Below are 144,179 nucleotides of genomic sequence, written 5' to 3'. Positions count from 1 at the left end.
GATCATCATAAGAAATCAACAATCAATCTACACTTACTATGTGCTAAAACAAAGCTATCTACATAATGATCATGAACTTGAGTTTTCATAAAACTTGTAGTAACTTGGTAGTGTGTTTAGTAGACTTAGTTACCCTTTAAAGTGTGTTTATTTCTTTAAAAATCTCATTCTTGAAAGATTTGAGTGTTTACAACTTGTTAGATGATTTTTCCAAAAATCATTCTTTTGAATTTTTCTTGTAAACAAAGTGTTCTTATACTTGTTTTACTACTAGAAACATGATTAGTTTCTTTAAAAACTATGTTTATACAAATCTTGTTATTTAACTTGGTTTATTTGGAAAAACCATTTTAGAAATCATCCACTCACAAGACTTGTATCTTGTTTAAATCATCATCACATGAAATCAACTTTTATTATTCAAGTCCATGTAAACATAAGGCATGATGATCTTGGTTTTTCACAAGATCATCACATCAACTTACTAAATCATGTGTTTAATCACAATCTAGTAGGTTCCATATGATGAGGTCCTTCAAGATCCACAAGCTCCACACTTCCTTAAACACCTTTTTACCTCAAGTAATGAACTTGGAAATGGATGATCAATGGATGAAAGTGATGGTGGTGCTTGGGTGGGTTTCGGCCGAGAATAGGGCAAGGGAGGAGAGGAAGATGAGTTGTGGTGATTATGAATGATCTCATGACTTCTTATAACCACTTAACTTATTTGTCCATTGTGTAACATGTTTCAAATAGTACAAGCAATATAGTTAAAAAATTCAAGGTTAAGTATGTTAAGTGTTTGAAACATGTAATATGATGTTCGGGGGTTATAACTAGCCCAGAAATATTAAAACAATGCTTCTAGTAAAATTTTAGTGTTTCGGGTAGTGTCCGGTTGTTCGGTTAGGTACCGGTTCGTTAAAGTGTCAAACTATACCGTTTAGTGATCTTTATGTACCCTTTTATGACACCTTTAATTCCCAACACTTAGGAAAGCATTCAGGACAATTTAGCCATATTTTTGCATGTTACTAGCTTGTTAAAATGCTGAATTTTGCTAAAATGTGGTGATTTCCGCACTTTAAGTGGGTTTTAGGCACTTTCCGGCACTTAAACTATCACCTAGTGAAGCAGTTTTATGGTCCTTACCTCCCTATACACCATACTAGTGTAGTACTTAGTCTCTGGCTCACACTGGGTCTCAAAACAACGTCTGTCTATATACTGAACCCCGTCAGCATTTTTCTGTCTAATCCGTTAACTATGCTAACTGTGCTTTATGCATCATGTATGACAATAAAGTTTTTATGTAATAATGATGTGTCATTATGCAATATGTAATGCTCATGTAAGTATGATATAGTAATCAGAAGCAATTAATTGTAATTCAGTACACTCATTTAGCACTAATCATCATTTAATAATTTGTACGGATGCATGCAAATTTGACAGTTGTCACATAATTCACGTAAGCACATATTTTGCACGTATTCACTTATCCTTCAAGGCTACGTAGCGCGTTCAAGAGTTGGGGCGATAGCGAGGAGAGTAGCGTACGAGAGTTCTTGGTTTAGTTTGCGATTAGTTAGTGTTTTAGGTTCCGAGGGTGGTGTGATCCTGTGCTTTATATTGCAGCGGGGAGCGAAAAGCGACAAAGCGCAAAATCTCCAAAATCGAAACATATAAACACATAAAATCGATAACGCGTAAAAATCGGCGATTGCAGGCTACAAAATAAATGGAGTGTCTTGGGTGTTAGACATCGACTACCCAAAGTGATTCGATTATTCCCAACGAGTTCGAGTTCACGCTTTGGCCTAATAGACTGTGCTCTCGCTGAATTACGACGAACAGCACCCATCCTTCCAGTTACAACGTGACCCGAGTCATTGGAACAGTCGAGACTCTGGTGAGATTTGTAAAATCAAAGTAGGGAGTGGAATGTGTCATTAAGGTCGGGTTTCACCCCTAACTTAACAACTTTGCTCCTAATGGTGGCTAACAACCACGAGATAGAGAGGGAGATTCCTGTTGAGGTATGGATGTGTAACACCTCAAAAATTCATGTCCAATAATATATCAACACGTGTCATAGACTTAAAACGTGTAAAGGATTGATATAGAGGGACTAGAGTTGACAAACAAGGAATCTATGTGTGTAAAAGGATTCAAAGTGTCAACAATGAATAAATATATCCCTCAATAACCCTACATGATGTTTAAACCCTTAAACGAATAAATCATGGATCATACGAAGCTAATTGAGAAAGAAAGTAAGGAATTACAAACTACAGGGGTTAAATGTGTCAACATGTTTAAAGTATACCTCTGAGTGACCTTTTAGCGAACCCGAAGCTTTGTAATGATTAGTTATACTCACAAGAATGTGTGATAAAAATTTCACAAAGTTTCGTTATCATATGAGAAAGTTATGATAAAATTCGTATACGAGGGGTTAAAAGCGTCAACGTTGAAATTTAAGGCTTTACGGGTGATCACAAAGTTAACCGAGGACTTAATGGTGTTTGGTTATGCCTTGGAGCCCTTAAAAGTCAAGTTAGAGGGTTGAAATCGCAAGAAACAAGCTTAAAACCACGTTTAAAAGGACCAGGGACCAAAAGTGCAAACTTGAAACTTGTTTGGCAGGTTCAGGAAGGCCAGGCGGCCCGCGTAAGAATGCCCTATGGGCTTACGCGGCCCGCGAGAGCAGCACAGCGACAGAAAACAATCACAGCTGCCTGTTCCGCCTGTTTAACCGACTTGTTTGCTTCAAACTCAATACCAAGAGCTTGTTGTTGGTATTTTAATACCACTAGGACACTTGTAAACATCAGGATCAATCCTAAAACACTTGCAATGATAATAAGAGGTGTTCTTCAAGTATAAATAGGCACCAATTCTTGAAGTTATGTGGTCATTCATTCACAACAACTTCTAAACTCATCTCTGGAGGTAGCTGGCCTTGGGAGAAGATTGTGAAGTGTAGAAAAGATAGCAAGGACCCTAAGTAAGAGTTCTAATCCTTGTTTAGTTCTTTTAATTAGCTTTTAAGCGAAAAAGTCAAACCGTCGTAATTAAGATTTGACTTCGTCATTAATCTTAATTTCTCCAGTCAAAATTCAATTTGAAATTACCTATGAGTTGGTAATTATGTGGGCAATAAACCCTTAAAAGGGCACCCTCTGATTCCCACTCTATCTAGGTCAATTGTCGGGTCAAACTTGATTATAAAAAGTCAACAGGAAGCCTATTTTCTGATTAATGCATAATTAGCAATATAAAAGCTATTCAACCTGTTTTATCATTAATATAACTTGGTAATTAATGTAAGAACATGTCTAAACATGTTCAACTCGACAATTTTTAGTTTAAGCTCGGTTCGGAACCGAAAGTCGCAAAAGTAGACTTTTGCTTTGACTTTCAGTTCTGACCCATTAGAGCATAGTTTAGAAATGCCTTAGAGCTTATTTAGGACCAAGTTACCTATAAGTATAACCCTCTGTGATTATACAACTTGGTTCATTAGTTATCCGATTCATATGCATATTTCCGTTAAATGCTTAAATGTTGACTATTATGCCCTATTCACCTTAAAATGTGATTTTTGAAAAAGTGAAAGAATAGAAACCTTCATTACTGATTTATAGACTTGTCCCTAAAATTTGACATCAGTTTGAGGTCTAGATTAGGAGTTATGCTCATTAGCGTAAATTAGAAGCTTTTTATCAATTAAACGGCATAATTAGCATATAACCTATCTAAACCCAATTTTAATACCAAACTTTTTACCCACCGATGTAATATAATATTTTGGGATTTTTGAATATTTTTATTTATTTTTAGGCTGAGCATAACATAGAGATCTAAGCTTGATTCGGATATTGCCGGTTTTGCCCTTTTGGCTTATAAAATGAGTTTTTCAAATATTTTTGATACAAACTTTTTTCTACTGATCTAATATGATAAATAAAATATTTTGAGCCTTCTGGAATAATAAAAATATCAGCTTTTCTTTGAAAACCCGGAAATGGCTCCAAATCGCCTTTATAAGCGTTTTTAATGCATAGTAAGTATTAAAACTATTTTAAACATATAAGGTTTAATACCTACTGATATTTTTAGTAAATATTTATATTCTAACAGTAAGCAAAAGTTTTAAACTCAGATTTCTGGTTTTAACCTTTTAGGCTTATGTGAAATTACCAAAATGCCCCTACGGGGCATAGTTTGGTTATAATTAATAAATTTCACCTATATATGATACCCTACTGTTATAACTTATTAAACTTAGTATTTTTACTGATTATATCAAACCTGTAACTCAGGTTAATATTTAAACTCTTTTATAACCTTTAAAATGACCAAAATACCCCTACGGGGCGTAACTTGAGTTTAAATTCATTTGGGGCATAATAGAAGATATCTTACTGATGTCATAACATAATTAAGGCATATTAACTTAGGAAACTTGTATATGACTCTTATGGTTACTCGTTACGCACTTTTCGCGTTCGGATCAGCTTATGTAACTAGTTTGCATATATTAGCCGAAACGGGTCAAACCATATCATTTTAATCTCAAAATCTAGAATGTGTTTAGTCTACCCATATTAAACAAGTATCCAAGCTTGTCGGGTCAAAAACCACATTCTAAACCGGTCTTCGCTTTATCATGCGTTTGAACCGTGTCTTCCTTTTGAAAACTAACCGGTCTAAGTCTAAGCTTAATTAAAGACCCGTTAGGATTCTAATAGGTTATTAAAAACCTTTGTTCCAGATTAGGAGCCCAGTAAAAGCTACGTGCACTTGTTGTATTTGATTTATACTTTGCTCAGGTAAATACTCTTAACTTATTTTTCCCTATACGGGTTTGGGATACGGTACTATAATAGTACCGCTTGGTCGGGTGTGTGTAGTCATTTATATCGGATTGTGATTAATGCATGTACATGACCCGTTTAATATGTATTATTTGGTGTATGGCCTTTGGGGTTTAAATGACGATGTCCCGGATATCCTTGGCATCATTCAAAGAAATGGCCACGACCTAAGCACGGGGTGTAGGCGTACACCTGACAGATGCATTATGTAAAAACTGGTAGCCCACTTAAAGGAATCAGCCTTGTGGGTATTATACCTGTGGCGTGTCAGTTAATCTAGACCAGCCCTACAAACCGGCCCTAATGGACGACAAATAAGTAAAACTGTATACAAGATTATTTTTTTAAATAATTGTCCCAAGTTATATAAGATATTTTTGCGTAAGGGCCTTCAAACTAATTTTCAAACTCTATTCAAAATGAGTCAGTTAAGTTGTATTTACCAGTGTAAACTGACGTATTTTCCAAAAAGGCTAATTGCAGGTACTATACGAAATAGGCTGGCTACTCCAGGCATCATTACTCAAGTTTCGCAAGCTTTAGATGTTAAAGTCTGTTGAACAACTTTCCTTTTTATTTGATCCGCCTGTGGATCTATTTCAGCCACTTTGTGATAGTTAATATTACATTTTATTCGGTTGAAATAAATCTATCTTTTGCTTCCGCTGTGCATTTATAATTTGTGTTGTTTGACTATGATGATATCAACTACGTCACGATACTCCCCATTGGGCCCACCGGTAATACGTGGAAATATCGGGGTGTGACAGGATGTCACTCCTACCTCAACAGAGGTTCTCGTGGTAGAGTGAAAATACGCATAGAGTGAGTGATCTTATCGAGAGTTCTTGGTTTTCACACCTATTCTCGACCCAATCACTCGGTTGTGTTATGTGAGTGTTTTCGAAAACGTGTGTATTGTGTTAGCCTTAGGAAAAAGCAAAATAGTTTTTAACCTTAGGAAAGGATCCTTCGTACGAAACTTGTAGTATGCGGGTCTGCACGAAGATGTAGTTTTCGCGAGTTCGAACGAGAGTATCAAAACTGGGCTCGTACGAAACCCCTACTAGGTTCGCACGCAGCTGGTCAGTTGGTACTTAGACTATAGACTAGGTCAATTCTACACGACTCGACCTAATTACCTATAGTTATGGCTCTGATACCAATCTGTCACACCCCAACCGATGGCGGAATCATCGGGGCGTGGCACTAAGCGAAACAGATTGTTCCTGAGAATCCATAACAACTATTAGTGACAATGTTTTTAAGGTTCAATATCCCATACTATTAAACAAATAAAGCATAACAGTCATTACAAATATTCAATCTCAAAAACAAGTTCCATTCCGACAACTCAGATTTTTATATGGTGGGTTTCTAGACTCCTAACTTGTTTGCAGCACAACATCCAATCAACCTGTCACATATGTTAAAATAAAAGTCAATACATAAAGTAAAGGTGAGTACACAAGTTTGCATAATAATAGTATGAAAAGCGTTTACGCATAACCAGCATATAACACGTAACGGGCGAAGCATGTAACTATCAACAATGATACAACCTAACCACGAGACTTCGTTGTAAAGTATGCATGACACAAGCTCACCGAAGCGAACACGTGAAGTAGAGTAATGTGATCCCTAGCAACCCCTATCACAACAGGTGCTGAGTCCAAACTATAGTACTATCGTTGCTAGAGGTGGTCTAGTGTAACACTGTATAAGCATAGTAACAAGCATTCAACAAATCACGTATAACATGCGGGAGCGGTTAGCGTTTAGAAAGTGTTTGCGTTGTGTATTGTGTTTTGATATAGAACGTATGTAACACCCAAAAGTGCGTTAAACGAAAATGGGTTCGAGTATACTCACAGTGTGTGTTTAGCAAGTAAACACAATCTGAATTGGATTGAAGGGAGTGCGTTCAGTTAGCATGTGCATGGAAACAGAAGCATAAGTCTTCTTCAGGGCTATACGGTTGAAATTAGAGTGTCGAGTGGGGGTGAAAAGTGTTCAACAGTCTATCCGAACGGATGGTCATCTGAGCGGATGGCCATTCGAATAGGCCGTGGTTTGTTTGTGAAGTGTGAAAAATTCGAAGTTTAGTTAAAACGTTTAAACAATGGAAATTGTCAAGCACAGGTCATCCGGACTGATGGCCATTCGGTCGAATGATCTGTAGCTGAAGTTTTGTAAGATTTTCTAAGTAAAAGTTTTTGAGTTAACGGAGATGGTCGCGGCGACGTGTCAAACAACGGAATACACCAACCCAGTTCTGACGGTCGGATGGGTTCCGCCCATTCGGACAGACGAGCTGTTCTTGATGAAGATTCATGTTTGACCCGTTAATCGGTTCATCTCTTCGGCGGAAATCCGTTTTCTAGCCGGCTTTCAACTATAGAACGAGTCGAGAGTCTGATTGAGTCCAGATTCCATCGAAATTTGTGTAGAAACCGAAAGAAGTTCAAAATAAGTTTAGAAAGTGTGGAAATCTTTCATAACTTAGTTAAAAAGTGTGAAATCCTTTAGATCTGGATCCAATCTTGATCAAATGGTGCTCCACAATAGTTTGCTAAGCAAAACAAGTGGAATCCACCTTCAAGAGGTCCAAATCAGATGATTTCGAGAAAAAGTTAGTGTGTGTGTGTGTGATTTTGATGTAGAAGATGGAGAAGAAGTGATTAGAGATGAAGATTGATGAACATTTGAGGGAAAAAGCTTACAAAATGGCCTTGAATCGCAACAGAGAGCTTGGGAGCGGATGAGAGTGTCAAAGTGTGAGAATGAGGGCGTACGGCTAGTATTTATAGGGTGAGAGCGAGGGTTAAGGCGGTGCGCGAGGGGCAGCGTTCGGATGGCTCCATCCAGTCGGATGGTCATCCGGGCGGATGGTCATCCGGGCTGATATCCATTCGGGCGGAAGGCCATTCAGACAGCCGTGTTTGCACAAGTTAGTTTTCCAACTTTGGTTCGTTTGTTAAGCGTTGCGTTGCGTTTAATCGAGTTGTGAGTGAGCGTATAAGCGTATAAGAGTTGCGTTGATAACCACATAACATTCAACAAATAACACTCAAATAACACACATAATATAATTAAATCTGTGTTTCGAGTCTGCGTTGAGTTTGCGTTGTGATAGCGTTTAGTCTAAATATGCGATGTAATCAAGCGATGAAATATGTTTAAGTAGTAAGCGTTATAAACAACATTTAAATGCGATAATAGTAATTAAGGAAGTGTTGTAACATGTGTTTAAAAATGCATTGAAAATATAGTTTAACCCATTGCGTTTATCGAATCCCAAAAGTACAAGCGTTTACGAGGAAATGACAGTGACAGGTAACGATCCAAAGAGTCGGGTTGTTACAACCATAGTGGCTCGAACAATGGGGACAACTTCGGTGTGGCTAGCCAATGGCGGCGGCATGCAACCCGACGATGACAAAAGGGGAGGCCGGAGGTGGTGATAGCTAGCATGATGATAGACAACGACGGTAGGGTAAGCGCAAGAGGGAGAGACAAAAATCAGGTTTCTTGTAAAACTGCTACAATCTTGAATTTTTTTCCTGTTCTTCTTTTATAATCCAAAAGGCCTAATATAGGTTCGATTCAAACGGGTCCTTCACGTCTATCTCATGGGCTTTTAGGTTTATTTGATTATCAAAATCAAATAAAGAATTCAAATTTTTAAATATATCATCTAGAAGATAAATAATTAAATAAATGATAATTTTTTAACCTAATTAATTAATTAAACAATTTGTTATTTTTCTTTTTGATTAATTTAATTAACTAATTAACTAAATAATGAAATCTCGTTTATATAGATCGTATAATTACATAATGACTTATCTAATATCCTGAATTTTATTAATTAATATTATTTCCCAAATAATAATAACTAATAACTAGATTCGATTATATATAAGGCAATCTATTATTATTTGTTGTGTTTGATCACCAAATGCATATTTTGTGTTTGATCGTTTATATATTAAGCAATCTCTTATTATTTGTTGCTCTCGATGTAACGCTTAGATTGTACCACCATAACGGTGTTGTCGAATGTCATTACTCGGGCATATTAATCCAACATTAACATAATTCTAGTTTTCACATCATGTGTTTTGTTTGGTTATCACACCCCACCTTGTGGGTTCCGAGGTGTTACTTGACTGTCTCGATAACAATTTATTGAGCAACGAATAATATAATAAAGGTTTCACTACCAAATTATGAACACCAAAATACATCCATGAAATTGTTATAAATGGATCTACCAATACACCATAGCTAAGCGCACCCACAATGTGTGTGTTTTCCTCGTCTCATTCCAACGTGGCAAGGTTCATGGACCTGCTCACTTATCCGGTAACATTGTAATGCTTGTTTGGTTTGCTTCAAGCCCTGAATCCATACGTCCAACGGACTTCATTAGTCCCCCCTATAACCTTTACAAGTTTAACAACTAGTACTAAGACCCCTAGACACTTAAACGTTACATTCCAACAATCATCCCCCTTAATTATTGATCCAAATTTGTTTACTCCTCTTGTTTATCTTATTTCATGCTTCCTTCACTACACGATTCTTCTATTGATGTGCTTCACATGACTTCTTTCCCATGAACTTGCTTCATACGAACTTGCTTCACACGGACTTCTTTATGTATAGTTATTTCACACAGCTCCACCCGATCTTGATTGAACTTTACATCTATCATATCACATTGATGCTTCTCACTCTTCCTTCACACACCAGGTTCAACGTTGAATGCTTCTCACATCAGTTTATTTGCTTTGATCATTTTTTACACGATCAAATTTCCTATTTCTACTTCTCTTTGGCATCTAGACACATCAATGGTGTTGGATCATCAGCTTTTGTATCAACTAAGAGTGACTTTATTTCTTGTGTTTCTTGGTTAGGCATTCATAGGCATAGTGCTATAGTTTCCCACATCTTCAGCAAGTGATTTTTTACTTATATTTTATACTCGATGTTTCTTGAATGCTATCAGCCCTTTATGGTTTGCAGTTCCTTTCCACTCATAAGAGGCGTGTCCATAATGCTTCCACCTCGGCCTCGTGATGGATGGAATCTCCCTTGTCCATGATTTTTAGAACGTAGTCAACGATTTATGTTATTGTCATGATACGTGTACAGGAGTTGATATGCGTATAAATATACATGTTTTTCGTATCAAAATAAATTCACTTTATATTGGTTTAGTTAGAAATATGTTTGAAATAAGCTTAATTTAGTTTATTTTTTATTTTATGACAAAAAGAATTCAAACCGAGCAAACGAAGCAGTACTGGGTGAAAAAATTGAAGACGAGTTGTCAAAAAGTCGAGGCATGCCCCATGCCTCAACCACAGTACAAGAGCATCATCTCAAAGATCAACTGTAGTACAAAGTCTAGGCACGGGAAATGCCATCCAGGAACGCCCCATGCCTTGCCGCCAGCCCTATAATTAAAGGCTTATTCTTCCCATTTCACTTGCTCAATTCATTACTTATCTCCCACAACACACACTTCTTCTACCTACTTTCTTTAATCATTTTAATCATTAAAAAAATGTAAGAACATCATTAAGTAATTTTCAATCTTGTGATGATTAATATAATCTTTCCAAGTTTGTTAAAAAAACTCTCTTTGAAGCCATGAGTAGCTAAGGTTCTTTTGGGTGTTTGGAGGAACCCAACCCCTTGATAGGGAGTTAACTAAAATAAAATATGGCCTAACAAGGGGTGTGTGTTTGTGTGTGTTCGTGAGTTAAGTAATGAGTACCATATTGAAAGTGAGTATTCAAAATCTTTAAAAACATACTAATAACCTTGTGTTTTGTTAGTTCAAAACATTCATGTTTTCTACGTCTATGTGGGTTTAAAGATGTTAATTGCTTGAAAGAGGATTAGAAGTTTTGTATGGGACTTTGGGTTTGGTAAATTATTGCCAAAGTGTGGAGATAAGATCAAGACACTAGGAGCTTGGTTTATATTATCGTCACTACTCTTGGGGAGATAGGATCAAGCAAATCGGTACATAATGATGGGTCGTATAAATCCCTTATGACTAATTTTTTACTTAATACTAAACCACAATAGTGTATAGTTTCCCTGCTAGTTCGGCATTGTCGTTTAACCCAACCATGCGGGAAGCTTTCCCTACTAATGTAATCCAATATGGTTGAGTGTGAAAGGGTCCTTAAAAAGAACTACATAACTTTATGTGGTTAGCATAATACAACTTCTTACTTTAAAGTGAGCTCTCATAATTCTTGGTAAAGTTTAGTTAACGAGGCATCAAGAGGTAACAATTACCCCAAACAACCATTTTCTTATCATTGATTACAAAACCATCTTTTCATTTATTTTTATATTTTTTATAAAAATATGAAAACAAATTTACTTTTGGTTTGACTAGACGTTAATAACATCTCGGTACTAAAAGTTGTATCTTTGGACAACCTCGGTATCTTACCTGCCTATGATGGGTGCACTTACCCTAGCATGAAGTATAGAATGATAGTATCTTATCGTGTTTTCTAAATTTAAAACCTGAACCAGTGTAAAAATCTGCTAATAATATACCAATTTTTATATATACTCTACTGCACATCAGGAGTTCTTCTTTATTGTTCACTTGGCTTCCTTTCTTCATCTTTATCCTTTATTCAAAGGACTTCAATCTACCAATAGCTTCGTCTAGATAAGAATATTGTTCAATTAATGCAATAATCAGAATAAACCTTTCTGGTACATAATTTAGAGGTTTCCGCACAAGGGTCGTTCATCAAAAGTTAATCCATGGCCATTTGCTCTAGTAATAATATTGTTATGGTTTTTCATGAATAAAACGATCATGTCCTCCTCTTTCGTTTATACATCTCAAATTCAGATTTGAGTATTTAAAGACATGCCTTTTGCACTTGATCCACACCAACATGTCTAGCCTTCAACATGTCTCATATTTCCTTTGCACTTTGAAACTTTGTAACTTTCAAAACAAAGTCTTCCGACAATACTTAAAGTATCACCCTGGAAGGGGGTGATGCGTTTCGGTAAGAAAGGCAAACTAAGCCCGAGGTACATAGGACCTTTCGAGGTTATCGAACGGGTCGGGTCCGTTGCCTAAAAGCTAAACTTACCGGAGGAGCTCAATGGAATTCACAATGTGTTCCACATCTGCAATCTAAAGAAGTGCTTCGCTGATGAATCATTGGTGATCCCACACACAGATGTGCATATAGATGAGAGCTTGAAATTTGTAGAGAAGCCTTTGTCGATTGAAGATCGACAGGTAAAGAAGCTTCGAAGGAAGCATGTACCTATAGTAAAGGTCAAGTGGGATGCCCGTAGAGGTCCCGAATTCACGTGGGAAGTTGAAGCCACGATGAAAGAAAAATACCCTTATTTGTTTGAGTAAATCTCGGGTCGAGATTTATTTTAAGGGGGTGAGGATGTAACACCTCGAAATTTTGTGTCCAATAAAGTGTTGACACGTGTCATAAGTTTACACGTGGCATTGAAAATTAAATAAAGGACTAAAGTTGACAAACCTTGAATGTATGTAAATTCGAGGGTTATAAATGTCAACAAAGGGTAAATATACTGTATAGTAACCCTAAACGATGCTCGTACCTTCAAACGAATAAATCATGGATCGTACGGAGCGAAACGCGGAAGAAAGTGAGAGATTACAAAGCTACAGGGGTTAACTGTGTCAACATGTTTAATTATACCTCTGAGTGACCCTTTGACGAACCCGAGGCCTTGTAACAGTAAAATACGCTCACTAGAATATACTACGTAAATCTCGCGAAGTTCCGTTTTAAAACGAGAAAGTTATGATCAAATTCGTATGAGAGGGGTTAAAAGCGTCAACAATGAAAGTTAAGGCTTTCCGGATAGTAATTAAACTAACCGGGGACTTAAAAGTGCGAGTAAAAGTCATGAGGCCCTTAATTGTAATTAACCGAGGGCCAAATCGCAAAGTTACCCCTTCGAACCCGAAAGGTCAGGATATTAATTACCAAAGATTCGGTTAATCATTGCAAAAGATTTGAAAATCTTGAAATTTATGCCTCAGGCGACCCGCCTGAGTGAAACAAGCAAGTTGAAGCGGGCCGCGAGCCACCTGTAGATACGTTGCCTGTCATGAAGATCCAGGCGGCCCACGTACAAGTTGCCTGAATCTTATGCGGACCGCGTACGAGTCCCAGATGCAGAAACTTTGGACAGACTTGTTGTTTGAGCTTGTGAACGATCATTTGAGCAATTAATGAAGCATGGGCGCCCTCTACCTGACCCCTAGCACCCAGGGCCACCTGCTGATCATCCATGCTCCCTTGTAGGTTGAGTTGTAATGATCTTGTGCTTGGAAATTCACTATAAAAGCCAATGCATTGTGCATAAGTGAAACACACCTCAAAACTTACCTTCTGATCATTCCTGGAGCTCTCAAGCTTTCTTCTAACATCCTAAGTCGTGCACCAAGCTTCTGTAAGTATGCCAACCCTTTTATGGCTTAGTTTTTGCTTAGTTTAGCCTAAAAGTCAATCCGTCGTAATTAACGATTGACTTTGCGATAAATCACGAATGGTCTAGTGATTTGTCGAATCAAAGATAGTTATATGATGGTAATCATGTGGGCATTAAACCCCTAAAAGGGCACCCTCTGATTCCCACTCTAACTAGTTCAAATATCGAGTCAAACGTGCTTAGAAAAAGTCAACAGAAATGTCATTTTACGATTTCTTGCATAATCTGTAATGTAGATGATATGTAACCTATTTGAACACTCATAAAATATGATAATAAGTATATAAACTAGTCTAAGCTTGTTTGATCCGACCATTTTCTGTTTTGACCCGGTTCGGAGCCGAAAGTCGCAAAAGTTTGACTTTTGCATTGACTTCAGTTCTGACCCGTTAAAGTTTGATTTAGATATGCCTTAGGACTCTCTTAGGACCAGGTTACATGATGGTATAACCCTCTGTGACCGGTTCGTTGTTTGTCCGAGTCTTTTACACCTTTTCGTTAAATGCTTAAAAGTTGACCGTAACGCCCTTTATAAATTAAAACGAGAATTTCGGACACGTGAACGGATCATAACCTTGGTTATTGATTTCTAAGCATGTCCCAAAAATTTTACGTCAATCCGAGGTCCAGAATATGAGTTATGCTAATTAGCGCAAATTGCGAAACTTTAGTAATTAAATAGCGCAATTAGCATAACGCCTATCTAAACCCGGATTTCGACACCAAACCTTTTGCTTACTGATGTAAAATAATATTTTGGGATTTTTAAAGATTTTTAATTATTTTTAACCTGCTCATAACCTGCGGTTATGGCAACGGTTCGGTAAATACCGAATATACCCTTTTTGGCCATAACTTGAGTTCTACAAGGTCTTTTGACCCAATTCCAGTTGCTACTGATTTTAAATAATAAATAAAGTATTTTAAACTTTATAAACTGTTCGGGAAACTTGGATTTCCTGTAGAACTCATAAACCTCTTTTATAATCTTTAAAAAGACCGAAATGGGCATAATATAAACTTAAACTCGTTACGGGCATTACGGAAGGTATCCTACTGATACCACAACCTCTTTAAAGCATGATGACTTAGGAAAACAGTGTAGGACCCTTATGATTACATGATGGTATAACCCTCTGTGACCGGTTCGTTGTTTGTCCGAGTCTTTTACACCTTTCCGTTAAATGCTTAAAAGTTGACCGTAACGCCCTTTATAAATTAAAACGAGAATTTCGGACACGTGAACGGATCATAACCTTGGTTATTTATTTCTAAGCATTTCCCAAAAATTTCACGTCAATCCGAGGTCCAGAATATGAGTTATGCTAATTAGCGCAAATTGCGAAACTTTAGTAATTAAATAGCGCAATTAGCATAACGCCTATCTAAACCCGGATTTCGACACCAAACCTTTTGCTCACTGATGTAAAATAATATTTTGGGATTTTTAAAGATTTTTAATTATTTTTAACCTGCTCATAACCTGCGGTTATGGCAACGGTTCGGTAAATACCGAATATACCCTTTTTGGCCATAACTTGAGTTCTACAAGGTCTTTTGACCCGATTCCAGTTGCTACTGATTTTAAATAATAAATAAAGTATTTTAAACTTTATAAACTGTTCGGGAAACTCGGATTTCCTGTAGAACTCAAAAACCTCTTTTATAATCTTTAAAAAGACCGAAATGGGCATAATATAAACTTAAACTCGTTACGGGCATTACGGAAGGTATCCTACTGATACCACAACCTCTTTAAAGCATGATGACTTAGGAAAACAGTGTAGGACCCTTACGATTATACGTTGCGCCTCTTGCGCGCGCGGTTCGGCTTATGTAACTAGTTTACATAAATTAGCCGATACGGGTCAAACCATATTGTTTTGACCCCAAAATCCAGAGTATGATTATTATACCTATATAAAACAAGTCTTCAAACTTGTTGGGTCAAAATCACACTCCATTCACGGTTTTCGCCTTTCACGCGATTAAACCGTAACTATCCTTTGAAACTGACCGGTCTAAGCTACGGCAAATATAAAGACCCGTTAGGATTCTAATAGGTTATTTTAAAACCTTCGTTCCAGAATAGGAGACCAGTAAAAGCTATCTGTGATTTATTCAATTAAGGATTATACTTGCAAAGGTAAATACTTTTAACTTATTTTCCGTTATACGGGCTTGGGTTACGGTATCTAAAATACCACTTGGTCGGGCAATTGACTCCAACTCATTAGTAGTTGGGTATTATCAATGTGACCCGTTTAAAAATTTGTTTTGTTTGGCTTTACGCCTTTGGGGGCTTAATGAACATGTCCCGGATATCCTTGGCATCATTGTACAAAATGGCCACGACCTTGACATCCCGGTGTAGGCGTACACCCGGCATTGTGTCTATGATTTAAAGGTATAACCGTTGGTTACCCGCTACGGTTGTATGCTATGTGGTGTGTCTATTAATCTTTAACCCGGACTAGATCCGGGCGACCGAACGCATAGTAAACATGTAATTCTTTACAAGATTATATATTTAAATAATTCTCCCAAGTTATAAAAGAATTTGTGCCTTGTGCATTCAAATCAATTTTACTAAACATTTTACAAAAAGTGTCGGTTAGATAAGAGCTATTACGATTACACAAAGTTATGCAAGGCATCAACACCCTCGTTCTTGTTTGATCGTTGGATATATACAAATTAGGGTGATGGGGGTGGGGGCTTTAGGTTTTTGGGTGGTGGTAGGTGTTTAGGTTTTTTTTTTGTTATAGGTTTACTTTTAGGAGCCTTTATACACTTCTTATTTTTAGGAGCCTTGTATTTGATACAAATTCCAAGAATTAAATAAGAAAAATAGAGATTACACAAAATTATGCAAGGGATCGACACCCTTGTTCCTGTTTGATCGTTGGATATATACAAATTAGGGTTAAACATTGCGATGGTTCTGTAGAGCAACGTGTCCCCTTTACAACTGTTTACAAATTTAATAAATTAACACTAAGACCCCAAGACACTTAAACATTATATTACAATGTAGACTCTAAATCAACTTTACATAAATTATGTTATTGATCCGTAACTCTATTCAAACTTTGATCAATTTGTTAATTCCAACATGACCTTCCATTGTCGACTACCTTCATTCACAACCATCATTTGTGAATCCACAACAGTAGGGGCTCTCCAACCATTCTAACTGTGAGCTTCAATCACCACCATCGCCACTGCCATTTGGCTACTGATGGCTCAACCTCTCTTCGTCATTCGATCATCACATGCATACACTCAGACATTCTCACAATCGGACCACTAATCTAATCCGTATAAAATATTGTAATTGAACTAAACACAAAACATAAATAAATGAATAATTACCTGAACAAATCTACATTGATCTTGGCCTGGCATTCTTTGCTCTCCAAAACTTGAGATGAAAAACAGCGTATCTGATGAAAAATAGCGTATCTGATGAAAAACATAGTGTTTCTAGAGTTTTTTTTATTTCTCTACAACTTGTTCCCCAAGTTTAGGAGAATAATTTACATATATAGCCCATCACCCTTCAAAACCACCAAGTTACATGCTTTAAAACTAAGCCCAAAACTTTTGGTTAAGCCCAAAGTTTTATAAATGGTCATACATCTCTTCTTTGGCGTGTTTGATCGAGTTGCTGCATTAATCCTGAGAGTTTCTGATGCTCAGCTTTAACCTGTGAACAGGTTAGACACTTAGCAACATAGGTTGCTATATCCTTTTTCATTCCTATTGTAACACCTCGTAAAATCGTGTCCAATGATGTGTTGACACGTGTAATAAACCCTAATAAAGTCAAACGTTGACTATGAGGGACTAATTTCGTCAAAAACAAAAACTATGAATATAGAGAGACTAAAAGTGTCAACATACCAAACTTGTGCCTCTGATTGACCACACACGATGAATATATTCTTAAACGAGTAAATTGCCGGACGTATGAAGCCATTTGTGAAAGTAAACAAAAGTTTACAAGATACAGGGGTTAAACATGTCAACATGTTAATTCTTACCTCTTTGTGACCTTTTAACGAACCCGGGGCTACGTAATGTTCGATTATACTCCCAAGAATAAGTGATAACAAATTCACAAGGTTTCGAGATCGTTATGTGTTATTTACGCAAATTCCCAAGAATAAGGGTTAAAAGCGTCAACGAGATGAAACTAGTGTTTTCGGTGATCGTTTAACGAAACCGGACCTAACGGTGTTGGGTATACTTCCTAGATCATCTACTAACTAACTACAAGGGCCTATTGTGCCTAAAATGAAAGTTATTAAGCTTATAAAGGTGCAGGGACTGATCATGACAAGTTTAAAACTTGTTTGGCTGGTCTTTCATGGTGTCGCGCTGCGCAACAAGACTACCCCCATGCCGTTGCGCGACACAACGGCATCATTTCGACAGAAACTCATGGCCAGCTGCAGGTTCTTCTTTCCTTGGCCTCCAAACAAACTACCTTTCACTCTAACTCGAAAACCATGGATCATTGATGGTTTTAAATAGGGCTGTTCACGAGCCGAACCGAACCGATCTGACCTTTGCTCGTGCTCGATTCGTTTACAAACCGATCTGAACTGAACCGAGCGTTTTTTCAACCGAGCCAAAGTCGAGCGAGCGCCTTTCAAGCCGAGCATTTTTCAAACGAACGTCGAGCGAATATCGAGCGTCACAGAATAAATAAGGAAAGTGATGATGGGAGTGCTACTTATAATAATAAAGTGTAGTTTTCATCCCTGGTGTTTCATCCAATAGAACACAACTAAAAATTTAACAAATAACAAGGAATACAAAAACACTCAACTAGGTTCTACCAAGATTAACTAAGCGTGAAGATAAATCGTCGACCGATTGAAACATACCCTTGTTCTATCGGAAGTTTGAAATTGAATGAATCAATTGAAGCAAAACCTTGACGAGTTGGTGTCTTGGCGAGTGGAGATGGAGAAATCGAATAACGGTGGCCAATGGGGGATTTTTGATTAGGGTCTTGCACTAACTTATTCAAATGGCAGGTTAAGACTTGAGTATTGATCGACACTTCACATTTTAGTATTTAAAATTTTGACTCAATTACTCAAATGGACATTTAAGTATTGGATAATGGAGTATTGTTATTGGATTTCAATTCTAATTAATTAAATGAGCTCTATTTGGATCTTGGACCAAACATTGTTAATGTTGGTCTCTAGTCATTTCATTAAAAATGATACACACACAAACACAAATATATATATATATATATATATATTAAAAAATAAATCGAGCCAACCGAACCAAACCGAACTGAGCGAACCTTTGCTCAGGCTCGGTTCGTTTACAAACCGAACCGATTCGAACCGAGCATTTTTTTAATCAAGCTGAATCGAACGAGCAAATTCCGATCATTTTCTGAGCGAGCGTCGAGCGCCGAGCAATTTGAACAGCCCTAGTTTTAAACACCTGGTTTTACACTTGGAATGATCTTAGGAGGTCCATAACACATGGCATGATCTAAGAACACCTCCTTCAAGTATAAATAAAGGCCTTATGTTGCCTCAAATCCTTGCACCTTCCTTCTCAACACTCCTTCTCATTGCTTGAGCATTCTTAAGCAATTTTTTGGGATTCCTGATCAAAAAGGGAGCCCTCCTGAATTCAAGGTTCAAGCTAGGACCCTTTGTAAGTGACCTTAGCCACTAGTTTCCGTTTTATAGGCTTTAAAGCCAAGAGTCAAGCGTTATCGTAATAACGCTTTGACTTTTAGTTAGACCATTAACGGTTAAGCCATTGTTCGCAACGAACATGGCTACGTGATCGTAATTAGGTAGGTAATAATCCCTCAAAAGGGCACCTCCTAATTATCACGTTTACTTAGTTAATTGTCGGGTCAAAGTAACTAGTCAAAAAGTCAAACTAGTCAGATTTTCCTAAAATAATTAAAACTTATAAGGTAGAAGTTATGAACCATGTTTTGTCACTTAAATAACTTGGTAAATATTATTATAACATGTCTAAGCATGTTCAACGTGACAATTCTGAGTTTAAGGTCGGTTCGCAACCGAAAGTCGCAAAAGCTTGACTTTTCCTTTGACTTTCAGTTCTGACCCGATTAAGCTTAAATCCTTTATGTTTTAAGCTTCCATTAGGACCATATACTGTTGTAGTATAACCCTCTAAGGTTATATTACCTGGTCATTAATATTCTGAATTATATGCTAGTTTTCGTTATTACGCTTGTAATTGACCATTATGCCCTTTTGTACTAAAAATGAAATTTTTGAATATGTGAGCATACAAATAGGTTATGTACTGATATATAAACATGTCTAAATTAATTTGATATTGTTTTCTGGTCTCAAACTGGTGTAATGCTAAATATCGCAAATTTAGTTTTTATAAAGATTAAATTACGCTTTTATGCATAATTCATGTTTAAACATAGATTTTGACCCAAAACTCATTACCTACTGTTATGATATCATTTTTAGGATTTTTTGGAATGTTGGTTCAGATTAGATAGTGACTATAACTTAGAGTTCTTGTATAAATTCCATAATTGACGATAATGCCCTTTTTGTTAATAAAATGTGATCTACACATAATTAACATGCCCAACCTTTTTCTACTGATTTGATATGAAAAATAAAATATTTTAAACACTCAAGGCTGATCAAAATCTCAGAATCACATAAACATCTCAGAATATCGTCAATTATCGATTTTTACGCTAATTAGGTGCATGGTATGATTTAAAACCATATTTAGCACCCAAGACTTGTTACCAACTGAATTTACAAATAATTTTTAATATTTTTATAGTAGGTATAAGTCATGAACTCAGACTTCCAATTATGTCCTTAAAAGCATATGTGAAATGACCAAAATACCCTTTCGGGGCATAGTTTGGCCATAAATGGTAAACCATACATATGTATGATATCCTACTGTTTTAACATCATAAAATAAACATTTTTACAGAATGTTTTAGACCAGAACATCAATTTACTTTTAAACCTCTTTTATAAATCCTAAAATGACCAAATTGCCATTACGAGACTTAATTCAGTTTTAAATACTTTTTGGGCATATATGTTAACATCCTACTGATGTATTAACATATTTTAAGCATAATAACATATGGGACTTGTATATGGTTCATTCGGGTACCCGTCATGCATTTATGCGTTCGGTTCGGTTTATGTAACTAGTTTACATGAATTAGTCGAAATGGGTTTAACCTTATCAGTTTAACTTCAAAATCCAGAATGTGTTTAGTTTACCCATATTATACAAGTATCCAAACTTGTCGGTTCTAAATCACATTCCATTCCGGTCACCGCTTAATCTACCGTATTGTACCGTTATTAATACTTTAAGCTAGCCGGTCTAAGTCTACGACTTAAATAAGACCGTTAGCATTTTGAATTGGTTATATATTACCATCATTCCATACTAGAGCCACCAGGTAAAAGCTACCTGCATTTAGTTAGATTGAATACGACTAAGTTATTTTGTTGTGAATCAAGTATTAGCTCAGGTAAATACTTTTAACTTATTTTCCCTTATACGGGCTTGGGTTACGGTATTATAATAATAATACCGCTTGGTCGGGTATGGAATCATTTAATAGGATTGTGATTAATAAATTGCATAACCCTTTTTAGTCTGTTTTGTTTGATAACATAAACATTGGGGGTTAATACGACCGTGTCCTGGATATCCTCGGCTCATTTCATTTGAAAATGGCCACGACCTATGCACGGGGTGTAGGCATACACCTGACTGATGCAAATGCTAAATAACCCACATGTTGGGGATAACTCCTTTGTGGGTTTTATAGTGGTGAGTTGGTTAATCATGACCGGCTTCCAAACCGGCCCCAAATGTATGACAAACATGTAAATCTGTATACAAGATTTTAATAAGAATTATCCCAAGTTATAAATGGTTTTGTGCCTTGTGCGCCTAAATCAATTTTCATAAAATCTTTTCAAAAGAGCCAGTTAATTGTATTTACCGGTGAGAACTGACGTATTTTCAAAAGACCAAGTGACAGGTACTACTTGTAATAGGCTGGGAGCTGCTCGGTGTCAATAAAGGATCTTGCAAATCCTTAGGATGCCCTAAAGTCTGCTAAACTGCATTTCATACATTTTGTAATGATCTGCCTGTGGATTGATATTACAAGCTCGTCTATAATTAATACTTTGATATTTTCAGATAATTGGGTTTGTAATAATATTTTATTTTCCAAGACTTCCGCTGTGCTATTTTGTGTATATTTGACTATGACGATACCAATCTTACGTCACAATAATCCCCACTGGGCCCATCGGGCTGAGCTGTAAATATGCCACACCTATCCACCAGAAATTCTTTCTTAAGTCTTGATACATTTTATCATTACCAGGATTTATCGTATACTTAGACTTATGGGCTTCTTCTAAAATTCGGTGGCGTACGTTTGCTTGCTTGGGTATCCAGATTCTTTTCTTATGGAATCTCCAAATTCCATCTGTTCCTTGTTCTAATTCCTTAATCATTCCTTTTAATCTTTCAGTATCGTCCTTGATTACTGCTTCCTGCATTTCTCTAATTTGCTCATTTAAATCTATCTGCAGATTTAACTTGAGAGAACGTACTTGTCTTGGCTTTTCATGATACTTTCGACTTAAAGCATCAGCTACTATATTAGCTTTTCCTGCATGATGTTGGATATCACAATCATAATCACTAAGAATCTCCATCCAACGTCTCTGTCTTATATTTAACTCCTTTTGCCCAAAAACATATCTTAGACTCTTATGATCAGTGAAAATAGTAAACTTGCTACCATAAAGATAGTGTCTCCAAATTTTAAGGGCAAAAATTATGGCTCCTAAGTCTAAATCATTGGTTGTATAATTCTCTTCATGATTCTTAAGTTTTCTAGAGGCATAGGCTATAACCTTTTGATGTTGCATTAATGCACATCCATACCTAACTTAGAAGCCTCACAATAGATTATAAGGTCCTTAGTTCCTTCTGGTAATGCAAGTAATGGTTGTGTTGGTTAATCTTTGCTTTAGAATTCTAAAAGCTTCTTCCTATTTTGGTTCTCATTCAAACTTAACTGATTTGCAGGTCAGTTTGGTTAATGGAATGACTATTCTAGATAAATCTCGGATAAATCGTCTATAATATCCTGCTAGTCCAAGAAAACTTCTCACCTCCGTTGGTGATTCAAGGACTTTCCACTTAGTAATCGCCTCGATTTTTGTGGGATCTACATGAATTCCTTCATGATTAACCAGGTGTCCAAGGAATTGCACTTCCTTTAACCAAAATTCGTATTTTAAAAATTTAGCATAAAGCTTTTCTTTTCTCAGCAAATTCAAAAGTATAAACAAATGCTCTCCATGATCTTCTTTACTCTTAGAGTAAATAAGAATATCATCTATAAAGACAATTATGAATTTATCCAGATATGGTTTATATATTCTATTCATCATGTCCATAAATGCGGCTGGGGCATTGGTTAAACCAAATGGCATGACTGTAAATTCATAATGACCATACCTTGTTCTGAAAGCAGTTTTAGGAATGTCCTCTTCCTGTACTTTCAGTTGATGATATCCTGAGCGTAAATCGATCTTAGAAAAAAATCAAGCTCCTTGAAGTTGATCGAACAGATCATCGATTCTCCGTAGTGGGTACTGATTTTTAATCGTAACCTTGTTCAATACTCGGTAATCAATGCACATATGCATTGATCCATCCTTCTTTTTGACAAACAAGATTGGTGCTCCCAAGGGTGATAAGCTAGGCTGTATGAAACCTTTCTCCAGAAGTTCGTCCAACTGTTTCTTCAGTTCTTGCATCTCCGCTGGTGCTAAACGGTAAGGTGCCTTGGCAATCGGTGTTGTCCCTAGTACTAGGTGAATTCTGAATTCAACTTCTCTATCTGGCGGTAATCCAGGTAACTCTTCTGGAAAAACATCTGAGAATTTAGATACTACGGGAATATCTTTCAATTCTTTTCCCTTAGTGTTAATGATTATAGAAATCATATACACTAGTGATCCTTTCCTTGCATAGCTTGTTGTTTTCATCACAGATATGAATTTTGTGGACCTGGTTGGCTTATCTCCTTTAATTGTGATCTTTTCACCCTTTGGTGAACTCACTTGTACTGACTTTAGATCACATAGAATGCTGGTGTGATTGGCTACCAACCAATCCATTCCTAGCACGATATCAAATCCAACCAGATTCATTGGATAAAGGTTAGCAATAAAATTATGATTTAAAATTTCTATTCTTGCTCCCTGCAAGATTTAAGTAATCTTAATGGATTCTCCATTTGTCGTTTATAACAGACATTCTTGTTGAAGTTTAGTTAATGGTTTATTGAGAAGTTTGCAGAACGAAGTATTAATAAAACTTTGGTTCGCACCAGAGTCAAATAATACTTTAGCAAAAATATCATTAACTAAAAACATACTGACAATCACATCCGGAATCATCTTGGCTTCTTCAGCTGTCAGAACAAATGCTCTGGCATTCTTAGTAGTTTTGTTGTTTGTTGCTGGAGCTAGTTTTGGACAGTTTGGTTTGATATACCCAGTCTCTCCACAGTTGAAGCATAGCTTATTACTGGGTTTTTTCCTGCAGTCTTCTTCCTCGTGTCCAACATTTTGCAGAAGTTGCAGTATATTGAACATTTTCCTGAATGCTTCTTCTTGCAGTACTTACAGTGAGGTGCAGAAGTAGAACCTGCACTTTTCCCATGGTAGGTATTTCCATGAAGAAATTTTTGGGTAAGTCTTTGGGCTAGGTTCTTTCTCTGGTTTTCCCTCTTGCGTACGTACCAATTCATCAGTCAAGGTATTGGCTAATTCTACCTCTTCTTCTATGGTTTGTGGTCGAGCTGCCTTGACTACATGTCTGATTTCACTAATTAATCCGCAGATGTAACGGGAGATTAATACTGGTTCTGGTGAGGCTAGGGTTGGCACTATTCTAACATATTCGAAGAATATGGTTGTGTAACCCTTGCAGTCTATTCCAGTCATTTTAAGATTTAAGAACTTATTAGCGATTTGTTCTTTTTCATGAGGAAGACAAAATTTCCTTTTAACTATATTCTTAAAGTCAGTCCATTCCATATTATAAATTTTATCACTTCCTCTAGACTGAAGAATATTATTCCACCATTCTAGGGCTGCATTCTTAAAAAGACTAGAAGCAAACATAATCTTATCTTCCTCTGCACATTTGCTTATTTTTAAGACTGCTTCTGTCTTTTCTATCCAACGTAAAGCTGAAATGGCTCCTTCATTGCCAGAGAATTCTATTGGTTTGCAAGACTAGAATTCTTTGTAAGAACAACCATATGACATGGTTCTTCTTCTTTTTGAAATAGGCAATTGGAGTAGCCGTCTATTATTCACGTTGTGACTGGGTTCAGTAGGTGGTCGTTTACTTCCACTGTTAGTTTTATTATTTTATGCTTCTTCAACAGGCTTGATGATATATGGCATAGCGTCTATAATTCCTTGTGCTACTATATGTTGGAAGGCACTGTTATCTACTTGGTTTCCATTATTATCATTATTCTGGTTTTCCTGATTTACTTCGTTGTCCATTTGGATTATAAACATTTATCAGGTACTAATATCACAGAATAAGTTTTAATGTAAACAATCAAGCAAACAAATTGATCAAAAGCGTCGAGCATTGCGACTTTTACTCTTTCCATATATATATATATATATATATATATATATATATATATATATATATATATATATATAGGGAGCCGCTAGAATGAGAACCTCCTCGAGTTGTAAGAACCGCGAGAACTACTTGATCCGGGGCGAGGTGGACCAATTTTTTTTTTCAAAAACGTAGATGCATGTATTATAAACACATTCGTAAAAAAAATTTTAAAAAAACGTCGTGCGTGTAGTTTTTTACACCACAAGTTTGTGGTTTACGAGTTCCGTAAACTCGTAAACCACAAACTTGTGGTGTAAAAGACTACACGCATGACATTTTTTTTAAATTTTTTTTACGAATGTGTTTATAATACATGCATCTACGTTTTTGAAAAAAAAAATTGGTCCACCTCGCCCCGTACGGTGTGGTTCTCGCGGTTCTTACAACTCGAGGTGATTCTCATTCTAGCGGTCCCCTATATATATATATATATATATATATATATATATATATATATATATATATATATATATATATATATAGGGAGAAGATCATGCGAGAACCACCTCTTATTGTGAGAACCGCGAGAACCAATGTGAACACACCAAAAATGCCTAAAAATAGCTAAAAATCACAAAAAAAAAAAATTTTTGAATTTTTTAATATTTTTTATAAAAAAAATCGCTACTTTTCGAAGCCAAAAAAAATTTTTTAAAAAAAAAAAATTTGACTTCTAAAAGTAGCGATTTTAACATAAAAAATATTAAAAAATTCAAAAAAAATTTTAGATTTTTTTTAGATTTTTTTAGATTTTTTTAGGTTTTTTGGGGGTTTAGTTTTTAGCATTTTAGCTTGGGGGGGGGGGGTAGGTTTTTGGGGGGTGGGGGAGGGGGGTTTAGGTTTTGGGGGGGGGTTAGGTTTTTTTTAGGTTTTTTTTAGCATTTAGCTTGGGGGGGGGGGTTTAGGTTTTTTTTTTTGGGGGGGGGGGTTAGGTTCTTTTAGCTATTTTAGGTTGTGTTCACATTGGTTCTCAAGGTTATCACAATAAGGGTGGTTCTCGCATGAGCCCCTCCCTATATATGTTACAATCTACAACTGAAAATATATATATTTATATATTATTTGTTATTATTATTATTAGGGGTCGTTCCTCCAGAACTGCATTTCTCGCTCATCATATTTCCACACGAGCTTTTCTCCTATCTGTCGTATTCTCTCTTCTTCTTCTACTAATTCCTCACCATATGTGCGGAGTTCCTTCACATTCTCTTCACTCATGGATGGCAGTGGTGCGGGTACTGGGTCAGGGTATCGAGGTATAGGCTCTCCATATGGGTACGGGTCATTTAACACACTCTGAAAATACGGGTCGTCATTCCAAAACGGATCTAAAGGATTGAGGTTGGTATACTGTGCTATGGGATTTGGTACTAGTTCTTCCTGTGGATAGAGTTCCTGATATTCCCTATGGTCATCTTCCCATGGATCATACGCTAGAGGATTAGGTGCTGGGATTCTAGGTATCTCGTTAGGGTCAAATGCTGGTATGGGTAATTGGTTTCCTTGGTTAAGTTCTATCTCCATTGGTTGGGTTGGGAATAATGGCAATGGTTGTGGTGTAATTATCTGATCAAGGTTTGGATCTGCAGCAGTGGTGGCTAGCATATGAAAGTTTGCCAACTGTCTATTAACTGCTTCTTGGGTTTGGGCATTTACTTCCCTATTGGCTGCTGCTAACACTCTTTGTTGTTGTAACTTTCTCATCCTCTATCTCCGCTCATGTGCTCCCCTACTAAACCATCCTCTCTTTTTCGAAGGGAATGGTTCTTCGGATTGCGCCTTAAAAATGAAGATTCCTTCTTCCGTATGAGCAGAATACCCCGAAGGAGTAGGCTGTGACGAAGTTCCTTCACTCTTGGGAGAACTAGATAGGTGACGATAAGCGTCAGACGTACCTTGCTCACTCAAACTATAAACTAACAGATTGTCAAATAACACAAAACAATAATATACATATATACACGTAATCACATAGATTATTTCCAAACATAACTGATAAAAATCTTGGTGTCAGCAGAACACTTCTGTGGCTTAAACAAGTGGTTATAGCTCTGATACCACCTCCTGTCACAACCGCCGACCACTTGCCTCGAGGGGCGGGCGGCCGCGAGATGCACACAGATGGTGTAACACCCCGTGTTTTCGAATGTCAAAGTCAAAGTCCATGTCAACTTTGACTGGTAATAATTCTTTTTGCTTTTTGTATTATGTGGAGTAAGTGTTGTCTAAATGAAATGACCGAATGTTTAATCAATACGACCGATCTACGACTGTGAATAATAGGAAGTAACAATGCGATAAAGTTAATCAATCAATAATCAAGTTAATCGACTCATCAATCGAACTCGAGACTCGAACTATGCGAAACTGGTGTGATAATACTTACGTGTGTGTGTGCCTTATGTGTTACTTGTGCGTGTTTACTTTATGTTTTGTGTGGTATTCAATCGAATCAATCGAAACTCGAATCAAAACTCGAAATTCAATCAAACTCAATCAAAACCGACGTCGAATGGTGAATTAAAGATGATTGTATGTTAGAAATAGAAGTTGGGACTGAAAGTAATTTGACTAGGAACTCTATCGTATTCGTATCATCGTCCATCGAAATCGAAATATCAAAAATCGTCGCAAAACACTCAAAAAGGGGGGTTGCTGATCGAACAGGAAACCCTGATCGAACAGGCCAGCCGATCGAACGTGCTGTTCGATCGAGCAGGCCACTCGATCAGAGGACCTGGCCGATCGGCTAACACTTTCCTCATTTGGAGCCTATAAATAGCCCTGTCATTCTCACTCTTTCTACTTTTGGAAAGCTCTGACCGAACCAGCCTTATTCTTCACCTTTTCTCCGATTTCTCTCAACTCCGGTAAGTTTCATCCTAATTCTTGTACGTTTTTTATCAATGCATGATTCTTCATCTTTCTATCTTTCAAATCTTGAATTCTAACAGTGAAATCCCCAAGATCTAAGTGTTCTTGGGTGATGTCATCATGGTGTTCTTGAAGAACATCATGTTTTGGCCTCATTCAACCATGAATAGCTTAGATCTAACCGATTTCCACATAAACAAACTAAGATTTGTAAGAATCTTAACATTTTCATGGTGAAAAGGATTGGAAGAGAATTTCCAACTTTCTTTCAACTCTTTTACACTCAACGCCTTAAAACCGATAAAAACGGAGCTTGAACCAACTAATTAATCATTCTAACAGTCAAGAGGTTCAAGATTCGGATTCTATCTACGAGGTTCATCGATTCCGGGTTAAACATTAAACTACCGTTCCGAACAGTTCACCGGCCGAACTTGGGTGATTCCAGTCTAATCCGGTGAAGCAAGTAAGGACCCACGTTCTATGGTTCAACTCGTTGTCAAAATACCTCAAAATCATATCAAAATAATCAAAACAGCCAAGTGTTAGACGGAAGGCCGACCAGGTCAGAATTGCTGGCCGAACGGCTAGGCTGTTCGAACGAATAGCCCAGCCGATCGGACATACCAGCCGATCGACCGGGCCATCCGATCGGCTAGCACATGGTTCCACACTTTTCAAACTTCATGAAGTATGCTATTGACGTAGTGATGTTCGATCGAATATGCTACTCGATTGGTAAACATTACTCTTCAGATCATGAGATACTATGCTTCAGCACCTAATCGATTCTACAACTCGTTTGTAGTATAGGGTGCCACCCGATCGAGCCTGCTACTCGATCGAGTGACATCCAACAGAAGAACCACTATTGAGGTGTAACCGATCGGTTAAGTCGGCCGATCGAATAGACCGTTCGATCGATCGACCTGAAAGGTAAGGACACTTCAGTGTTCTCAAATACTACAACGAAAACTTCAAAAGTTCAAACCATCATACACAAACACATCAGAGGAAGAAACAATCCACTCGAATGGTCCAGCCGATCGAGCCTACCGGCCGATCGAACAGGACTGTTCAAACGGACTTTCAAACCGAACGAACAGCCCGTTCGATCGAACCTGCTGTTTGATCGACCAGGCTATTCGATCCATTTACATTTGTATGCATTTCCGCGTTACTCATCATTATACCATAAAACTACTCAGGCTAACTCTACTCTCAAGCGCTCCCTTCAATCCATAATCAACCACTGTGAGTATACTCGAACCCTTTTTGCTTTAACACTTTTGGGTGTTACATACGTTGCTTATCAAAATCACAATCGAACACACTATTCAAACTATTTGAATGCTAACTGATAGCATGTATTACGTGACTAAATGAATGCTTGTTGTTATGTTTACACGTGGAATGTTGTCTACCTGCCTTAGCAACGTAGTACTATAGTTTGGACTCAGTGCCCGTTCACACGGGGGTTGTTAAGGACAATTACTTGCATGGATTACGGTGGTAATCATGTATTGCGAACTGTCTCGGACAGTCAACCCGCAGTCGTTGGTATCGATAGATCCATGTCGATAATTAACATGCTTCGTTTCCCTCTGTGTACGTGCTAGTTATGCGTAAACTATTCGAACTCTATATGCTATTACCAAACTTGTATGCTCACCTTTACATTATATGTATTGACTTTATTTAACGTATGTGACAGGTATTTGGGATGCTTACTTGCTCTTCCTGCTATGAAATAGAGGCTAGGAAAGAGTCTAGAAACCAAGACAATTTATATTTATATACTTAAATCTGAGTTGTCGGAACATGTTTTGTTTGAAGGATATCTTTGTCTGTAATAACTAAATTTATCTTATGGGTCACGGTATGGGACGTGATATTTAACTATTCGGTAATAATAGTTGTTATGGAATTTCTTTGAACAATATGTTTTGCTCAGTGCCATGCCCCGATGATTCCGCCATCGGTTGGGGTGTGACAGGTTGGTATCAGAGCCATAACTATAGGGAATTAGGTTAGACACGACCTAGTCCGGGTCGCTGTCTTAGAGACCTAAACTATAGTTTGGAACCAACAGACCAAGTTTATATGCTCTATTCTGCAATTATTCGCTATCACTGCACTCGAATTTTCAATTAAAGTTAAGCGATTTGGTCAGGATTAGGTGTGAAAACCGCAAATTCCCGACTAAATTGCCTGACTAATATGGATTTTATCACTTTATCAATGACTTTTCAACAAAAATGAGGAGAATTATGCCGAAATAGGAGTGAAATCCATATTTTGATGAATAATTTCCTCAAGTTTCCTAAAAACAAGGAAGAAATTGCTAAGCCAGGGGTGAAACCCTAACCTTGGCAATTTATTCTGGACACTTTTCATCTCACCAAAGCTTCGACGGACTCCAACGACCTGAACTCACAAGTAGGACCTAGGGAATGCGTGTGGAATGCCCAAGAATCAAGGCAGAAGCACGATCCCGAACGTCGAAAGTGACGACAAGTCTACTGTGAATAGTCGATTTGCTTTGGGTCAGTCGATGTCTAGTAGCCGCAGATAATCTATCTCTCGATTTTATGTGTTTCGACTCTGAGAACCGCAACCGTGTACTCTGATGACTCGTTGATTTTATGTATTTATGTGAGCCTTATCTGTTTATGTGTTTATATTTTTGGGTATTATTTGATTTTTGCTATCATTTCGACCGACACACACGACTCGCATCGCTATTCTATCTCAATTCGATATCCGGTGGATTGCAATCTAGATGATGTTATGCTAAGCTATGCTATACGACTAAGTTAGGCCATACTTTACGATGCTATTCGATATGTTATACGCGATCGCTGTACGAACGACACGCGAACTTGGAAGGATAGGTTTCTGTATTCTGACTGACTCTGTGCTTATGTGTCTATGTGCTTCTGTGAATCTGTGCTCTAATTGCTTATGTGCTACTGTGGTTATGTGGATTTTGTGCCTTTGGTGATTATGTGCCTGTATGATTCGTGCCTTACACGTGTTCCTGAGCTTTATTAATCTAGACGTGAGAGGTGAGATTCGATTGCGTTGTGTTGAGTCCTATGACGATGTCTCCTGCAGACCATGTCGTCGTCTGGATCCCGACACCACTTAACTCGCCAAGAGAAGAGAGACAAGCGTCTTGTCGCTATCATCGCCAAAAGTGTGGCAAAAGCTGTGAGCAACGTTTATGAAAACGCCAGCAAGTCGTCTGAAGAATCGCGAACAGACGCTCCCAAAGATGCCAACAAGGCTGCTTTCAGTTTCAAGCAATTCAAAGCATGCGGACCCAAAGAGTTCACCGGAGAAGATGGCCCTACTGCTATGTTCCATTGGTTCGACTCAGTCGAAGTCACTCTGCGCCAAAGCGGATGTCCTGAAAATCTCCGCACTCTCAATGCTACAGGCGTCTTCCAGTCCCGTTCTCTAGACTGGTGGACGGCCGAACGGAACAAGCACGAAAATGATGCAGCTTACTAGCTAACATGGGAGGAGTTGAAGGCAATTATGATCGACGAATTCTGCCCTCCTCATGAACGCCAAAAGCTGGAGGACGAGTTTTGGACCATCAAGCAGAAGGATGGAGACAACGCTGCTCTCACTGCTTGCTTCAAGCAGCTTAGCATCATATGTCCCGATCAGGTCAAGACCCCATCAAGAAGTACATTCGAGCTCTGCCCGATTGTGTAGCCGACTTTGTTCACGCCGCCAAGCCAGCAACGATTGAAGAGACTTACCTACTCGCCGCTGAAGTCAATGACAAGCGAGTGAAGTCTGGCTTTTGGGATAAGCAAACCAAGTCTCTGCACCAAGCCACCGCAACAGCATCCACCGACACCGCCACTTCTCAATCCTCCAAGTCATCAAGAAGAAAGAAGAAGCACAACAACAACAGCTCTGGCAACAAGAGCTGTGCTGCCGCAACAACTGCTGCTCCTCTACAAGCTGTACCAGCTCAGCAGCAACAGCACCACCGCTCAGCTCCAGTGATCAGTGCACCGCCAGCAAAGCGTGCATACACAGGCCCTCACCCGCTCTGCCCGACATGCTCGTATCATCATCCAGTGGGTCTAGCCGGTCCTTTATAGCGCTCACTGCAACCTTTACGGTCATTTCACTGCGAACTGTCGTTTTGGTCCCCGTCAAGCCCCAGTACAAGCTACTGTCAACCAAGATCTGCTCCCCGCCCCTCAAGGCCAACAAGCAACTCAAGCACCCGCAGTCAATGCTCGAGTCTGCTTTGCATGTGGTGATCCTAACCACTTTGCAAACAGGTTCCCGAATAGGGTGGTTACGCAAGAGCCCCAGCAGCAACAACAGCAGCCTCAGCAGCCTCAGCAACAGCAGCAAGCAGCCCATGCTCGAACTTTCAACATCAATGCCCGTCAGGCTCAGGCAGATAACAACGTGGTTAATGGTACGTTCCTTGTGAATGGTATTTATGCATCGTGTTTGTTTGATACTGGAGCCGATAACTGCTTTGTGTCGTTTGAATTCGAGAAGCTCCTTAGTCGTAAGCGCTCTTATCTGTCCTCGTCATTCGAAGTTGAAGTCGCTACTGGAAGAACTGTCGCCGTTAACTCTGTTCTCCGTGATTGTACTCTGGAGCTCAACAATCACATCTTTCCAATCGACCTTATTCCGATGCAACTCGGAAGTTTCGACGTCATAGTAGGCATGGAATTTCTTCGCGAAAACCATGCTGAAGTTGTGTGTTTTGATAAGATGATTCGATTCTCACTCGCAAATGGTGATCTTCTGTGTGTATACGGTGAAACAGCGTCGAAAGGTCTCAAGCTCATGTCATGTGTTCAAGCCAGCAAGTATCTCCGCAAGGAATACCGAGCCTTCTTGGCCAACATTGTAGTAGCGGAGAAGGAAAAGAAAAAGAAAGCCGAAGTCAAAGATGTTCCAGTGGTCCGCGAGTTTCCTCAGGTGTTCCCTGATGAACTTCTTGGACTACCGCCAAGTCGTGATATCGACTTTCGTATTGACCTTATTCCTGGAGCTAACCCCGTTGCCAAAGCTCCTTATCGACTCGCTCCATCCGAAATGCGGGAACTCTCGAATCAACTCCAGGGATTGCTTGAAAAAGGCTTTATTCGCCCGAGCACCTCTCCTTGGGGCGCGCCAGTCCTTTTTGTCAAAAAGAAGGACGGGTAGTTCTGGATGTGCATCGATTATCGGGAGTTGAATAAGCTAACCATCAAGAACAGATACCCTTTGCCCCGAATCGACGACTTATTTGATCAGCCACAAGGTGCCCAATGTCTCTCGAAGATCGATCTGCGTTCAGGCTACCATAAATTGCGGATTCAAGAGGAAGACATTCCTAAAACCGCTTTTCGAACTCGCTATGGCCACTATGAATTCGTTGTTATGCCTTTTGGTTTGACCAACGCGCCCGCGGTTTTCATGGATCTGATGAATCGTGTGTGTAAGTCGTTCCTAGACCGTTTCGTCATCGTGTTTATCGACGATGTCTTGATCTATTCCAAATCGAAAGCCGAACACGCGCAACATCTACGTTTGGTTCTCGAGTTACTTCAGGGGAATCAACTCTACGCCAAGTTCTCCAAGTGTGAATTCTGGTTAGAAGAAGTTCAGTTTCTGGGTCACATAGTGAATAGCCAAGGTATCCATGTCGATCCCGCGAAGATCGAAGCAGTTAAGAGTTGGATTACGCCGAAGAACCCGTCTGAAGTTCGTTCTTTTCTCGGACTAGCGGGCTACTATCGACGATTTATCGAAGGATTCTCTAAGATCGATGTGCCGCTTACCGCTCTTACTCATAAAGACAAGTCTTTTGTTTGGGGAACTGCACAAGAGACTGCCTTTCAAACACTCAAGCGTATGCTTTGCAATGCTCCTATTCTCACGCTGCCCGACGGAAACGACGATTTCATTGTCTACTGTGATGCTTCCAACCTTGGTCTTGGTTGTGTTCTTATGCAGCGAGACAAGGTTATAGCTTACGCATCTCGACAGCTCAAGATCCACAGAAGAACTATACAACCCATGACCTCGAGCTAGGCGCGGTTGTCTTTGCATTAAAGATTTGGCGACACTACCTGTATGGCACTAAGTGTACAATCTATACTGATCACAAGAGTTTACAACACATCTTTAATCAGAGGGAACTCAATATGCGTCAACGCTGATGGGAAGAACTTCTTAACGACTACGACTGCGAGATTCGTTACCACCCAGGCAAGGCAAATGTTGTTGCCGACGCGCTCAGCCGACGGAGTTATATGCTCAGTATTCATAATACCCAAGCCCATCATAATCTCGAAGCCCTCATCCGCGAAGCCCAGCATGCGTGTTTTAATGAACGCACCTTGAAGAAAGAAAGGATCTATCACGATGGAGCTCAGCTTGTAAGCAAGGCAGATGGGATATTCTATTATCTGGATCGAATTTGGATTCCTAAACGGACTGATCTGCGGAAGATTATAATGACCGAAGCCCACAAATCCCGATATTCTATTCATCCCGGTGCTGACAAAATGTACCAGGATCTTCGTTACAAGTACTGGTGGCCGGGTATGAAACGCGATATCGCTCTTTATGTTGGAAGTTTCCTGACTTGTGCAAAAGTCAAGGCGGAACATCAACGACCCTCTGGCTTACTCGAACAACCTCCAATCCCCATATGGAAGTGGGAGAGTATAGCTATGGATTTCATAACCAAACTTCCTACCACTCCATCTGGTCACGACAGTATCTGGGTTATTGTTGACCGTTTGACCAAGTCAGCCCACTTTTTGCCGATACGAGAAAGCTATAAGGTGGAACAACTAGCCCAAATCTACACCGACGAGATCATCCGTAATCATGGTACGCCTTGTGACATCATCTCAGACCGTGACGCTCGGTTTACTTCGAGATTGTGGGAAACGTTCCAAGCAGCTCTTGGTACGAAGCTTAACCTAAGTACCGCATTCCATCCCCAAACCGACGGACAGACTGAGAGGACGATCCGTACTCTTGAAGACATGCTCCGTGCGTGTGTCATAGATTTTGGTGGTAGTTGGAACAAACACCTGCCACTAGTCGAATTCTCGTATAATAACAGCTATCATGCCAGCATCCAAATGGCACCATTCGAGGCTTTGTATGGAAGAAGATGTCGATCGCCTATTGTGTGGCACGAGATCGGTCATTCGCAATTAACCGGTCCCGAGATACTACAAGAAACGACTGACAAAATCCTCCAGATTCGAGACAACTTGGTGAAAGCTTGAAGTAGACAGAAAAGTTACGCCGATAGAAGACGCAAGCCCCTTGAATTTGACGTAGGTGACTATGTACTCCTAAAGGTATCCCCTTGGAAGGGTGTAGTCAGATTCGGCAAGAAAGGGAAACTAGCGCCTCGATATGTTGGACCTTTTAAGATTCTGGAAAGGATAAGAAAAGTCGCCAACAGACTCGAACTACCGGAAGAACTCAGTAACGTCCACCTGACTTTCCATGTGTCTAACCTACAAAAATGCCTTGCTGATCATGATTTAATCGTATCACTCGACGATCTTCAGGTCAACGAAACCTTACACTTCGTGGAAAAGCCTGTCGAAATCATGGATCGCCAAACCAAGCAACTCAGGCGCTCACGCATCCCTATCGTGAAGGTCCGATGGGAAGGCAAACGAGGCGCGGAGTTCACTTGGGAACTCGAAAGCGACATGAAGGCCAAGTACCCGCAACTGTTTGAATAAAGATCTGAGACGTCAAATTGGCAAAACGACCCACGGTGATGTGCAGCTTCGAGCCTAATTTCGGGACGAAATTCCCTAAACAAGGGGAGGCTGTAACACCCCGTGTTTTCGAATGTCAAAGTCAAAGTCAAAGTCCAAGTCAACTTTGACTTCTTTGACTGGTAATAATTCTTTTTGCTTTTTGTATTATGTGGAGTAAGTGTTGTCTAAATGAAATGACCCAATGTTTAATCAATGTGACCGATCTACGACTGTGAATAATAGGAAGTAACAATGCGTTAAAGTTAATCAATCAATAATCAAGTTAATCGACTCATCAATCGAACTCGAGACTCGAACTATGCGAAACCGGTGTGGTAATACTTACGTGTGTGTGTGCCTTATGTGTTACTTGTGCGTGTTTACTTTGTGTTTTGTGTGGTATTCAATCGAATCAATCGAAACTCGAATCAAAACTCGAAATTCAATCAAACTCAATCAAAACCGACGTCGAATGGTGAATTAAAGATGATTGTATGTTAGAAATAGAAGTTGGGACTGAAAGTAATTTGACTAGGAACTCTATCGTATTCGTATCATCGTCCATCGAAATCGAAATATCAAAAATCGTCGTAAAACACTCAAAAAGGGGGGTTGCTGATCGAACAGGAAACCCTGATCGAACAGGCCAGCCGATCGAACATGCTGTTCGATCGAACAGGCCACTCGATCAGAGGACCTAGCTGATCGGCTAACACTTTCCTCATTTGGAGCCTATAAATAGCCCTGTCATTGTCACTCTTTCTACTTTTGGAAAGCTCTGACCGAACCAGCCTTATTCTTCACCTTTTCTCCGATTTCTCTCAACTCCGGTAAGTTTTCATCCTAATTCTTGTACGTTTTTGATCAATGCATGATTCTTCATCTTTCTACCGTGAAATCCCCAAGATCTAAGTGTTCTTGGGTGATGTCATCATGGTGTTCTTGAAGAACATCATGTTTTGGCCTCATTCAACCATGAATAGCTTAGATCTAACCGATTTCCACATAAACAAACTAAGATTTGTAAGAATCTTAACATTTTCATGGTGAAAAGGATTGGAAGAGGATTTCCAACTTTCTTTCAACTCTTTTACACTCAACGCCTTAATACCGATAGAAACGGAGCTTGAACCAACTAACTAATCATTCTAACAGTCAAGAGGTTCAAGATTCGGATTCTATCTACGAGGTTCATCGATTCCGGTAAACGTTAAACTACCGTTCCGAACAGTTCACCGGCCGGACTTGGGTGATACCAGTCTAAACCGGTGAAGCAAGTAAGGACCCACGTTCTATGGTTCAACTCGTTGTCAAAATACCTCAAAATCATATCAAAATAATCAAAACAGCCAAGTGTTAGACGGAAGGCCGTCCAGGTCAGAATTGCTGGCCGAACGGCTAGGCTGTTCGAACGAGCAGCCCAGCCGATCGGACATACCAGCCGATCGACCGGGCCAGCCGATCGGCTAGCACATGGTTCCACACTTTTCAAACTTCATGAAGTATGCTATTGACGAAGTGATGTTCGATTGAATATGCTAATCGATTGGTAAACATTACTCTTCGGATCATGAGATACTATGCTTCAGCACCTAATCGATTCTACAACTCGTTTGTAGTATGGGGTGCCACCCGATCGAGCCTGCTACTCGATCGAGCGACATCCAACGGAAGAACCACTATTGAGGTGTAACCGATCGGTTAAGCCGGCCAATCGAATAGACCGTTCGATCGATCGACCTGAAAGGTAAGGACACTTCAGTGTTCTCAAATACTACAACGAAAACTTTAAAAGTTCAAACCATCATACACAAACACATCAGAGGAAGAAACAATCCACTCGAATGGTCCAGCCGATCGAGCCTACCGGCCGATCGAACAGGACTGTTCAAACGGACTTTCAAACCGAATGAACAGCCCGTTCGATCGAACCTGCTGTTCGATCGACTAGGCTATTCGATCCATTTACACTTGTATGCATTTCCGCATTACTCATCGTTATACCATCAAACTACTCAGGCTAACTCTACTCTCAAGCGCTCCCTTCAATCCATAATTAACCACTTTGAGTATACTCGAACCCTTTTTGCTTTAACACTTTTGGGTGTTACATACTTTGCTTATCAAAATCACAATCGAACACACTATTCAAACTATTTGAACGCTAACCGATAGCATGTATTACGTGACTAAATGAATGCTTGTTGTTATGTTTACACGTGGAATGCTGTCTACCTGCCTTAGCAAAGTAGTACTATACTTGCATGGACAATTACTTGCATGGATTACGGTGGTAATCATGTATTGCGAACTGTCTCGGACAGTCAACCCGCAGTCATTGGTATCGATAGATCCATGTCGATAATTAACATGCTCCGTTTCCCTCTGTGTACGTGCTGGTTATGCGTAAACTATTCGAACTCTATATGCTATTACCAAACTTGTATGCTCACCTTTACATTATATGTATTGACTTTTTTTTAACGTATGTGACAGGTATTTAGGATGCTTACTTGCTCTTCCTGCTGTGAAATAGAGGCTAGGAAAGAGTCTAGAAACCATGACAATTTATATTTATATACTTAAATCTGAGTTGTCGGAACATGTTTTGTTTGAAGGATATCTTTGTCTGTAATAACTAAATTTATCTTATGGGTCACGGTATGGGACGTGATATTTAACTATTCGGTAATAATAGTTGTTATGGAATTTCTTTGAATAATCTGTTTCGCTCAGTGCCATGCCCCGATGATTCCGCCATCGGTTGGGGTGTGACAGCTGGTGGTATCGGTGTTTATTAATTTGGCAGCGGAAATTAAACATCAGGACCGTAGTTAGGAAATAGTTTATCAGAGTTAAAACACCACACTTTTATAAATAATAAATACATGGGAAAATCAAAGTTTCCATTACAATAGGTTTATAGGGATAACCCCTAATGTATTGAAATAAAACTTCTTTTTATTTAGGTAACTTTTATTGCCACTTTTCCAAGCCTTCAGTGCTCTCTAGCTGGCTTCTATTAGCTTCACATTAAGTTACCTGAAACGCGTTTTAAAAAGTTTTATCAGCAAGAAATACTGGCGAGTGCATCCCAGTTTAATCAAAACAAGCTTTTATATCTTTACAATATTGAGAGCGATTACAATCTTTATATCTACCCAATTACCACCCACGGTACTGTCAATCCTGAACTTGTGGTCATGCTACTACTCACAGTGTAGTAACAAGTAATGTATACAAAACCCCAACATACCGACAGTAATTGTAGAATACATAGACTCAATCACTGTTAATTATAATTTAAAACAATTAAGGTTTTGGGTAAAACATTTTGACTCACAAAAAGATTTACAAAAGGAGAATGTACTCACTTTGCTATTTTAGATAATACTACTGCTTTCTGGTGACTTCCTGGTTATAATCTATTAAAATTAAACAATGCACACATGTTAGTAAGATAACCCAATTTACATTAGCCATACCCCCGAGACAGAACTCCAATAACTGAGTCAGGCAGAGCCTTGACATGCGTTACGGAGCCCTAGATCAATCGGGTATAGTAACTAATACGTAACCGAGGGTTATAATACTTACAACGAGGCAGAGCTTCGCTTTTTAGGGGTATTATATCGAGCAACATTATTGCTATTATAGGGACAGAGGAAAGAAAAGAATTGAACGATCAAAACTGAGGCCAGAGGCCTCCTTATATAGTCTGATCGATGGTCGGTTCGCGCCCCGCGAGAGCTATAGGGACGGCCTTCGTGGCCCGCGTGGCCACTAGGGTAGGCCCTAGCCTTAGCTGATCACAACCGTAGACTTCACATGCACAGGGACATGTGGCGCAACCTGGTGCCGCCTGGTGTTACTTGGTCGCGGCCCGCGACAGACTGAGCTTGACTGGGTCGCGCCCCGCAAGGACCCTATTTTTTTGTTTTTAATTGATTTTTATTAATATAAAGGTATTTTATGCTTGTTTTTTGTATACGGTGTATATTTTGAAACGTGTAGGGCATGTGAAAGGATTTTAGGAGGGCTGTTATACAAACCACCTACGGTGGTTTGTAGAAAGATGGGCCTCGTTCTCACAATTGATTCGCCTGGTCGCACGCTCAAAACGGACACCTGTAGCCCAAGTAGAGCCATTTTAGTGAAGCCTCTTTTGTCACACGATCTTGGGCCTCCAAAAACAAGATGGTCCGCTCCTCCACACTTGGGCCCGCATCACGGTCCTGATGAGATTTCTGCTGTGATAATTTTAATAAACACTAGTACCACTTGTGCTGTTCATAGCTCCCGTCCAGGGTAGGGTCGGGGGTTGTGACATCTGATACCACTGTACAATCCAAAGGTCAGTGTATTCAAACCATGGAAAAAGACTCAAAGATGAAAGATAAGAGCTATTACAATTACACAAAATTGTGCAAGGCGTCGACACCCTCGTTCTTGTTTGATCGTTGGATATATACAAATTAGGGTTAAACGTCTTAATGGATATGTGAAGCGACGTATCCCCTTTACAATTGTTTGTTTAACAATTAACACTAAGACCCCTAAGCACTCAAACATTACATTGCAATTTAGACTCTACATTGACTTTAGATAAATTACATTATCAACCTGTAAATCAACAGACTTGAGTGCTTAAAGACGTGCCTTTTGCACTCGATCCACGCCAACATGTCTAGTCTTCAACCTGTCTCATATTTCTGTCGTACCTTTAAATTTTCAAAACAAGGTCTTCCGGCAATGATTGATGTCTGGCTCCAATAGCGACCATGAATACTGGGAGGATTTCGTATGGTGGCGACAATTGCGGAATCCTGTCGATGGTGGCTGCTTCACAACAGTTGGCGGTGTTGATTTCTCAAACCGATAGGGCAAGGAACAAATGAATTGAATTCTGATCGATTTCACATAATTAATCGAAATCCAATAGGACTAGGGATTTCAATTTGCAACTTTGTTGATTTTTCAAAAATGAGGTTTTCTGATTTAATTGAAAGTGAACAAGAAACCGACTCTGATACCGATATAGAATCCCAAAGATCTTTGTATTCAAACTATCGAACAAGAATCAAATAAGAAAAACAGAGATTACACAAAATTATGCAAGGGATCGACACCCTTGTTCTTGTTTGATCGTTGGATATATACAAATTAGGGTTAAACGTTGCGATGGTTCTGTAAAGCAACTTATCCCCTTTACAACTGTTTACAAATTTAATAATTAACACTAAGACCCCTAGACACTTAAACATTATATTACAGTGTAGACTCTAAATCAACTTTATATAAATTACATTATCGATCCGTCACTCTATTCAAACTTTGATCAATTTGTTAATTCCAACATGACCTTCCATTGTCGACTACCTTTATTCACAACCATCATTCGTGAATCCACAATCGCTAGGGGCTCTCCATCCATTCTAACTGTGAGCCTCAATCACCACTGCCATTTGGCTGCTGATGGCTCAGCCTCTCTTCGTCATTCGATCATCACATGCATACACTCAGACATTCTCACAATCGGACCACTAATCTAATCCGCATAAAATATTGTAATTGAACTAAACACAAAACATAAATAAATGAATAATTACCTGAACGAATCGACATTGATCTTGGCCTGGCATTCTTTGCTCTCCAAAACTTGAGATGAAAAGCCGCGTATCTGATGAAAAACATACTGTTTCTAGGGTTTTTTTATTTTTCTACAACTTGTTCCCCAAGTTTAGGAGAATAATTTACATATATAGCCCATCACCCTTCAAACCCCCAAGTTACATGCTTTAAAACTAAGCCCAAAACTTTGGGTTAAGCCCATAGTTTCATAATTGGTCATACATCTCTTCTTGGTTTAGGCTATCCATCGGTAACTACCTAGTTGTTATTGGCGATTGACGATTGTCTAGTTTGAACTTTATCTTTTTTTAAGAGGAGTCGTGACTATCTCTTGTAAAAACTGGCGCAATTTGTCTAGCGTTGATGCTCATCTTTTAAAAAGTGAGATGTTAACATTCTTATGGTTAGAACCGATACCCAAACAAAACCAAAAGGTTTCTTACTTTCTGCTTTAAGATAAAATGTTTAATGATGCTATACACCATATTAAGAAATAAACCGAAAAGAAATAGGTGTTGTTTGTTTTTTCAGAGGTAAAAGGTCTGCAGTCTGCAGACCACATCTACAGACATCTGTAGCAGAAGAGGTGGACCAAACCCCTGCAGTCTGCAAGAAAAAAACTGTTTGCCTTTTAAGTTTTGCAAACTGTTGATACAAACTCTCATTGATAACTTCCTGCAACACAAACTATATCTATAGATCGTAATTCATAAATGAAATCATCAGGAAATCGATACAAACTCTCAATGTTAACTTCCTACAAAAATCAATCAAACAAACGAATAACCGTATCGTACATACATACCTACACACGGACTACAAAATCACATATACTATCTTAAATTCACAACGCTTCACTAATCAATAACAAACGAACAATCAACAAGCAACAAAACTCCGTAATCTAATCACGGATGAATCTAACCATGTGCTGAATCTGCTTTGAAACATCTGAGTCGTTCATTTTTGGATCTGAATTTGAGGAAACAGAAGATAAACCAAAAAAACAATTCTTAAACAAACATTAAACAATAAAAAAGCAATTAGTTAACAAAAATTAAAGACATGAACATACCTGCGGAGTCGGCGATGGGACCCGGTAGGGTTACAGTCAGCGTAGGGGAGGAAGTGGCAGTAGGGCGGCAATCTATGGAGCCAGCAAAAGTCTGTGGAGTCAGCGTAGGGGAGGCGGTGGCAGTAGGGTTACTAGCGGCGGCGTCGGGTGTGGAGGCGGGGGAGGTGACGACAGACTGTGGAGGCGATGAAGGTGACGGCGGCAACGTAGTGGTGGCGGAGATGTGGAGGTGACGGCAGGGAGGAGGAAGGGGTGGAGGAGAAGAAGATATTAGGGTTGAGGATTTGTGTTTTGAAATGGCAGAGGAGAGGAGAAGAGGCTAGAAGAGGAGAGTCCACATCTGCCCCACTGCCCCACGAAGAGGTCTCGCAAACCTTTTTTAAGGAAAGGTCTTCCAGAAAACAAACACACTGCAAACTCAAACATCTGCTCGTGGTCTGCGTGGGACAGACATAAGAGGTATTGAAGAGCTTTTCGCAAAAAAAAAACAAACACCCCCATACTATAGGTTATGCGATATCCGAATTTTATGGAAGAGAATGCCCATCATACTAGCTAGTTGAATGACAATGAAGGTCTAGAGCTATTGCTTAACTTAAGTATGGAAATGTAATTGGTTACTTGATGTAATCTTAAACACATTTTTACCCAATATTGCATACGCAAAGATCACTAGAAAAAGCTATCGATATGATTTTTGGATACCACACATGGACCAAAGAGTTAGCATTGTATTATGGTCCCTTACCTGAGGGATGCTCGGATGTTGGAGAGAGTAAGATTGTTCCCGTAATATCAATCAACATCTGGTTACAAGATGCCCACTGATAGATGGAGTTGTTTCCAAGCATTGGTACGTTGTTCCGGTCAGAAACTCTACGATCAATTTCCTATTAAGATTCCCTTCGGGTTCGTGGGGTTTCTGGATGAAAAATACTTTAGATTCTCCACCATCCCAAATGTCCCTTCACCCACACATTACCACGTGGGCAAGTATATTCTAGGCTGGCTAGAGACCCTTATATAAACCTCCAGCCCCATCTCAAAATATTCATATTTTCCTGAAACTTGCAACTCCAGCTATTCACGAACGAACTAAGCATGTCTGGTGTTTGGGTGTTCAATAATGGTGTTCTTCGACTAGTGGGGAATGATTCCTTTCAGGGTTCATCCCGACGTAAGGTCCTGGTTCATGTACCCACCAATGAATTGGTGACCTCCTATGATGTGCTCGAAAGAATCTTGTCATCATGCGGATGGGAAAGGTACTATGATGATCCTGATTTGTTGCAGTTTCACAAAAGATTGACCACGCATCTCATTTCTCTCCCTAGGGACTTCAACAAGCTCAAATCGATGCATATGTATGATATAGTCGTCAAGAACCGCAACATGTTTGAAGTAAGAGATATGTACCTTAACTAGCCAAATTGAAATTATAATGTATGATATCATAATATTCGAGCAGATGGAGCTCAAATTGGTTTTATTTGTTTCTTAGGGTTTAAGCGAAGCCAATATCATGTTAGCTCAAGCGTTGTTTTTTGTATATATTATATATTGATATTCTGCGTAATGAAAATCAAGTTTATGCGTGACTACAAGTATGTGTATATATCCTTATCATTTTTTTCTGCTTTTAAGTATAGCCGTAAACAGATGCAGATCTGATTTAGATATGTAGTTACAGATATATACATGTTGGAATCAAGAAGCACCATATTGACATATTGTGTTCTGTAATGAGCTACCTCTTTCGGGATTGGATAGACTACGCAGTTACAATAAGCATAAGCTACCTCTTACTATACCTAATCAACATAATAACCATTTAAACTAAAGATAATAATTAATGAACATTAATAAAACCATAATTATTACGTAACACAGCATCCGTAACACTATTAGATTTTGCAATAACAAACATTAATAAAACCATAATTATTACGTAACACGACAACCGTAACATTATTAGATTTTGCAAGCTTGTAGGGAAATGATAGTGTCCATCTAAAAGTAACGAACAAAAATTTGAACACGTAACGAACAAAAATTTGAACACGTAACGAGCGGATGGTATTAACCCATTAATTTTTGCCAATTAATAAGTGTAAAGGGGCTTGTACCCTAGCGGTACGAAAGTGTATGGAAAATGGTGTCCTTCGCATGAGATTGAAGGGTTCAAGTCCTATAACTGACACATAATTTAAAAGTAGTCTTATAGCGTGTGTGAGTTAGCCCGTTAAAAACTAATAATTCTCAATCTTAAATAGTTGTTTTCTAAATGTTTTTCATATGATAAACTAGAATTACGTATGGGAATCGGAAGTAGAGATGCAAAAGAAATTCAAATTGATGTTCTAGTGGATGACGCATCTGATCCACAAGTGGGAGAAAGGATACACTCTTTGACACCGTAAATCAAACCCTATTAATTATAAATTTGATAGTTTAGAAATAATATTAAATAGCTAGATAGATGTGTAAACTAACGAAATTATCCATCATTTATTCATTTCTACAATCAAAACTCAATTAATCAAAATCACATGTTAAATTTATGGAAAAACCTTCAAAATCGAGCTCCATGCGAGGGTATTAATTAATGAAATCTACAATTCGTGCGTTTTCAAAGATCTTTCATTTTCATGGGCAATGGGCAATGCTGAAGGATTAATCTTGATATAGGAAATAATATTTAATTGGGTAGGAAATAATATTTAATTCGGGAGGTTGGGGTTTGCAATTCAGAAAGGATTGGCGGCGCAGCTTGTTGTCCGTCTACCTTCTGTTTTGCTGTAACTTAACAAGTTTTCTGGACTTTATTTATATATCTTTTTATGTTGAAAAAAAAAATAGTTATCTAGTTATTTTATTGAGTATTAGAGTTAGTATTTGGTTTAGGATAATTGGTTTTATAGTTTGAGCTTAATTGGGATAACATGTTTAGCAAGGATAGTTTTAGTATAAATATAGGTGCAGGAATATTGTAATTCTTGGTGCAGTTTTTTCATTTGATTAATGTTAAAAGAGTCGTGAGTTGTTCTCACAAATCTCATGTGTTTATCCCTGCGTTTAAACTCTGATTTACCAACAAATGCAACCTATTCCTATAGTTACGGATTGAATGCTGCACATATGGTATCAAACGTTTAATTGGTGGTGGTCATATATACCCATTGGACCATGTCTTTGATTCTTGAGCATATGGACGTGAGGTTGAGGTTCAATCCATCTCAGCATGACTATTCAACTTTCTTCATGGTGATTTGCCACCAGAAAAGAAGATAAAGATTTCTAACGATCTGAAATCCACAATTTGATACTCTTTTTGAACAACTTTTTAAGAATATAGCAGGATTGTGTGCACTCATGTGATCGTAATCCATATCAGATTTTAATTGGGTTGCTGTTGATAGCAAGACGTGCAAATCCTAGTTGTTCAAATTACAAAATCCTTCAGTTTCAAACTTACCTTTTTAACAAATAAGAACCAAAAATGGAAAGGTGACCCAACCACCTTAGTCAAACATATGCTCTAGGAAACTTGTCTATGTATTGTTATGTATAGTATATGGAGAATATTATGTCTTTCGTTGCAAGATGGGTCCCATAGGTTTATTACACTACTAAAAGAATAAGTAGCACTGGACCGGTTAGCGACGAAACCCAATAAAAACCCCATCAGCGACTAGCATATATAAACCAGGAAGTAGACAATATGATCATAGATTCGAGGGTCAAAGAAGAGTTTGTTGGTGTCCGTCGGCAACACTTCCATGGTAACTGACATTAGACCCCATCGTTAATCTGTCGATGATCCTCTGCGTCAGTAATCTCTGTAACTTCTGTTGGCAACCTATCAGGAAATCTGTTAAATATACGTTTGATGCTTAAAGCGGTCTAAGGGTGTTTGCAATATAATTAGTTAGTATTTGGAGTAGATCAACTAGCTAACATACATTTTGTTTATTTATTTCATATTTATATACACAACTATTGGGAGAATAATGTTTCTAGGATAAAAGTTAAGCCTACTTTTCATACAAAGTATAGGAACCAATCTATTTATGACATATGGTATTTAGTTATTGGGTGTTGCTATTTGCACAATGCTCTACCACACCATACCCAATATAATTTATTAATTATCATCTAAGATCTAGAAAAACTTTACTAATCATTCATTAATTATTACTAACTATTTATTACTTAATCATTAGCCTCTATTATTTTTTTATTAGGCCACTCGGAATGAGTGGCGTCCTAGGGCCGGCGAGGGATGGGACATAGGTTAAAATTAATTAGTTTTTAATTGACTATTTTAGCACATCAAGTTTTTGGCGTTGTTGGCGGGGATGAGACATATGCTAAAATAATTAGTTTAAGTGTGGGAATGACTTTTGAGTCGGTTTCCATTCTACATTGAGGGCAATGTAGAGTTTAAGTGTGGGAATGGGACATAGAGTCATAAAAATTGAAAAAACAAATCAAGAAAAATCCAAAAAAAATGAAAAATTAGAAAATGTCCTTGATTTAGAGTTTGCAATTAAATTAAATACGGGAAATGATACTAAGGTCAAGTATGTTTGGTTCTCAAATAATAATAATATGATTAACTAAGTTGAGCATGTATCTGATTTGGGATATGTGGGTAGGCTCTTCCGGTTTTTAGGATGCCGGTGGGTTCTCATGTAGGAGAAATAGAGAAGCCGAAACCGCCAATAATAATATAAGGAATACCGTTATTGTAACATCCGTCAAAATCGGACCTCCGAAATCCGACCCGGATTGTAAAACCAGACCTTTATCAATAAAATAAAAGTAAGAATTTTTAATATATTTTTTTAGTCGTCACGTAACGCATTCGGCTAAAAACAAGATTAGGAACGTAAATTTTATAAAGCATTTCAGTTAGTTAGATTTACATAAGGGAGGTATTACGAAGTTAGATTTGTTAGTTAAATAAAGTTACAAGTTAAGGGGTTGTTTTGTAATTAATGGAAACTAAAATTATAGCAAAGCAATTAACTAGGTTAGTCAACTCAGTTAGTTTTTCTTACTTTTCTCTTTTAAGATGTTAACTGTGCTAGTTATGTAGTTAATTAAAGACATTGGTTAAGGGTTCTTATGTAAATACAAGCTAACTAGGTCACTTTTTATGGTTAGGTCAGTTAGCAGCATTTGAGAAAGAATAGGGGCTATTTTGTAATAAGCTGAAACCTATTTAAGAAAAATAAAAGAAAACGTGCAGCGAACCGGATTCGAACCCGAAACCCCTAGCACAGCAAAACATGCATACCATCTGGGGTTTCAAGGCCAGTGGCGATAATCTTAGGTTTATCCTTATATTATACTAGTATTAAGCCCCACCGCGTTACGGTAGGGGTGTAAAATTGTTTCAAATAGTACCAATGTCACACCACCGCCAACAACCAGCACGTATTAATGTGAAGAAATTAGATCATAACATAAAACATAGAAAATAATAACTAAGTCGACTTAGTACCCGTTCGTTGCAACCAGCCTGTTATGTTAAACGGGAAAAAACGACCTAAAAACGTTGAACCATACACATATGTTGCGTCTTATTAACTTGCAAACTTAGAATGAAGTGTTAAATGAAACATAATAACGTTGAATCACACACGCACGTTGCACCGTGTTAACTCGAAAAATTTAGAATGAAACGTAAAACAAAAAATTGATAAATATGATAAGTATAGGGGAACAAAGTTGAAAGTAAAAAGTGAGATTAAATTGCAAAATATGAAAACTTTTGGGTTAAAAATGAAAAATCAAATAAATTTTAGATTAAAAGTGTAATATTAAGTTTTTTATTTTGAAAACACCCCTAAGCTTTGTGTACAACACCTCAATGCATATACATGTTTTTGGATAAAAAATAATGCAGTAATCATAAATCATTATGTGTAACATTGGACTATTTAGCATAGGGTAAAAAATCAGTTTAGGAAATTTACGTCTGATATCAAACTATATACATGTAGTGCACTAATTTTTAATTTGGGTTACAAACTATGTACTGTAATGCATTAATATTTATTTTGGGTTAATTCGTAGACTTTTAAATTTTAATTTACAATGATAATGATAATGATTTTATTAACTAAATCTTATCAAAACATTATTTGAAATTATTTATTAGAATAAGGATAAAGATAAATGATATTCATCTATTAATTATTAAAAAATATAATTAAATATAATTAAAATTTTATTTTTAAGATTGAAGGAGAATATGCCACGTGGCATTAATTGGAGTCTTTTATTAGAATTTAGATTAGATACAGCGAATGATATTAAATAAAAAAAAAAACATTGTTACCATGAATCGAACCCGGGTACACCCTTTGGACAGACAACAGGCAAACCAGCTGTTATGCTAGACATATTGTGGAGATCTCAGTCGCGAATTTTTTATAACCATCCACTGGAAGCTAACCTGCTACCCTTTCTTCTTCACCAAAACGCGAAACCAATTAGGATAACCATTTAAAACAGTTAAAACGTCATTTATATGAAGAATTAAACTCGATTAATGATGCCAGTACATTATTATCTTCAAACGTTATGTTGAGACCCTTAATCGATCCATAACTGATTGGAATTTAATCCAAATATAATACTCCATTAAAGCCTTTGTTCTTCATTTTGGGTTTTATCATTTTTGCAAAATTGGTCAACATAGCATACATCAACGGTAACCTCTGATCAAACCATGCAAAAACCCACTTAAATTTCTCCATTTCATCACCTCTACATCGCGAATTTAATCGAAGAACAACCTATGGCTCGTATCTTCCACGGACGATATCTCCTTCAATTCTCAACCTTTTCAGGTGATTCCAAAGCCCAACTTGCTTAATTTTTCGTTCTCTGCAAAAGCCCTCTATTAATTCCAGCGATAGAAGGCTAATTTATTCGTATTTAATTTTAGTTGAAATTAGGGTTCTTCATGCATAGAATTTGGGGCTTTAAGATTTATACTTGTGTTTTGATGAAATCGAAAGTATACTATTGTTATATATCATACTAGGGTATTGTGTGTAAATTTTGGGAATTTTTAGATATCAATTGGAATTTTGGTGAATTATTTATGTTTTAATCACTAGATAAATCAAATAAAATTACAAGATAATTTTAAATAAATTCAATAAATATTTCTATTGGGTATTTCGAGTATATGAACACTAGGGAATTTTAATATAATTTTTCCTTAATTTATTTGGATTTATACATGTTTTAATTATTCAAAAATACAAGTTTATCACAAATAAATTATGTAAATATTTTTACTGATTTTGTTATCTAATCTAACTTATAATAAAAGACTCCAAATAATGTCACATGTCATTCTCTCCTTCAACCTCATAAATTTTATTTATAATTATTTAATAAATTTCTTGTATATATTAATATTAATATTAATAACTAATATATAGATATCATTTATTTTTATCCTTGTCTTTATCTAAGATTAATAAATAACTTCAATTTTGAAATTTAGACCCTTTGTTTTTTTTTACTTTTAACACAAAGTTTTTCATCTTTTGCTATTTAATCCCAACTTTTTTTATTTTCAATTTTGGTCCACCATACTTATTATCTTTCCCAAGTTTTTCGTTTTCGTTCTAAATTTTGTGTGTTAATGCACCGCAACGTGCGTGTGGGGTTCAACATTTTTTTCGTATATTTTTTTCCCGTTTGACTGGCCCGTCGCATCACATCTATTTTTCTCTGTTTAACAAGTTCGACCAACGCGCGGGTCCTGGATTGACTTGGTTATTTTTTTTCTATGTTTTACGTTTCGGTTTAATTTCTCTGCAACGAGCGTTCGTGATTCAAAAATTTCATGTCTGCTTTTCACTCGGAGTTATTTTTTTCGTTTTTATTTAATTTGTTTTTACGAGCTTTTCCGGTGTTGGTGGTCACTTACAGTGGTATAGCATTGGTACTACTTGACACAGTTTTACAATAACCCTGCAACGCAGGGGCTTAATACTAGTAGGTTCTATAATTGTTTTCAGACTCTTATATAAATTTTCTATAATTTTAATTATCTTATCATGGATTTTCTTTTAAGTAAATGAAATTTCTTTATAAAAATTATTATTTTAAATTAAAAAAATGTGATGACCATGACATCTAATGTATGATTTTGTTAGATGAATTCTATTAATTAATCGAAATTGGTAAAATTTAACGATTATGATAACATACTAAATTGTTATTACTATATAATTAATCATGACAATTTGTACAAAATATAAATTTGTATATTATTTTGAAAACTCATATAAGTCCCCAAATAGGAGAACCCAATTTCCTAAAATTTATATATTGTCCGTATGTTTAGGATTTCGGTTATTCATTTTAGGGTGATTATCATTTTAGATATAATCTGGTTCTTGTCATGCGGTGTTTCACAAGACTAAGCAGTAACGCAACCTGTGAGTAGATTCGACTCGTTTCCCTTTTTTGCCACTTACTCGTTTTGGGTTGTATCTCGTGCTCTATTTCAAATTTATTATTTAATATGATAACATGCTATTCGATGTGTTTCTATGTGTCACTTGTTGCTAATTTCTATTGTTTCTGGATATGTGTATCTATGTGTTACTCGCTTTGTGTCACAGGTTTCGCGTGGATCTACCTGGCTGACCGGTTCCCCACGGCCATGGGTCGAACTCGGTATCGCCATCATTGTTTCGCAGATTTGCCTTTCGGGGCTTGAATCTCTATGTGTCTATGGTTACTAATATTGTTATGTTTGTGTTGTTTATGAGTTATATGTTGAATTCCTTATTATATTGAAAGACCTAGTTTCACATTTGATAATGCATGTTAGAAAATAAGGTTTTCTAAAATTAATAAAGCAAAAACGTTTTTAAAATAAAAAACCGAATCTATTCACCAACATGTTTGTTGACCCAAAACTCTTTTACGCGTGATACAGGTACACAAGGGTGGGCGGATTTTGAGTTGAAGACATGTAGGATTGCCTTAGTAATAAACCGGCTATGATATGTTGCTTTTATTTATTTGATTTTTTAACTTGACATTAATATTTGAATTCTATGTTATGTGTGACAAAATTTAATTTGGTGACTTTAAATATTAAACTTATAATAGTGTCATAAGCTATGGGCAATCATCATGCCCCGTATCATTCCGCTGCGGATCGGGGTGTGACAGTTATAAGTTAAAAGTCTTAGAATTTTTTGTCAAAAAGAAAAAATATATGCAACATTGAATATTGAGCTAGATTGTGTAATCTTTATTGGGGATGATGACTCTGATTTAGATTGCCACTAGGTTGAGTTAAAGAAAAAAATGCGAAAATGCGGAAGATCACGTTGTGGCTCTCGGGGATGGTGACTTTGGTTGAGACAACCTTTGGGTTAAGTATGCAAAAGGTCTACTGCTCATAAAGGGAAAAAAAGGAAAAAGAAAATTTTAATTTTAAATTCTTTGGATTTTGGTATAAAATGCTTAGGAAATAGCCAATGGGTCGTTCCTTTTATTTCATAAGCTTGGGGCAGGATTAGGTGGATCCATGCCTTTCTAGTGTGAGATCCTAGGTTGATTAACAGAACTTGAACATAATTGAACATGATAAGGGCCTAGAACCAGTGTTGAGTTTAAGTGGATCTTATATCTGCAATCGTAAGTTAACATGTGTTTGGTTTGTAATTAAATAATTTAAATTTTGAGATCAGATATTTTCTTTGACTATGATTCCGTAGCATATATCTTTTTCAGGGACGAAAAAAGAGTAAGTGTGGGGTTATTTGATATGGTGTAAGCCATACTATTTATCTTATGTATTTTGTATAGTATTTTAATGTATTTTTATTAGTATTCGAGTCGGTTTTGTTCGGTTTTACTAAATTTATATTTTTATAGGTGTTCGTGAAGTTTTGAGCTAAAACAAAGAAATATTAAAGATACTTGATCGAGTACTGAAACGAGCTAACACGGTTAATAAATGAAGAGCCGAGAGTTTAAAATAAATAAAGTTGAAAGTCGAAGGGTTGAATTGCCATTAAGAAAAGTCGTTTTAAAAATAAGTCATAAAAGATGAGGGGCCATTATGCACAAAGAATGAAAGTTATGGTAAAAGATAGGGCTGTTTATAAAGCTCGCGATTCGTAGCTCGGCTCATAGCTCGCTCGAAAGAAGCTCAAGAAAAACTAGCTAAAAGACTCAATTTAAGATGACATGAACCAAGCTGACTCATTTTTATAACCAAGTCCAGCTCGAGCTAAGCTCGGCTCGGCCCATGGCTCGGCTCCTTGGCTCGTTCTTAGGCTCGTTTAACCCCGACGTAAAGCTCAAGCCAAGTTTAGCCGCCTGAATTAATTTCGAGCTTGAGCTCAACTCCACCCTGGCTCAACTCGGCTCGACTCGTTTGCAGCCCTAGTAAAAAGACAAAAGCAAAGGATGCAGACTTACGTGAATTGGACTTTTTGGTGTTGAACGAATTTTAAAGGGTTGACCAAGTTTTAAGTGTGTTGACTGCTGTTCTTATTTGCAATTGGACTTTTGGAGTAACACAAGAAGCCTGGCCCAATAATCTAGAGCCCGCAAAAAAAAGTCCAATTCATGAGGAATTTGTATTATACGCAAATTAGGATATCATTGACAAAAAAGAAGTCGTATATATAATTTTTGGGTGCTGCTGGCGGCTGTGGAAGACAGCATACATACGGCAGAGGACGAGGAGCACGGTTTGAAGAGAGAAGCCATAAGGATCGAGATTGAAGTCGGGTTCGCAAACGTGCCAAATTTATTTCTTTATATTATTTGAACCTATAAATATGTTTTGCTACCCGGTTCAGATTTATATATTTTTCTTGTTTATGATGTTTGGCTAGTTCTTTGTACTGCCTAGATTGGATGAATGGATTTGTTAAAGTTTTGATTTTTATGGATGTTTAATTATTTTCTGGATTGTTTATGAAAGTAGTCAACTTGGTTATCGGGTTGATGTATATACATGTTTAGCTTTGTTTAATTGTCGTTTATTGTTTTGTATGATTCTTGTTGGATGTCTTTCATATAATACGTTCATGCTAGATTATAATTTATATTGTGATCTATTGGGTTAATTGGCCAATATACCTTAGAAGCGGTAATTGATAATTAGATAAGTCTAAGTGTTCTACTAATCTCAATAGATGTGTGGTGCGAGTTTATTGTTAGGTCTAAGTCAGTAAATTGTTAGGTAGGGTTTTCGTGAGGAGTCTGAACTAGTTTCCATATTGACCGTTGGCTAACAAGTTAAATCGAAAACCCAAGTTTATCCTAGGTTTATAACCCGTGAGGGAGTAGATCGAATTAGGGTACTTTCATAAACCACATAGATAACCCGTGAGGGAGTCTAGACCAACCAGTGTCCATAACAGCTTTTAGAGCTCCATAAGTGTCTTCCTAAGAAGGGTCGAGGGTCTTGTTCGGTGTCTCGATAGGTTTAGCATTAAACGATCCCAGTTCCGTAATAATTAACATCCTAATAAATCATTACTAGTACAATCCAGGATTCCAGTCTAGGTAGTCTTTTTCATCATCTGAGTAAACCCAAGTTCGTTCATGTCTAGTTAACTTAGTTAATTAATTTGATTAAATCACACTTTTAGCATATTTAGAAACACCCCCCCCCCCCAAATATAAAAACAAATGAGTCGAGTCAGTCTTAGATAAGTTAGTCGAGTTTAGTAAACGTAATTAGAGAGTCTTGTGGGTTTGATACTCGGACTTACTTAGGCTATACTGCATTAATCGGTACACTTATCGGTTGTGTGGTCTAGGTTTTAGAAAGTCTTAGTTTATAAATTTAAAACTTAACATGTCTAGTTTAGGTTAAAATTAATTAGTTTTTAATTGACCACTTTTATCACATGAGTCACAAACATGTTGATTCCTTAGCTCTTGCTTCCACAACACAAGCACCTTAGCATGAGCATTAAGGTCATCCGAGATTTCATGTTTTTAATTTTCTTGATTATCTCATGTAATAAATGTAATAAATGTGCTAAGACATTAGTTTGCAATTCTTGTCAATTATCTACGTTTGCCACTTTCCATTTTGATTTATGAACTTCCCCAAATGTTAGTTTTGATTTATGAACTTCCCCCAATGTTAGTAAAAGTGGATATAAGTACTTGTTGATGATTTCACTTAATATACATGAATCTTTTTCCATTAAAACTCAAATCTGATACTTTAACCAAATTCACTAACTCTCACAAATACATTCACGCTAAATTTAAAATGGTCATAAAATCTTTTCAATGTGATATGGGGTGAATCCGACAACCATAAATTTAAAACTTTTGTTGATGCTAATAGTCTTCAATTTCGATTTTCGTGTCCACAAACGTCAAAACAAAATGGCAGATCAAAATGCATGATTAAATGCCTAAATGAGATCATGCTAACCCTACTCATGCATGCCTTCCTACCACCTACTTATTGTGTGTTGAGGATATTCACACAGCATGTTACCTCCACAACATCCTACCCACAAAGCTTATCAAATTCCAAACCCCCACATCGACCATTTACCTCTGTCATCCACCTATGACCACCTTCGAACATTCGGTGTGTGTGTTATCCCAACACTTCAGCCACTCGTCCATGAAAGCTAACTACACGAGCTACACGATGTGTATTCCTAGGCTATCTAGTCGACTACCGTGGTTATCAGTGTCTAGACCTCTTTCTTGGGAAGGTCACCTTTTCCCAGACATGTCATATTTGATGAGTCAGTCTTTCCATCTGCCAACCCCGACACAACCTGTGACTACTCCTCCTTGCAAACCAACCCTTACCCAACCTTCCCACCCCCCCTCCCCCAACACCGACCCCACATTTGCCCCACACAACCAAACCCTTACCGACACCGACCCTAACACACCCACATCTCCACCCAATACCACGAACCCATCCTCCTCCCGGTTTGGTGCTCAATTGTATCGAAAACCATGACAATCAGCACTTCTCACGACTATTTCTGACCCCACTCGAGTCACACCACAACAACCTCCATCTTCCATCTTCTTCTTCAGATGCCCTTACATCACCAGCTCCACCCCCACCCCGCCCCCTCCTCCACTACCCACCTATCCCATGATCACCCACTCAACCCATGATCACCCGATCCAAATACAGTACATCCAAACCTTGTGTTCCCATCAATCTCCACACACCCAATTTGATCCCTCCTTATCACTAATCCCAACCTCCCACCTTAAAGTTCTTGCTGATCCTAATTGGTGCACCACTATGACTAATGAATATCGAGACCTATTGGACAATAACACATGGATGCTTGTACCTAGACCTCCCAATGCAAATATCAGTTGGTGTATATCGCTTTTTCATCACAAGTTTAATGCTGGTGATACTTTTAACGCTACAAAGCCCTTTTGATAGTTAACGGTAAAAGCTAATAAATTGGTGTGGATTGTGATGAAGCTTTTAGTCCTATGGTGAAACCCACAACCATTTGTATAATCCTAGTTTAGTTGTCTCATGTGATTAGACGATACATCAGTTAGACATGAAGAATGCATTTCTTCATAGTGATCTTCATGAAACTATTTACGTTTTTCAACCTCTGGGTTTTACAAATCCTAGCCATCCTAACTGTGTTTGCAGGTTGACTAAGTCCTTATATGGGTTGAAACAAACGGCCCGGGCATGGTATGATAGATTCGCTACATACTTAACCAAATGTCGTTTTCTTGAGCACCATCATTGACACCTCATTATTAGTTTATCATGAAGGTACCCAAATAGCTTATTTATTACTTTTCATTGATGTTATTATTTTGACAACATCCGACAACACCTTGCTATGCAACATCATCAGTTCTCTATATACCGAGTTTCATATGTCGGATATGGGTAACTTTCACTACGACCACTTTCTGGGGTTTCATGTTACAAAAAGAGACCGTGGTTTATTACTTTCCCAGAGTAAATACGCTACCGAGTTCTTGTCCTGGGCAAACATGTCAAATTGCAAACCTTCAGCTACAACAGTTGACACGAACTCAAACTAAGCGCCACAAGTGGCCAGTCATTACCGGGTGGCAAGTTTGATCGACAGCTAGCAAGTGCATTGTAATATATTACATTTACTCAACCTAACCTTACTTAAGCAGTGTAATAAATATGTATCTATATGCACACCCCATGGGATCCTCATCTTCAATTTTTGAAACATTTATTGTGTTACTTGAAAGGCACTATTGATTATGATTTATTTGTTACTCCCTCTCGTTTGCAGTAACTTATCGCTAACTCTGACGCAGACTAGGGGATGTTCGGACACACTATGATCCACATCGGGATGTTACGTGTTTCTAGGAAATAATTTTATATCATGGTTATCTAAATGACAACCGACCATTTCCCATTCTAGTGTCGAGGCTGAATACACGGGTGTTGCAAACGTGGCCATCATAATGAGTTAGCTGGGCAATTTACTTTTGGAATTATTTGTTCCAATTCGTCGAGCAACATTAGCCTATTGTGAAAATTTGTCAGCCATATGTTTATCAGAAAATCCAGTTCAACATCAAAAAACGAAACATGTGGAATTCCACATTCATTTTGTGAGGGAAAAGGTTCAAATTGGTGATGTATTCTCCACATACCAACCAATTTTCAGTACGCAAACATTTTCACCAAAGGACTTCCCCGTCAATCATGCACTTGTTTCAGATCCAGTCTTTGCCTTCAACCATCTACAGCTTCGATTACGGGGCTATCTTAGCGGTCACACATTTGACCGAGTTTGTTATACTATTTATGTATATTATTTTGTTTTTACTGTTGATAGGTTGCCTAGTTTAAAGGATAGTTAGTTTCCTTATTATTTTGATGTAAACTTGTATATATTGGTATGTCTGTTAATAAGTAATTATGCCTAAATCATTTTGTTTACCATATGAACTTAATTTTATTTTTCGCAACTTCAACTCATTTTCATTTAGTATTTTTTAAGAAAATTTATTCGTAGAACACATTTGCAATAAATTTTATTACAAACAAATTCGTTGGTTAAGAGTAGGGGTGTTCAGAATTCCATTCGTATTTGAAAATTTTGAAATCCGAATCAATTCGAATTCAATTAACAAGGTTCGAATTCGGTTACAGAAAATTTAAATTCTATTCAATTAGAATTCAAGTCTAGTAATCAAATTCGAATCGAATACAAATTTATGATTTTCCATTCGAATCTATCCAAATTTTGAGTTCAAATCACACACACACACATACATACATACATACATACATACATACATACATACATACACACACGCACATACATACATACATACATACATACATACATACATACATACATACATACATACATACATACATACATACATACATACATACATACATACATACATACATACATACATACATACATACATACATACATACATACATACATACATACATACATACATACATACATACATACATACATACATACATACATACATACATACATACATCCATACATGCATGCATGCATGCATGCATGCATGCATGCATGCATACGTCAGGAGCCGCGGGACAGGAACCCGTGGTATTTAATTGATGCGACAGCGGAAGATTTTAAACAGGATCTTTTAAAACTTGAAATGCCCGATTATTTTATTTCATAATTCGGGATAAACCCCGTAATTTACAATAGAGGAATTTTACTAGGAAATTCCCTTGTTTACTAAAACATGTTTATTTATTTTAACTGAGCCACCTCTTCAAGCTTGTTAGTGCTCCGTAGCACGTTTTCCTTGATTTACAGCAGGTCGCCTGAAACATGTTTTAAAAATATTTTGTCAGCGGGGAAATACTGAGTGAATCATTCATTTTGATACAATGACACATAGTTATAAATTACAGCATAAGAGCAATTACAATGGCTTCTATCTTATTTTTATCTGGCGCAGTGTCACCTAGTGACGATGGTCATACCACTATTGGGTCTTTCCCCAAGTAGTGACATTTATCACGGTGAGGATTTATTAGCCTAACCCGTGAGAAATTAGTAATGTGCACAATACCCCACTAGCCAGTGATTCAAGATAACCACGATTTAATCCCTGTAATTATAACTTTTGAAAATAATTTGGAGTATTGTAAAATATGATTGATAAAAAGAGAATGACTCACATTGCAGATTTATACGGGCAGAGTTTAGCCTACTGATAAGCCTGATAACCTAATTTAAACAACAATGCATACGAACTAGGTCAGTAACTAATACAACATTTACGATAACTCACGAGATTAAACCCTCACGACGAATGACAAAGTGCAACACTTAAACATCCATCGAATTCACGACGAATGACAAAGTATAAACCCAATTTGAGCAGCACTTAAACATTCATCTGATAGTTTCAATCGATCGGACATTGAATCGTAGCAGCGATCGAGTTAATACCCTGTATCGTAGCAGCGCCTCGCTATTATAACTTGTAATTTTGATTTGAGCAGTATAACTTCGTTTTTGAAACTTGTTTTCGACATCAGTGAACAGGCCATGGTAAAATCTATTTATAGGTGAAAAATGGGGTTCACGCGGCCCGCGTGAACCTTAGCTTAACCCTTACGCGGCCCGTGTGGCCGCCTAGTCTGCGCGTAGGTCTGATTGGTCACGAGTAGGGTCACCAGGTGGTCAACACGTGGTCCCGGACGCTTATCCGATCAAACTTCAAGTTGACGCGGCCCGCGTAAGGACATGCTTAACTCTTACGCGGCCCACCTGAAACCCAGTTTTCTTGATTTTTCATGCACAATAGGGTTTCAGGGGTCCGGGTTTGCATTTATGGGTTGATTTAGGACATTTTCTGAGAGTCCTTACATCCTCCCCACCTTAATTAAAATCTCGTACTCAAGATTTATTGAAATAAGTGAGGATATTTTCGCTTCATCTCTGATTCCAGCTCCCATGTGTATTCGGGTCCTCTTTTCGAATCCCACTTGACTTTGACTAGCACGAGTCGTTTGTGCTTGAGAAACTTGATCTTTCTGTCCTCTATCTGCAGTGGTTTCTCCACGAATTTCAGCTTTTCATTTACCTCTATATCTTGAAGAGGTACTACCAGGGATTCGTCAGATAGACATTTCTTGAGGTTGGATACATGAAATATGTCATGTACTCCAGCTAACTCTTCTGGTAGTTGTAAACGATAGGCAACTGGTCCTATTCGTTGAATTACTGGAAATGGTCCTACATATCTTGGACTTAGCTTTCCTTTCTTACCAAATCGAACTACTCCTTTCCAAGGAGAAACTTTCAAGAGTACCTTGTCTCCAACTTGAAACTCTTGTGGCTTGCGTCGATTGTCAGCATAACTCTTTTGACGATCTCGAGCCGTCTTCAGTCTTTCTTTGATTTGAGTTATCTTGTCGGTAGTCTCTTGCACAATTTCAGGACCTGATAATTGACTTTCTCCTATTTCTGCCCAACACACTGGAGTTCTACACTTGCGTCCGTATAATGCTTCGAATGGGGCAGCTTCGATGCTTGAATGATAACTATTATTATAGGAGAATTCGATTAAAGGTAGGTGATCATCCCAGTTTCCACCAAAATCTATTACACATGCTCGGAGCATGTCTTCCAAAGTTTGTATAGTCCTTTCACTTTGTCCGTCTGTTTGTGGATGATATGCAATACTTAAATTTAGTCGGGTTCCCATTGCTTCCTGGAAACTAGTCCAGAAATGGGAAGTGAAACGACTATCCCTATCCGATACAATGGAAAGTGGAACTCCATGTAAGGATACTACTTCGTCTACATACAACTTGGCTAACCTTTCCATACTACAGGTTTCTTTCATGGGTAGAAAATGAGCTGATTTGGTTAATCGGTCTACAATTACCCAAATCGCATCATTACCTTTTCTGGTTTTGGAACTTAGTAACAAAGTCCATTGTTATGAGTTCCCATTTCCACACAGGCATTTCTAATTGTAGTAGTAGTCCTGAAGGTTTCTGATGTTATGCCTTAACTTGTGAACAAGTTAGACACTTAGATACATATCTAGCTATATCCTTTTTCATTCCTATCCACCAAAAATTATTTCTTAAATCTTGGTACATCTTATTGTTTTCGGGATGTATGGTATACCTAGATTTATGAGCTTCCTCTAAAATATTATTTCTTAATTCTCCTTGCTTAGGTGCCCAAATTCTTTTCTTATGGAATCTCCAAATTCCATCATTTCCTTGCTCTAACTCTTTCATTCGTCCTTTCATTCCTTCATCATCGTCTTCTATTGTTGTTTCTTGAACTTTCTTTAATTGTTCTATTAAATCTAATTGCAGATTTAATCTAAGAGCACGAACTCGCTTTTGCTTTTCATGATATTTACGACTGAGAGCATCCGCAACTACATTTGCTTTTCCTTCGTGATATTGAATATCACAGTCGTAGTCACTTAGGATTTCCATCCACCTTCTTTGCCTCATGTTTAATTATTTTTGCCCAAATATGTATCTTAAACTCTTGTGATCTGTATAGACAGTAAACTTACTTCCATACAGATAATGTCTCCAAATCTTAAGGGCAAAAATTATGGCTCCTAATTCTAAGTCATGAGCCGTATAGTTTTCCTCGTGCTTCTTCAATTGTCTTGAGGCATACGCAATTACCTTTTTACGTTGCATTAGCACACATCCTAATCCTAGCTTTGAAGCATCACAGTATACTTCAAAATCTTTCGTTCCTTCTGGCAAGGCTAGAATTGGAGCATTTGTTAACTTTTGCTTTAAAATTCTAAAAGCCTCTTCTTGCTTAGGTCCACATTAAACTTAACTGCTTTACAGGTTAGCTTAGTTAATGGCACAGCTATCTTAGAAAAATCTTTAATGAATCGCCTATAATATCCGGCTAACCCTAGAAAACTTCTAACTTCCATAGCCGATTGCGGGACCTTCCATTTGGTGATTACTTATATTTTGGAGGGATCTACATGAATACCTTCGTGATTTACCATATGACCCAAAAATTGCACCTCCTGTAGCCAAAGTTCACACTTTGAGAATTTGGCGTAAAGCTTTTCTCTTCTTAACAAAGTAAGAGTGCATGCAAGTGCTGATAGTGTTCGTCCTGACTTTTGGAATAAATAAGTATATCGTCGATGAAGACAATTACAAATTTATCCAAATACGGTTTACAGATCCGATTCATCATGTCCATGAATGCTGCAGGTGCATTCGTTAGTCCGAAGGGCATGACTGTAAACTCATAATGACCATACCTAGTCCTGAAAGCAGTTTTAGGTATGTCTTCTTCTTGTACTTTCAACTGATGGTATCCGGAGCGTAAGTCTATCTTAAAAAAATACCTAGCTCCCTGGAGTTGATCAAAAAGATCATTAATCCTAGGTAATGGGTATCAATTATTAATTGTAACCTTATTCAATTCCCTATAATCAATACACATTCTCATTGACCCATCTTTCTTTTTCACAAACAATACTGGAGCTCCCCACGGGGATATACTAGGTTGTATGAATCTTTTACTTAGCAATTCATCTAACTGCTTTTTCACTTCTAGCATTTCAGTGGGTGTTAACCGGTAAGGTGCTTTAGCTATTGGTGTAGTTCCAGGAATTAGATGAATCCTAAATTCTACTTCCCTGTCGGGTGGTAATCCAGGTAGTTCTTCGGGAAATACATCGGGGTATTCTGAGACTACTGGGATTTCTTTAAGTTCCTTACGTTTCGTATTAATGATTACTGAAATCATATACACTACTTCTTGTTTTCTTGAATAACTGGCCAACTTCGTTACTGAAATGAATTTCAGTGGCTTTCATGGTTTATCTCCTGTAATTGAAATTACTTCTCCTGTGGGTGTATGGATTTCTACGGAATTTTTATCACAGAGAATTCTAGCATGGTTGGCTACTAACCAATCCATTCCTAACACCACATCGAATCCGGCTAAATTCATAGGTAACAGGTTTGAAAAAAAAATTATGGCCTAAGAGTTCTATCTTTCCTTCTCGCAAAACCTTATCTATGTTAATAGAATTTCCATCTCCCGTTTCGATTGTAAAAATCTGCCTAAGGTTGGTTAAGGGTAAATTAAGAGTTTGGCAGAATGAAGTATTGATAAAACTTTGGTTTGCACCAAAGTCAAATAATACTTTTGCATAAACGTTGTGAACCAAGAACGTACCAGCTATCACATCTGGAATGAGTTCTGCTTATTGAGTAGTTAACTGGAATGCTCTGGCATTCTTCTTAGTAACTCCGTCGGCCGTCTTGGCTTTGTTGTCTGCTGGTTTGACCAATTTTGGGCAGTCTGGCCTAAAATGTCCAGTCTCCGCACAATTATAGCAGACCGTGGCTTTCTTCTTCCTGCAATCTTCTTCTTGATGCCCTGGAATTTTACAGAAATTGCAATACCCCTTGCATCTTCCAAAATGCTTCATTTTACAGGCATTGCAAAATGGAACAGTGGAAGATTGCCAAGTTCCCTTTTTCCGAAAATTATTACGGTTACCCACAAGGAATCCTTGGGTAATCTTTTGGGCTACTATCTTTTTCCGATTTTCTTTACTTGTGCGTACCAGTTCGTCAGTTAGGGTGTTAGCTAATTCTACCGCATCGTCAATAGTGCGAGGTCTCGCAGCTTTAACGATATTACGGATTTCGCCAATCAATCCCCAAATATAGCGGGAAATAAGCACCAGTTCTAGCGAAGCCAGGGTTGGTACCACTCTCGCATACTCAAAGAATGTCGAAGTATACCCTCGACAATCTACACCTATCATCCGATGGTTCAGGAACTTATTTGACATTTGTTCCTTTTCATATTCGGGACAGAGTTTTCTTTCCATTAGCTGTTTAAATTCCTCTCAATTCATGGCATAGGCCATATTTTTTCCTTTGGCTTGAAGTACCGTATTCCACCATTCTAGCGCCCCTTCTTTAAAAAGATGCGACACATACATAACCTTGTCTTCTTCAGCACATTTACTTATCATAATTACTGCTTCGGTTTTCTCCAACCAACGCAGTGTCGCAGTCGACCCTTCATTGCCTACAAATTCAGCGGGTTTACAAGCAAGAAATTCTTTGTAAGTGCAACCAGGCGTTGCAGCTTTCATTTTCTTAAGGAGTGGGGCCTGCCGTGGATCATTATCGTGATTAGTATGGTTGCCGCCTCTGTTTACGCTATTACTGAAGTTATCTTCTTGAGTACGTTTACTAGGAATAATTTGTTGAGGTTCAACAGGTTTCTGGGCAGCAGCCAAGATTGCTGGAATAGCATTGGCTATCCCTTGAGCAACGATATTCTCGATATCTTGCCTAGTCATAAATTGACCTTCCTGATTTTGCTCTGATTGGTTAACTTCGTTAACTGGTTCATTACTAGCGTTTTCCATCTGATAATTAATTTATATAAATAATTAGCATAAAATAATTGATAACCAAATATAACAAAACAATTGCACATAATCACACAAATTCTACAACACACGTATAGCCAAAATTGTCGATTTCTCGACTTCCATTTTTATAGATTATATTAGGCATCCGTACACACTGTTATTTTACAAAAGTTTTATTTTTAAGTTATTTTACAAGATTATATTTTTATTACTATTGTTATTATACAAGCACAGCCTCCCAACCACACTATCCCTTGTCAACTGGCATTTTAGAAGCGACGTTCCCTCTCGTCGTACTTACAGGAGATTTGTTCTCCCACCTCACGGATCCTATTCCCTGCAGTCACCAGCTCCTCGCCAAAATGGTGGAGTTTAGCTAAGTTTTCATTACTCATTGGCGGGTTTGGTGCAGGTTCTGGGTCAAACTAAGGGAAAAAGGTATAAGGGTTATTAAGGAGGTTTTGGAACTGCCAGTCGTTAGTCCACCACTCGTCCATTTCTCCTAAAGGTTGGGTGTGGATCAGAGGGTCTGGAATGGCTGGTTCTAAGTTTATTGGAAGTTGGGTTTCAGCAGGATAAGGGTAAAGGTTGATGTTGATAGGTCTAATGATATCACAGCTTGCCAGTAGGCGATCTAATTCTTTCTGTAATGGTAATTCTTCAGTTTGCTTGGAACTCTCCCAAATTTCTATTTCTATTTCTATTGGTCTAGAACCTTCCCCCATCTTGATCCCTTTTCCTTTATCCATGGGATTCTCTATTTTGGGAAATCTCCTAGTTGCTGGTTTCCTCCTGCGTACACGTCTCCAGCCTACAAATCTTCTCCTTTTCTTAGGCTTTGGTTTCTCTAGAGGTGGAGCTTGAAATTCCATAGGTTCCTCCACATCGGCAATGTAACCAGTAAAGTCTTTGGAAACTTCTATTTTCACAGGATAAAGATTGAGATTCTGAAGGGCTTCAGATAACTCGTTCATGCTGTTTAGCATATATGCAAAAATGCACACAAAATGCTAAGTTAAAATTTTATAATAAAATTTCACAGATAAACATTCAAGTTTTATTGCATACCGTGTGACTAATTTAATACAAAGGACTACTGAAAATTAAAACATACTAGGGTTTATTGTAAACTTATATATTTACTGGGTAAAATTTTCTTTAGAGTTTCTGGATTGTAGATAATATGGGTGCTAATACTGGGTCAGGGTATTGGTAGTTTAAAGGTTAGTATTTACTGCTATAGTGGCTAACATATAGAGATCTGCCCATTTTTCATCTAACTCATCTTCCCATGGTGGGTTATTGCTTATTTCCTGGGTTTCCTGATTAACCCTCACTTCCTTTGGTTGTGATTTCTTTCTTTTCTCCTGACTTTTTCTAATAATCAAACTTCTTTTATTAGGCGAAAGTGGCTTCTCAAATTGTGCCTTACGGACAAATATTCCTTCCTCAGTATTTACTGAGTGTTTTGAGGATGATGATCCCTTATCTTTTGGTGCACTATCTAATTGACGATAGATGTCTGAAAGTCTTTGCTTACCCAAACTGTAAACAAATATTCAAATAATAAAACATGTAATCACAAAATGGCAATTAGTAAAATTAAGTATTTTCTTAAATACTTAATTGGCTTAAATCAGTGGCTCTGATACCACCTTTTCCTGTCACGGCCCCAGCCCCGGTTTGACCCGGTCAGGAGCCGCGGGACAGGAACCCGTGGTATTTAATTGATGCGACAGCGGAAGATTTTAAACAGGATCTTTTAAAACTTGAAATGCCCGATTATTTTATTTCATAATTCGGGATAAACCCCGTAATTTACAATAGACGAATTTTACTAGGAAATTCCCTGGTTTATTAAAACATGTTTATTTATTTTAACTGAGCCACCTCTTCAAGCTTGTTAGTGCTCCGTAGCACGTTTTCCTTGATTTACAGCAGGTCCCTGAAACATGTTTTAAAAATATTTTGTCAGCGGGGAAATACTGAGTGAATCATTCATTTTGATACAATGACACATAGTTATAAATTACAACATAAGAGCGATTACAATGGCTTCTATCTTATTTTTATCTGGCGCCGTGTCACCTGGTGACGATGGTGTCATACCACTATTGGGTCTTTCCCTAAGTATTGACATTTATCACGGTGAGGATTTATTAGCCTAACCCGTGAGAAATTAGTAATGTGCACAATACCCCACTAGCCAGTGATTCAAGATAACCACGACTTAATCCCTGTAATTATAACTTTTGAAAATAATTTGGAGTATTGTAAAATATGATTGATAAAAAGAGAATGACTCACATTGTAGATTTATACGGGCAGAGTTTAGCCTACTGATAAGCCTGATAACCTAATTTAAACAACAATGTGTACGAACTAGGTCAGTAACTAATACAGCATTTACGATAACTCACGAGATTAAACCCTCACGACGAATGACAAAGTGCAATACTTAAACATCCATCGAATTCATGACGAATGACAAAGTATAAACCCAATTTGAGCAGCACTTAAACATTCATCGGATAGTTTCAATCGATCAGACATTGAATCGTAGCAGCGATCGAGTTAATACCCTGTATCGTAGCAGCGCCTCGCTATTATAACTTGTAATTTCGATTTTGAGCAGTATAACTTCGTTTTTGAAAGTTATTTTCGACATCAGTGAACAGGCCATGGTCGAATCTATTTATAGGTGAAAAATGGGGTTCACGCGGCCCGCGTGAACCTTAGCTTGACCCTTACGCGGCCCGCGTGGCCGCCTAGTCTACGCGTAGGTCTGATTGGTCACGAGTAGGGTCACCAGGTGGTCAACACGTGGTCCCGGATGCTTATTCGGTCAAACTTAAAGTTGACGCGGCCCGCGTAAGGACATGCTTAACCCTTACGCAGCCCGCCTGAAACCCAGTTTTCTTGATTTTCTTGATTTTTCATGCACAGTAGGGTTTCAGGGGTCTGGGTTTGCATTTATGGGTTGATTTAGGACATTTTCTGAGAGTCCTTACATCCTCCCCACCTTAATTAAAATCTCGTCCTCAAGATTTATTGAAATAAGTGAGGATATTTTCGCTTCATCTCTGATTCCAGCTCCCAGGTGTATTCGGGTCCTCTTTTCGAATCCCACTTGACTTTGACTAGCACGGGTTGTTTGTGCTTAAGAAACTTGATCTTTCTGTCCTCTATCTGTAGTGGTTTCTCCACGAATTTCAGCTTTTCATTTATCTCTATATCTTGAAGAGGTACTACCAGGGATTCGTCAGATAGACATTTCTTGAGGTTGGATACATGAAATATGTCTTGTACTCCAGCTAACTCTTCTGGTAGTTGTAAACGATAGGCAACTGGTCCTATTCGTAGAATTACTGGAAATGGTCCTACGTATCTTGAACTTAGCTTTCCTTTCTTACCAAATCGAACTACTCCTTTCCAAGGAGAAACTTTCAAGAGTACCTTGTCTCCAACTTTAAACTCTAGTGGCTTGCGTCAATTGTCAGCATAAGTCTTTTGACGATCTCGAGCCATCTTTAGTCTTTCTTTGATTTGAGTTATCTTGTCGGTAGTCTCTTGCACAATTTCAGGACCTGATAATTGACTTTCTCCTATTTCTGTCCAACACACTGGAGTTCTACACTTGCGTCCGTATAATGCTTCGAATGGGGCAGCTTCGATGCTTGAATGATAACTATTATTATAGGAGAATTCGATTAAAAGTAGGTGATCGTCCCAGTTTCCACCAAAATCTATTACACATGCTCGGAGCATGTCTTTCAAAGTTTGTATAGTCCTTTCACTTTGTCCGTTTGTTTGTGGATGATATGCAGTACTTAAATTTAGTCGGGTTCCCATTTCTTCCTGGAAACTAGTCCAGAAATGGGAAGTGAAACGACTATCCCTATCCGATACAATGGAAAGTGGAACTCCATGTAAGGATACTACTTCGTCTACATACAAATTGGCTAACCTTTCCATACTAAAGGTTTCTTTCGTGGGTAGAAAATGAGCTGATTTGGTTAATCGGTCTACAATTACCCAAATCGCATCATTACCTTTTCTGGTTTTGGGTAACTAAGTAACAAAGTCCATTGTTATGAGTTCCCATTTCCATACAGGCATTTCTAATTGTTGTACTAGTCCTGAAGGTTTCTGATGTTCTGCCTTAACTTGTGAACAAGTTAGACACTTAGATACATATCTAGCTATATCCTTTTTCATTCCTATCCACCAAAAATTATTTCTTAAATCTTGATACATCTTATTGTTTCCGGGATGTATGGTATACCTAGATTTATGAGCTTCCTCTAAAATCTTATTTCTTAATTCTCCTTGCTTAGGTGCCCAAATTCTTTTCTTATGGAATCTCCAAATTCCATCATTTCCTTGCTCTAACTCTTTCATTCGTCCTTTCATTCCTTCAGCATCGTCTTCAATTGCTGTTTCTTAACTTTCTTTAATTGTTCTATTAAATCTAATTGCAGATTTAATCTAAGAGCACGAACTCGCTTTTGCTTTTCATGATATTTACGACTGAGAGCATCCGCGACTACATTTGCTTTTCCTTCGTGATATTGAATATCACAGTCGTAGTCACTTAGGATTTCCATCCACCTTCTTTGCCTCATGTTTAATTCTTTTTGCCCAAATATGTATCTTAAACTCTTGTGATCTGTATAGACAGTAAACTTACTTCCATACAGATAATGTCTCCAAATCTTAAGGGCAAAAATTATGGCTCCTAATTCTAAGTCATGAGTCGTATAGTTTTCCTCGTGCTTCTTCAATTGTCTTGAGGCATACGCAATTACCTTTTTACGTTGCATTAGCACACATCCTAATCCTAGCTTTGAAGCATCACAGTATACTTCAAAATCTTTCGTTCCTTCTGGCAAGGCTAGAATTGGAGCATTTGTTAACTTTTGCTTTAAAATTCTAAAAGCCTCTTCTTGCTTAGGTCCCCATTCAAACTTAACTGCTTTACAGGTTAGCTTAGTTAATGGCACGGCTATCTTAGAAAAATCTTTAATGAATCGCCTATATTAGCCGGCTAACCCTAGAAAACTTCTAACTTCCATAGCCGATTGCGGGACCTTCCATTTGGTGATTGCTTCTTTTTTGGAGGGATCTACATGAATACCTTCGTGATTTACCATATGACCCAAAAATTGCACCTCCTGTAGCCAAAATTCACACTTCGAGAATTTGGCGTAAAGCTTTTCTCTTCTTAACAAAGTTAAGAGTGCATGCAAGTGCTGATAGTGTTCATCCTGACTTTTGGAATAAATAAGTATATCGTCGATAAAGACAATTACAAATTTATCCAAATACGGTTTACAGATCCGATTCATCATGTCCATGAATGTTGCAGGTGCATTCGTTAGTCCGAAGGGCATGACTGTAAACTCATAATGACCATACCTAGTCCTGAAAGCAGTTTTAGGTATGTCTTCTTCTTGTACTTTCAACTGATGGTATCCGGAGCGTAAGTCTATCTTAAAAAAATACCTAGCTCCCCGGAGTTGATCAAAAAGATCATCAATCCTAGGTAATGGGTATCGATTCATAATTGTAACCTTATTCAATTCCTTATAATCAATACACATTCTCATTGACCCATCTTTCTTTTTCACAAACAATACTGGAGCTCCCCACGGGGATGAACTAGGTTGTATGAATCTTTTACTTAGCAATTTATCTAACTGCTTTTTCAATTCTAGCATTTCAGTGGGTGCTAACCGGTAAGGTGCTTTAGCTATTGGTGTAGTTCCAGGAATTAGATGAATCCTAAATTCTACTTCCCTGTCGGGTGGTAATCCAGGTAGTTCTTCGGGAAATACATTGGGGTATTCTGAGACTACTGGGATTTCCTTAAGTTGCTTACTTTTCATGTTAAGGATTACTGAAATCATATACACTACTTCTTGTTTTCTTGAATAACTGGCCAACTTCATTACTGAAATGAATTTCAGTGGCTTTTGTGGTTTATCTCCTGTAATTGAAATTACTTCTCCTGTGGGTGTATGGATTTCTACGGAATTTTTATCACAGAGAATTCTAGCATGGTTGGCTACTAACCAATCCATTCCTAACACCACATCGAATCCGGCTAAATTCATAGGTAACAAGTTTGCAAAAAAATTATGGCCTAAGAGTTCTATCTTTCCTTCTCGCAAAACCTTATCTATGTTAATAGAATTTCCATCTGCCGTTTCGACTGGAAAAATCTGCCTAAGGTTGGTTAAGGGTAGATTAAGAGCTTGGCAGAATGAAGTATTGATAAAACTTTGGTTTGCACCAGAGTCAAATAGTACTTTTGCATAAATGTTGTGAACCAAGAACGTACCAGCTATCACATCTGGAATAAGTTATGCTTCTTGAGTTGTTAACTGGAATGCTCTGTCATTCTTCTTAGTAACTCCGTCGGCCGTCTTGGCTTTGTTGTCTGCTAGTTTGACCAATTTTGGGCAGTCTGGCCTAAAATGTCCAGTCTCCGCACAATTATAGCAGACCGTGGCTTTCTTCTTCCTGCAATCTTCTTCTTGATGCCCTCGAATTTTACAGAAATTGCAATACCCCTTGCATCTTCCAAAATGCTTCTTTTTACAGGCATTGAAAAATGGAACAGTGGAAGATTTCCAAGTTCCCTTTTTCCAAAAATTATTACGGTTACCCACACGGAATCCTTGGGTAATCTTTTGGGCTACTTCCTTTTTCCGATTTTCTTCACTTGTGCGTACCAGTTCGTCAGTTAGCGTGTTAGCTAATTCTATCGCATCGTCAATAGTGCGAGGTCTCGCAGCTTTAACGATATTATGGATTTCACCAATCAATCCCCAAATATAGTGGGAAATAAGCACCGATTCTGGCGAAGCCAGGGTTGGTACCACTCTCGCATACTCAAAGAATGTCGAAGTATACCCTCGATAATCTACACCTATCATCCGATGGTTCAGGAACTTATTTGACATTTGTTCCTTTTCATATTCGGGACATAATTTTCTTTCCATTAGCTGTTTAAATTCCTCCCAATTCATGGCATAGGCCATATTTCTTCCTTTGGCTTGAAGTACCGTATTCCACCATTCTAGTGCCCCTTCTTTAAAAAGATGCGACGCATACATAACCTTGTCTTCTTCAGCACATTTACTTATCATAATTACTGCTTCGGTTTTCTCTAACCAACGCAGTGTCGCAGTCGCCCCTTCATTGCCTACAAATTCAGCTGGTTTACAAGGAAGAAATTCTTTATAAGTGCAACCAGGTGTTGCAGCTTTCATTTTCTTAAGGAGTGGGGCCTGCCGTGGATCATTATCGTGATTAGTATGGTTGCCGCCTCCGTTTACGCTATTACTGAAGTTATCTTCTTGAGTACGTTTACTAGGAATAATTTGTTGAGGTTCAACAGGTTTCTGGGCAGCAGCCAGGATTGTGGGAATAGCATTGGCTATCCCCTGAGCAACGATATTCTCGATATCTTGCCTAGTCATAAATTGACTTTCCTGATTTTGCTCAGATTGGTTAACTTCGTTGCTTATAGTGCTTGGGTGAGAACGGATTAAAGTGTTCGACTATACCCGTCTGAATTCTATATCTTTTCTTTTTCTTTATCTGAGTGGTGTCCTCCCCTCCAGAGACTACTCGCCTTGAACTCCGTCCCCTGAACTTGTCTGCTTATGCAACTGCAGTGCTATAAAAAAGAAAAATGGCCTCTTCGGGTAGTTTGGTAACTGGTTCATTACTAGCGTTTGCCATCTGATAATTAATTTATATAAATAATTAGCATAAAATAATTGATAACCAAATATAACAAAACAATTGCACATAATCACACAAATTCTACAACACACGTATAGCCAAAATTGTCGATTTCTCGACTTCCATTTTTATAGATTATATTAGGCATCCGTACACACTGTTATTTTACAAAAGTTTTATTTTTAAGTTATTTTACAAGATTATATTTTTATTACTATTGTTATTATACAAGCACAGCCTCCCAACCACACTATCCCTTGTCAACTGGCATTTTAGAAGCGACGTTCCCTCTCGTCGTACTTACAGGAGATTTGTTCTCCCACCTCACGGATCCTATTCCCTGCAGTCACCAGCTCCTCGCCAAAATGGTGGAGTTTAGCTAAGTTTTCATTACTCATTGGCGGGTTTGGTGCAGGTTCTGGGTCAAACTAAGGGAAAAAGGTATAAGGGTTATTAAGGAGGTTTTGGAACTGCCAGTCGTTAGTCCACCACTCGTCCATTTCTCCTAAAGGTTGGGTGTGGATCAGAGGGTCTGGAATGGCTGGTTCTAAGTTTATTGGAAGTTGGGTTTCAGCAGGATAAGGGTAAAGGTTGATGTTGATAGGTCTAATGATATCACAGCTTGCCAGTAGGCGATCTAATTCTTTCTGTAATGGTAATTCTTCAGTTTGCTTGGAACTCTCCCAAATTTCTATTTCTATTTCTATTGGTCTAGAACCTTCCCCCATCTTGATCCCTTTTCCTTTATCCATGGGATTCTCTATTTTGGGAAATCTCCTAGTTGCTGGTTTCCTCCTGCGTACACGTCTCCAGCCTACAAATCTTCTCCTTTTCTTAGGCTTTGGTTTCTCTAGAGGTGGAGCTTGAAATTCCATAGGTTCCTCCACATCGGCAATGTAACCAGTAAAGTCTTTGGAAACTTCTATTTTCACAGGATAAAGATTGAGATTCTGAAGGGCTTCAGATAACTCGTTCATGCTGTTTAGCATATATGCAAAAATGCACACAAAATGCTAAGTTAAAATTTTATAATAAAATTTCACAGATAAACATTCAAGTTTTATTGCATACCGTGTGACTAATTTAATACAAAGGACTACTGAAAATTAAAACATACTAGGGTTTATTGTAAACTTATATATTTACTGGGTAAAATTTTCTTTAGAGTTTCTGGATTGTAGATAATATGGGTGCTAATACTGGGTCAGGGTATTGGTAGTTTAAAGGTTAGTATTTACTGCTATAGTGGCTAACATATAGAGATCTGCCCATTTTTCATCTAACTCATCTTCCCATGGTGGGTTATTGCCTATTTCCTGGGTTTCCTGATTAACCCTCACTTCCTTTGGTTGTGATTTCTTTCTTTTCTCCTGACTTTTTCTAATAATCAAACTTCTTTGATTAGGAGAAAGTGGCTTCTCAAACTGTGCCTTACGGACAAATATTCCTTCCTCAGTATTTACTGAGTGTTTTGAGGATGATGATCCCTTATCTTTTGGTGCACTATCTAATTGACGATAGATGTCTGAAAGTCTTTGCTTACCCATATTGTAAACAAATATTCAAATAATAAAACATGTAATCACAAAATGGCAATTAGTAAAATTATGTATTTTCTTAAATATTTAATTGGCTTAAATCAGTGGCTCTAATACCACCTTTTCCTGTCACGGCCCCAGCCCCGGTTTGACCCGGTCAGGAGCCGTGGGACAGGAACCCGTGGTATTTAATTGATGCGACAACGGAAGATTTTAAACAGGATCTTTTAAAACTTGAAATGCCCGATTATTTTATTTCATAATTCGGGATAAACCCCATAATTTACAATAGAGGAATTTTACTAGGAAATTCCCTGGTTTATTAAAACATGTTTATTTATTTTAACTGAGCCACCTCTTCAAGCTTGTTAGTGCTCCGTAGCACGTTTTCCTTGCTTTACAGCAGGTCGCCTGAAACATGTTCTAAAAATATTTTGTCAGCGGGGAAATACTGAGTGAATCATTCATTTTGATACAATGAAACATAGTTATAAATTACAGCATAAGAGCGATTACAATGGCTTCTATCTTATTTTTATCTGGCCCCGTGTCACCTTGTGACGATGGTCATACCACTATTGGTCTTTCCCCAAGTAGTGACGTTTGTCACGGTGAGGATTTATTAGCCTAACCCGTGAGAAATTAGTAATGTGCACAATACCCCACTAGCCAGTTATTCAAGATAACCACGACTTAATCCCTGTAATTATAACTTTTGAAAATAATTTGGAGTATTGTAAAATATGATTGATAAAAAGAGAATGACTCACATTGCAGATTTATACGGGCAGAGTTTAGCCTAATGATAAGCCTGATAACCTAATTTAAACAACAATGCATACGAACTAGGTCAGTAACTAATAAAGCATTTACGATAACTCATGAGATTAAACCCTCACGACGAATGACAAAGTGCAATACTTAAACATCCATTGAATTCACGACGAATGACAAAGTATAAACCCAATTTGAGCAGCACTTAAACATTCATCGGATAGTTTCAATCGATCGGACATTGAATCGTAGAACGTTTCGAGTTAATACCCTGTATCGTAGCAGCGCCTCGCTATTATAACTTGTAATTTCGATTTTTAGCAGTATAACTTCGTTTTTGAAAGTTATTTTCGACATCAGTGAACAGGCCATGGTCGAATCTATTTATAGGTGAAAAATGGGGTTCACGCGGCCCGCGTGAACCTTAGCTTGACCCTTACGCGGCCCGCGTGGCCGCCTAGTCTACGCGTAGGTCTGATTGGTCACGAGTAGGGTCACCAGGTGGTCAACACGTGGTCCCGGATGCTTATCCGGTCAAACTTCAAGTTGACGCGGCCCGCGTAAGGACATGCTTAACCCTTACGCAGCCCGCCTGAAACCCAGTTTTCTTGATTTTCTTGATTTTTCACGCACAGTAGGGTTTAAAGGGTCCGGGTTTGCATTTATGGGTTGATTTAGGACATTTTCTGAGAGTCCTTACACATACATACACGTGCGTACATACATATGCAGCACATACGTACATAGTGTAATCTTAGATAGTGTTTTCAAAGCTTTTGCATGTAGATGCAAAAACTCGGAAAATGGTTATGCAAAATTAATATTTTTTTACATTTAAAGCTCATAGTTCCTTAGTTTCTCATTTTTTTGTGGTTCCCAATGAACCTACCCATATCTATACCATATTATATATAATACATATAGGGAGGACAAAAAGTTAATTATTATATATATAATTAAACAAGTTGTTAGCTACAGTAAAAATAAATTAACTTATTGGTGACTCACAAACACAAGAAAATGAAGCCATGTGGAATACATATAATAGATGATACTTTTGATGGATGGATAATATGTATAAAATACATTAAGTGTTTGATGACCTTCACATATTTTATCCATTTATTTGTCAAATATCTCTATTATATTAAGAAAATAGAAATAAATTTTTATTTATATATTCCTACGTTATTATTACTTATATTAATTTGCATACAGTAGTGTTTTCTTTAATTTTTATTTTCTTTAAAAGGTAAAATAAAATAGTTGAAAATGGAGTAATTTTTTTTGTATAGTATAACAACCCTAAAATAAACCGACACCCTCGAAATATTTTTGACACCTTAAAAATATTTAAAATGTCCCAATATGTCCTAAAAGACACCCCATACGAGAAAACAGAGACCAAATACCTTTAATATTATTAAAATTAATTAAAAACCAGAAAAATAGAGTCCTCGCGGGGCGCGTAGCCTTTGGCTACTGCCTATTCGGGCCGAGACGACATGAGATTAGGGCGACACCCGGTGCCGCCACGTGTCGTGTCACGTGTGGAGTCTACGAACCGAGTCAGCCAAGCTAGGGCCTACCCTAGCTGGCGTCGCAGGCCGCGAGGCCCTGGCTGTGTGCTACGCGGGGCGCGACGAACCCAAGAATCAGCCTTATAAATTGCACGCATCGGATCTTCAGTCTGTTCGTCCCAAATCTTTCTTTCTCTCTCAATTTTCACATAGTAGGCACTATACTCAGATATAATACCCCCCTAAATAACGAAGTTCTGCTCTGTTGTAAGTATCATAACCCCTGGATACGTATTAGATACGCTGCCCGATTGATCTAGGGTTCCGTAACGGCTGTCGTGGTTCTGCCCGACGTAGTCGTTGGAATGCCGTCTCGAGGAGGGTATTACTAATGTTAAAATGGGTTATTATACTAACACGTGTGCATTTGTGTAAATTATAGATAATTCTCAGGAAATCCTTACAGAAAACCTAAGACAGCAATGTGAGTAATCTCCTTTTTGTAAACAGTTTTTACAAAACCTTAACCATTTTACAATGCAATTTAGCAGTGATTGAGTCTTTGTAATTCTACGATTACTGCCGGTATGTTGGGGTTTTGTATACAAAATGTGGAACACGTTATAATTAGACAAAGAGTTAACCAATGTGTAATATGACCCACCAGTCAGGATTGACAGTACTGAATGAGTAATTGGGTAGATGTAAACATTGTAATCGCTCTCAATACTGTTTAAATTAATAAAACTTTTCTTGATTGAACTGGGATTCACTCACCAGTATTTCCCACTGACAAAATGTTTTTAAACGCGTTTCAGGTAACACAATGTGAAAGCCAACTAGAAGCCAGCTGGACAGCACTGAAGGCTTGGAAAAGTCGCTATAAAAGTTACCTAAATAAAGAAAGCGTTTTATTTCAATAAAATGGGATTTATCCCTATAAATCGGTTTGTAATGAAAACTTAGGTTTTATCCCAATATGTTTATTTATATAAAATGTGGTGTTTTACTCTGATAAAATATTTCCTAACTACGTTCCTGATATAATTTCCGCTGCCAAATTAATAAACACCAATATCACCGACACCATTGTTCGCGGCCGCCCGTTCCCGAGACAGATAGGGGGCGGGGGTTGCGACAGAAGGTGGTATCAGAGCTAAGCCACTGATTCAGCCACAGAAGTGTTCTGCTGACACCAAAATTCAATCTGTTAGGAAATAAATTACGAAAATACATGCATAACCGTATTTTATTGTTATGTGTAATTTGACTATTTGTTAGTTTACAGTATTAGCGACCAAGGACCATCCGACGCGTATCGTCTGTTGTCTGGTTCGCCTAGAAGCGAATGTGCCTCTTCACAGCCTACCCTTTCAGGGTACTCTGCTGATACTGAAGAAGGAATATTTGTGTTTAAGGCTCAGTCCGAAGAGCCCCAAAAAAAGAGAGGATGGTTTAGTAGGGGAGCACATGAGCGTAGAAAGCATATGAAAAAGTTGCAAGAACAGAGAGCCCTAGCAGCCGCCAAAAGAGAAACCGATGCCCATGCCCAGGACATGATTAATAGGAGTTTAGCTAATTTCCATATCTTAGCAACCACTGCAGCTGACCCTAACCTGGAGTAAATGTTAGCACCCCAACCACAACCACAACCACCAATTCCCGACCAACCAATGGAAATAGAAAACCCTGAAAATCAAGTAGAAATGCATGATTTTAACCCGGAGGAGATACCTAGGGTACCCGCACCTAATCCCTTAGACCCAAATTACGACCCGTTGTGGGAGGACAATAGGGACTATGTGCAATGTTACCCCATCCATGAAGATCTGCCCATGCCAAAATCTAGGAGCCTACCCAGGTTTGGACCCTCTAGATCCCTATTACGATAACGACGTATACATTAGGGAGATTTTAGAGAATCCTTACCCATACCAGGCACCCACACCTCCATACCGGAACCCGCACCCCAGATTCCGAACCCAATCCTAGAACCTGCACCCCCAATGAGTGCAGACAATGTACAAGAACTCAGGACATTTGGTGAGGAAATCTTAGAAAGTAGTGAAAGGATGAGACATGTGGGAGAGCGACTCGTCTGGAAGTACGACGAGCGCAATATGGATTTTTGGATGAATCCATATCCTTGAAAATGATGGTGGAGATGGTAAAAGTAATAATAATAATAATAATAATAATAATAATAATAATATATATAATATGTGTGTATGAAAAAAAACTACGGATGCCTACTACTTACTATTAGTGTAATTTTTATTTCAGATGGTATTGTAATTTTAATTTCCAGTGGTGGTTTGTAGTAGATGCATACTATATTATAAGAAAAAAAGTAAAGTCGCAATACTCGACGTTTTTGATCAACATGCGTATTGTGTGATTGGTTATATTAAATATTATTCTGTGATATTAATATGTGGTAAATGTTTAAAATTCAGATGGACAACAAAGTGAACCAGGAAAACCAGAATGATAATATCCAGAACGACAATAACCTGATTAATGAGAATCTAAACAACAATAACAATGGAAACCAAGTGGATAATAGTGCCATCCAACACATAGTGGCACAAGGAATAATAGATGCGATGCCATTTATTATTCAAACTATTAAGGAAGCTGATAATAAAAGTAAACATAGCAGTAAGCGACCAACAGAACCTGAACACAGCGTGAACAATGGACCTGTACTTCAAGCGCCCATCCCCAAAAGAAGAAGGACCATGCCTTATGGTTGTTCTTACAAAGAATTCTGGTCCTGCAAACCAATAGAATTCTCGGGCACTGAAGGACCCATTGCAACTTTACGCTGGATAGAAAAGACTGAGGCTGTTTTAAAAATAAGCAAATGTGCGGAAGAGGATAAGATAATGTTTGCTTGCAATCTATTTAAAAACTCAGCCTTAGAATGGTGGAACACTATCCTCCAGTCAAGGGGAAGTGATAGGGTTTACAACATGGAATGGGAGGAATTTAAGAACATGGTAGAAAGGAAATTCTGCCCTCCCAATGAAAAGGAACAGATAGCGAATAAGTTTCTGAATCTTAGAATGACAGGGGTGGATAGTACGGGTTATACTACTACATTCTTTGAATATGCTAGAATAGTGCCAACCCTTGCATCACCTGAACTAGTATTAATCTCCCGTTATATCTGGGGATTAATCGGGGAGATTAGACATGTAGTCAAGGCAGCTAGACCTCAAACCATAGAAGAAGCTGTAGAACTAGCAAACACCTTGACAGATGAGTTAGTACGTACACGGGAAGAGGATCAAAGGAGGAACCTAACTCAACGGCTTACCCAGGAATTCCGATCTGGAAATTCCAACCGTGGGAAAAATGTAGGTTCCACATCTGCACCTTATTGCAAGTATTGCAAAAGGAAGCATTCTGGAAGATGCTCCATATATTGCAATTTCTGCAAAATATCAGGACACAAGGAAGAAGATTGCAAGAAGAAAGCCAACAACAGGATATGCTACAACTACGGAGAACAAGGTCATATCAAGCTAAACTGTCCGAAGTTAGCTCCAGCTGCAAACAACAAGAACACTAAAAATGCTAGAGCATTTATTCTAACTGCAGATGAAGCCAAGATGATTCCAGACGTAATAGCCGGTACGTTTTTAGTTAATGATGTTTTTGCTAAAGTATTATTTGACTCTGGTGCTAACCAAAGTTTCATTAATACTTCGTTTTGCAAACTTCTAAATCAATCATTAACTAAACTCCCACGAGAATGTCTAGTAGAAACAGCCAATGGGGAAACAGTTAGTATTTCTCAAATCTTGCTGGGAGCAAGAATAGAATTTTTAAATCAGAAATTTATGGCAAACCTCTACCCAATGAATCTGGCAGGATTTGATGTTGTATTAGGAATGGATTGGTTAATAGCCAATAAAGCCAGTATTTTATGTGATCGAAAGTCAATCCAAGTAAATTCACTGAAAGGCGAAAAGATCACAATTAAAGGAGATAAGCCATCTAGATCCACAAAATTCATCTCTATGATGAAAACAGCAAGTTGTATAAGAAAAGGATCTATAGTGTATTTGATTTCCATAATCACTAATACTAAAGGAAAAGAACTAAAGGATATTCCAGTAGTATCCCAGTTTTCAGATATCTTTCCAGAAGAATTACCAGGACTACCGCCAGACAGGGAAGTTGAATTCAGAATCCACCTACTACCAGTGACAGCACCAATTGCCAAAGCACCCTACCGATTGGCACCCGCAGAAATGCAAGAACTGAAGAAACAGTTAGACGAATTGTTGGAAGAAGGATTCATACAGCCAAGCTCATCGCCATGGGGAGCACCGATTTTATTCGTTAAAAAGAAGGACGGATCGATGCGTATGTGCATTGACTACCGTGAATTGAACAAGGTTACGATTAAGATTCGGTACCCATTACCGAGAATCGATGATCTATTCGATCAACTGCAAGGAGCTCGATTTTTCTCTAAAATCGATTTAAGGTCAGGATATCATCAATTAAAGGTACAGGAAGAGGACATTCCTAAAACCGCATTTAAAACAAGGTATGGCCATTATGAATTTACTGTCATGCCATTTGGTTTAACTAATGCCCCAGCTGCATTTATGGACATGATGAACCGAATATGTAAGCCATATTTGGATAAATTCATAATTGTCTTTATAGATGATATTCTTATCTATTCTAAAAGTAAAGATGATCATGCAAAGCATTTGCACGCACTTCTAGGTTTATTAAGGAAGGAAAAGCTTTATGCTAAGTTTTCAAAGTGCGAGTTTTTGTTAGAACAGCTACAGTTTCTTGGATATTTAGTCAACCATGAAGGAATTCATGTGGATCCCACAAAGATCGAGGCAATTACCAAATGGAAAACCCCTGAGTCACCAACCGAGGTTAGAAGTTTCTTAAGATTAGCTGGTTATTATAGAAGATTCATTCAAGATTTCCATTCCCTTAACTAAGCTAACCTGTAAATCTGTTAAGTTTGAATGGGGACCAAAACAAGAAGAAGCCTTTAGAACTCTTATTCAAAGATTAACCCACGCACCCATACTAGCGTTACCAGAAGGAACTGAAGATTTTGTAGTTTATTGTGATGCTTCTAAGTTAGGTTATGGATGTGTATTGATGCAACGTCAAAAGGTTATAGCTTACGCATCTAGACAACTTAAGAACCACGAAGAGAATTATTCAACCCATGATTTGGAATTAGGAGCTATAATGTTTGCCCTTAAAATTTGGAGACATTACCTTTATGGTAGTAAGTTTACTATTTTTACTGATCATAAGAGTTTAAGGTATGTGTTCGGGCAAAAAGAGCTGAATATGAGACAAAGACGCTGGATGGAGATTCTTAGTGATTATGATTGTAATATCCAGTACCATGTAGGAAAGGCTAATATAGTGGCTGATGCTTTAAGCCGAAAATATCATGAAAAGCCAAAAAGAGTGCGTTCTCTTAAATTAAATCTACAAGTAGATTTAAATGATCAAATTAGAGAAGCACAAGAATCAGTTATCAAGGAAGACACTGAAAAGCTAAAAGGAATGATTAAAGAATTAGAACAAGGAACCGATGGAATTTGGAGATTCAATAAGAAAAGAATATGGATACCTAAATTAGGAAACCTGCGTCACTGTATATTAGAAGAAGCCCATAAGTCTAAATATACGATGCATCCAGGAAATGATAAAATGTATCAGGATTTAAGAAAGAATTTTTGGTGGATAGGAATGAAAAAGGATATAGCAGCTTATGTTTCTAAGTGTTTAACCTGCTCTCAAGTCAAAGCTGAACATCAGAAACCCTCAGGTTTGTTACAACAATTAGAAATGCCTGTGTGGAAATAGGTATTGATAACAATGGATTTTGTTACCAAATTACCCAAAACAAGGAAAGGTAATGATACAATCTGGGTGATTGTAGATAGGCTAACTAGTCAGCTCATTTCCTACCAATGAAGGAAACTTTCAGTATGGAACAATTAGCTAAGCTATATGTAAATGAAATAGTTTCATTACATGGAATTCCTTTATCAATTGTTTCTGATAGGGATAACCGTTTTACCTCTCATTTTTGGACAAGTTTCCAAAAACCAATGGGAACCAAGGTAAATCTAAGCACAGCTTATCATCCTCAAACGGACAGACAAAGCGAAAGGACAATTCAGGCAATGGAAGACATGCTTAGAGCTTGTGTAATTGATTTCGGAGGTAATTGGGACAATCACTTACCATTAATAGAATTTTCTTATAATAACAGTTATCACACAAGTATCAATGCTGCACCATTCGAAGCACTTTATGGACGAAAGTGCCGAACCCCAGTCTGTTGGGCAGAAATTGGGGAAAAGCAACTATCTGGACCTGAGATAGTACAGGAGACAACCGGCAAAATCATTCAAGTCAAGGAACGACTGAACGCAGCACGTAATCGACAAAAGAGCTATGCTGATAACAGACGCAAACCGTTGGAATTTCAGGTAGGTAACAAAGTATTATTGAAAGTCTCTCCTTGGAAAGGAGTGGTAAGATTCATAAAAAGAGGAAAGCTAAGTCCCAGATATGTTGGACCTTTTGAGATTATTAGAAGAATAGGACCTGTAGCCTATCAGCTACAACTGCCAGAGGAATTGGCAGGAGTACATGATGTATTTCATGTATCTAATCTCAAGAAATGCTTAGCTGATGAATCACTGGTGGTACCTCTAATGGATATAGAGGTAAATGAACAACTTAAGTTTGTAGAGAGGCCTCTACAGATTGAAGACAGGAAAGTTAAGAACCTCAAGCATAAGAGATTTGTTCTGGTCAAAGTGAAATGGGACTCTAAAAGAGGACCAGAATATACATGGGAACTTGAATCAGAAATGCAAAGGAAATATCCACACTTGTTCCAGTAGATCTCGAGGATGAGCTCTAAAACAAGGTGGGGAGGATATAACAACCCTAAAATAAACCGACACCCTCAAAATATTTTCGACACCCTAAAAATATTTAAAATGTCCCAATATGTCCTAAAATACACCCTATACGAGAAAACAGGGCCCGAATTCCTTTAATATTATTAAAATTAATTAAAAACCAGAAAAATAGGGTCCTCGCGGGGCGCGTAGCCTTTGGCTACTGCCTACGCGGGCCGCGACGGCATGAGATTAGGGCGACACCCGGTGCCGCCACGTGTCGGGTCACGTGTGGAGTCTACGAACCGAGTCAGCCAAGCTAGGGCCTACCCTAGCTGGCGTCGCGGGCCGCGAAGGCCCTAGTTGTGTGCTACGCGGGGAGCGACGAACCCAAGAATCAGCCCTATAAATTGCACGCATCGGATCTTCAGTCTGTTCGTCCCAAATCTTTCTTTCTCTCTCAATTTTCACATAGTAGGCACTATACTCGGATATAATACCCCCCTAAATAACGAAGTTCTGCTCCGTTGTAAGTATCATAACCCCTGGATATGTATTAGATACGTTGCCCGATTGATCTAGGGTTCCGTAACGGCTGTCGTGGTTCTGCCCGACGTAGTCGTTGGAATGCCATCCCGGGGAGGGTATTACTAATGTTAAAATGGGTTATTATACTAACACGTGTGCATTTGTGTAAATTATAGATAATTCTCAGGAAATCCTTACAGAAAACCTAAGACAGCAATGTGAGTAATCTCCTTTTTGTAAACAGTTTTTACAAAACCTTAACCATTTTACAATACAATTTAGCAGTGATTGAGTCTTTGTAATTCTACGATTACTGCCGGTATGTTGGGTTTTGTATATAAAATGTGGAACACGTTACCAGTGGACAAAGAGTTAACCAATGTGTAATATGACCCACCAGTCAGGATTAACAGTACTGAATGAGTAATTGGGTAGATGTAAACATTGTAATCGCTCTCAATACTGTTTAAATTAATAAAGCTTTTCTTGATTGAACTGGGATTCACTCACCAGTATTTCCCACTGACAAAATGTTTTTAAACGCGTTTCAGGTAACACAATGTGAAAGCTAACTAGAAGCCAGCTGAACAGCACTGAAGGCTTGGAAAAGTGGCTATAAAAGTTACTTAAATGAAGAAAGCGTTTTACTTCAATAAAATGGGATTTATCCCTGTAAATCAGTTTGTAATGAAAACTTGGATTTTATCCCAATATGTTTATTTATATAAAATGTGGTGTTTTACTCTGATAAAATATTTCCTAACTACAGTCCTGATGTAATTTCCGCTGCAAAATTAATAAACACCGATACCACCGACACCATTGTTCGCGGCCACCCGTTCCCGGGACAGATAGGGGGCGGGGGTTGCGACATATAGTCGTGATGAACCGAAGCAATTTTGACCGAACAACAACTACAGTTGTTGGTATTACCGGAACCGATACAAGAACATGGCTATTTCAAAGTACATTAACGTTTTCGATCGATGTAAAGCACGTGTCGATATTCATTTGGGCCGAGTACCGTGCTGAAGTGAATTGATGGTGTTTGGACAAAATCAGCATTGATGTCGATGGTCATTTGTATCTCTTTCGATTGCTATACCGAATCCTGGTATCGTAACGATATTGTAACTCACCGAACCGATATCGATCGAAAGCCCGTAGTGAAGCGCGGGATATCCCACTAGTTTAACATAATTTTAAAAGTTTAAATAATTCTTAATTTTAAAACACTAGTATCTACGATTCGCGCTTTGCAGCGGGACCATTAAGTCGAACAAAAAATAAACGTAAAAATGATAAATCACGCACGCAGGTTACGACGTGTTAACTCGCAAAAATTAGACCGGAAAGGTAAAACATAGAAAAGAATAACTAAGTCGGCTTAGAACCCGCGAGTTTCGAGGGAGCAGTTAAACTGTAAAAAATAGACGTAAAAACGTTGAACCACACGCGTGCGTTGCAGCGTGTTAACTCACAAAATCTAGAACGAATCGTCAAACGGAAAATTTGTACAAGACGTAAAGTATAGGGAATCAAAGTTGAAAGTGAAAAAGTGTTAAGATTATAAATAGGAAATGTTTGTGATAAATATATAAAAGATGAAAATTATAGGGTTAAAAATGTAAAATATAAAAACTATGGGGGTTTTGTAAAAGATGAAAAGGGTTTAAAATATAAAATATAAAAAGTAACAGCGTTAAAAGAAAAGACAAAGGAATAGTTTTTTGGGAGTGGAGAAAACTTTGTAACGGGTGTTATGTAAAAGATGAAAAGGGTTAAAAGTGTAAAAGATAAAAAGTAAAAGAGTAAATTATAAGTTTTGTCCTTTATGTTTACATCAAATTTCAGGCGCTGTCCTTTAGCGCAAAAGTTGACAGGCGGTGTCCTTTATCTTTCAAAATCTTGCACGTTTTGTCCTTTAGGCCAAACCCAGTTAGATAATTAAATCTGGTCATGTGCCTTGCACATGAGGGCACTCTTGTCATTTTACATCCTCAGGGACTATTGTATAAAAACTTATAGCAAGGGACTCTTGTGTAAAAAAGGAAAAAGATTTACAAATAAACAAAAACCTGCACACATCTCTCTCTCTCTCTCTAAATTTCATCTCTCTCTAAATTTCCTCTCTCTCTCTCCACCCTCAAGTTGACAGCAGAGGTGGTGGTTTCAGAATTGAACTAGCTGAGACAAGTTGCTAAAAGAATAAGCCCTCTTTTCACCTACTTCATCTCCCCAGATCCCTGTTTGCAATCCCCATCTGCAATATTCACTTCACCCACAAATTATGTCAAATTCAGAAGAATCAAACCCTCTTTTATCAAATTAACCTCAAATCAACAACGATACAACCAGCACCGACCAACAAATTCATCACCAAAACCCTGCCGACCAACGAAGCAATCTCCACCTCTAATTTAGTAACATATTACAGGTTAAATACTTTATTTTCTTCAAAAAAAAACATAATAAAGCTGGATTTTTTTTTTTGCGTAATTTGAAAATGAAAGTTGCCTGTTGATGTCACGATCTTTGAGTATCTGGAGTTGATTAAACCTTGAAGAAGGCTACTCAGAGAGATTTAGCAAGATAAACCATTGGGTGGTGTGGTGGAGTTGGTGGTGTTCAGTAGGTGGGGCTGGTGGCGGTGAAGGTTGTGGGGTGGTGGGAGGTGGTGGTGGGTAAAGTCTAAGAGAGAGAGAGAGTGAACGGTGGGGATATGCTGGTGGTGTGTCGGTGTAGCGGTGGTGTGTGGAGGCTGATGGTGGCGATGGGAAAAAGGAAGAGAGGGGTGATATTGGTGGTCTATGGTGGATGATGGCCAACCTGTTGTTAGAGAGAGAGAGAAGAGAGAGGGAGGGACTCAGATCAAGAGAGAGAGTGTGTGAGAGTTTTTATATATTTTTTATTTTTAAGTTTAATACAGAATAGCCCCTTGAGATAATTTATCTTACAAAATAGTCCTTGGAAGGTGAAATTATAATAGTACCCTCATGTGCCTTGCACATGACTAGATTTAACTAAAAAATCTAACTGTGTTTGGCCTAAAGGACAAAACGTGCAATATTTTGAAAGATAAAGGACACCGCCTGTCAACTTTTGCGCTAAAGGACGGCGCCTGAAGTTTGATGTAAACATAAAGGATTAAAAGAAAAAGAAATAGTTTTGTGTGAGTGGAGAAAAGTTTATAAATTAATATAGGGTAAATATGGTATAATTCTTAAAAGACATTGTTGACTTTTAAACAAACTCTTTCTGGGATTTTTAAACGTCCATAACTTTTTGAGATGCTAATAGTTAAAAAAAATACAGCATAATCATCCAAAGAAAACAAAGTAAACTAAAAAAGATAAGTACCATGTTGCTTTCGAAGTGGGTTTGGCGCTACAAGACGGAGAGGAAAACTTTGGAAGAAGGTGGTTGAAGCTCTTCACACCGGTAGAGGTAATTGGGATTTTCTTCCTGCTAGAAAGAGTATAAAGGGAGTCTAGAATAATATTGTGAAGACGTGTGCGAGAACAACCATTGACGGAACTCCACTTCGTTCTTTCTTCAACGGAGAGGTGGCGAACGGGAAACATATTTCGCTTTGGTTAGATCCATGGCTGGAAAATGAGCCTTTGAAGGAGGTATATCCAAACTTATTTAAATTAGAGGTGGAAAAAGGTGTAATGTGGAGAGCAAGATTTCAGATAGGAGTGGAGGTATTTTCAGATCGTGGAAGTGGCGGAAAGGCCCAGAAAATTTCATAGAAATCGCGGAGTTAAACTAGCTCATTAGATCGCTAGATTCGGTCTCCTTATCTAATCATGGTGATCGATGGAAATGGATTGGTGATTCCTTGGGAGAATTCTCGGTAGGAACGGTTAAACGGCGTCTTTCTAAGGGGGGTTGATCATAGTAACAATTATGTCATGGATTGGTGCAAGTTCGTTCCGCTAAAGTGTAATGCCTTCGTGTGGAGAGTTGAAATGGGAAAAGTTCCTACAGCTCTAGCGTTGAAGAATAGGAATATCGATATTGAAGATGTGACATGTGACATGTGTGAGTCGGTAGAAGAAAATGTCAACTACTTATTTTCCAGATGCATCATAGCGTCCCGGGTTTGGCAACATATCGCGTCATGATGCAAGGTTCCTCCTTTCATTATGGGATCGGTTAGAGCGCTTTTAGAAGTTCATAATGTTGTTGGGTTATCTAGTATGGCAAAAGACGTATTCCAAGGGATCATGAGGGTGGGATGCTGGAGTATTTGGCAATCGAGAAATAAGCTTAGATTTGAAGATAAACAAATTCGGGTTGAAAATATCTTAAGTAATATTAAATCGATCGGGATTTTATGGATTAAAAGTAGGTGTAAAACGAGGTCTTTTTCTTGGACCGATTGGTGTAACTTTGTAAATATGTAGGTTGTGTTTTGTGACCGCACCATTTTATGGGTTGGTTGTTTTTTATTGAAGTTTACTTTAAAAAAATGTCCTTTAATATTTATTACACCCAAAACCAAACCAAACGATCCCATGTTCATCACTTATCACTTCCTTTGCTTATCAGTACCTTTTACTTTTATACACTTATCACTTCCTTCTACTTTATATATAAATCTTAAACTGAAGTTGCAACAACATTGTGCTCTATGGATCTGCACTTGATCAAGCCATGACATTAAGAGCCAAGTGTCTACACAAAATATCACCACAACTACCACAATGTGACATGGCTAGCGAGAGCATCGAGAACGAACACATAGCATGCACATAACAATGCTTCTACAAACATAGCTAGCAAATATGTCACAGCTTAAAAAGTAGCAACATTACAACATGCATAAGAAAAAGTATCCATGGAGTGATGGATCAACAAGATATTGTAACACCGTAACATAAGTGCATGAGACGGCTTTATTTTTTAAACATCAACACGCACCAACGGATCAGTTTCATGGGCAATGGAATCTTTTTGTTTCACTCAATTCCCAATTAGCAATTACCCCATCCCATGATGAGCTGCCAAGCATCGGGCTAAAAGGATGCCAACTGCAATCTCTTACAATTTGGTCATGAAATTTGAGTTTTGCAACGAGAGCTCCAGTCACCTAAATGAAAAAGAAGTAAAACAAAACCAAGAAACGTGACTTTTCGAAAGCAAATAAAAATGATTCACAGAACAAAAGCTGAAAGTTACCAGATCATAAACATAAATGTGGGCATCAGCCGATCCAGTGTATATGTACTTTTGTCCGGTGCTACAACAATAGTCACCAAAGGTTAGAAAATATAAACATCAATCACCAGAAACCGGTAAACTAGACATGGGAAAAACCTGTATGACGGGGAGAAATAGCATCTAATGAGTGTTCGCAAGACTCTATGACCTCTATATGTAGCGAGAGATTGATCATTTGGATGTTTTCGGTTTCTTAAATGTGATGGGTATTCCATCCATCTGTAATCCCATTCAACATGCCTAGGCATTGTAATTCTGTATAAAAGGAAACATAAGTGAGATGTTTATAATTACAGTGCTAACAAGGCCTAATTGCATAAAAAGATAACTACCCGCGAATGTTTGAGGACATTTTCCTGATATCCCATAATCTAATAGTTTGATCTTTTCCATTTGAAATCAGATATTTGCCATCTCCACGACTATCAATGAATGTAATTCCTTCGAGATGTCCAGTAAGAACTCCGGATTCTTTCCCTACTGTACCAAGACATCGCCTATCCCAAACCTGAAGTAAATAATTAATTTATTTAGTTAAATAGATAATAGTCATAACAAAACAAACAGTATATATAGCAGTCGTCACAGTTTAGTTAACATTATATGGTTTGTTCACAGAAATGAACATCATGTCTTAAACAATGTTGTCATTATAGTAGTAATAATAAAAGGATGAACTGGTGATATGAGGTTTACACAACATAATTATTTTACCATCTGCATAATTTGTATCTCGACTAATTATATTTATATGCTTGTGTAAATACCTATAAGTATAGGCATCAGTCAAGCCAGTACCAAAGGGCATAATAGGTAAAAAAAAATCATCAAGAGATTACCTTACAAAGGTGATCATCACTCCCCGAATATAAGACATGACCAGCTTCATCAGCAAAACAAACAGTATTAACATCAGACTGCAATGCATAATAATAAAACAATGTCAGTAAGTCCGGTTTGGGGGACCTTAGAAAACTTTAAAAATATAACAATTAAAATGAATTAATAAAAACATAACCAAAGCCCAATTGTTCAAGGTGATTCACGATTCAATAACTTGATTTAATCATATACTCAAATTAAATACCCAAAAGTTTATGAAAACTCATTCTTTAAGATTATACAATATGCATTAATATCATACCCTGTGAGCTGGTATGCGGACATTCAACTTGTTAGCTGCAAGATCATAAACATATATTGAATCATCACTACTTGCAGCTACAAGTTCTCTTCCATCAGTTGAAAATTTCACAGAAAAAATTCCAAATGAATAATCGTCATGATCATCGTCATCATGACCAGAAAAATCCAGTCCCTCGTGAATCTCCTATATAAAAAAAGAAACATTTTGATTAACCCCACTAGAAAAACAGAAGGTGGTAATAATACGAACAAAGGAAGCAAAAAAATGTAATCATTACAGCACTAAAAAGAATACTCACAGTAACATTTGCAACAGACTCGGTCATAGATGATCCAGTGTCCACAATATGAACAACAGGGGACATACTGGAATAAACCTGCCAGAATTAGAAAAACAAAAATAAACTGAAACATTATATTCACGAAAACAAACCTAAACACTGCATTTATAGATACGACATCTTAATATATTACAAGGAAACGCTGATCAGGTGAAAGGGATGTATCTGTGATTGTCCAACGCAAACTTCTGGCACGAATATTTTTCTTAACTTTCCAGTCATTATCGACACTATATATCTTAATATCACTGTCCTGTGTAGAAAATGATTATAATCATTAGTATAAGATAAACGGAAAGTAATAAACAAGGCTGCATAAAGAAGATTAAAAATGGGTCAGACTAAGCAAACCACTAAGTCAATGTCATACGAACCACACGTATGAGACGTATAGTCATATGGGCCGTATGAGGGGCTATACGGGGTTGTATGGGTGTTAAAAGTGAGTAACTCATCATACGGGCCATAATGTTTATACTGGCCGTATGAGTCGGTGTTCTTACAAATCACACGAGCTACAAAAGCAACTGATGTGAAAGAGCACACCATTCACAAATGCCCATACGGCCCATAGCACCCTAAAAATATTGGATTTGCACATTGTACCTGAAATCCGGCAACAAAAAGAGTACCATCAGCTGAAAACTGCGAAACATAAGCACAACTATCCATCCTATCGATCACGGAAGGACCTTTAACCGGCAGATATCTGCTCGAGAGATGACAACGATCCGAAGATGTGAATTTTGCCCTCCCAGTGTAATTACCTTCTCGACCAACCAACATTTTAACCGGGGAAAGAAACTTTTCCGATTTCCGAGGGCTAAATAACTTATGGGGTCGTGTCCTAAGCTTTGTTACTACCCCAATCTCCGGTAACCCCTCACCGGAGGCTGCTGCCCTACCAACAATCCCACCACCATCATCCAGACTGCACTGACGAACCGACTTTCTTGACCTACTCATTTCCTAAATTCCAGACTCCAATATGTACATATAATATATATACCACAATTATTCACTAATTTATCCGTAGCATAAGCAGGGTTCTGAATTGTAACAACGTTATTCCTGGTAAAAGCAAATAAAAACTAAATCAAGAACAGATAGTGTAAAACAACATACATTAATTGGGTACTAGAAATTCAAAAGAAGATGTAATTCACAGGCAGTCTACTGTTGTGATTTAACCATAAATGAAAGAATAAATGAGCGAGTGAACGGCATATTCAACTAATCATAAATTAGATTATGAATTACCCGGTTTGTATTTTGTTGTAGAGACTTTGATTGAATTATCTCAGATGGTTTAAGATTATGAACTGGTGGTTTGAGTTGGAAGAGACGATCGATCAAACGGTGGATTGATGATGAAAGAAGGGGGCTATTTATTTATTATAAAGTGGGTAGGATGATATACGTGTTCCCTTTCGATCAACAAAACAGTGTAGTCACGAGTCCGTATGCAATCGATTTGGGGCTTTGACTAAATGCAACAATAATCTTAACTTTCTCAAATTTGTTCAATAATAATCCTAACTAAGTTATTTGCCAGTAATAATCTGCACTGGTTCACTTTTGCCCGATAATAGTATGTGTTAAAAATAGTTTAACGAGGTTAAGTTTTTTTTCGAATTACAAACCAATGTTTTAGAGCTTTTGATTAGAACAAAGATACAAGTTGATTGATGTAAAATTTACCTTGAAAAAAACATCAGTTTGTAATTCGGAAAAAACTTAACTTCGAGGTAAGCCATTAGGTGTGTTTTATGACTTTTTACATTTTTTAGAAAATTTAAATTTTGTAGTGGAACCTCACCATATTATTCACTTAATTATTAAAATAACATCACAAACAATTGTTATTATAACTGCTCAAACTAATGAGAAACTTGATCATGCAACTATATGCTCTTGTGACTGCTAAACTTATGAGAAAGTTGATGATGCAATTTCTCTAATCGAATAATCAAATACTTTCATATATAAGCTTCGTAAACGTCATACATTTTGATCATACATGACACAAAATTTATGCTAACATTTGAAAAGCTTCTCAAGAATATCGTTTTATAATTCCTACACTTTCATTACTAACTAATTGATTTTTTATTCAATTCGTGTAAGACACAGGGTTATAACCTAGTACACATAGCTAATTAATTTTAAGTTTTTAACCACCGAAATACGTATTTCGGTAGTTATAGATAGGTACATTTGATAACCAAGAATACACCAGAGTGTCTCTAATTATCGCATAATTTATTTGTACTTTTAAGTTTTAAGTTTTAACTTTTAAGTATAATATAGATGGTGGTTATGTAAGTTTTTACTCCACTATCTTATTAGAACAACAATGCAATATGTACAAGTATTTTATATAATTCTCATAGTTTCGCAACAGTAATTCTAAAAAAAGTCGTCTGATCCGTGAAACATGAGTTAAATGCCAGGATAGTCCCTGTGGTTTGCCCTTTTATCTCACCTTTAGTCCCTAACTTTCTAAAATTACAGCTATAGTCCCCAACTTTTCAATTTTCGTTCCCGGATAGTCCCTGTGCCTTACATCAGTTAGTTTTCTCAGTTAAGAGGGTGTAAAATGACAAAAATACCCTTATTGTTAAATTTATACTAAAAAGGTAAAAGAAAAATACTTGGTATTTAAATATTTATGTGAGACCCACTACCCAACCCATCTACTTCATCTTCCCCATTTTCACTACCATATCCACCTTTCACCACCACCATCCACCTTTCACCACCACCACCCACCTGCCAACTGTTGCATCACCTCCATCGTCGCCATCCCCTTCCACCACCACTGCTCCGCCATACTCCTTATATATTTCACCTTCAAATTTTCTTTTCTACTAGCGATTTATATTTACAATTGAGCAGCCAAGCTATTAAAAAACTAATTATTAGAACAAGACCTCTAAATATTTCGAACCTGGAGATCCAACGCCGCATACAATTGAATCGATGACGACCTGGATTACCAAACTACGGCCATGCCATGACCTTTTCTACGACAAAGACTCCTTGATTACCGGCAAATCATCATGATCCATGCTTGTTCACTAACCACCAGTGCGTCGTTGTAACAAACATCACCAGAATCCTTCAGATCTGTCACACCCCAACCGATGGCGGACACATCGGGGCACGGCACTGAGCGAAACAGATTGTCCATGAGAATTCATAACAACTATAATTACCAAATATTTAACGTCATGTCCCATACCATAACATATAAAGTAAAACAGTTATTACAGACATAGTGTTCCCAAAGACAATTAAATTGTTCCGACAACTCAGATTTTATTTGATTTGTTTCTAGACTCCCCTAGCTTGATTCCATGACATCCAGCAAATATAAGCATCCTAAACATCTGTCACATACGTTAAAATAAGGTCAATACACATAGTGTAAAGGTGAGTATACAAGTTTAATAGCATAATAGTAGCGAAAAGCGATTTACGCATAACCAGCATGTAACACGTAGAAATGTGAAGCAAGTAAGTTATCGACAATGAAATATGCACAGACGTGACTGCGAGTTGTAGAATGCGCAACACATATCACCACTTTGACACGTGAAGAAAAGCCCTTAACAACCCCTGTCCACGACAGGTGCTGAGTCCAAACTATAGTACTATCGTTGCTAAGGTGTCAGGCAACAATCACTGTGTAAACATAACATACAAGCATTCATCGAATAACACGTATAACATGCGAGAGCGGTTAGCGTAAAAAAAGTGTTTACATTGTGTGATCGATGTGATTTGATATAGGTAACGTATGTAACACCCAAAAGTGCGTTAAGCACTTTTGGGATCTAGTATACTCACAGATCGTGTTTAATAAATAAACACAGTCTTGGATTGAAGGGAGCGCTGGAAAGTTAGCCTGATCACAGTACGACAGTATAAGCGTTGAACAGTGCGTAGACAGCGTGTCGGTGAGATGAGTGACGAATGGTGGTCCGGTCGGATGACCGTCCGGACGGATGACCATTCGGTCAAAGGGTCATTCGACTGAATGTGAGTATGTTTGTGAAGTGTTTGAACATTGAAGTTTTCGTTGTAGCATTTTAAAATACGTGAAAGGTTTCTAAATACCAGGTCATCCGGATGGATGACCGTTCGGTCGGATGGCCTTTCGCTTGAAACTGATATTCCTTGAAATTTTCCAAAACTTCAAGTGTTTAACTTATAAAATCAAGGCACCTGGTCAAATAGTCGTTCGATCGGATGGTGGTCCGATCGGACGGCTATCCGATTGAGTAACCTATTTCGTTTGAAGAACTTGTAAAATTTGTTAAGTTAAAAGTTTTGCGGTTTAGCCGAGACAGCATGATGACGTGTTAAATAATGGAAACCACACCAAGTTTAGCTCATCCGCTTGGACGGGAATCACCCCATCCGGTCAGACTTAACTGTTCAAGATGAAGTTTCATGCTCAACCCGTGAATTAGTCGTCTACTCCGATAGGAATCCATTCTTAGTCCGGCACTTCACTAGGGAATGAGTAGAAGGCCCGAACGAGCTCAGATTCTATCAGTTTTGAGTAAATGTCACACCCCTATTTCCACGTGTCTCACCGGTGGGCCCGGTGGGGGATTACCGTGACGTAGTTGGCAACAATATAGTCAAACCACACAATTATATGAATGCACAGCGGAAGCATAAAGATAAATATATTTCAACATTGAATGTAATATCAAAGTATCACCATTGTTGAAATAGAATCCACAGGGGATCAATAATAAGATAAAAATAATTGTTCAACAGACGTAGGAATCTTAAGCTTGCGAGACTCTTTATTGATGCTAAGGAGAAATATCCAGCCAATTACGCTTAGTACCTGCATTTAGTCTTTTGGGAAAATACGTCAGTTTACACTGGTAAATGCATTCAACCGACACTTTTGTAAAATGTTTAATAAAATTGATTTGAATGCACAAGGCACAAACTCTTTATAACTTGGGAGAATTATTTAAATTTATAATCTTGTGAACGGATTACATGTTCCTTATGCGTTCAGTAGCCCGGATCTTGTCCGGGTTAAAGATTAATAGACGCACCACATCAACTATTTATGCACTGACGAGTGTACGCCTACACTCCACGCTTAGGTCGTGGCCATTTCGTAAAATGCTGCCAGGGATATCCGGGACATGGTCATTAACCCCCCAAAGGCTTTAAGTAACAAGACTGTTTAAACGAGCCGATCAAATTTATTCAATTACCCACTCAACGGTGGAGAATTTGATGCCCGATCAAGCGGTATGCTATATACCGTAACCCAAGCCCGTATAACGGAAAATAAGTTAAAAGTATTTACCTTTGCAAGCATAAATCCTTAATCGAATAAATTGCAAATAGCTTTTACTGGTCTCCTATTCTGGAACGAAGGTTTAAAATAACCTATTAGAATCCTAACGGGTCTTTAGTTTAGCCGTAGCTTAGACCAGTCAGTTTCAAAGGATAGTTACGGTTTAATCGCGTGAAAGGCGAAAACCGGGAATGGAATGTGATTTGGACCCAACAAGTTTGAAGACTTGTTTTATATGGGTATAATAACCACACTCTGGATTTTGGGATCAAAACAATAAGGTTTGACCCGTTTCGGCTAGTTTATGTAAACTAGTTACATAAACCGAACCGTGTGCGCAAAAGGCGTAACGGTTAACCGTAAGAGTCCTACACTGGTTTCCTAAGTCAATATGCTTTAAATAGGTTGTGGTATCAGTAGAATACCTTCCATAATGCCCGTAACGAGTTTAAATCCATTTTATGCCCCGTAGGGGTATTTCGGTCATTTTAAAGATTTATAAAAGAGGTTTCTGAGTTCTACAGGAAATCTGAGTTTTCTGAACAATTTATAAAGTTCAAAATACTCTATTTATTATTTAAAATCAGTAGCAACTGGAATCGGGTCAAAAGACCTTGTAGAACTCAAGTTATGTCCGAAAAGGGTATATTCGGTATTTACCGAACCGATGCCATAACCGCGGTTATGAGCATGTTAAAAATAATTAAAAATCTTTAAAAATCCCAAAATATTATTTTACATCAGTGTGTAAAAGGTTTGGTGTCGAAATCTGGGTTTAGATAGGCGTTATGCTAATTGCGCCATTTAATTACTAAAGTTTCCGTAATTGCGCTATTTAGCATAACTCCTATTCTGGACCTCGGATTGACGTGAAATTTTAGGGACATGCTTAGAAATCAGTAACCAAGGTTATGGTCCTTTCACATGTCCAAAATTCTCGTTTTAAATTAAAAAGGGCGTTACGGTCAACTTTTAAGCATTTAACGGAAAGGTGTAAAAGACTCGTACAAACAACGAATCGGTCACAGAGGGTTATACCATCATGTAACCTGGTCCTAAGAGAGTCCTAAGGCATATCTAAATCATACTTTAACGGGTCAGAACTGAAGTCAAAGCAAAAGTCAAAGTTTTGCGACTTTCGGCTCCGAACCGGGTCAAAACAGTAAATGGTCGGATCAAACAAGCTTAGACTAGTTAATATACTTATTATCATGTTTTATGAGTGTTAAAACAGGTTACACACCATCTACATTACTGATTATGCATTAAATCGCAAAATAGCATTTATGTTGACTTTTTCTAAGCACGTTTGACTCGACATTCGGACTAGTTAGAGTGGAAATAAGAGGGTGCCCTTTTAGGGGTTTAAAGCCCACATGATTACCAACATATAACTACCATTGATTCGACAAACCACTGGACCATTTGTGATTTACGACGGATTGACTTTTAAGCTAAACTATGCAAAAACTAAGCCAAAAAAGGGTAGGCATACTTACAGAAGCTTGGTGCACGACTAGAGATGTTAGAGGAATGCTTTAGAGCTCCAGAAGTGAACTAGAAGGCAGGTTTGAGGTGTGTTGAACATTGGTGCATCACATTGCCTTTTATAGTGAAAAATGATGCACAAGATCATTACAACTCATCCTAAAATTGTTCATGGATGATCAGCAGGTGTCCTTGAGTGCTAGGGGACATGTAGAGGGCGCCCATGCTTCAATTAATGCACACAAGATCGTTCACAAGCTCAAACAGTGAATCTGCCCATGTTTTCTGCATCTGGCACTCTCACGCGGCCCGCATTAAGATTCAGGCTAGGCTCACGCGGGCCGCCTGAATCCTAATGACAGTAACCGTATCTACAGATGGCTCGTGGCCCGCATTAGCTTGCTTTTTTCCTTAACGCGGCCCGCCTGAGGCCTGTAAATCAAGATTTTCAAATCTTTTGCCATGATTAGCCTAACCTTTCGGTTTCGAATGGGTAACTTTGCGATTTGGGCCTCGATTATTTACAAATAAGGGCCTCGTGACTATTACCTGTATTGTTAAGTCCCCGGTTAGTCTAATTACTATCCGAAAAGCCTTAACTTTTATTGTTGACGCTTTTAACCCCTCGCATACGAAATTTATCATAACTTTCTCGTTTTAAAACGGAACTTCGCGAAATTTATATCGTATATTCTAGTGAGCGTAAATTACTGTTACAAAGTCTCGGGTTCGTCAAATGGTCACTCAGAGGTATAAATTAAACATGTTGACACATTTACCCCTGTAGTTTGTAATCTCTCACTTTCTTCCGCGTTTCGCTCCGTACGATCCATGATTTATTCGTTTGAAGGTACGAGCATCATTTAGGGTTACTATACAGTATATTTACCCCTCGTTGACATTTCTAATCCTCGAATTTACATACTTTCAAGGTTTGTCAACTCTAGTCCTTTATTTAATGTTTAATACCACGTGTAAACTCATGACACGTGTCAACACATTATTGGACACAAAATTTCGAGGTGTTACAGTAAAAGTGAAGAATGTTTGAAGAAAAGTTTGAAACACTTGAAAAATGTTTAGATTTAGGCAAAATCAGTGTTTAAACATGTCGAAATCCTTTAGATCTGATCTATTCTAGGTGAAATGAGGTCACACTTTAAGGTTCATGAGAACCCATGATGACGTCATCTTAGAACAGCTCAAATCAGGTGGATTTCATGGTGAAATTATGATATTTATTGGAGAAGATAAGGTGAAAGTGTGTAATGATGTTAGAAGTACAAGATTTAGAGTGAAAACTTACAAGTATCGTGAGGAATCGAGAGAAAAGTGGCTGAGAGTGCACTGGGTCGGAGGGAGCTGTCACATCAATGAACAGTTGATGTGACAGGTGAGGTATTTATAGGTGAAGAGAAGAAAGGCGGTGGAAAGTTGGTAGGGTCGGGCGGCCTTTCGATCGGATGGCGCGTGCGGGTTAGTTTTCCGTTTTCGTTTCGTGCGTTGAGCGGTGCGTTGTGTTGCGAGTAAGCGATGCGATAGTATTAACCCATAGTTACACAAATAATATAACTAACACATAACATCCTAAAAGTAAGTAAGTTCGTGTGTAGCGTTTATGATGAGATTGCGATGCGATAGAGTTGCGTTTGCGATTAACATCCCCAAAACAAATATAAACATGCACAAGTAACACATAATAGCACACACACATAGAACAATACCAAATAACTGCGATTCGAGTTGCGATGCGATAGCGATGTGATTAGCATTTAGTAGATTAGCGTTTAGTTACATTTATCGCATTGTTACTTCACATATTACAAATCGTAGCATAAAATAGCGTAAGTAAAGTATCGATTTATCGGGTTTGAGAGTACAAGCAATAATTAAGTTAGAAATGACAGATCTGAATAGCAATCTTTTCTTTCTTTGACTTTGACTTGTACTTTGACTTTAAAAGTCGGGTTGTTACAAGATCCGACACAAAAATGTTCAAAATATACGTTGGCAAAGACAAATAGAAAACGTTTGTGGTGGTAAAAAAAATTAAAGAAAAATTTGTGATTAATTCGACGGTCAAGGGAGGAGACGGTTTACTTCATCAAACAGATATAATAGCAGTGTTGTTCTTAAACTCCAATCGATTTTCCCGATCACCTCGACATTCCGATGAAGCTCCGACAAAAGGTTAGTTACAGCTTGATAAAGTGAGTTTATCTGTCTACTGCGTGTCATATTTAGGGTTTTGAGGATGTGACAGGTTTTCTAGAGAAAACCCGACGAGTTGCAGGTGACGGTGATGGTGGAGGGTGTAGGCGGGTGATGTTGGCGGTGACTGTGTAGAGGGAAGATGGTGGTGGTGGTGAAAGGTGGAGATGGTGGTTAAAGTGGGGAAGATGAAGTGGATGGGTTGGGTAGTGGGTCCTATATAAATATTTAAAAATATTTAAATACCAAGTATTTTTCTTTTACTTTTTTGGTATAAATTTAACAGTAAGGGTATTTTTGTCATTTTACACCCTCTTAACTAAGAAAACTAACTGATGTTAGGCACAGGGACTATCCGGGAACGAAAATTTAAAAGTTGGGGACTATAGCTCTAATTTTAGAAAGTTAGGGACTAAAGTTGAAAAAAGGGCAAACCACAGGGACTATCCGGGCATTTAACTCGTGAAACATTGAAACATAGCCAAACTTAGGAAGAGAGAGGAAAAACGTATAGGTCATCTGATTATAACTAAAAGGGAGACCCACATTTCCTATATATTTCCTATACTATTCATTTTTTAGGCTAAATTGCCCTTTTTGTCCTTTATGTTTTAATGTTTTGACATGCGCTGTCCTTTAGTTTTAAAAATTACACTCTATGTCCTTTATGTTTGCAATCAATAACGGGTGGTGTCTTTTCAGCTAAACCCAATTAACTTTTTATGTTAAAACCCCTCTCTGTAAAACTCCTTAACAACAGGGACCATATATGTAATTTTTAAAGTTACCGTCTTCCCCAACCCTATCTCTACTGATCTCTTCAAATCATTCATCTAAATCTGTAATATGCATCTATATATTACAATACACACAAATCATTCAACTTCACCAACAATAACCGCCTCAATCATTCAACATCCACACCTCTATTCTCAGAGTTGCTTCCTCAAATGGACGATTTCAGCATTTTTGCTAGAGATTTTGGATTCCAACCACAAGGAAAATCCGCTCCGATGAAATCCGACGCCGGAGGTGGCGGTGGCCGGAGCAGACCTCCGTCGTCATCGCCGCCGCTGTTCACCGACGATTTCTCCAATTCGGTGAAATTCACCAACAGTAACCCTAGATCAACACCTGTGACGTCAGATATTGATTACGATTCAATTTTTAACAATTTGTTTACTAACAATGAAGCTAAAAGCAAATCTGTTGGTTCGAGTTTGCCGTTTTACGATAATAGGAGTTCAAGAGGTTTGGATGGTTTGAGTGATTTTGATGAATTTTTTGGTGGGTTTTGATGATTTGAAACAGGGGTGAAGAAGGTGTTGAAAGCAACACCGAAGCAGTTTAAGAAGATGATGAATTCGGCGGGAAATCGGAGACGTCGGATAGTAATCAATGACCATTTGCCTTTGAAGGATTGAGTTTTCCGATGACGGTTTTGAGATCGCCGGTGACGATTGCAGTTTCCGGCAGCTTCATTGCAGAGAGGAAGGGTGGGCACGTGTAACTTTAAAAATTACACATATGGTCTCTGTTGTTAAGGAGTTTTACAAAGAGAGGTTTTAACATAAAAAGTTAATTGGGTTTAGCTGAAAGGACACCGCCCGTTAATGATTGCAAACATAAAGGACATAGAGTGTAATTTTTAAAGTTAAAGGACAGCGTCTGTCGAAACATTAAAACAGAACGAAAAGTGCAATTTAGCCTTTTTTTTATAAAATTTGACCTTTTAGCTTTCATTTCCTACAGATTGTATCTCTTAAAAAATACAAAATGAAGCATTTCACTTTCATTAATCTTATTATTTAACCTTTAAGCTTTTTATTTTTACCTTTTTAGTTTCTTTTACGATAATGTTTAACGTTCGGTCTAAATTTGCGAGTTAACATGCTATGCGCGTGTGTGGTTCAACATTTTTTACATTTATTATTTTGCGGTTTGACAATCCTTTCGTAACTTGTTGGTCTAATATCGACTTAGTTATTCTTTTCTATGTTTTACATTTTGATCTAATTTTGCGAGTTAACACGCACTTTTTTATGATAATGTTTTACGTTTCGGTGCAAATGCAAGTTAACACGCTACGCGGGTGTGTGGTTCAACGTTTTTACGTCTTTTTTTGTTGTTTAACGATCTCGTTGCAAAGTGAGGGTCCTAAGTCGACTTAGTTATTCTTTTCTTTGTTTTTACGTTTTGGTCTAATTTTTGCGAGTTAACACGCCGCAGTTTGCATGTGTGGTTCAACGTTGTTACGTCTACTTTTTATTTGGTTGAACAGTCCCGCCACAAAGCGCGAGTCCTAAGTACTAGCATATTTTTATAAACCTTAGAATATCATATATAAATAAATAACCTAAATTTATTTAATCTTATTTTGAAAGGTCGGTGATACCTTTCTTTTAGACCCTAAACTTTGTTTTTTTTTCTTTTTTACCCTCAACTTTGTTAAATTTTATTTTCACCCCTCTTAGCTTTTAAGTTTAGGAAATATAACTTTCAACCTTTTAACTTTTATAAAATTTATTCAGAACAGGATGACGGCGTAGTTTGTTGCCCGTCTACCTGCTATCCTTATGTAATTTGCCCCATGATTAATTTAAAATCATTAAAAATTGTTAAAAAAAATTATAAAATGTCACTTTAACCCTCTCGAGAGTATAAATAATCTGATTAAAGTTTGTTAATTAAAGTAAAAAAGTTGTTGCGTGCTTTTTTATGTACGTATTGGTATAAATTCGAGTTGATTTACGTTTCGATGTACATTTTATTTGGAAACGAGTCGGGTCAAATATAATGATAATAAGTTATACATACTCATGCCGCATAGGCTATACAATATTCGTAATGTTCTACATTTCAACATAAATTTGGTATACATTTTTCGTATAAAGTCGAGTTTGTCTACGTTTTGATGAAAATTTGGTGTACTCTTCCGTGCTTTATTTTTGACGTTTCCTACGTATGAGTCGGATCGCATATAATACATTTTGACTTGACGGTATAAATTCAAGTTAGTCGGGTCGCATATAATACTTTATGAATGTACGGTATAAATTTAATTAACTTTACATTTTGATCGAATCGCAATGCTTATATAAGTTACATTGAATTCAATCGGATACGTCGAAACATACGTTTTCATATGGTTAACGCATCACAAAACGCTTAGACTAATATGTTCAACATTTGCAATGTACCCGCGCCGCAACGCGCGCGAGTACTATTACTAGTGTAAAATATCATGTATGTTCTTAACGAGGTCAAATATCTTTTATTCAATTCGAGAATTGACCATTTTATTCTTATTTTATTTTCTTTTAAATTTAAAGTTTCATACGTACACATATTTAAGCTTAAAATTTTATATTTTATACCCAATATTTTTCTCATAATATGAGATTTCACCCATTTCACTAAAAAAAGACACCATTTTAACATTCTCATTTTCTTTTATAATTTTTCAGGGTAAATTGTTATAACTATGTTGTATACAGGGGTACATGTCCCAGATATTTTTTGTTTTCCATCAGATTTGAGTTGTTTTGACTTTTTGTCATCCCCACACCAAATTACCTCGCATTAACCTTACTAAATTATGTGATGAAGCAAATATCATATTTTTAAATAAGATGACTATATTTTCGATATCAAGTATATAAGTCGATTGCCCATGCCATTATTGCCTAGGGTGGGATAATATCTTAGGATCATTAGGTCTCGGGTTCGATTCTCATAAACGGATTTTTCTCAGATTTATTAGGTTTCTCCTGAATTGGCGTATAGACTTTATTGCCTAATGGAGATGGATATGATCAGATGATTCCGCTCATGATACGATGAAACTCCAGTGGTCCAAATTTATCGTTAAAAAAAACTTCATAAGTCGATTTGTTGTTGGTACACCTCACACAACCCTCTTAGTGGAACATATCATTTTTTTATTATATATACTTATGAATATATTTTGTTTATCACTTATAACTTTTAAAATACGATGTTTTATAAAGTTACGAGATTATGTCATTGCGACGTGCTTATTTTTATCCAGGTCTCGATGTATAGCTTTATTCAAAATCGAGTTGTGAATAGTAACAAACAAGTGACCAAAGTACAAGTATACATGTCATCAAAGTTGGCTCGTGATTTAGTTTTCTGTATAAAGTAACGTCGTTCACCCATTTTGTTATTTGGTAATATAATAAGGGGTAACTTTACAGAAATGTAATCAAGTTTGTAAACTGTTCTAATTAAGTCATCGAAACTTTTTTTGTCACTCTAAAATCACTAAAGTTTCATTTGTTGTTCTGATATTATGTAATTACTAGGTTACCAGGTTACCATAGATGATGTGTCAGGTTTTAGTAAAAAAATTTAATCTTTATTATGATGTGGAAAATATATATACATAATGACATGGATTTTTCAGATAAAAAAATAAAAAATACTAAAAAAATCGTTTTTTTCTAAAATTTATTATAATATGCCAGTTTAATTTTTTAAATCAAAAAACTATATTTTTTGTTTGTAATCTATGATTTATACTAAAAACATTTTGTGATGTTTGATTTAAAAGACTTTTAGTATTTGTTTAGAATTTAAAAGACACTTCGACTAATTCTAATGGCGCCAGAGAAGAGAATATGAAACCAATTCTCAATTCTTTTTGGATCTGGTGAATACGAAACAAGACAGCAATAATTCAGTAAACATGAAACGAAAAGAGCATCATTCATTCTCGTCTTTTCCTAGCCACCACTATCCCATCAACTATCTTGAGGAACCAGTAAACATGAAACTGAAAAACGCACTGGTCACAGATCGCGAAGAAAGAAAGCATACCTGGTCGTCGTAGTCGAAGGTTTCCGGTTGAAGGTTGCTGGTCGCCGTCATCGTTTAAGAATGGTCGGTCGTCAGAGGGCCGGCGTTGGGTTGGGAGGGTTGACCAAGGGTCTGGTGATCGGAGTTTCGAAACACCGGTAGCAGGTTGCAAGGGCTTATATTTTTTAGAGTTTATAGAATCTACCTAATCTAAATAATAACCAATTAAGCCTTAAAATAAAACAAAAAATAAAAGAAAAAAATAGTAACCTGATTACCTGGTAATTGCATAGTATTAGAAGACCAAATTAAAGTTTAGTTACTTTAGATAGACAAAAAAAGTTCTAGTGACTTAATTGAAACAGTTAGCAAACTTAATTACATTTCTATGGCATTTTCCCTATAATATATTGTTGTCCTATTTTTTTATGATTTTTGATTGATGTAAAACACATATTGATATCTTCTAATCTTCTTAGGTATATCACAATTTTATTTTTGAATTTTCTCTTTCGATTGCTATATAAATTGCTAATACATATCGAATCAATAATAACCGAATACGCACCGCATAGCACAAGGAAATCCTACTAGTTCAAAATTCCAATATTAATACCCATAAAACTCCCCTCATTTAAATGAACAATTACATCTTAAAACTCACTTCACTTGTTTGAACAAAGAAATTAATTTGCGTTCATCGAATCATAGATAAAAATAAACACGTCACAACGGTATATTCAAAATTTTATAAACATATTACCCATATCCGAGGACAAGAGGCGAAACAACCTCTCAGTCTACTTGCTGCAACCCAATAACGAAAATGTCATCTAAGCGTACCGATACGGACATTGTTTGGTCATAATCAATTTTGTTCGTCACACTACCATTACGATACCTGCCCTCGTATAGCCTACGATACTAAAAAATATTTTATTTTGAATACAACTCCATTTCCATTTCCAACGAAATTTATACTGAAACGTCAAAAGGAAAAAAAATTAAACACACCTACGTATTCAATTTGTTTTAAGAAAAGATAACGTACTTATTATTATTATATAAAATTCAAATTAAATGGGTTAAAGACGTTATCCATTAAGTAATTTAATTCATGTTGTCAATTTTCTAACATATTTAATAAGTGATATCATTATTTCATAACATATCTACAAATATTACGCTTAAAATACTTTATTTTAGAACGACAACTCACACACTCTAGTAAATTACATCTTATATGTCTACCATAGGGATTGAACGTTCACCATTTATAAAGGCAAAGTTTTATCCAACAACTTGGTCCACTAGGCCATACTCCCTTCGGTTGTTAAAAGACTTAACCTCATTACTATCATTTATTATTCTCTTGGACAATTGATGTCACTTATTACTAACTAGCAAAAACACCCCGCGCTACGCGGCGGGAATTCATTTGGTTAACCCCCCTCCCACGCTAAGTAGCAAGCAAACATCGATCAAAACGGGTAAAAATCGCAAAGCAAAGATATGAATGTATGCCGCTACGTGACGTAAAGCGCAGTAAAAGAGACACACGAACCTACGTAAAATGTACAAACTCGAGTTTATATCGACACAATTGATTATTCTAGTGGATCGTATATATAATTTTAAAAGTGATAAATACCACTTATTTAATGAACTAATATAATCTTTTAAAAAAATATAAAAACTATTTGATATTTAATATTTAACTAATGTGCTCAATTAATAATAATAATATATAGTATCATATAACTATTATAAAGTCATGATGATACCCATGGAATCCCACCCTTTCCTCTCTATACATATAGCATCACTTCAATTGAAAAATAGGAAAATGGTAGTTTAGTAATTAAGTTTCAATTCATGGACAAACTTTGTACTGTAGATAACATCCTACAGCAATTGTTATATAGAATAATAATGAATGCATGTATAAATCCGATTAACCAGAATGCAATGCAATGCAACTAAAATGATACTCAAAACCAGAAGGATTGGTAAAGGACACCCAACCGTTTGTGGAGTCTGCCAAGACCACTAAAACAGGCCTCTCATACATATTGCATCATCATAGTGACACACTAGAGGTAGAACTTGAAGAAAAGAACAATCAGTTACTACAAAAACATAACAAAGTCATCAAACATTGGAGTCGCACATTGCACAATATCCGGTTCCTTGATGAAATTTGTTCACCAGGAGACCGAATACTACCGACCCTTTTTTTCCTTTTGATGTAATTTTAACTGTTTCAAAAGCGCAAACATCACAGATAAGAACGAATCATACAGTAACTGATCATTCCTAGCACAATCAAACCCACACTAGACGAAAAGAATACAACCTGCTAAGCAGATTTCAACACACAAAGTCAATCTTTCAAATTCAAGGAATGAATGTGAAATTGGTCCCTATTAAACGGAACGAAATGACTTTGAAAGTTTGAATTATGTTCCTTGTTTTGGATAATTCCCCAGTTGTTCCATTTGCCAGCTCTCATGCGGTGCAACATGGTCATGCTCGGGTGTGTATTGCTGTACCCCAAGCATAAGTTAAATAAATATGTATGAAATATATAAAAATAAATTAACTTTAACTAGAAAATGGATTATGTTCATTATCAAGTTTCTAAATTTCTCCGTACCTCCATTTTAGTCAACAAATCTATGGCATTTGAAGCTGATAAAACAATGTCTCTAGCACTTGGTTTGATGAAACCTTCCTTGACTCCATTGTCAAATAGTGCAAGCAAACTGTTGTAATATCCATCAACGTTTAGGAGGCCAACCTGGCAGATAAATTCAATGGTTATGGAAGCAATCCTGTGTTCAAGAATCTCAAATCGAGGTGGTAAAATGGCCAGTTGGGTAGTGGGTCAAAACGGCCAAACTGATCTAAAACACTTATTGCATTAAAATTTGTTTATTTCAATTATAATTTAGTTTTTGAATAAAAAGACTTTTTTGTAAATAATCATTGTCAACACTCTACCCATTTGACGAGTTTCTTTTTTATCTATTTTTTTTTTAATTTTACATGTTTGACCCGTAAAGATATCATATAACCTGAATCAAAACATTCTTAAGTAAATGAGTCGAAATTGCAACCTCTAATCTGGAAAATTAAAAATGAAAACTCACAGGTTTTTTATGGATTCCAAGTTGTGACCATGTGATCATCTCTAAAACTTCCTCCATGGTTCCATAGCCTCCTGAAAGCAGTGACACCATGAATACGACTTACAATAGAAAAGTTCAAGAAATTTGAACACAATTATAAAGATACCAGGAAGGGCAATAAAGGCATCAGCTTCTCGAGCCATTTCAGCTTTCCTTTCATGCATATCTGAAACAATATGTACCTCTCCAACACTTGCACCAGAGATCTATCGACATTAGCAAATTGGAACTAAACTTCACTTAAACGTCCAAAAAAACACATTTAATGCATAGCTATCTTGAAAGCATAGGACTACAAACTAGACATTTTATGTCAAATTATGCTTAAGTGATCTTTTAAATTGATTTTGCATTATCTTTTAGGGGAGCGTATAGATCTGCCTTAGATATGTTTTGGACCTTAGCTTTTCCTATAATTTTGTTGGTCTTAGTCTTAGTTGTGCCGTGTTATTTTAGGGTGTATAGGTACTTTCAAGGGGGTTAACCATTGGGTGTCAGCCCAATGGCCACCGGCACCCAAGTTAAACCGGTTCGAGGCCTAAAGTGCTCGGGTTCGAATCCTGCTTGCAGGCTCTTCGCTCCCCTCGAAACGGCTGGGTAGTCACCGCCAGGCAGCGTTGCCGGGTCGCTAGCTTGGGGAGGGGGATCCCTCCCGCGGTCAGGGGTACCGTGCAATTACCCTTTTTCTTTTACTTTCAAGGGGGTTACTATTTTTCTTGTCTCTTTGCTCTTTTGTATGTTGCTATTGTAGTTTGTTCACCACCTTATGCTAGCCGCAGTTTACTGACATCATTATTAGTACTTTTAAATTGGTCGTTGCTTTGATTCTCATAGCCACATTTTATGTTATATGGATTGCTATTTATTTGCTTTTTGTTACTTAGTCACTAACTGATATAGCTAAGTTTGTATTTTCAAGGAAAAAAAAGATTTTTTGAGCCGGGAGACTCAGCGGGAGCAGCCTCTATATCCCCAGACCCTACTAGTAGCTTTTGCTATAAGTGGAATTATACTGGGCACGTTTGTTTATTTGTTTCAAACTTTTGATCTATAATCCTACGCATCCAACGTGTCAAACCTCAAAGCAATTTATCCTACATGGATGAACCTAAACACAAGAACTCTGCAATAAAATCAACCAAAAGCAGCACACCTACTTATGTACCATTGCATGCTCAACCTCAAGAAAGTAAGGGGCTAAAGAATTGCAACACAAGAACACTTGACATAAGATTATTCTTTTCTTATCCGTGTCCATAAACCATAATCTTGTTGGAAACAATCATCGATCTTGTTAAGTTCGTTAAGTTTAGTTAATAAACTTTGTTACTGTAGTTAGTGCCCTAAATGTAGATATATAAAACATTGGGCTAGTATTGTAAATAGTTAAATATGCAAACGGTATGTCGTGTTCATTATTGAAACGCTGCGACGGTTCACCGGTGGTATTCCGGCGTGTATAAATAGCGCTGATAGGGATCGGTTGTATTCATTCGTTCATAGAGAAAATAATAATACGAATCAGTTGTTTACTGTCAATATGATCGTGTGTATCTTGATTTCGTTAATCAATCCGTTTAAAGGGCCATCAAATCTAACCAATGAACTGAACCTATTGGCCTAAAAGGGACGGTAGGGTACTACGTTATGAGAAAAACTCACAATTTTTAAATTTAAAGGGTAATTACCTCAAGGGGTACAAGAGCTTTTGGGATAACCCTGCATGTGAGTAAACAACAATGATTTAGTTAAGATCGGTACGGCATTCATCAGCAAGCAGTAACAAAAATCACACAAAGAACAAGAATTGTTGTTAGTGTATTGTGTATATTACCCAAGAACTCGGCAACCTCCATCGAAAACTCTCTGAGCTATCATTCCCATTAGACCAATACTTCCACCACCATACACCAAACTTATCTTCCTATTAACCTGCAATCAACAAAATAATCACAAACTTTAATCAAGAAAACAAGACATCAAGACCTAATAATACAATAAACAAAAACCATCAACATATGTACCAACAAGAAGGCAATAAATAATCACAACACCAATCAGAAAAACAATCAAGATCCAATTTTTATAAAAAAAACCATGTTCTAAGAGGCATTTTATCAAACAGAAGGTGTGCAACAAAAACAGACACATATCCAATACAAAAATCAGCCAAAATAAGATAATAAACGGAAACCAATTAACCAATTCATCTCCCAATTGAGTAGCAGCAACACTGAAGACTTCTCGATGACCAGAATGACTTCCACAGAACACACAAATCTTCTTGAACTTGCTGCTTGAACCCTCTTCCATTATCAAACCTTCAAGACTTTATGACGACAAAAAAGTAATCAAAGTTTGCACATTTATCTCCTTTAAAACCTTGAGGGGACAACTGAGATTACATTACATACTAAAATATTGAAATATATATTTTTTTAAAGATAATAAATAAAATAATATTAAATGAAAACATAAAAATTGAGTTTTGTTTAAATTCAATTTTGGGCATATATGAATATGAGGAGGGGAAACCACAAAAGAATGGCCCGCATGCTCGATTCAACACCTGTGTGGAGCCATGTAAAGAATATTTAATAATGGAAACAATAAATGAAAAAAAAAAAAACAGCATATCTAGTGATTTTATAATCTTTTCATGTTACCCATCATTGCAAGTTATGGTGAATGGGGTTGGCCCGTAAATCCTACCCTCAAATCACATCTCAGTGATCGCAGAAACTCTGTTCTTTTTGTGATTATTTTGGTTTTAACTTGTGGTTATTTTGCTCGTGAGTTACAGAAGATAGGTTCGTTAATAACATAAATCGGGTCGAACTTAATTGATTTAATAAACGAGCTGGAGCCTAAGCTTTAGATTTCGAGTTGAGCTGGCTTGTGAGTTGTGAGTCTAAACGTTTTTTTTTTATTTATATAACTTTTATTGAATATTAAAGAATGTATATGTGTAATACTATTATTATATATAAAATTATGGTAAAATTAATTAAGTAATGTAGATTGTATAGAAAATATGAATATATTATAAACATAATATAAAAAATAATTAATAAATAATAAATAAGCCGAGCAAGCTTGAAAAAATTTCACAAGTCAATTGTGAATTATGTGTTTTCTTAGTTTAATAAAAACTACTCAATTAATTAAAAAGACCTAAAGCTTTAAAAATCAACTATAAAGATAAATTACGAAAAAAATTGTGTTGGATGCAAAAGTCTTAAAAAAATTAGACGTTGGGTCATGGATTGATATATGAGACATGATTTGCGTGGTAATCACCTCTCTCAATCCATGTATAATGAGCATGTATATTTTGTGTCAATCATAAACCTCCTTTAATTATTTATATATGGCAGATGTTACCAGTGAAGTTTTAGCAACATACTGTCATCACCTTTGATATTCACCCAAAAAAAAATCATACACATAACATTAAAGGTTAAAAATTAAAATTCACCCAAGTCTTCCAATTCGTCATAAAGCCCTTTGCTCTATACTTTATCCATGTGAAAGCCAACGATTGTAGTTCTCCAAATATTCTGTCAATAGCTATTCATTTTCCAGCAAAGATAACATCATTCCGAGGCTTCCAAATTATCCAGCATGTCGTTAAGATGATTAATTGAACCAGCTTCTTTTTATGTTCCAAGCCATGCATACTTTTGTAAATCTTGAGGAGGTCTCTAAACTCAAATGCATAAATGGGTGGGATTTTACACCATGCACTAACCTTTTGCCATACAACCGCCGCTACGTAGCATGACGAAAAAAGGTGATTTGCATCTTCGTCGGCTTCCCCGCACAACCGACATGTAGCCTCCTATAATTAAATGGGGTAATTTGATTGGTGGCGGATGATGGTGGAGTCATGGACCACACTATATAGGGTGGTGAATGAGAGTGGAGTGATGTTGTGGAGGGTGATGGTAGTAATTAGGAACATCACAACACCACATATCTTAAAAGAGAAAGGTCAGTGGGACCTTTCTCTTTAAACATTCACCTTTTAATACATATACATACTAACCCTCAACCTTTAACAATTTTTCTTTTTTAACCTTCAATATATGACAACTTCATATATTGTGATAATACAGTAATTTATAGTAATTTATATGAAGCCTAATAATAATCATTAATATTCTCATAATGATTTATATGAAGTGTAATAATAATCATTTTAAATTCTCATAATCTTTTGTTTAGAAAAATAAAACGATATTAATCAAAAAACCTTACAACCATTACGAAACTAGAGCAATTCTTACATTTTTGTCATAAATCATAACAATTATATTTGAAGTAAATTGAGCAGTTCTTACATATCTTTTTATTTGTTTATAACCAAGTTAGTGTCACTAACACAATATGTATAACAAAGTAAAAAACGCGTCACATCACGTGTGAGCATCACACATTAATGTCATCATCGTATCCCATGTAACGAAGTTACAGACGTGACGTTGCCGCCGAAACGCGTGACACCTGCTAAAATCTAGTTTTTATAGAGTGGAGTGACGTTGTGGTGGGGTCATGCAAATGTTTTTTTTTTTCAAAAAACTCGCTATGTACAAAGGAATATGTGCCTAACTTATAAAGAAAATATCATTCATAGAAATCTTGTTTGATAAAATTACGAGTTAATTGCCCGAATAGTCTATGTGGTTTTACGTTTTTTCACGTTTAGTCTCCACCTTTTGGATATAGCAGGTATGCTCCCTATGGTTTGTTATTTTATTACTAGGATAGTACCTTGAGTAAATGTGAGTTAGTTTGGTCAGTTAAGTTGGTGTGAAATTACTAAATTGTTCTTACTAAACATAAAAATTTGATTTATTATTTGAAATATATATATATATATATATATATATATATATATATATATATATATATATATATATATATATATATATATATAGGGGAAGGTTCAAATGAAAACCACTAGTTATTGTGAAAACTAGAAAACTAACTAAAACCCACTAAAAAGGAGGGGGGAGACTTTTAATGAAGGAGGGGTAAAATTGGAACAAAAAATATATAACTTTTCAAACATTTCCCATTTCTCCATACGTTATCATTTTAAAACAAAAATGGCATCATAAGATCACAAATTTTCTTATCTTTCATTCAAGTATATTCGAGCATATTTTTTATGACATAAAAAAAGATTTATGGTGTCGTCTTGTTTTCAATACTATTATTATAGTAGTGCACATGTGCAATATAACATGTACTACAATGTGCATTACATGCTTAAAATTAGCTTTTTGATTCTAGTTTAGCTTTTAGGGTTAGTTTTTTTGGAGGTTTAGGATTAGGATTAGGTTTTTGGGTGTGGGGTGGAGGGGGGTTTAGGTTTTTTTGGGGGGGGGGTGGGGGGTTAGGTTTTTTTCGGGTTTATGTTTAGGGTTTAGTTTTAGGTTTTCGAGAGGGTGGGGGGTGGGGGGGTTTAGGTTTTTTTTTTTTTTTTTTGGGGGGGGGGGGGGGGTTAGGCTTTTGGTGGGAGGGTGAATTTAGGTTTTTTTTGTGGGGGGGGGGGGGGGGTTGGGGGGGTTTAGGTTTTTGGGGGTGTCGGTGGGGGGTGGGTTAAGTGGTTTAGGCTTTCCGTATTAGTGCACATATGCAGTACAACCAAAAAAAAATTTTTTTTTTTGAAATTTTTTTTCCATATATAAAAAGTAGCGATTTTTCTAAAAAAAAATTGTAAAAAAAAAATTGTATGTTTTTTAGGTTTTTTTTAGGCTTTTTTAGTTAGTTTTCGAGTTTTCACAATAAAAGTGGTTTTCATTTGAACCATCCCCTATATATATATATATATTAAATGATTTAAGTGGGGCCCACCCCCACCACTACACAACCATCCTCCTCCTTCTCCACACCACCACCACCACCCACTAAGCCTCATCCTCCACCCAACCCACACCTGCAAACACTTCAATCGAACAAGTTATACAGGTTAGCTTCAATTGAACCCTACACTCACCCTTTTACAAAACATCAGTTACAATTCAATTGAAAACATTAGTTTGCTTGGGGCGTAGTATGGAGAAGGGAAAATGGTCTTTTAACGTTTTATTATAACAAATTTAAAAAATATGACCATTTTGCCCGTCATTAAAAGGGAGGAAAAAGACAAAAAATTGGATCTTAATTGAAAATCTGACCAGATTTTGTTTTTGGATGAAAATGTCAACAAAATTGAAACCATAGAGACCCAGATTCAAAAGGTTTGAGTTTTGAATTAAAGTGGCAAAAATGACCAAACCTCAGGAACCATTTTGGTTGTTTACTCATATATGATAAGGATAGAATACAAGCATCTAGTTCATACCAAACCGATACATTACATCTAAATATAATTGTATATAAACTTAAAAAGAAAGGTCGGTGCACAGCCACTGCCTTCTTTACTATATAATTAATTGTTTGCTGTTGTTAAATGAGACTCGATATGGTCAAGTGGTTAATTGATTTTGCACTTTAGTAGTAGGTCACGATTTCGAAGCGTGTTCCTCTCTTTTTTTTTAAAATGTTTTGTAATTTTAATTGACAAAAGAACTAACCCCTCCATTCTTTCAATTTCTTTTTTTTTTCTACTTAATGAAATTAATTGTTTACACATTTCAATAATAATATAACTAAATCATTATTCCATTCATATTTAATACTAATTTAATTATTGCTGAACTTGATAACTAATGTTTTTTAAAAACATTTTTTTACACTAAAATTTCACCTAGCTTTGAACTCACACCATTGTCATAAACCAAACACCATACCACTAGATCATAAGTTTTTTTTTATTATTGTTTAACTAAATACTTTGTAATTGTTGAAAATAATATTCTTAATGAAAAAAAGTCATTTAATTCGCTTAGCTAAATAATAGAAAAAACAACGAGTCAAACACGTGTCGATAAGTTTTAAACATTACGATTTAATTTGTAGGTTTTTCCGTTCGGTTGCTATAGCGATTGGTAATATCGTACCATATCGGTACCTTACCAATCATGTAATAAACCAAACCAATATTGACTGCGTAAAAGACAAAAAAACACCCTAATCTTTCTAAATTGACAAAAATAACCCCTGGACTTTAGAAAACTTTCTATAAACTTTATAAATCGTCATTTTCACACCATTGGGTTTTAACTTTTCAAATTTACCCCTATATTTTCATTCTTTAGCTTAAAACTAAAAAACAATTTTCTCACGTGGTTATTTTTATGTACGAGTCGATATAAATTCGCATTTTGACGTAATTTTTTCGGAAACGAGTCGTGTCATATATAATGCATTTTCATGCTTATTTTTATGTACATGTTCGATTGGTTTACATTTTGACTTTTTAATATACGTGTCGGTATAAATTCACGTTTCTGCGTAAATGATACAAAACTCATGTTTCAACATAGTTTTTTTTTCGGAAACGAGTCTGGTCAAATATAATATGCTTTCATTCTTATTTTTACATACGTTTTCGTTTGGTTTACGTTTTGACGTCAACTGTGTTCGCAAACGAGTCGGGTCAAATATAACATTTTCATTCGACGCTACAAATTTGAGTTACTGTACGTTTGACATTGCTAAGTCTTGATGCAAAGGTAAGGGTGGTGTAGTGTTTAGGTGGAACCCTCACTAAACGAACCAACCCGGGTTCGATTCCGTTTCTTTTGTAAACGCAATGCTTTAGATTGAATACATCGAAACACGCGTTTTCGTATAGTTAACGGATTATATAACGCGTTGCCAGCTATAAACAACTAAGCCGTTGCCGCCGCAACGCGCGGCCGAGGGCAACAATCTAGTATTAAATGTACCTGCATCATGTCAGATCATTTGTAGTGGTGAGGTATGTGGTTTGGTCTTTTTCGACACGTAGCGTCCACGTCATCTTAACCAAACAACTTGGTGAAAAAGTGTAGTGGTGAGATATCTGATTTTGTCCGTTTGAAATTGATATCTTTTTATAATAATAACTAGAAAAGTGACCCGCGCGCGTTGCGCCGCGGGCTACAAAAGCAGAAACATCACCAACGTATGATATCAAACGAACATTCTAACTTCGTCATGGGTAGTTTCTTTGCGTTACAGAAGCAATTTGGGAACCGAACGCGACTTAACTCATCACAGCACCTGGATTTATATCAGCTCTGAACACCTACACATTAGTGAAATAGAAGAGAAAGAAGCCAGGCAAATACAAGATAGAGACATGTGTCCCGCGCACTGCGCTGCGCAAAGCCAAATCGTTCTATAAACTTATAAGAGGTGTGTGTGGTAGAGCAAAAAGGGGCAGCACTGTCACACCCCGATTTCCACGTGTCTCACCGGTGGGCCCGGTGGGGGATTATCGTGACGTAGTTGGCAACAATATAGTCAAACCACACAATATATGAATGCACAGCGGAAGCATAAAGATAAATATATTTCAACATTTACTGTAATATCAAAGTATCACCATTGTTGAAATAAAATCCACAGGGGATCAATAATAATAACAAAAGTATTGTTCAACAGACGAAGGCATCCTTAAGCTTGCGAGACAAGATGCTAAGGAGATATAGCCAGCCAATTACGTTTAGTACCTGCATTTAATCTTTTTGGGAAAATACGTCAGTTTACACTGGTAAATACATTAAACCGACACTTTTGAAAAATGTTTACTAAAATTGATTTGAATGCACAAGGCACAAATTCTTTTATAACTTGGGAGAATTATTTAAATATATAATCTTGTGAACGAATTACATGTTCCTTATGCGTTCAGTAGCCCGGATCAAGTCCGGGTTAAAGATCAATAGACACACCACAACGATTTATGCACTGACGAGTGTACGCCTACACTCCGCGCTTAGGTCGTGGCCATTTCGTAAAATGATGCCAGGGATATCCGGGATATGGTCATTAACCCCCCAAAGGCTTTTAAGTAACAAGACTGTTTAAACGAGCCGATAAAACTTATTCAATTACCCACTCAATCGGTGGAGAATTTGATGCCCGATCAAGCGGTATACTATGTACCGTAACCCAATCCCGTATAACGGAAAATAAGTTAAAAGTATTTACCTTTGCAAGTATAAACCCTTAATCGAAATAAAGTGCAGATAGCTTTTACTGGTCTCCTAATCTGGAACGAAGGTTTAAATTAACCTATTAGAATCCTAACGGGTCTTTAATTTAGCCGTAGCTTAGACCGGTCAGTTTCAAAGGATAGTTACGGTTTAATCGCGCGAAAGGAGAAAACCGGGAATGGAATGTGATTTTGACCCAACAAGTTTGAAGACTTGTTTTATATGGGTATAGTAATCACACTCTGGATTTTGGGGTCAAAACAATATGGTTTGACCTGTTTCGGCTAGTTTATGTAAACTGGTTACACAAGCCGAACCGTGCGCGCAATAGGCGTAACGGGTAACCGTAAGAGTCCTACACTGGTTTCCTAAGTCAATATGCCTTAAAGAGGTTGTGGTATCAGTAGGATACCTTCCATAATGCCCGTAACGAGTTTAAGTTCATATTATGCCCCGTAGGGGTATTTCGGTCTTTTTTAAAGATTATAAAAGAGGTTTCTGAGTTCTACAGGAAGTCTGAGATTCCCAAACAGTTTATAAAGTCTAAAATACTTTATTTATTATTTAAAATCAGTAGCAACTGGAATCGGGTCAAAAGACCTTATAGAACTCAAGTTATGGCCGAAATGGGTATATTCGGTATTTACCGAACCGTTGCCATAACCGTAGGTTATGAGCAGGTTAAAAATAATTAAAAATATTTAAAAATCCCAAAATATTATTTTACATCAGTGAGTAAAAGGTTTGGTGTCGAAATCTGGGTTTAGATAGGCGTTATGCTCATTGCGCTATTAAATTACTAAAGTTTCAGTAATTTGCGCTATTTAGCATAACTCCTATTCTAGACCTCGGATTGATGTGAAATTTTAGGGACATGCTTAGAAATCAGTAACTAAGGTTATGGTTCTTTCACATGTCCGAAATTCTCGTTTTAAATTAAAAAGGGCGTTACGGTCAACTTTTAAGCATTTAACGGAAATGTGTAAAAGACTCGGACAAACAACGAACCGGTCACAGAGGGTTGTACCATCATGTAACCTGGTCCTAAGAGGGTCCTAAGGTATATCTAAATCAAACTTTAACGGGTCAGAACTGAAGTCAAAGCAAAAGTCAAAGCTTTTGCGACTTTCGGCTCCGAACCGGGTCAAAACAGTAAATGGTCGGATCAAACAAGCTTAGACTAGTTTATATACTTATTATCATGTTTTATGAGTGTTTAAACAGGTTACATATCATCTACATTACTGATTATGCAAGAAATCGCAAAATAGCATTTCTGTTGACTTTTTCTAAGCACGTTTGACTCGACATTCGGACTAGTTAGAGTGGGAATCAGAGGGTGCCCTTTTAGGGGTTTAATGCCCACATGATTACCATCATATAACTATCTTTGATTCGACAAATCACTGGACCAATTGTGATTTATCGCAAAGTCAATCGTTAACTACGACGGATTGACTTTTAAGCTAAACTAAGCAAAAACTAAGCCATAAAAGGGTAGACACACTTACTGAAGCTTGGTGCACGACTTAGGATGTTAGAAGAGTGCTTGAGAGCTCCAGAGATGATCTAGAATGCACATTTGAGGTGTGTTTCATTTGTGCACAATGTATGTCCTTTTATAGTGAAAAATTGGGCTTAGGATCATTACACATCACCCTACAATGGATCATGGATGATCAGCAAGTGGCCCTGGGTGCTAGGGGTCATGTAGAGGGCGCCCATGCTTCATTAATTGCCTCAATGATCGTTCACAAGCTCAAACAGCAAGTCTGTCCAAGTATTCTGCATCTGGGGTCCTTTCGCGGCCCGCATTAGGATTCAGCAACTCGGAAGCGGGCCGCCTGAATCTTCATGTCAGTAAACGAATCAACAGGTGGCTCGCGGCCCGCATTAACTTGCTTATTTCATCAACGCGGCCCGCCTGAGGTCTGATTTCCAAGATTTTCAAATCTTTTGTAATCATTAACCTGACCTTTCGGTTTCGAAGGGGTAACTTTGCAATTTGGCCCTCGATTATTTACCATTAAGGGCCTAGTGACTTTTACCCGCATTGTTAAGTCCCCGGTTAGTTTAATTACTATCCGGAAAGCCTTAACTTTTATTGTTGACGCTTTTAACCCCTCGCATACGAATTTGATCATAACTTTCTCGTTTTAAAACGGAACTTCGCGAAATTTATATAGTATATTCTAGTGAGCGTATTTTACTGTTACAAAGCCTTGGGTTCGTCAAAGGGTCACTCAGAGGTATAAATTAAACATGTTGACACAATTAACCCCTGTAGCTCGTAATCTCTCACTTTCTCTCGCGTTTTGCCCCGTACGATCCATGATTTATTCGTTTGAAGGTACGAGCATCGTTTAGGGTTACTATTCAGTATATTTACCCTTCGTTGACATTTATAACCCTCGAATTTACATACTTTCAAGGTTTGTCAACTTTAGTCCTTTATTAAATATTTAATGCCACGTGTAAACTCATGACACGTGTTAACACATTATTGGACACAAAATTTCGAGGTGTTACATCCTCACCCCCTTAAAATAAATCTCGACCCGAGATTTACTGAAATAAATAAGGGTATTTCTCCTTCATCATGGATTCAACCTCCCACGTGAATTCGGGACCCCTACGGGCATCCCATTTGACTTTTACAATCGGTACATGCTTCCTTCGAAGCTTCTTTACCTGTCGATCTTCAATCGACAAAGGTTTCTCCACAAATTTCAAGCTCTCATCTATATGCACATCTGTATGGGGTATTACCAGTGATTCGTCAGCGAAACACTTTTTCAGATTGCAGATGTGGAACACATTGTGAATTCCATTGAGCTCCTCCGGTAAGTTTAACTTATAGGCAACTGACCCGACATGTTCGATAACCTCGAAAGGTCCTATGTATCTCGGACTTAGTTTGCCTTTCTTACCGAAACGCATCACCCCCTTCCAGGGTGATACTTTAAGTAACACTTTTTCACCTACTTCGAAGTGAAAATCTTTACGCTTTGGATCCGCGTAACTCTTCTGCCTATCTCGGGCAGCTTTGAGACGGTCTCGAATCTGGAAAATCTTGTCCGTCGTTTCGAAGACTATCTCTGGTCCTGATAATTGGACATCTCCAACTTCCGCCCAACAAACAGGCGATCTACACTTTCTACCGTATAATGCCTCGAAAGGCGCAGCCTTTATGCTGGTATGGTAGCTATTGTTGTAGGAGAATTCGATTAATGGTAGGTTCTTATCCCAACTACCACCCAAATCGATAGCACATGCATGTAGCATGTCTTCCAACGTTTGAATAGTACGCTCACTCTGACCGTCTGTCTGAGGATGGTAAGCCGTACTAAAATTCAAACGTGTGCCCAAAGATTGCTGGAAGCTTTTCCAGAAATGAGACGTGTATCTAGTATCTCTGTCAGAGATAATAGACACAGGTATGCCATGTAAGGCTACAATCTTATCAACGTATAACTGGGCCAACATATCGGAGCTATAAGTCTCCTTAATGGGTAAGAAATGAGCTGACTTAGTCAGTCTGTCGACTATAACCCATATTGTGTCATTTCCTTTCCCTGTCTTGGGTAACTTGGTAATAAAATCCATAGTTACACATTCCCACTTCCATTCGGGGAGTTCAGGCTGTTGTAGCAAGCCTGATGGCTTTTGATGCTCAGCTTTGACTTGCGCACAAGTTAAGCATTTTGCTACATAAGCGGCTACAGACTTTTTCAAGCCTATCCACCAATAATTTGCCTTTAGATCCTGATACATCTTATCAGCTCCCGGGTGAACAGAATATTTGGAACTATGGGCTTCCTGGAGGACAACATCTTGTAGTCCTCCATAAATCGGAACCCATATTCGTCCATTTAATCGTAAAATTATGTCCTTGCTAAGAGTTAACTGCTCCTCAGTTACTCCCAGCTTCTCTTTAGGATAGTTAGCTTCCAACACAGCTTCCCTCTGTGCAGCTAACAACCTTTCAATCAAATTATTCTTCACTTCAATGCTCTTGGCATTGATTCGGATGGGTTTTACCCTTTCCTTTCTACTCAGGGCATCAGCAACTACATTCGCCTTGCCGGGATGATATCTGATTTCACAATCATAATGATTTAAAGTCTCCATCCAACGGCGTTGCCTCATGTTTAGCTCCTTCTGATTAAACAGATGTTGAAGGCTCTTATGATCAAAATAGATCACAAACTTGATACCATACAGATAATGCCTCCACAGTTTTAGTGCGAACACAACGGCACCCAGCTCCAAGTCATGGGTGGTGTAATTCTTTTCGTGCACCTTTAACTGTCTCGAAGCATAGGCAATAACCTTGCCTTTCTGCATGAGCACACATCCCATGCCAGTGTGTGATGCGTCGCAGTAAACTACGAACTCTTCGGTACCTTCAGGTAATGTCAGCACAGGAGCGTTGCTCAGCTTTTGCTTCAGAATATCAAAGGACTCTTGCTGCTTAGGGCCCCAAACGAACTTTACTTTCTTCTTGGTCAAAGAAGTTAAGGGCGCAGTAATCCTTGAAAATTTTTCAATGAATCTCCTGTAATATCCTGCTAACCCCAAGAAACTACGAATCTCTGTAGGAGTCTTTGGCTCTTGCCAATTCATGACAGCTTCAACTTTAGCGGGATCTACTTGAATACCACGCTCGCTGACAATATGTCCAAGGAATTGGACTTCTCGAAGCCAGAATTCGCACTTGGAGAATTTGGCATAGAGTTTCTCTTGATGTAGAAGTTTGAGAATACAACGAAGGTGTTTCTCATGGTCAGCTCGGTTCTTCGAGTAGATAAGAATATCGTCGATGAAAATGATGACGAATTTGTCTAAGTACGGCTTGCAGACGCGATTCATGAGATCCATGAACGCAGCCGGTGCATTAGTGAGCCCAAAAGGCATCACTAGGAACTCGTAGTGACCGTAACGAGTCCTAAATGCGGTTTTATGTACGTCTTCATCTCTGACTTTCAGTTGATGATAGCCTGACCTTAAATCAATCTTCGAGAAATAACTTGCCCCTTGTAACTGATCGAACAAATCGTCGATCCTTGGCAAGGGATATCTATTCTTTATCGTGACCTTATTAAGCTCGCGATAATCGATGCACAGACGCATCGATCCATCCTTTTTCTTAACAAACAGGACAGGTGCTCCCCAGGGAGACGAACTAGGTTTGATGAAACCTTTAGCTAGCAGTTCATCCAGCTGGGTCCTCAACTCCTTCATTTCGGTTGGTGCTAGCCTGTAAGGTGCTCTAGCAATAGGTGCTGCTCCAGGGATGATATCGATCCTGAATTCCACTTGCCTATCTGGTGGCAAACCAGGTAGATCTTCAGGGAAAACTTCTGGATATTCCGAAATGACGGGAATGTCTTCTATCTTCGGTTTAGGCTCTTCAATAATCACCTGTGCCATGTAAATGACACAACCCTTCTTTAGACATTTTGAAGCCTTGAGCATAGTCACTTGCTCAGGCAATCCGTACTGGGTATCCCCCCGAATGGTAAGCGATTCACCAGACGGAGTCTTTATCACCACTTGCCTTCTGTTGCAGACGATTTGAGCCTGGTTGTGAGATAACCAGTCCATACCCAATACTAGGTCAAAACCGACCAATTTAAAGGGAAGTAGAGATAGAGGAAAAGAGTGGTTCTTAATGGATATCACACATCCATCTAACACAGTGGAGACGGTTTCTATGGTGCCATCTGCTAGCTCTACCTCGTAATTCACATTTAAGGTTTTGACAGGCATATTCAGCAATTTGCAAAATTTATGATCTACGAAAGACTTATCAGCGCCCGAATCAAAAAGTACTCTTGCAAAGATATCATTTACGAGGAAAGTACCTGTGATCACGTTATCGTCTAGCACTGCTTCTTTCGCCTCCATCCTGAAGACTCTTGCATTGGTCTTCTTGGCTTCTTCAGGCTTCTTGGCATATTTAGGGCAGTTGCTTTTAATGTGCCCTTTCTCGTTGCAGCCGTAGCAGGTTGCATCCTTTATCTTTTTGCAATCCACGGTCTTGTGGTCCTTGGACTTGCATAACCCGCAAGCATACGACTTCGACTGAGTCTGCGAGTTTGATTCGAGTCTACACTTTCCAAAGTGATGTCTCTTGCAATTTTTACACTTGGGCTTCTCACCAGACTGTTGCCTATCCCTCCTTGACTCAGACCCTCTCTTGTTGTCACCGTTTCCACGGTGCTTCTTGCCCGACCTTCGTGAAGTATCATCTTCACGCTTTCTCTTCTCAGCCTCCTTGTTCCTCAGCGATCTTTGTCGGACCGCATCAAGAGTAAGGGACAAAGATATGTCGGCTACAGATCTAAAGGTCGCTGGCCGAGAGGACTTCACGCTTGCCTTTATTTCGGGGGCTAACCCACCGATAAAACGAGCTATTCTCTTTGGCTCCGGGGTTACTAGATACGGAACCAACCGGGACATCGTGTTGAAGCTCGTGAGGTAAGCTTGACAGTCAAGGTTCGTCATAACCAACGATAGAAAGTCGGTCTCGATCTTTTCAACCTCATGTTGAGGGCAGTAATTCTCCTTGATGAGAGAAATGAATTCCTCCCATGTCATGCTGTATAAAACAGACTTCCCCGAGGCCTGAACCAGAGACCTCCACCAAGCCAGGGCCTCGCCCTTTAATGATTGTGACACAAACTTTACCACATCTTTCTCTGCGCAACCACTGATGTCCACCACGATGTCCATCTCATCTAGCCACGTCATACAATCAACCGCGCCCTTCTCCCCGGTGAAATCTCGGGGTTTACAAGATACAAAATACTTGTAGGTACAGCCCCTGGCGCGCGATGCGTCAGTATACACTCTTTCTGGACGGACACTGTTTTCATTAGATGAGTGATTATCATCGTCCTTTTTGGGCTTAGATGGTGGTTTGCTGTTAGATTTTGAGTGGGTTTTCGGCTTTGAGTGTGGTTTGGATATGGTTCTGCTCCGGGATTCAGTATACTCCTCGTATTGTCGATCCAGGGCTGCCTTAACAACATTGTCGACAAGAGCTTTCAATTCTGCGCCCGTCAAATGAACCTGGGCGTTATCGTATTCGTCTTCCTTCGAATGACTATTCTCCCCACTTGGATCAGCCATGGTAACTTGAATCTGCTACAGAAGATAACGAAAAATTTTATTTAGGAGTTTATTATGGAATTGTCTTTTATGGCAATTCATTAACCATGGTAAACTGAGACCATATCTGGTTAATTTGTTACTCACTTTTATTTAGGATTTGAACATACTTATCCTAATTACAAATAATATTGTTAGTGGCATAAAAGCCTAGTCACGAGGACGTTTTTATAATATTAACCGGGATTTCAGAGAATCAAGGCATGAAGGTTCGAACCATAGTCCTTTACCTTTTCTGACATGGAGTCATAGACTACCACTGCCTTTTGTCTTATATGACAATAATTATGGCCCGTAGGCACGGCATCACTAATGGATGTTTTGTAATTTGGCCCGTAGGCACTACATCGCTAATGGATGTTTAATAAGTTTGGCCCGTAGGCACCACATCACTAATGGATGTTTAATAAGTTATCGTCTTTATTGACGATTTAACCCATGATTTATAAATCATTAATTTGGGCTTTGGAATCCTTAGAAGGATTCTTATACAAGAATGACGCGTGCGATTTTTAACGAATCACATCTGCCACGAACGTTAACATGATTACAGAGGTTAACAGGGAATCTGAATCTTTTAATCAGGTCTTACCATCTTGGCCGGATCTTATAAAGACACCTGGCTAGGTTTCACTCTTAAGATTCTTTATTTAGGCAGATTTAAATTTAAAAGGAATGATTTTTGATTTATTTCATATATAGTAATAACAAAAATGAAATTTATAACATAACATTCCATAACTTCAAATATGATTACACGCTGCCCTAAACGGGACTTTTTAAATAAATAATAACCTACGCAGAGGTTTATAGCAAAACATATCCACGCAGGGACCAAATACACGATAGATGTCTGCGCAGGGACTAAAAGATAAGTCCACGTAGGGACTGCAATACGATAAATGTCCACGCAGGGACTAAATTGTAAATACAATAATACATAAGGAGACTAATGATCTCGTTTCTTCCTCCCTTTTAGTAGATTTGCTAGGCCCTTGAGAAATCCACGATTACTCTTTCGTTCTTGTTCGAAGTCTCGTTCCACACGGTTTAAACGGTGGAGTATTTCTTCTTGCTCCGGTGGAGAAAAACGTGGCTGCTGCGACGGTTGCTGAACCGGAGGTCTAGGAGGTATTGGATACCCATGAGCTGAGTAATCTGGTCTCCAAGAGGTTCCATGGAGGGCATTATAATTAGCCGCTACCATATATGGATCGGCATCATAGTTATAGTTGTAGTGCTTGTGAGTCGGCTGCTCAAACGGATTGTACGCCGTGGAAGCGCCGTACGCTGGTATCGGATTGTCATATCCGAATGGTGGCGGAGGTGGTGCAACTGGTGCAGAATTCACCTCTGCAGGGTGACCAGAAGGTTCCCCTAATTGTGGTTCTTCTTCAGGTACTGACGGAAAGTGACTCGCACTCGAGTGGCGAGGGGTGCTGAAATGGAATTCCCCTCCTCGGGTGGACATCCGTGCGCCTGATCTTCTACGTCTTGGCGGATCTGGAATTACTGGTTGAACCGGTGGCGGTGGCGGTGGCGTAACTGCCACAAACCGCGAATCCTCAGAAGGATCCTGTTGTTGCTGTTGGTTATGAGGCGAGAAATGATGTGAGGGTGTAAAGTACCAATTACATTGGTCAAACCACGCCTGGTAGATGTCGGGACCTTGATAGGGTGTTCCATGGAAGGATGACCCATCAGAAATCTCGATTGGATGGTTGGGAGTACCCCTTGCAGGCTCGACGGGGTCTGTATCCTCGTCCATATCCACTGCATTGTCTTCAGAAAAGTGATCCTCTGGTCCTAAAGGGTTATACCCTATTGGCTCTTGGACATAATCCACCGGGTTAAACTGTCCTACGAAGAAAGGTGAAGGATCGCCATAAGAACGATGCGAAGCAGATCGCTGGAGAGGTATAAAGGATGGTTGAGGGTTATTGGGATTGTTTTCCGAATCTGGTCCAAACGAATGGCAGTATGAGGGTGTTGAGCTATGCGAGGTAGAATGTCTCGCAGGTTCAAAGAGGTTTCTTCTTCGTCTCTGTGGTTCTTCACTCCTTGTACTGGAAGGAGCTCGTATGTTCGAAGGTCCAGCCTCGTGATCATTGTGAGTAATAATCGTTCCTCTGCCTCTTCCTCCTCTTCCTCGTCTGATTGCAGGTGGCATATTCCTGCTTTCAAAACTTTAATAACAATAAACAATAAAAAGACAAACTGGAATAACAATTCGAATTTGTCCTATGTTCTTGTCTAGACTCAAGTATGTGCAATTGTGTAACTGAGATTAAACACGAAGGCTAGTGTTTAATTCACTCAGTGTTGGCTCTGATACCAACCTGTCACACCCTGATTTCCACGTGTCTCACCGGTGGGCCCGGTGGGGGATTATTGTGACGTAGTTGGCAACAATATAGTCAAACCACACAATATATGAATGCACAGCGGAAGCATAAAGATAAATATATTTCAACATTTACTGTAATATCAAAGTATCACCATTGTTGAAATAAAATCCACAGGGGATCAATAATAATAACAAAAGTATTGTTCAACAGACGAAGACATCCTTAAGCTTGCGAGACTCTTTTAAGATGCTAAGGAGATATAGCTAGCCAATTACGTTTAGTACCTGCATTTAATCTTTTTGGGAAAATACGTCAGTTTACACTGGTAAATACATTCAACCGACACTTTTGAAAAATGTTTACTAAAATTGATTTGAATGCACAAGGCACAAATTCTTTTATAACTTGGGAGAATTATTTAAATATATAATCTTGTGAACGAATTACATGTTCCTTATGCGTTCAGTAGCCCGGATCAAGTCCGGGTTAAAGATCAATAGACACACCACAGCGATCTATTTATGCACTGACGAGTGTACGCCTACACTCCGCGCTTAGGTCGTGACCATTTCGTAAAATGATGCCAGGGATATCCGGGACATGGTCATTAACCCCCCAAAGGCTTTTAAGTAACAAGACTGTTTAAACGAGCCGATCAAATTTATTCAATTACCCACTCAATCGGTGGAGAATTTGATGCCCGATCAAGCGGTATACTATGTACCGTAACCCAAGCCCGTATAACGGAAAATAAGTTAAAAGTATTTACCTTTGCAAGTATAAATCCTTAATCGAAATTAATTGCAGATAGCTTTTACTGGTCTCCTAATCTGGAACGAAGGTTTAAATTAACCTATTAGAATCCTAACGGGTCTTTAATTTAGCCGTAGCTTAGACCGGTCAGTTTCAACGGATAGTTACGGTTTAATCGCGCGAAAGGCGAAAACCGGGAATGGAATGTGATTTTGACCCAAAAAGTTTGAAGACTTGTTTTATATGGGTATAATAATCACACTATGGATTTTGGGGGTCAAAACAATATGGTTTGACCCGTTTCGGCTAGTTTATGTAAACTAGTTACATAAGCCGAACCGTGCGCGCAAAAGGCGTAACGGGTAACCGTAAGAGTCCTACACTGGTTTCCTAAGTCAATATGCCTTAAAGAGGTTGTGGTATCAGTAGGATACCTTCCATAATGCCCGTAACGAGTTTAAGTTCATATTATGCCCCATAGGGGTATTTCGGTCTTTTTTAAAGATTATAAAAGAGGTTTCTGAGTTCTACAGGAAGTCTGAGTTTCCCGAACAGTTTATAAAGTCTAAAATACTTTATTTATTATTTAAAGTCAGTAGCAACTGGAATCGGGTCAAAAGACCTTATAGAACTCAAGTTATGGCCGAAAAGGGTATATTCGGTATTTACCGAACCGTTGCCATAACCGCAGGTTATGAGCAGGTTAAAAATAATTAAAAATCTTTAAAAATCCCAAAATATTATTTACATCAGTGAGTAAAAGGTTTGGTGTCGAAATCTGGGTTTAGATAGGCGTTATGCTCATTGCGCTATTAAATTACTAAAGTTTCCGTAATTTGCGCTATTTAGCATAACTCCTATTCTGGACCTCGGATTGACGTGAAATTTTAGGGACATGCTTAGAAATCAGTAACTAAGGTTATGGTTCTTTCACATGTCCGAAATTCTCGTTTTAAATTAAAAAGGGCGTTACGGTCAACTTTTAAGCATTTAACGGAAATGTGTAAAAGACTCGGACAAACAACGAACCGGTCACAGAGGGTTGTACCATCATGTAACCTGGTCCTAAGAGGGTCCTAAGGTATATCTAAATCAAACTTTAACGGGTCAGAACTGAAGTCAAAGCAAAAGTCAAAGCTTTTGCGACTTTCGGCTCCGAACCGGGTCAAAACAGTAAATGGTCGGATCAAACAAGCTTAGACTAGTTTATATACTTATTATCATATTTTATGAGTGTTTAAACAGGTTACATATCATCTACATTACTGATTATGCAAGAAATCGCAAAATAGCATTTCTGTTGACTTTTTCTAAGCACGTTTGACTCGACATTCGGACTAGTTAGAGTGGGAATCAGAGGGTGCCCTTTAAGGGGTTTAATGCCCACATGATTACCATCATATAACTATCTTTGATTCGACAAATCACTGGACCAGTTGTGATTTATCGCAAAGTCAATCGTTAACTACGACGGATTGACTTTTAAGCTAAACTAAGCAAAAACTAAGCCATAAAAGGGTAGACACACTTACTGAAGCTTGGTGCACGACTTAGGATGTTAGAAGAGTGCTTGAGAGCTCCAGAGATGATCTAGAATGCAGATTTGAGGTGTGTTTCATTTGTGCACAATGTATGTCCTTTTATTGTGAAAAACTAGGCTTAGGATCATTACACATCACCCTACAATGGATCATGGATGATCAGCAGGTGGCCCTGGGTGCTAGGGGTCATGTAGAGGGCGCCCATGCTTCATTAATTGCCTCAATGATCGTTCACAAGCTCAAACAGCAAGTCTGTCCAAGTATTCTGCATCTGGGGTCCTTACGCGGCCCGCATTAGGATTCAGCAACTCGGACGCGGGCCGCCTGAATCTTCAAGTCAGTAAACGAATCAACAGGTGGCTCGCGGCCCGCATTAACTTGCTTATTTCATCAACGCGGCCCGCCTGAGGTCTGATTTCCAAGATTTTCAAATCTTTTGTAATCATTAACCTGACCTTTCGGTTTCGAAGGGGTAACTTTGCGATTTGGCCCTCGATTATTTACCATTAAGGGCCTAGTGACTTTTACCCGCATTGTTAAGTCCCCGGTTAGTTTAATTACTATCCGGAAAGCCTTAACTTTTATTGTTGATGCTTTTAACCCCTCGCATACGAATTTGATCATAACTTTCTCGTTTTAAAACGGAACTTCACGAAATTTATATAGTATATTCTAGTGAGCGTATTTTACTGTTACAAAGCCTCGGGTTCGTCAAAGGGTCACTCAGAGGTATAAATTAAACATGTTGACACAATTAACCCCTGTAGCTCGTAATCTCTCACTTTCTCTCGCGTTTTGCCCCGTACGATCCATGATTTATTCGTTTGAAGGTACGAGCATCGTTTAGGGTTACTATTCAGTATATTTACCCTTCGTTGACATTTATAACCCTCGAATTTACATACTTTCAAGGTTTGTCAACTTTAGTCCTTTATTAAATATTTAATGCCACGTGTAAACTCATGACACGTGTTAACACATTATTGGACACAAAATTTCGAGGTGTTACAAGCACACACGTGCTCTATACTCAAATTACGTTTTTGATTGATCACCCAAATTAGCCTTTCTTAAAACACTTGATTGAAAAATGCAACCTGGAATTTAACATCATACAATGATAATGGTAGGAAAAGAAATTGCAATATCATCTTTGACTTAAATGCTGGAAGTTGGTTATACTCAGGAGGAGTTCCACATGGTCTTTTGTGAGAATCTGGATATGCACATACAAAGCATGCTTAACAAAATTAAGCCTTTTTACGTTGCTTATACTTGACGAAACATATATACACATCTACTCAATTATAATTTCACATAAAGTTCTATCAAAGTTGTTGAGTCAAACCTAAATCATTCATGCCTTTCAGTTGAGTTGGAATAACATGTCTCATACATCAAACACATTAGACAACAAATTACACTGTAAAACAACAAAAACATATTATACAACAGCCAATATGAAGTTCAAACTTAAGACATTGAGATTCAAAGGGCATTTTAAATATTACCATGGAAGGAGCTTGATCTGGAATTGTGAAGCCTACTTTCAAAAGCTTAGAGCCAACATCAATCACCATTAGGTCTTTTGTTAATCTATAATAAAGAAATGGATTATACCATGAATTGAGTTGAAATAAGAAATGAGAAATAAGAATGCCTATGAGCAATTGAGTATCAAAATAATAATTTCCACTAATAACTGTTATACTTCTTCATTAGTTTGACGCACAATTACTTTTCAAGTTTATCTCTTTGAGTCTTTCTTGCAAACCAAACCCATGACTCTATATTAAAGCCATGTACTTAAGTTTTTGTATTGGACATTTGGACGTCTTATATCCTAAGTCCATCAATTGTAAAAATCCTATAATCTGACATAAAAGTCAAATATATACAGTTTTGGTTCCAATTTCACATATATTACCATGATTAATTTGTAGTATCACCAGCGTAAATTAAGTGGGAATATAATGAACACTTTACATATATTCTCTTAACTGATTTCATTGAGACTTGGCGGATCAAGCAAAAATAACATACATACTTGTAAACGCAAATCAACAATACAACGGGTGAATATCAAGCAGATATGACTGGTAAAAAAATATTCGGGATTCAAATTTTAGAAAAAGGATAAATAACAGTATCCAGTGAACTTATTACCACGACCGTCTTCCTGAAAAGCTTCAAACTTCAGGTGGATCCAGTATCGGGTGAGCTTTCTTTTTCTTTTTCCGTTTCTTTTTCTTCACCGCAAGATTCCACTTTCTAAAAAATCACCCAAAGAAATGATGACAACTACGTTCAATATCAATCCAACATGCAAACATGTTTTGATGTGTTTTTTGTTACATAAACGGGTCAATTCATCTCCTTGGATGTTAGCACCAAGAATATACCAGCAGCTCACGGTCAATTCAGCGAATTGTATTATCCAATTCCCCATGACCCGCTATGACCCGTTTGCAGCACCAGCCACCGCTCCCTGTTTATGTTATTTCAGTTTTGTTTATCGTCAAGTTTTCCTTTTCAGTCCACAATCAGTCAGTTGTGTAATTCATTTCAATTAAGTGTTATAAATTTCGAGTTAACATCGTCTGTTTGATTTATTAGAAAATTAAGAAATACCATGTGTTTAGTTTTCTTTCTAAGTTTGAACATTATAAGTTATCTGAAAAAATTAATGTCATAGCCCCCGATCCCTATCTCCCGGGAACGGGCGGCCGTGAGCCAGTTTCGGTGGTATCACATTTTATTTATCCAATTTGGCAGCGGAAATTTTCATCAGGATCGTAGTTAGGAAATATTTTAATCAGAGTAAACCACCACATTTTATAACATTAAACATATGGGTAAAAACCCAAGTTTTCAATACACACGTTTCATAGGAATAAATCCTATTTATTTAATAAAAATATCCATTTTATTCTTAGGTAACTTTATTGCCACTTTTCCAAGCCTTCAGTGCTGTCCAGCTGGCTTCTATTTGGCTTTCACATATTGTTACCTGAAACGCGTTTTAAAAACATTTTGTCAGTGGGAAATACTGGTGAGTGAATCCCAATTTAATCAAGTTTAAGTAAAAACCAATTTGCAGTATTGAGGGCACATCCGCAATTACATTTGTATCCAAGACATCACAATTAACATCAGTGGTACGGTCATACTCAACATATGGGATGTTACCACGCCAGTAACCAATTTTGTATACAAAACCCCAACATACCCACTATAATTGTATTCTTCACAAATACTCAATAACTGTCATTTGCATGGAAAGGTATTTAAGGTTTTGTAAAACAGTTAACAAAAAGGAGATTACTCACATTGCTGTTTTAGGTTTTTCGTAAGGGTTTCCTGGAGATAATCTATAAATTACACAGATGCACGTGTGTTAGTATAATAACCCATTTTAACATTAGTAATACCCTCCCCGAGACGGCATTCCAACGACTACGTCGGGCAGAACCACGACAGCCGTTACGGAACCCTAGATCAATCGGGCAGCGTATCTAATACGTCTCCAGGGGTTATAATACTTACATCGTAGCAGAACCTCGCTATTTTAGGGGGTATAATACCCGGCTATAGTGTATACTACTTCAGAATTTTAGAAAGAAAGAAAGATTTGAGCGATCGTCGAATGAAGCCGATGCGTGCTATTTATAGGATCTGATCTGGGGTTTCTCGCGGCCCGCGTGGGATTTGGGCCGGGTTCACGCGGCCCGCGTCAAATGAAGTCAACGGCGTAGCTTGGCCCACTCATCACTAGACTTGACACGGTGTTGACACGTGTCGGCTCCGGGTCATGCCACAAATCAGGACGCTCGCGGCCCGCCTTCACTTCCCCAAACATGTACGCGGCCCGCATCAACTAAGGGTTTTGGCGATATCCTGGTACACACTCGCGCGGCCCGCTTAAGCTTGAGGTGAGGCCCTACGCGGCCCGCCTCAACTTAATAATTATTGTTTTTATTTATTTTATATAGTATAATCTATTTTGGGGCTCGGTTTTCACATACGGGGTGCATATAAAGACACATTGAGATATTTAAAATATATTAGGGTGTCGGAACTATTATGAGGATGTCTGTTTTACCGAGGGTTGTTATATTCTCCCCACCTTGTTTTAGAGCTCGTCCTCGAGATCTACTGGAACAAGTATGGATATTTCTTTTGCATTTTGGATTCAAGCTCCCACGTGTACTCGGGTCCTCTTTTGGAGTCCCATTTTACTTTGACCAGAACTAATCTCTTATGCTTGAGATTTTTAACTTTCCTATCTTCAATTTGTAGAGGCTTCTCCACAAACTTGAGTTGCTCATTAACCTCTATATCCTTAAGAGGTACTACGAGTGATTCATTAGCTAAACACTTTTTAAGATTGGATACATGAAATACATCATGTATTCCTGCCATTTCTTCTGGCAGTTGTAGCTGATAGGCTACAGGTCCTATTCTTTTAAGAATTTTGAAAGGTCCAATATATTTGGGACTAAGCTTTCCTCTTTTGATGAATCTTACCACTCCTTTCCAGGGAGAGACTTTCAATAACACTTTATCTCCCACTTGAAATTCTAATGGTTTGCGTCTGTTATCAGCATAGCTCTTTTGGCGATCACGTGCTGTTTTCAGTCGTTCCTTGACTTGAATAATTTTATCAGTTGTTTCTTGTACTATCTCAGGTCCAGATAATTGTTTTTCCCCAATTTCTGCCCAACAGACTGGGGTTCTGTACTTTCGTCCATAAAGTGCTTCGAATGGTGCAGCATTGATACTTGTGTGATAACTGTTATTATAAGAAAATTCTATTAAAGGTAAGTGTTCGTCCCAATTACCTCCAAAATCAATTACACAAGCTCTAAGCATGTCCTCCATTGTCTGAATTGTCCTTTCACTTTGTCCGTCCGTTTGAGGATGATAAGCTGTGCTTAGATTTAACCTGGTTCCCATTGCTTTTTGGAAACTTGACCAAAAATGAGAGGTAAAACGGCTATCCCTATCAGAAACAATTGATAAAGGAATGCCATGTAATGAAACAATTTCATTTACATACAATTTGGCTAATTGTTCCATACTAAAGGTTTCCTTCATTGGTAAGAAATGAGCTGACTTGGTTAACCTATCTACAATCACCCAGATTGTATCATTACCTTTTCTTGTTTTAGGCAATTTGGTAACAAAATCCATTGTTATCAATTCCCATTTCCAAACTGGTATTTCTAATTGTTGTAACAATCCTGAGGGTTTCTGATGTTCAGCTTTAACTTGTGAGCAAGTTAAACATTTAGAAACATAAGTTGCTACATCCTTTTTCATTCCTATCCACCAGAAATTTTTCCTTAAATCCTGGTACATTTTATCACTTCCTGGATGCATCGTATATTTAGACTTATGGGCTTCTTCTAATATACGATGACGTAATTTTCCTAATTTAGGTATCCACATTCTCTTTTTATGGAACCTCCAAATTCCATCTGTTCCTTGTTCTAATTCCTTAATCATTCCTTTTAATTTTTCAGTATCCTCCTTGATTACTGATTCTTGTGCTTTTCTAATTTGATTGTTTAAATCTACTTGTAGATTTAATTTAAGAGAACGTACCCTTTTTGGCTTTTCGTGATATTTTCGACTTAAAGCATCAGCCACCACATTTGCTTTTCCTGCATGATACTGGATATCACAATCATAATCACTAAGTAATTCCATCCAGCGTCTCTGTCTCATATTTAACTCTTTTTGCCCGAAGACATATCTTAAACTCTTATGATCAGTGAATATGGTAAACTTACTACCATAAAGATAATGTCTCCAAATCTTAAGGGCAAAGATTATGGCTCCTAATTCCAAATCATGGGTTGAATAGTTTCCTTCATGACTCTTAAGCTATCTAGATGCATAAGCTATAACCTTTTGACGTTGCATCAATACGCATCCATAACCTAACTTAGAAGCGTCACAAAAGACTACAAAGTCTTCAGTTCCTTCTGTAATGCTAGTATCGGTGCATGGGTTAATCTTTGCTTAAGGATTCTAAAGGCTTCTTCTTGTTTTGGTCCCCATTCAAACTTAACAGATTTACAGGTTAACTTAGTTAAAGGAATGGCTATTCTAGAAAAATCTCGAATAAATCTTCTATAATAACCGGCCAATCCTAAGAAACTTCTAACTTCAGTTGGTGACTCTGGGGTTTTCCATTTGGTAATTGCCTCGATTTTTGTTGGATCTACATGAATTCCTTCATGGTTAACTAAATGTCCGAGAAATTGTACCTGTTCTAACCAAAACTCGCACTTTGAAAACTTAGCATAAAGCTTTTCTTTTCTTAATAAACTTAAAAGTAAATGCAAGTGCTTTGCATGCTCTTCCTTACTTTTAGAGTAAATTAGAATATCATCTATGAAGACAATTATGAATTTATCCAAATATGGCTTACATATTCGGTTCATCATGTCCATAAATGCGGCTGGGGCATTGGTTAAACCAAATGGCATGATAGTAAATTCATAATGACCATACCTTGTTCTGAATGCGGTTTTAGGAATATCCTCTTCCTGTACCTTTAATTGATGATATCCTGATCTTAAATCGATTTTAGAGAAAAATCGAGCTCCTTGAAGTTGATCAAACAAATCATCGATCCTCGGTAATGGGTACCGATTCTTAATCGTGACTTTGTTCAATTCACGGTAGTCAATGCACATACGCATTGATCCGTCCTTCTTTTTAACAAATAAAATCGGTGCTCCCCATGGCGATGAGCTTGGCTGTATGAATCCTTTCTCCAACAATTCGTCTAATTGTTTCTTCAGTTCTTGCATTTCTGCGGGTGCCAAACGGTAAGGTGCTTTGGCAATCGGTGCTGTTCCAGGTAGCAGATGGATTCTAAATTCGACTTCCCTGTCTGGCGGTAATCCTGGCAATTCTTCTGGAAAAACATCTGAAAATTGGGATACTACTGGAATATCTTTTAATTCTTTTTCTTTAGTGTTAGTGATTATCGAAATCAAATACACTATAGATCCTTTTCTTATACAACTCGCAGTTTTCATCACAGAGATGAATTTAGTGGATCTAAAGGGTTTATCTCCTTTAATTGTGATCTTTTCACCTCTTGGTGATTTTATCTGAATTGACTTTTGATCACATAAGATATTTGCTTTGTTGGCTATTAACCAATCCATTCCTAATACGACATCAAATCCTACCAGATTCATTGGGTAAAGGTTTGCAATAAATTTTTGATTAAAAATTTCTATTCTCGCTCCCTGCAAGATTTCAGAAATTCTAACGGTTTCTCCATTTGCTGTTTCTACTAGACATTCTTGTGGTAGTTTAGTTAATGATTGATTTAGGAGTTTGCAAAACGAAGTATTAATAAAACTTTGGTTTGCACCAGAGTCAAATAATACTTTAGCAAAAATATCATTAACTAAAAACGTACCAGCAATTACGTCTGGAATCATCCTGGCTTCCTCTGTAGTTAGCACGAATGCTCTGGCATTTTTAGGATTTTTGTTTGTTGCAGCTGGAGCCAATTTCGGACAGTTTGTCCTAATGTGACCTTTTTCCCCACAATTGAAACACATTCCATTACTGGATTTCTTCTTGCAATTCTCTTCCTTGTGTCCTGGGGCCTAGCAAAAATTACAGTAAGTAGAGCATCTTCCAGAATGCTTCTTTCTGCAGGCTTTGCAGTAGGGTGCAGAGGTAAAACCTACATTCCTACGATTGGAATTCCCAGAACGGAATTCTTGAGTAAGCCTTTGGGTTAGGTTTCTCCTCTGGTCTTCTTCTCTAGTACGAATTAACTCATCTGTCAAGGTATTGGCTAGTTCTACAGCTTCCTCTATGGTTTGGGGTCTAGCTGCCTTGACTACATGTCTAATCTCTCCAATTAATCCCCAGATATAACGGGAGATTAATACCGGTTCAGGTGATGCAAGGGTAGGTACTATTCTAGCATATTCAAAGAATGTGGTAGTGTAACCCTTACTATCTACCCCGGTCATTCTTAGATTCAGAAACTTATTTGCTATCTGCTCTTTTTCATTGGGAGGGCAGAATTTCCTTTCTACCATGTTCTTGAATTCTTCCCATTCCATATTATAAATTCTATCACTTCCTCTTGACTGGAGGATAGTGTTCCACCATTCTAAGGCTGCATTTTTAAACAGATTTGAAGCAAACATTATTTTATCTTCTTCAGCACACTTGCTTATTTTCAGAACTGCCTCAGTTTTCTCTATCCAGCGTAAAGCTGCAATGGGTCCTTCATTGCCCGAGAATTCTATTGGTTTGCAGGACCAGAATTCCTTGTAAGAACAACCATGTGGCATGGTTCTTCTTCTTTTGGGAACGGGCGCTTGAAGTATGGGTCCATTGTTCACGCTGTTTTCTGGTTCAGTTGGTCGCTTACTGCTATGCTTACTTTTATTATTAGCTTCCTGAACTGTTTGAATAATAAATGGCATTGCATCTATAATTCCTTGTGCCACTATATGCTGAACGGCACTATTATCCATTTGGTTTTCGTTGTTATTATTGTCCGAATTCTCATTAACCACCTTAATGTTACTCTGGTTATCGTTATTCAGATTTTCTTGATTTCCTGCGTCGGCCATCTGAATTTTTGACATTTACCAAATATTAATATCACAAATAATATTTATATATAGCCAATCACATGACACGCACTTTTTAACCAAAAGCGTCGAGCATTGCGACTTTTACTTTTTTTTTTATATACTATGCATCAATACACACCAGTACAGAAATAAAAATTACAGTACCGACTGAAATGTAAAGCTACAATACTAATAGTATGCATCCGTAGTTTTTTTTTTTTTTTTAACACATACACACATATATTATTTTATTATTATTACTACTACCGTACTGTCATCACGTTCACTGATATGGATTCATCCAAAAATCCATATTGCGCTCGTCATACTTCCAGACGAGACGCTCTCCCACCTGTCGCATTCGATCACTGCTTTCTAAAATTTCCTCCCCAAAAGTCCTAAGTTCCTGGACATTTTCTGCACTCATTGGGGGTGCAGGTTCTAGGACTGGGTTTGGAAACTGAGGTATGGGTTCCTGATACGGAGGCATAGGGGCCTGGTACGGGTATGGATTCTCTAAAATTTCCCTAACATATGCATCACTAATGTTGTAGGGATCTTGAGGATCTAACCCTGGATAAGCTCCTAAGTTGGGCATTGGCACATTTTCCTGTAGGGATCTGATACCACCTTCTTCTGTCACAGCCCCCGATCCCTATCTCCCGGGAACGGGCGGCCGTGAGCCAGTTTCGGTGGTATCACATTTTATTTATCCAATTTGGCAGCGGAAATTTTCATCAGGATCGTAGTTAGGAAATATTTTAATCAGAGTAAACCACCACATTTTATAACATTAAACATATGGGTAAAAACCCAAGTTTTCAATACACACGTTTCATAGGAATAAATCCTATTTATTTAATAAAAATATCCATTTTATTCTTAGGTAACTTTATTGCCACTTTTCCAAGCTTTCAGTGCTGTCCAGCTGGCTTCTATTTGGCTTTCACATATTGTTACCTGAAACGCGTTTTAAAAACATTTTGTCAGTGGGAAATACTGGTGAGTGAATCCCAATTTAATCAAGTTTAAGTAAAAACCAATTTGCAGTATTGAGGGCACATCCGCAATTACATTTGTATCCAAGACATCACAATTAACATCAGTGGTACGGTCATACTCAACATATGGGATGTTACCACGCCAGTAACCAATTTTGTATACAAAACCCCAACATACCCACTATAATTGTATTCTTCACAAATACTCAATAACTGTCATTTGCATGGAAAGGTATTTAAGGTTTTGTAAAACAGTTAACAAAAAGGAGATTACTCACATTGCTGTTTTAGGTTTTTCGTAAGGGTTTCCTGGAGATAATCTATAAATTACACAGATGCACGTGTGTTAGTATAATAACCCATTTTAACATTAGTAATACCCTCCCCGAGACGGCATTCCAACGACTACGTCGGGCAGAACCACGACAGCCGTTACGGAACCCTAGATCAATCGGGCAGCGTATCTAATACGTCTCCAGGGGTTATAATACTTACATCATAGCAGAACCTCGCTATTTTAGGGGGTATAATACCCGGCTATAGTGTATACTACTTCAGAATTTTAGAAAGAAAGAAAGATTTGAGCGATCGTCGAATGAAGCCGATGCGTGCTATTTATAGGATCTGATCTGGGGTTTCTCGCGGCCCGCGTGGGATTTGGGCCGGGTTCACGCGGCCCGCGTCAAATGAAGTCAACGGCGTAGCTTGGCCCACTCATCACTAGACTTGACACGGTGTTGACACGTGTCGGCTCCGGGTCATGCCACAAATCAGGACGCTCGCGGCCCGCCTTCACTTCCCCAAACATGTACGCGGCCCGCATCAACTAAGGGTTTTGGCGATATCCTGGTACACACTCGCGCGGCCCGCTTAAGCTTGAGGTGAGGCCCTACGCGGCCCGCCTCAACTTAATAATTATTGTTTTTATTTATTTTATATAGTATAATCTATTTTGGGGCTCGGTTTTCACATACGGGGTGCATATAAAGACACATTGAGATATTTAAAATATATTAGGGTGTCGGAACTATTATGAGGATGTCTGTTTTACCGAGGGTTGTTATAATTAAAATATAAAGGACATCTGCTGTAAAGAAATTAAAACATAAAGAACATCCATTGTAATTTCGTTGGTTAAAGGACAGCGCCTGAAATTTTTCTTAAACTTAAAGGACGTAAAATGAAATTTACCCTATCTTAACCTGTGAATTGGCATGACAATGTAAAATATGAAACCTGAGAAAAACGGAAGTATGATGTTGATGAAAACAACTTACCTCCTGAACTATGTGGAGCAGAGTGCCCTTGTTGTAGTGTGTATCCTTATGGGGGATACCCTTGTTGCGGTGGGAGGGGTTACCCTTATTGTGGAGGGTATCCTTGAGGGGGATACCCAGGTTGAGGTGGGTATCCTTGCGGGGGATACCCTTGTTGTGGAGGGTACGCTCCTGATGTGTGTGAGGTGTTATATATATTAGGTGTATATTGTAAACCCTTTTTACACTTTTAGTCAAGTTTTAAATTTATAAAACACGATATTTACTAACACTAAACACACATATGGGCAAGTGCACCCATCGTGGACGTAGTATAGTGTTGGTAAGATACCGAGGTCGTCCAAGGACACAAGAGTTTTTAGTACCGGTTTATCCTCAACTTCTAATCAAATCAAAATGTTAGAAAAAGATTTTAAACTAAGAAAATAAAACTAACTAAAATGCTGAAAAATAAAATAAAAACAAAATCACATAGACAAGATGAATCACTTGGATCCGACTCGTGTGTAGTGTAACCTTTGATTATTTTCGCACTTTTGCACTTGTATAAGAGATTATCTTAGTTATTGTAGTAGGCCCCTCTTTTGAAGGTGACGTTACCCTTAACCTAGTAGTTTGAGTCAGCAAGGATACAATCCTAAAGGGTCGGATTATTGAAAGATAATTAATTAAGTTATTAATGCATAATGTTGTAGGCCCCTCTTTTGAAGGCGACGTTACCCTCGGCTAAGTAGTCTGAGTCAGCAGGGATACAGTCCTAAGTAGCCGGGTTAAAGTTTTAATAGTAGTTTAACTTATGAGGGGATCAAAGAGTTTGGACCCCCGCCATCCAATACCTTTGGGTATTGAAGGAGGTCCTACTAAATTTGACCCAGGTCCTTTGCAGGATCTATACACTGAACAATGGCAAGACTCTTACCAAACCGTCCCCTTAACCCCCGACCAGGTAGCCAACATATCTCCATATAGACCGTGGAGATATGAATGGTGAAAATCTTTTATTTTATATAGACAGTAAAATAACGCCAAGACACCACGGACAAACGATAAGGAAGAATCACCTTCAACATAAGAAATTAGTAATTAAAGTCATTAATACAAAACAAGTTAAAAAGTGCAAAAGATTAAAAATAAAAAGTATTACACTAAACACTTGTCTTCACCAAGTGATGTAGGAGACTTAGGCAAACATGGCCTTTGATTGTCAAGAACTCTTACGATCAATCTTGGATCCCGAGACGACTCACACACCCTATGATGGACAATGGATGATGGTGGTGGATGATGGTGTTATGGTGGTGGTGGGTGGTGGGTGAAGTGTGAGAGAGGTGGTGTGCCAAGGGATGAGTTGCAAGAGCTCCTAGCACTCCTATTAATAGGCTGAACAGAAGCCTGGGCACGGCCCCGTGCCCGCTGGGCATGGCCCCGTGTCCGTTGGGCACGGCCCCGTGTCCGTCTGACACTCTCTCTCTTCATTAATTGTAATTCGCAATTAAAATAAATGCGCCTGCAGCAACTTGACCACGCCCCCGTGTCCGCTGGGCACGGCCCCATGGTGGGCAATAGAAGCTTCTATAGGTTTGTCTTTTCTGCCGTTTCTTGGGCACGGCCCCGTGCTCGCTGAGCACGGGGCGTGTTCAGTCTTCTGGCTTCTCTGTTTTGCTTGGGGAGATGCTGTCGGGGGGTCGGGCATATAACTTTTGTTCCTTTTCTTGTATTTATGTTAGATTTTGCTGTCTTTTTGCTTATTTTGTTATTTTGAGCTCATTTAATCCTGAAAATACAAAAGGAAGACAAAAGCATACTTTTTCCAACATTAGTACTAAAAAAGGGTTAGTTTTAAGCCACAATTGATGTAATTTATATGTTGCATTTTGTGCACATCAAATACCCCCACACTTGAATCTTTGCTTGTCCTCAAGCAAAACTCTTTATAATGTGGCTTTATTCACTCCCAAATGGAATGGGTAGAAGAGAAGGTTTTTGGGCTTGTCATAGAGTGTCGGGAATTCCAAGATTATTTAGGTTTTATTTTTATTTATTTACAATCCTATTCGTCATGATTTATTAAAAACATTTCATAAGATAAATTATTTATTAGGGCATAACATACCTTTTTAAAATTCCATTTATATACAAGTTCACATACCTCACGGGGGAATCACTCAACACTCGGCCGAAGGTGTATTTTTAGTGAATCACTCGAGAGCGGCATGGAACTTACTCCTACCATAAGCTTCCCAAGCAATCAATCCTCCTCCTTTTTAACTATATACCTTTGTAAATATCAAGAGGACTTTTTGGATGAAGGGTTAGGCTTGGTCTAAAGGTGGGTGGTTGGGTTAGTGGTTAGTAAAAAGGGCGAAAGGCGTAACAAACGTCGGTTTTTTGAAAGACTTTTTTTTTTTTATTTTTCACATTTTTATTTTATTTTGATGAACCACTTGTTTCAAACAAGGTTATTTTTGATAAACTTGTTTGTTTATTTGGTTTCATCAAATTTTTTTTTTTTGAATAGAGTCATTAGAAAACCGAACGTTGTTACTAAAATAAAGGGTTAAAAAAAATTTAAGTGGGTAAAAAGGGTGATGGTTTTGGGTTAAGAAATGAAAAGGTTTAGGCTCAAAGGGGTTAACTAGGGGGATTTTGGGTAGGTGGTAAAAAATTGAAAAATAATGGTGTAGAAAGAAAAAGGGTTAGTCCTAATGCCTCCATAACGCCTCCATCATTTACTTACTCGGGTTTAAGTTGGTAAGGAGCGGGAATGTATTGTTGTGGCAAGTTCTAGAGTCGTACGAACCAAGCGGCTATTCACACAAGAAACGAAAAATGAGCATTTAGTGTAAAGATATATATTTGTATGCTCGTTAAAGGCTCAAAACTCACTTTTATGGGAAAAGGTTTTTTTATGTGATCAAGTATATATAATCAAATTTTAACTAAGTTTGTCATGCCTTTTCATAATTTTCTTATGTTGGTTCTTTTTATTATGACGCTATCGGTTGTAAATTTGTAAAAATATAACCTTGTTAAGACTTGAATTCCCAACTTAAACTTAGACAAGTAAAAAAAATGAAAATTTTTGGAAAAAAAATTTGGGGTGATTAGCGGTTCCAATAGAGTTTTGTGTAAGGCTTGTTATTAGGGCTTGCAAAATTCAAGGTTTTAGCATCCCCCCCACACTTAAATTACACATTGTCCTCAATGTATCCCAAAAATAAGTTTTTAGGTTGACTGAATGTGTAAAATGGTGTTAGAAGCAAAACTTTATGTTACTGGCATCCTGGACACGGCCCCGTGTCGGTTGGACACGACCCCGTGTTCAACTGCCAGTAACGAAAACTTACAGAAGATGGACACGGGGGCGTGTTGGCTAGGCATGACCCCGTGTCTGGCAAAAATTCTGTAGAAATTTAACAAACAGCAGGTCTGGGAGGTGGGCACGGGGGCGTGTCGGCCGGACACGACCCCGTGTGGACAGTCTGCAAGGCTGAAAAACAGGTTTCTTTCTCCGGTTTTCCTGTCCTGGCTTTAGCAGCACTAATGTTTAGCACTCTAAGCCTCGTTTGTACCTGTTTTATTAGTAAATACCACACCAAACAATACCAAACGTCCTAAATTACCAAATCAAACATCCAAACCATCAAGTTAAAAACAAAAACAAAAGTAGAAAATAAAAGTAAGTTAGGGGAAAATAAATTGTTCAACACTTCGGCGCGCAGGCCGGGAATTGTTTGATAGAAAGGGAAATTAACATGTGGGCTCACCAACCGTCCACTCCTACTCCTTCTTCACCCTCCTAGTCCATGTCTTCATCACTGTCGTCACCTCCTCCCCCGTGACCCGCCATATACTCCCGGATGCTCCCGATGTCGTCTTGGATATCGGTGATGTTTCTTTCAATGGCTCCGACCCGGTGGTATGTGTTGTTGGCAAGGTTGTAGGTGTTCCTGGTGCACATAAGGTTTTCATGCAAAAGATCATGTAAACTTTGAAGGTTAGGAAAACCACCTCCTTGTGAGGAGGATTGGCCCGGATCACCATGGGGTTGGTACTAGTATTGGGGAGGTGGAGCGTGAAGGACTAGCGCCTCTTGTGGGTTCCATGCATGGCCTTGCATCCTCTGAAAGCTCACCGATCCGTCTTCCGCCTCATAGATTAGGTTCATGGCGTGGCAAATGTGTACATCGACCCGTCCCGACATGGGCTCCTTTCAAAAGACCTAAGAATGCGCGTGAAGTGCTTAAAGAGGTGGTACACCCATCCCCCGTAGAAGATAGGGGTTGGTGCATGAGCAAGCTGGTTCAGATGCATGTTCCGGAGTAGGAGGAATGGAACATCGAGGGGCCTTCGGTTGTGGATGCAGTGAAGGACTATCAAATCTCTTAACCCAACAACGCCGCTGCTGTCATGTCTTTGACTAAGAGAGTAAGTGAGGAGCCTATGAATGTAGCGATAAAGTGGGTCCCTCAGCTTAGTACTCTTAGTGCTGCTCGGATTGTAGAACCCATCACCAATCTGAGCCCATGCGGTTTGGCGTTCATTTTCATCCAGTTCTCGCAATCCCCTGGTGTTTTCTTCATTTCCTGAATCCTCCTCCGTATACAGTCCCACTATTGCCCCAAATTGCGACATAGAGATCGAGTATCTCGTCCCACCACATCGAAATGCAACCCCCTCATTGTCAAAAGGGTCACACCTTGAAGTGAAGGTGAAAGTACTGTAGAACTCCAAAGTGCATTGATGTACCGATCGAAGTCGAGTGGTTAGGGCAACCCTTAATGGTCCGGTAACGAGGTTGTTGAACCGGTCAAGTTGGTTCACCATGGTCAAGAGATCCGTACATGCTTGCCTTGGGTATTCTTCAAGTCTTGTTTGAAGTATGTCATATCTGGCCCTAGCATCGAGCTCATTTGTGTTGAATCTTGTGAACTTCGCCGACATCTGAAAGAATACACCAAAAGTTAGCATGAAACAGTGAGGTTTTCGGAAAAAACTGCAAACAGTTAGCTGGACACGGCCCCGTGCTCAGCGGGCACGACCCCGTGTCCAGGCGTCTGTTACTCAAAAACTTCATTTTTCGACCCGGTCCCGAAAATCTGAAAATTTTTTGCCAAGTAGGTGCGGTTTCCCCTGAAAATGAAACCACAAGTGCCGTTTTTCCCAAAACAAACCGTTTACCCCTTCAATTTCATCTTTTTCAGTTCGAAAACAAGGGTTTGAGGTTTTTGTGAGAAATCGGGCAAATCTATCAACAATACAAGTGTATTTACTTCCCATTACACTAATCTAAACTAATGCTAACAGATTATTGCAAAAATTTGAGGTTTGATCCGGATGAACTTCAAGAACCCTAGATTTTTCCCCAAATTTTTGATGTTTTAACTACATGCAAGTAACTAATCTAACTACTAATGATGATAGAATCATACCTTGATGTTGTTAGAATGATAGGAGATGTCGAAAATCTGCGGAAAATCGCCTGGACCAGAGCGTTTTTCGGGGAAACGGGGCATGTGGAATGGTG

The 144,179-nt window shown here is 37.9% G+C and overlaps 3 protein-coding genes and 1 long non-coding RNA gene across 4 annotated transcripts; 1 reads left to right on the top strand and 3 right to left on the bottom strand.

The window, feature by feature from the left end:
- Positions 1–43,623: 43,623 nt before the first annotated feature.
- LOC110927804 (flowering-promoting factor 1-like protein 3) lies at positions 43,624–44,159 on the top strand. Its single transcript, XM_022171201.2, has one exon. The coding sequence runs from the start codon at positions 43,662–43,664 to the stop codon at positions 43,983–43,985; it is 324 nt and encodes a 107-aa protein (XP_022026893.1). The 5' UTR covers positions 43,624–43,661; the 3' UTR covers positions 43,986–44,159.
- A 43,540-nt stretch (positions 44,160–87,699) lies between these two features.
- Positions 87,700–91,253, bottom strand: LOC110929268 (LEC14B homolog). The gene is made up of 10 exons (XM_022172401.2): positions 91,043–91,253; positions 90,389–90,853; positions 89,916–90,035; positions 89,741–89,818; positions 89,440–89,625; positions 89,135–89,212; positions 88,628–88,803; positions 88,392–88,550; positions 88,254–88,314; positions 87,700–88,164 (listed from the first exon to the last, which is right to left on the bottom strand). The coding sequence occupies exons 2-10, from the start codon at positions 90,746–90,748 to the stop codon at positions 88,009–88,011; spliced, it is 1,374 nt and encodes a 457-aa protein (XP_022028093.1). The 5' UTR covers positions 90,749–90,853; positions 91,043–91,253; the 3' UTR covers positions 87,700–88,008.
- Positions 91,254–105,746: 14,493 nt separating this feature from the next.
- Positions 105,747–109,516, bottom strand: LOC110929267 (cytokinin riboside 5'-monophosphate phosphoribohydrolase LOG8). Its single transcript, XM_022172400.2, has 9 exons — positions 109,498–109,516; positions 109,367–109,400; positions 109,034–109,160; positions 108,666–108,763; positions 108,520–108,550; positions 106,938–107,037; positions 106,793–106,863; positions 106,297–106,440; positions 105,747–106,186 (listed from the first exon to the last, which is right to left on the bottom strand). The coding sequence occupies exons 1-9, from the start codon at positions 109,502–109,504 to the stop codon at positions 106,100–106,102; spliced, it is 699 nt and encodes a 232-aa protein (XP_022028092.1). The 5' UTR covers positions 109,505–109,516; the 3' UTR covers positions 105,747–106,099.
- Positions 109,517–129,733: 20,217 nt separating this feature from the next.
- On the bottom strand, positions 129,734–138,727 carry LOC110929266. Its single transcript, XR_002586972.1, has 2 exons — positions 138,653–138,727; positions 129,734–130,015 (listed from the first exon to the last, which is right to left on the bottom strand). It is a non-coding gene; the product is annotated as an uncharacterized LOC110929266 (long non-coding RNA).
- Between the last annotated feature and the right edge of the window lie 5,452 nt (positions 138,728–144,179).

This window comes from Helianthus annuus, chromosome 6, assembly GCF_002127325.2.
Source record: "Helianthus annuus cultivar XRQ/B chromosome 6, HanXRQr2.0-SUNRISE, whole genome shotgun sequence".
Taxonomy (NCBI): domain Eukaryota; kingdom Viridiplantae; phylum Streptophyta; class Magnoliopsida; order Asterales; family Asteraceae; genus Helianthus; species Helianthus annuus.
Note: the sequence above shows the minus strand (reverse complement) of the source record. Positions and strands in the feature narration are given on the sequence as shown.

What these genes read in the sequence shown, in the direction of transcription:
- LOC110927804 (XM_022171201.2), top strand. Translation starts at nt 43,662, where the DNA reads ATGTCTGGTGTTTGGGTGTTCAATAATGGTGTTCTTCGACTAGTGGGG.
- LOC110929268 (XM_022172401.2), bottom strand. Translation starts at nt 90,748, where the DNA reads ATGAGTAGGTCAAGAAAGTCGGTTCGTCAGTGCAGTCTGGATGATGGT. An exon ending in AGTCTGTTGCAAATGTTACT is followed by an intron (nt 89,626 to 89,740) that starts GTGAGTATTCTT and finishes TTTTTTATATAG; the next exon opens with GAGATTCACGAGGGACTGGA. An exon ending in ACATTTATGTTTATGATCTG is followed by an intron (nt 88,165 to 88,253) that starts GTAACTTTCAGC and finishes TTTTTCATTTAG; the next exon opens with GTGACTGGAGCTCTCGTTGC.
- LOC110929267 (XM_022172400.2), bottom strand. An exon ending in ATGCGGGCCATTCTTTTGTG is followed by an intron (nt 109,161 to 109,366) that starts GTTTCCCCTCCT and finishes GTCGTCATAAAG; the next exon opens with TCTTGAAGGTTTGATAATGG. An exon ending in GGAGGTTGCCGAGTTCTTGG is followed by an intron (nt 108,551 to 108,665) that starts GTAATATACACA and finishes ACTCACATGCAG; the next exon opens with GGTTATCCCAAAAGCTCTTG.